The sequence below is a fragment of the Strigops habroptila genome, chromosome 4 (genome assembly GCF_004027225.2).
Source record: "Strigops habroptila isolate Jane chromosome 4, bStrHab1.2.pri, whole genome shotgun sequence".
Lineage (NCBI taxonomy): Eukaryota > Metazoa > Chordata > Aves > Psittaciformes > Psittacidae > Strigops > Strigops habroptila.
In genome coordinates this window covers 53,354,178-53,470,862 of record NC_046358.1, presented here as the reverse complement: position 1 = coordinate 53,470,862, position 116,685 = coordinate 53,354,178, and the positions used below count along the sequence as shown (strand labels likewise).

General features: G+C 38.2%; 3 protein-coding genes across 12 annotated transcripts; 1 reads left to right on the top strand and 2 right to left on the bottom strand.

Moving 5' to 3' along the window:
* Positions 1–4,018: 4,018 nt before the first annotated feature.
* RPS13 (ribosomal protein S13) lies at positions 4,019–8,329 on the bottom strand. The gene is made up of 6 exons (XM_030482054.2): positions 8,148–8,329; positions 7,640–7,688; positions 6,043–6,121; positions 5,220–5,389; positions 4,752–4,852; positions 4,019–4,097 (listed from the first exon to the last, which is right to left on the bottom strand). Exons 1-6 carry the CDS (start codon positions 8,168–8,170, stop codon positions 4,064–4,066), a joined length of 456 nt encoding a protein of 151 aa, XP_030337914.1. The 5' UTR covers positions 8,171–8,329; the 3' UTR covers positions 4,019–4,063.
* Positions 8,330–8,427: 98 nt separating this feature from the next.
* Positions 8,428–77,881, bottom strand: PIK3C2A (phosphatidylinositol-4-phosphate 3-kinase catalytic subunit type 2 alpha). 9 transcript variants are annotated; one of them, XM_032919865.1, is made up of 34 exons: positions 77,185–77,881; positions 49,472–50,646; positions 44,019–44,125; positions 42,349–42,506; positions 39,265–39,385; positions 38,313–38,424; positions 37,634–37,713; positions 37,466–37,529; positions 34,994–35,137; positions 32,813–32,855; positions 32,513–32,726; positions 32,312–32,434; positions 30,551–30,718; positions 26,975–27,080; positions 26,057–26,199; positions 25,371–25,559; positions 24,801–24,894; positions 24,447–24,541; positions 23,916–24,096; positions 23,200–23,304; positions 22,112–22,204; positions 21,664–21,793; positions 19,975–20,111; positions 19,115–19,284; positions 18,082–18,238; positions 17,552–17,661; positions 16,142–16,349; positions 13,566–13,690; positions 13,068–13,185; positions 12,884–12,965; positions 12,411–12,520; positions 12,053–12,178; positions 11,341–11,492; positions 8,428–10,603 (listed from the first exon to the last, which is right to left on the bottom strand). In XM_032919865.1, the coding sequence occupies exons 2-34, from the start codon at positions 50,579–50,581 to the stop codon at positions 10,501–10,503; spliced, it is 5,178 nt and encodes a 1,725-aa protein (XP_032775756.1). In that variant the 5' UTR covers positions 50,582–50,646; positions 77,185–77,881; the 3' UTR covers positions 8,428–10,500. The 9 variants fall into 9 exon arrangements, with proteins under 9 accessions (XP_032775756.1, XP_030337904.1, XP_030337906.1 ...); XM_030482044.1 differs by lacking the exon at positions 77,185–77,881 and adding an exon at positions 62,389–62,512; XM_030482046.1 differs by lacking the exon at positions 77,185–77,881 and adding an exon at positions 62,389–62,512 and having other exon boundaries at positions 44,019–44,119.
* A 5,341-nt stretch (positions 77,882–83,222) lies between these two features.
* Positions 83,223–114,640, top strand: NUCB2 (nucleobindin 2). 2 transcript variants are annotated; one of them, XM_030482051.2, is made up of 13 exons: positions 83,223–83,585; positions 96,477–96,620; positions 97,312–97,419; positions 98,616–98,742; positions 101,981–102,084; positions 103,799–103,984; positions 104,585–104,675; positions 105,167–105,225; positions 106,626–106,718; positions 107,745–107,834; positions 108,415–108,585; positions 108,897–108,978; positions 110,750–114,640. In XM_030482051.2, exons 2-13 carry the CDS (start codon positions 96,477–96,479, stop codon positions 110,860–110,862), a joined length of 1,368 nt encoding a protein of 455 aa, XP_030337911.1. In that variant the 5' UTR covers positions 83,223–83,585; the 3' UTR covers positions 110,863–114,640. The 2 variants fall into 2 exon arrangements, with proteins under 2 accessions (XP_030337911.1, XP_030337913.1); XM_030482053.2 differs by lacking the exon at positions 110,750–114,640 and having other exon boundaries at positions 108,897–108,986.
* Positions 114,641–116,685: the final 2,045 nt, after the last annotated feature.

Sequence of the window (116,685 nt, the reverse complement as noted above, 5' to 3'; positions counted from 1 at the left end):
GGCTAGAGAAATTAATTGTTTCCAGCAGTGGTACTGACTTAACAGCAGAATAATTAGTTTCTTCACTTGAAATAAATTATTAGAAGTTTCTTGTTTTCCACGGAACTACTTGTAAACAAGAACTGTCAAATAGAAGAATTCAGACATATAAAAGATGGTTTATTTGCCTCCATGAGGAAACCAGTAATATACCACAACATCCTCCAGAATTAACAGATACATAGTACTCTAAGCGTCCTCTGGATATGACTGAATAAAACCTCTCTCTTACATCCCTGTCAGGATTAATCTTTCCCATATCTAATAGTCACTTCTCAAACTCCTAAAAATGAAGGCAGAAACTGTGGGTGGCATCATTCACCTGTTGATTTAGCCACAGGAATAGAGATGCACATTCTGGACTTATCATTGCAGGATAAACTGCAGAAGTGAAGAAAACAAGAAGTTGCGTTCATACATCTGAATGCTGCCTTTGCCAGCTGAAATTGGGAAAAGCTGAACTCGTGTCACCTGAAGGAAGAAAATTGGCTTGACTGATTTGCACAAAAGAGGAAAATTTCTTTAACAAGAACTCAGACACCCAGCCAGAAGTGCCAGAGCAAACACTTAGAGTACAGAAACTTGGTGGAGAGCAGGGAGAAAGTACAGGCCAAGGTGAAAGTAAGACAAGAGAGGCAAGACCTTCATGCTCCCAAGAAAAAACATGGATTAGAAAGGACTGTGAGCCTATGTGGAAAAACTAACCTATAACCTAGAGTGCTCTTGTCCCATTTGCCTGTGCCACATGCAATGGAGAACTCGATGTTTCAGATCTGAAAGAAAGCAGTTTTCTCCTTACCCTCAGCAACCCAGCAATGACTGCAAGACACATCATCATTCTCCCTAAAACCATACGATCAACCTTCCTGTGGAGTTGCAGACAACAGCTACCAGGGGCTTTGCAAGAGGAAAGGGTGCCTTGGCAGGCCGCCTGCAAAACCAGTTGTTTATGAGCCAAAAGGAAGCAGCCTCTGTCATACACCCCACAGCCCTAGAAGAGCTGCAGAGCTGGCAGGGACTGGTCTAGTGGGAAGCTTTTGTGAACCAAACTCTCCAAGTGAACAATCCTGGTATGGAGCAGCAAAGTGCAGCACGGCCACGTGGCTGTCAAGGGAGCCCCTCATCTACCTTTTTCACTGTGGAAGTGGAAGCTGCGCCTCTCTGAAGAAGGAAGGGCAGGCTTCACTGCACCAGAGGGGCCAAGACAGCTAGAAGTGGAGGTGGTTGTGAGCTCCTTTCTGATGTGTGCCCTGCCACAATGCAGGAAGCAGCTCACACTGGAATGGGGGGAAATCGCTTAGATTTGTACTTGTAGGAGAGCAAAAAATACTGCAGAAGGAGAAGACAACACTGGAAAATTCAGAAAAGGCTGCTGGGAATGATGCAGAAATAGGAACTCAGCTTCTGAAGGTTAAGTCAAAGCAAAAGAAACCATAACGAGATGAGACATTGTGACATGAAAATGCAAGAGGGCAGTGGGCCTGAAAACCTGCAGAACACCTCAGACTGTTGGGGGGAGGGAAACCAGGGTAGTGCCTGGAGATAACCATGGGACAGAGACAGCTTGTGCTGGTTCATAGAGAACTGATTTGGGGCAACTATTTGCAGATCTATATTTATTCCCACTATCGCATGTCTCCAGCCAAAGGAGGTTACCCAGAGCAGCAGCAAAGACTCCCCTATCCCAGGCAGATACTGTACAGTACCTGGGCGGCTGGATCACAGGTCCTGAGCTGCCCGGGGCAGTCCTGGTGCTCAGCTAACATGATTTGAGACTCAGGAGACTACCTGCGAGTTTCGTTCTCACCCAAGCACAGTCCTGTACCACAACCCAAACAGTAAACTTACGTGATGCTTACACAGGACCAAGCTCCTCCTGGTCCTACACTGCTCTCTTCAGTCACGCACAGCACCACATCCTCTAGTCATGTTGCTCAGCATCATGCTTTGTAGTGATTTACTCCCTACAAAGGCAGAATTTACCCCTGCTAGTGCCTTGGCTCTGCTGCTGTTCCGACACCTTGCCAGGCTCCCTTTGCCCTCTGCCACACCAGTTGCTGAGCAGACAACCTGTGTGCCCTGGGGGAAATAAGTTCAACTGATGGCGTACCTCTTCTGGTAATCAAGGGGGTAAGTGACTGACAATCCCAATGAGAATGGACAACCTACTTAAGCTAGTCTATAAGATCTACAGGAATTACAGAATCGTTATCAACATAAGTAGTAGAAATCTATGTGCATAACACTACAATCACACCACCATCACCATTTTTCAACAAGAGCTTGCAAAACTCTACAGGCAGTAAATATGGTGTACCCCTCGTTCTCTATCCTCAGGAGTACCTTCAACAACATCTGGATCTGATACTACTGCAAGCCCAGGAACTGTCTTTGGGTAATTTTCTTTCCTGACAGGACATCAAAAGACAATTATTTACAAGGTATTTCCCCTCCCCTCCATTCCTGCGAGGCAGACCCCATCACTTATCAACCTCTGCCCTTCCCTCTTCTGGCAAGGCCAGCAGCCTTCAGCACCACTGGATGGGCAAAACGCCACACAGTACAGCACAGCCTGCTTTCAGCCCCTACAGCAAACCAGGGCCAGAAAACACCCAGTACAGAGTATGTCCTGGCTGAAACACCCCAGTAGCATGAAATACAAGAGTTGTATAAGCTTCAACACACCTGTGCTCAAAACCACTCTACCAGGTGGCACAGCACATATAGTAGTACTACAGTTCTGAATGTATCATCTGTCCACCGGCTTGGACCATCAACTTTAACACTTGATCTCTAGGTGGCACTATTCGCAGCTTGTAACTTTTAAAAAAACAATGTTTCGAAGTGCCATCTGCTGGTACTTTCATTATTTGCATACAGCTATTTCGGAACTCGTAAAAGTGTCCAGGTGCTTTTCAGTTGACAATACCTTCGACCTCAAAGAATCACAGCAACCTTTGTTTTTTTAATACATCATGAAAGTGGTTTGATATATCTACATTATCATTGTGACAGCCTGGCAAGTCACCACCAGAAGCTTTCAGAAACGAATGCAAGTCCTTTGACAGCAGATGAAGGCTGGTAATTCAACTTTTAAGATGGACCAGACAGTAGTACTTGTCAGTTCAACTGGAATGCAGTGATTTTCTATTAAAACACACCTTATCATAGGTCTATATTTAGCTTCCTAATCAGGGCAGAAGAATCCTGTCTTTCTGCAAAATTAAATCCAGAAGTTACCAGCTTCCACTAGTTATGATCTAGAACTACTACACTTCACAAAAATGGTAGGGCTTATTTAAATTTACTTAACTTTTTAATATGGCAAAATTTCAGTAACACACCAAGCCTTAGTAGCAACAATGACTATACAATAGCCACTGCCCTTTGGATTTAGGGAAAACTACCTCAGTAAAGATGTAAATCCAAGGAGAGCGAAACTGCTGTCTGTATTTACCCAAATCTCAAAGATTACTCTTAAAATTACTTACAAATGACAGGAACAGTTACTGTCAGGAACTGGCTGAAGTCTGCTTAAGCTTTCTGCGCAAGGAACAGACCTACATTACCTGCAATGAATTAATCAACCTCTCCAATTTTGTTTCCCTACCTCCCCCATCCCCCTGCATTTTCTAGATCTCCAATTCTCCCTCCTGTCACTGTTTTCTTTCCCAGTTCTTCTTGCAGGACACACAGAGGCACAGCCCCACATGAACAAAATACATTTGTTGTGAATGACTAGCTCACTTTACTAACTCGAGGCTATCAGATAAAAAACCCCAAACCCAACAGTTTAAGCATGGACACAAACTGTACAGCTGGTCTAGAGCAGCAACAACCACTACCTGACTTGACAGTGTAGGATAACAATACGGAAACCATGGCACACATTGGATTCACCCTGAGAACTTCCCATTTACAAGCAGCTTCCTGAAACAAGCAGGTTTCTAAGACACAAACCACTCAGAGACAATGCAAACTTGGTTAACAAAAATTTATTCTTTCAGTAGGTCATAGCCAGCTCTTAGGCGACCAGGGCAGAAGCTGTTGATGATTCACTAAGAGAGAAGAGAGAGAGAAATATTAACTGCAGAGGCACTTTTTCAAACTAGTTGTCAAAAACAGTGCTTCAGTTCAAGGCTTTAACTACCAGTCCTGAGCTAAATCACTACCTGTTTACATTTTTTTATGCCATAAAGATTTTACTCTTCCTTTTAAAATACAAAATACCAGGGTAACAGCACAAAAAACATATGAAAAAACCTGGCTAGCTGCACTTGAGTCTTTTCAGAAAAAAAGCAGCTAACCCTAACATCTATGGGAATTCTATGTTGGCTTAATTTTCCTAGAGGAAAAACTACAAGTTACATTCATTTTTGCCACATCTAAGCCGCATCTCAATAAATTCTGAAAGTAACACAAACCATATAAGTATCTGCAAATAAAGACTGCAGTTCGTACAAAGTATTATAAAAACTACCCAGTAGTGACTTGAGATAATTACTTTTTCTAAGACTTGTAACGGTCATTTTACCCAGCAGAAGTTTCATGAATTTATCAGTTAATATTTATGAAAATACCTATTCTCTGCTGCCTGGTTTACCTGTATGCTTGATCGTAACATACTCTTCACCCTTTGAGTAACAGCCCCAGCTTATCATTTACAAAACCTACAGGACTTCAGTGAAATAGTAACTTAAGAGAAGACTTACTACTTCCAATTGGGTGGCAGCACTCTCTTAGTTTTGTAGTAGCGAGCCAACCTATGGATTCTGCTTTCAATCAGAATGAGGCGGAACTTGGCATCTTTATCCTTGAAAAGAAAGTTACATTACAACCAAGTACTACTTTGACTTTTCAATGATGTACAATTCAGATGAGCTTTAATAAAGTAAAAAGATCCACAGCTACTGCTACAAACTCCACAGTCCTGTTTCCAAAATCTGATGAATCCAGTAAAATCAGAACAGGACCAAAACAGAACTGGCCGAAGCAATTATTTTAAGATCCTTTGGACAGACTTAGACCATTCTCCTTTACTGAAATGCCTCCCCAAAGTTTACTCAAAGGGAGTGGAAAGAGGAAGCACACTAAGAGTCTTTGCTTTGTCAAGTTGTAAATAAACTACTGTATTATTTTAAAACAAACATAGTGAATAACCTAGTTAAATTAGCACTCACCTTTCTGTTTCTCTCAAGATGTTTGCGAACAGCAACAGCTTTCTTGATCAAGTGGTAAAGATCCTCTGGAAGGTCTGGGGCCAGTCCCTTCGATTTAAGGATTCTCAGAATTTTGTTGCCAGTAACAAAGCGAACCTGGGCAACACCATGGGAATCCCTCAGGATCACACCTGAAACAAACATTCACACCTAACACCAGAACAAAAACCTTATACAAACAAATCTTGTGAAACCAACCTTACAGTTACAAGATATCCAAAGAAGGTCTTGCCTAAACACTTTTCTGGAGGAAACTGCACAAATAGCAGACAATGAGCAAGCAAAATAAACTTACAGAAGCTGAAACACTATCAGATAGCACTTAACAGGCAACTAACCCACCCATCACATTTAGGCTAGCAACGTATTTAGTGCTACAATACTGAACTCATTAAACGCACCTCATTAAAGCTAGCTATTCAATCACCATTTCTCTATGGTTAAGAAAAGATGTCACAGACATGTTTGTTGTAAAGAAAAGTACTCTAGCATAGGGATCATTAATACTCTCAGGATTACAACTGAAAAGAACCAAATCATTCACATAGCACATAATTACACTGCATAGCTCATGATCATATAAAGTTGCATTGTACATGCACTTAAGCAAAGCTCTAGAGGGACCCAAAGTAATGGAATTTGTCTATCTCGTAGCTACAGCATCTGGCTCAGTGAGTTCCTAAACACAGGGCTGCCAATACTTGAGATGGAATGCCAAGTTTTTCTTCAAGGAACTGGACAGACTAAACCTCCCTCTAACATCCGAATGATCCATAAACCTTACCGATCTGCGAGGGAGTCAGGCCTTTTTTGGCAAGCTTGTAGATCTGTTCCTTTACATCATCAGAAGTAAGTTTCAGCCACTAAGCAAATTACGGGGGAAATAAAAAAATTTAAAAAAAAGTAATTAATGAACACTGCTTAATACAGAGACATAGGCTAGCTAGATGAAAGCTTTTGATAAATGGTAGAAATAGATGCTTTGTAATGCTTGCAAAAACAATCAAGAACTGAAATTATATTTCTAATGATATAGAAACTTTTTTACATATTACAAACCTAAAGTGCTAGTGAAATACGGTGGAGGAAGGCAGAGTTGAACGAAGAGCACCTCTGTTTAAAAGACCCCATATAGCCTCCAATCAGCTGCTTTATCCTCAGTTTACTTAAACTGCCACATGAGAAGAATAAATACAAATTTAGAAAGAAAAAATATCACCGCTATTGGCAAGGAACTCTTTAATTGGGCTTTTGACAGAAACACAAAGTGGAAAACCATTCAGCCACCTCTTAGTACAGCACCTACAGAAGCAGTGAAAATCAGATTTCAAGTACACAAATTAATTGATAAATGGAACAAATGGATTTACTCAAACACGACTGCGCACTCCCTATTACTTCTACATTAAACCGTGCTGACAAAGCCATTGCTTCTGTGATTATTAATGGGAAGACGACACCAACAAACAAGGTAATCATTGCTCTTTCAATGAACTACAAAACCTTTTTTTTTTTTTTCCTTTTTAATATTGTCACAGCATGAAATAGAAAAGCATAGCAAAAAAATCTCTTCGGAAGTGCTCTGCAGATTACAATTCAAAACAGAACACAAATAAAACTAAGCAAAAACGCCACAGGGTTTTTAAAAACAAGTATAGCATTTCAGCATCCTAATCATTACTAAACTTTATAACCATCAGGGGTACTTTAAGCAGCTTAACATTATCATACTTCAAATTCAATCTCTTTATTTCCTCATTTTGTGCTTTAATTTCATGCTTTTCAGCACATGCTTTTTCATATACACCACAGATTGATCCTTCTGCCAAGAAATAGATCCTCTCAGTCTTGTAAAGCAAGACAGATTATTAAGCAGCTGCTCATAAGTCTGACAGGTAAGCCTCTGAAGTGGAAGTATCCTGGATGCACTAGGGGCAAGCTGAAATTAAGTTAGTGCTCTACCTAGCAAATCACTGTCGGAAATAGCTTAGAGAAAAAGTAATTTTATTCCACAACGGCAAAGGCCAAAATCACGTGTGAAGGGAACAGTTTAATCTCTGTGAATTATCCAAATATAGACTAAAAAGAATTGAAGTAGCACTTAAATGATGGGAGGTACAAAGAGGAAAAGAGATTTTTTTTCCCCACAACAAATCACCTGTTCAGAGAACGATACATGCCTCCTCAATATCCTAAAGACCATAGGCCGATGGAGCATTTTATCAGGCCATAATTTAAAGATGGTGACATGAAACATTACAGTGGTTTGTTTTTTTTTTTTTCTCTCTGTTCCGCGCTACGGGGACCAGACCCTGCACCGAACGCCACAAGGCAGCCGGCCGGGCCCGCCGAAGCGCGCACAGGCCGGGGAAGTTACTTACCGTCGGCACGCTGCGCCTGTAGGGCAAGGCTGACTGGGACAAGCCCTTCCTGTGGGGAAGAAGCAGATCATACGCTAAGCGGAGCCGGACAAGCTAGGCTGCCTCCCGACCCCGCCACAAAGCAGCACAGCACAAGCATTTCCTGCAAGGCCGTACCCAGCCTGCAATGCCGCGGCCTGCAGCCTCCCTCCTCGCCTACAGACGGTGCCACCACCAGTACGAGCCGCACCAGGACAGCATCGGGAACAAGAACCCGGGCACCACAAGCATGGCCCTGCCCAGGGCCGGGCAAGGGATGCCGCACCTCAGCACTAGCCTGAACCTTTCCCCTGCCTGCCGCCATATCTGCACAGCCGCCGGCCTCCCCACCCATCCCCACTAACGCCGCACTGCTCCCACAGCAGCCCTTCTGCTCCTACACACAGACACTCCCAAGACACCCTTTAGCATCTGCAGCAGCCCCAGCGCGCCCCACAGCACAGCCCGAACGCCTGCAGCAGCCACTGACCCGGGAGCGTGCATCCGACCCATGATGGCGGCGGCGGCAGAAGAGAACGAGAGACGCGCGGCAGCACCCTACCCCGACCCACTTCCGCGGGAAAGGGCGTGCGCGAGCCTGGCCCCGCCCTGCGCGACAGCCAATCAGCGGCGCTGAGGGTGCGCTGCGCACGACACCACCCGAGGTCCCGGCTGGCACCGCGCGCGCGTGCAGGGGTGAGGGGTGACGCCGTCGGGCGCTTCTTCGGGCGCGGCGGCGGCGGGCAGTGAAGAGCAGCAGACTGGCTTGGTTGTTTTTAACCCAGAATAGCGTTTAATGTACTTACAGGACAGATACGGAGTCACATTTAACCCGCTCAGTACGGGCACGACGGAGGGCAATATTGTACATCTTTATTAACGAGCTTGTTTAATTAAAGTATTTGGTTCTTACAGATACATAGACAAAGGGAGGCAAACGATTTGCTGACACTCGCTTCCCTCAGCTGTAGCACTACCTCAGTCACAGTGTCCCAGTAAGGAGCACAAGGGAGGGGAAGGCGGCGGCGAGCCCTGACGGAGCTCTCGCCTCGTTAAGGCAGGCGACAGGGATTTCTACAGAGCCCGAGTTGTAAAAATAAAGAACTTTTATCAAAGATCGCACATGCTTCCAGAGACAGGTAGCTGTAGGTCGTAAAAAGGCAGTAATAAAGTTTCAGTGCAAAGTTCTAGGTTAATAGAGAAAAGGAAGAGGTCTTAGCGCAAGCTGTTGCTCTGAAATACCAGAACAAGGTCTGTATTGACAGTTATACTTCTGGCTGCAGGTCATACGTGGCATAAAAGATTTTTTTCTTTTCATTAAACAAGATATAAAAAGCTTTTAAACTGCATTTTCAAGCTACTTACCGTAAATTGAGCCCCAACTGAATATTCCCTCTTTCACTTTTTTTCTTTTGCTTTTATGTAGCACGTTAAAGTCTTATTGCAACAATCACTTTTTTCTTAATTGAGAATAGTGCAAAGAGGTGCAAGCTGGGTGCTATTCCTCTACACGTGAGGAGAGGCCAATACAAAATAAAATCCATGACCATAAAAAGCTTCAGCCAGTGACTATTTTGAAAAGGAAGGGAAAGGCACAAGATGAGTTAAGCTATGAAGAAGATTAAATCAGAAGTCAGGACATGTGCTAATAATAATACAGTACTATACATTTTTTCAGTCCAGACAACCGCTAAAACTGCAAATCATTTTTTAAATGATTTTAGTTTATCTGTATTTTGTGCTGTAAGACACTGTGCTTTAATAGCAAACTGCAAAAAAGGCAGTACATATTGCTTTCATTTTATTTCACAATGGAACGTTTCACAAAAACAGTAGTCTACTTTCCTGTGTTTAAGTGACTTGTGATTCTAATGATGGAATGGAGTAAGTCTCAAAAGCATCAAGTGAGCAGGAAATATATCTAGTTAGTTATATAGTTTATTATTTACAGGCTATATACTAAATGAAAAATATGCAGAAGATGCCTAATAAAACTGGGATTTGTTAGCGTCCATTAGTATCAACCCAGTTTCTAACATTCAAGATATTCTTAGCATTTTAATTGTAATAATTCCTACAAAATTGGACCGTGAATATTTTAGGCACCAGGAGATTCAAGTTTACTTCTCTCTTCTGTATTGAAGTGAGATTGGTCAGTAGCAGGGAATGGAAAACCAGATTATGAAATAGATTTTTAGTGTTGGGTACACAGAAGGCTTTCCCCATATTATCTCTCTGTTCATAGTTGCATATTTTACTTTAAAAAATCCCCTTAGTCATAGTCAGTGGCGATAGTCTGTCTTGCTTCAAGATTTAGAACTAAAGTGTGTAAAATTATAGCTTGGTTTAGACAGAATACGATCATCCTAAATACCGAGTAAAGTGAATAAAAAGGCTACACCTGTAAGTGCAGAAACATCCAATAAAGTAACCAGTGGTATCATTAACAAGAGATAGTAAGTGACGTTCGTACTCCACGCTCACAATATATTTCAAACCTAACGCCCTGTTGTACGAAGTATTTTTAGAGGAATTAATTCTTACTGGGAGGAGGAACAGTATTGCCGTGAAATGTTAAAAAAAAGTGACCAAGTTCCACTTCGTTAATGCAACTCACTTCTGCCCTGCAATTCATCCAGCAGTTGTGCTTTTTTTACTAGAGGCCATCTTTACCTAGACGTACAGGTGCAAAATACGCTTTGGATTTAGTGTTTGAATCTGTTCCACATTTAATCACTGCACTAATTAAAAGTTCTAGAAATTCAGACATTCCAAAACACTGAGCAGCTGGGCACATTTCCTACAGCACCACATTAAGCCAGTCTTCATCCAATTTTTGGAGATCATGGGTAGAAGACAAGGTAGAATTCTGCACTAACTATGAAGATCAGTATAAGTGATGTTATTTCTAAGTAGCACATCTTAGGAAAAGACTTCCAGCAGGACCTGCAAGGTATCAAATATGAGAACATTTCCCCCTTTCAAGGAGCTCAAAGTTAACGTGTACATATTTAAATACCAGAAATGAGGTAAAGAGAAGCATTTGAATTATAAGGCACCATTATCTACATCTTCCATTATTGGCACACACTCCAATAAGTCTTAGAGAAGTATGAATCTGGGATTAAATGCAACACTAAGGAACTTTTTCAGCCCTTCAACCTTCATTTCTACAGGTGTGTGTGAAGCCGAAATTTTTACCCATTGCTGCTTCTGTGATGTCTAGTTATTAGTGGGAATGTAATCCTAAAATAATGTTATTTGATGTTCTCCAGCATCACGCCATGGATGACAACACAGGTAACAAAAAACCAAAACCAAAAATGCACTATATCCACAGGCCTAATGGTGAAACTACCCTTTAACCAACAAGCGTGGTCAAACTGCTCATCTCACTTCCATGGATGGTTTAAAAACCTCTTCCTTTACGTGCAACTCTTAAACATTTACAGTGATGCTTTGATGACACTGCATGAGCGTAAACCAGGTTTTCTAGATACCTCCAAATTAGGCTACATGAATGTTGGTCCAACATAACTGTTGAAATGCAGAGTCTCTTGTTTTAAGATGTACAAGTTATCTTCAAGTAGGAAGATGCACAAAGCACAAGTGAATACAATTGTTCTGGTCTTACTCAGGTGCAGAAATGCATTCACAGATAGGGTACAGCAGTTAGTCGATACCAGTTAACAGTCTCCTTGCTCAAGTTGAAGTCTTTTAGTGAGAGTGTAATTCCACCCAAGAAAAAGTTCTCACGTAACGATTCTGCACTGAGCACACTTAGCTGCAGTTCTCTCTGTTTCAGAGTCTCCATGCTATATCCATTGTACACAAGCTAGAAGGTAAGAAGTCAAGAAATTTTTGGTTATCCAAATGAAGTCACACAGATCGCCCTTTCTTCTGACTGCCTAGCCACTGATAGATGTCTTAACTGCACATTATGACCATTCAGTGTGTCTGTTTCTCAGAGGATGGGCTGAAGTATATCCACATTTTACTTTGTGCTCCCAATGTTATGTGTTTAAAAACACCAGTGGTTTTAGATGGAAGTACTGTTTACATGCCAAGACTTCCAAATTCATTCTTCTCCATCTTATGATCAGTGAATCCAGGGCAGGGAGATCTTTAGTTTTAAGACTCCTTTCCTTCTCCCCATCATTCCTCAGAGTCAGTCAGAAATTCCTGCTTACTTGTAACAGTACATTTACCTACTCAGTTGCTTTGGGGTTTTGGGGGTCTTTTTGTTTGTTTTTTAAACAGAGCACAAAGTTTTTCAAACAAGATCCTTTTCCATTTATGGATCTTTGCAGGATTTTTTGAACAGTATTTTGAGTACTGCTTGGAATAAGAGACAATAGCAAACCATAGATAGTTACTACGTAAATTTTAACTTGCCATTTCATTGAAAGTTGGATTTCTTGTCTTCCGGGAGATTTTGGTTTTGCGTTTGGATGTTTTGTGTGTATCAGGAAGTAAGTATGTTTTCACATAGGGATTTGGATCTGCGCCATCTTCTGTAACCTGCAATCCAAAACAAAGACAAATTACAAAAACTTAGTGCATACCTACCTGAATATTTATTTTCATATCTAGGCTTTGCTGGAGAGCTAACCAAGAAGTAGCAGCTAATTAAGTTGGCAGTTGGAAACTTTGGAGGAAGAGAGATAGTTCCACCATTCCTGCAATCTAAGTCAAGATAGTAATTGGCAAAACAGCAACAGCTCTTGGCAGTAAGCTCAGTATCTCTACTTACCAGGTCTTTAATGTGCATCACCATAATAAATAGAGTGCTATTTCTGTATGATATGGATAGCTTCACTTCTCCTCCCACTTTGCCTGAAGTAGGACTTGATGGACTTGCATCTGAAAGAAAACATACAATTATTTTCTCTGTAAAATTTGCACATTTTCATCAGTACTACACTGACTATATGTGGGGAAAAATACAAGCCTTAGACCAAGATCAGTTTCTGATTTTATTTCCAGTTCGCTATTAAGAGGGCAAGGCCATACATTTTAAAGATTTCTGCATTCTCTTATAAGAACTGACTTGGAGGTTAGAGTCAAAACTTGAATAACTGTATGCAGGTAGATTTGGAAAGACAGTGATGCAAAGTTTTCAATAAGAGAAAACTACAGTTAACTAAAAAAAAAAAAAGAAAAAATCACATAAATTGGATACTATAGTAATCCAATTTATAAACACCACCAAAAACCATTACCTACCTGTAGGTCTGGCTATTCCATCTATTCCTTCCACTTTGTCATCACGAAGTAATGGATGGAAAAAAGTATAAACAAGATCACACTGAATTTGGATGAAGAAGAAACATTACATATTAGTTTAAGTGTTAACAAGCACCAAATTCTGAAAACTTGCATTAGATTTGCTTAAGTTATTTGAACTCACTTCTGCCACCTCTGAAGAACTGTTCATCAGACTTTGTATGTAGCTGTTGAGCTCCACTTTTCTTTTAGCTGCTACATCTTTTATATGTGTTCTTCCCAGAACCATCTTATTAGGAAAGCTACAACAAAGAACAAGACAGACTTCTCAGTTAATTTATCTGAAGTAAGTACAGTTAGATTTCATTGTCATTTCCATCCTGAAGTGCTGACATTCTTTTTATGTCAATCATGAGTAGAAACACAGCATGCTACTAGGTAACGACGTTACAGAAAGGCAAGAAAACATTTAGAAGTCACTGTTATAAGTGGTACGACACACGGACTAAACACAGAGTTGCTCCTCTGGCTCTCCTCCCTTAAAACTCAGACAACAGCTTTCTCCCTTAATTGCCAACGTTTGCCCTTCTGCAGTGTTGTCTTCATTTCAAGCTATTTCTTCATCCATCCAGCTGGGAACACTTTTTTCATTATAACAGTGATGAGTGAGTTAGGAACATACCCTGGTAACTTCCAAAGAGGAAAGAGAATGCCAAGTTTGTTGTGAAGCTCCTGGAACTCATCAAATGTTCGGAAGACAAACGTTGGCTCAACTTGCCCTTCTCTCAGAACTCTCACTACATAGATCTGTCCAAAACACAAAAAAACCCCCGAAAGATGAAAGTAGTAACAATATTATACAACTGACTTAATAATATAATTTTCTTAACAATTAATTATTTCTACTGTGGTAATCCTTCTCCTGCACACATATCCCAGTAACAGCATTTGCGTTTTTTAGTAGAGTTTAAATAGCCCTACTGTAATGCACAGTAACATCACATGATCTTCCCATAAATTAGATCCACATCTGACAGGGGGATAAAGGTAGTTAAGGCTGTCCACATTCTCTCTTTTAAGCCTCATTGTTAAGTTCATACCATCTAGCAGGTGAACAAAGTTTCAACACAGCAGAGTAGGATTACATTTAGACATGCACCTGTGGGGCCAGAACTCCCACAAAACTTTTCAGGTGTGGACTTGGAAGGAAACCAATGCCTAATTTTTTTTTCAATCTCATTCTCTCAAGATTCTAAAGGATTACACTTTTGAAGTGATAGTTTGATGAGCAAATGCAAAGGTACTGCATTATACAAAAGGTATTTTAAAAAAATACTGGGGTACAGTCCCAGGATGAAGTTATTCACATTATTATGAAAGGGAAATGAAGGTTGAGGAACTGCACAGAAAATTCAATTCAGTGGACTCGTTTGAAAAAAAAGAAGTGCACCTGGAAGAGGTTTGAAAATCCAGAGAGAGGGAGCATACATCATCTTAACAGTTTTCTGGAAGAGGTTGTTTTGGCTTAGATCAGGAGTACTCAAATACATTTATAATATAGTGATTGAGAGCAAATCTCTTCTTCCCCTCTAGTGTTACTCAGCTTTGTTCTACCTTTCCTAGCTGGTGTCTTCCCAGATTAAGACATTTACAGCAAATACAACTTGGAAAGAGATGCACATTTGCATGTATCGATATAGGTCACTTTTTAAACAACCAAGTTGAGGAAAATGTAACTTAAATTGACTATTCTAGGTCAAACAGCAGAAGTAAAAGAATAATAATTAAAAAAAAAAAAAAAAAAAAAAAAAAAAAAACCAAACAACCAAAGCCTGAAGATGGCAGCACACCTGCATAAGAATACAAGTATTAATACGAGTCTTGAAGTGTAATCCAGGTCTATCAAAATCCAAAGGCCAAACTGTACTGCTTACTGCCTCTACTAACACTGACTAGAGTGTAGGTGCATTAATACAGGAAATTATGGTTTTACTTAGAAGTAGTAGAAGGAGCAAATACAACTTTAATGGAAGGTCAGAACAAAACTAGGGAGCATTTGAGTTAATGACTCCTATTCAGGAAGGAGCCATTTTACAGAAGGCAGCTACATAGCCCATAAAGATGACTCAAATCCCCATTTTTTAAAGTCATGTCCACCAACACTGCTTTTGTTCTTTCTGCTTCCTGCAAGATGCTTTCCAAGAACTGTCTTCATTTTGAAGAATATTACTGGATGCTAAAAATACCAGTCTGTACGCTAGCCCTCCTGCAGCTGCTTTACCTTGGCCAGCAGCTAAACACCCACACCGCTGCTTGCTCACTCCCAACCCCTCACCAGTGGGGCAGGGGAGAGAATAAGAGCAAAAGCAAGACGACCCATGGGTTGAGATAAAGATAGTCCTTGGGAGGGAGGTGACACAAAGACAATCTCTCACCACCTCCCACAAACAGATCCATGCCTAGCCAGCCCCCAGGCAACAGCCACCTTGGAAGACAACACCATCCCATTCCTTGCTTTCTTCCTCTACCCCCAGTTTTTATTGCTGAGCATGACCCCATGCTATGCAGTATCTCTTTGGCCAGTTTGGGTCAGCTGTCCCTCCTGTGCCCCTTCCTAACTCCTTGCCCACCCACAGCCTACGCACTGCAGGGGTGGGAGGGGCAAAGTGGAAGTAAAAGAGAAAGCCTTGACACTGCAGAAGAACTGTTCACTAACAGCCAAACCGATCATGTGTTACCAGCATAGTTTTAGTTAAACATCCAAACCACAGCACTGTGTGAGCCACTAAGAAGAAAGGTAACTCCATCCCAGTGAGAGCCAATACAAACTCTGTTCTCTTCCAGGAAGCAAGACAGCCCATTCCCAGTAAGATCTGGATTTTGATTATGGGTTTTGTTTTTACTTTCAAGTAATCCACATTGGGGTTCAAGTCTTGGGTGTCAACATTGGTGCAGGTTTCTAGGCTCCGTTATAGTCAATGCAGACAGACTTCAGAGAACTCTTCAGCTCATCCTGAATCTGACATTAGTGCCTAAATGAATAAGTTTCTGTAGCTGCATTTACTAAGTCTCTGTCAGGAAAGATTTCTTTCTAGCTGTCTACCTCAAAGCTAGCTACTTAAGGCTAAACAAGGCAAATTTCCCCTGTACTAATTATCTGTGATTAAATACTGAAGTTATGGCAAGAAGGAGAATGTATCTTCTTGGAAGAAAATGCACAGTATCTTCACTGGGTGGAAATAGATCCTACATACTTACATAGTGTTTATCTGGGTTATATCTCTTCTGATACGTAAACACAGACACCTGTTTGATTCGGCCATCTTGTTTAAGAGAATATGTTTTAGCAGAAAATGAGAGAATGGGTTCATCATTAGAAGGTAGACCTGAGAAACGCAGCTGAGCCAAATTGTGAATGAAGAAATTAAACTTTGTGGCAACACTTCCCAGACTGGATTCAATCAACCTAGAAAGGAAAAAATAATGTCAAAATACACAAAAGCGATTCTATCAATGAATAAGACTTAAGTAAGAAAAATAAAAATCAATCTCTTATTGACAGAGTTTTTAAATTAACTGTGATCGGTGGGCTGTATAAATAGCATCATATCAACATTTAATAGAAGATTCAGTGTCCAAGAAGTTAAGGGTTTCCAGAGTTGGTAAAAAGCCTGGAGTACTGCATCCAGCTCTGAAGTCCTCAGCATAAGGAAGACCTGGACCTGTTGGAGCAAGTCCTGAGGAAGGACACAGGAATGATCAAAGGGCTGGAAGACCTCTCCTATGAGGAAAGGTTGAAAGAGATGGGGTTGTTCAGCCTGGAGAAGAGACCTTATTGTGGCTTTCCACTACTTAAAAGTAAAACAAGATGGGGACAACAGGGGCTGTTGCAATAGGACGAGGGGTAATGGTTTTAAATTGAAAGAGGGTAGATTCAGACTGGATATAAAGGAAGTTGTTTTTTTATGATGAGGGTGGTGAAACACTGCAATAGGTTGCCCAGAGAGACTGTAGATGCCCCATCCCTGGAAGCAATTCAAGGTCAGACTGGATAGAGCAACCTGCTTTGGTTGAACATGTCCCTTCTTGTTGCAGGAGGGTTGGACTAGATGATCCCTTCCAACCCAAACTGTTCTGTAATTTGAAATCACATGCATACTACTGCAGTTTCCCCCATATATTGAAAATGAAGTACAGTAACACATTTTGTAACACATAGCAACAACTCTGTTACACTATATATACACACCCACTTGCTACACTAGAGCATCATCCCTCCCTCGTGTGCAAAAGCACTTCTTGAAAGAGAGAACTTCTTTACAATACAAGGTTCCCATCATATACGCTGCTATTAAGCAATTTTGCATGTATTGAAAACTCAAGTCTCAAACAGCCGGACAGAATTACCTGCTCTCAGTATTTCAAACAATTTTATCGCACAAGGTTACTCTTAAAAGCAAAGTATTTTAGCACAAGCATTAATCTTGTATGAAACTGATCTTACTTATATAGTTCACTGGTTAACTGGTATTTTATGATTGTACAGTGTAACTATTCAACTTCTACAGATATGTTTGTGAACATCCTTTGTACGTTTTTTCCATAGCAGAAAGCTCCCATTAAGCGGATGATGCTGGGAGATAAGTTTAGTTTTCACTTATGCAGTACCTCGTAAAGAAAATGGTAGCTTCTGCATCTGTTGTTTGGGGCTGGAGAGCATCTTGGACATACTTCAAGTCCTGAACCCCACTTAGTTCTGGTAATCCAGAAGAAAGCATCTGCAAGAAATTAAAAATTACAGTTCTAATGCTGTAAAACCAGCATGATTTTACACTGAAATGATTCAAACTTAGACATTCGAATTCATTTTAAGCTGCACTAAATTGCTAAATGCTAACAGTGAGAGCCAACAATTACTTATAATCAGCAGTTATTCACCATTTCTGCTGAATAAAAAGCAGTTAAAGCCACTTGCAGTGTAATTTATGGAATTATCTTGACTTTAAATTTTCAGGAAACAGGTAGGTAGTAAAAAAGCTTAAAGAAAATTCCAAATATGGCCTTCCTAAGCAGTACATCTGATGTTCCTGATTTTTAAAAGCATGCATTAAGAGTTTCTGCAGCATAAAAAGCACAGCATTTAATGCATCCAACATGACAGATCTATCAAGTTTCAATTGAATTTGAAAAATTATTACCAATGAAAGGAGGTTAAGGAAGAGGCTTGCATGTTTTCTTATCAAGTTGTAAGCTTGACAACAGAGATCCACAAACAACTGAAAGCGAATAGTGGGTTTTTCACCACCATTAATGACATAAGCCATATCCGATGTTAGCACAAAAGGAGCTCGATCCCTGGTCAAAAAAGCACAGAATTCAGAAGTTAATTGTAAGATCTATTCACCTTGTCATGTACTTCCTCCTGCCCTCCATCCCCACCTCAAAGTAATGATATTAAATAATCAATTAATGTCATTTTACTTTTTCGGGTTTTCAGCTCCATAGTGGCGTCTCAGATTCCCAGCACATTCACATGGTACTGGACCTACAGCAGATCTCATGGAGCAACACTTGGAGGCCATGTTACCATACTGTGCCTTCCATATCTCATTTATGGAAGCCATAACATACTAGAACAAACAGAGCAACTCTATTATCACCCAAATAAAACATAACTCCTCTATGCTGGATATAGATTATCTTCCCCTACACAGAGGATTAGTAAATAACAAACTTGCTGTTCACACTTTTCTATAATGTTGACATTCACTACTGTTTTTATGAGCCAGAGCCTCTTCTCATTTGTTTCAGGCTCAAGATATGCAGATGATATAAAGGTCCTGGCAGTCAAATTCTTGTTGGGTTCAAGTTTACCTAACAAGCATAAAATACGTAATTGCATGGAGTATAGCTAAAAAGGTGAAACTACACTCAAGTTTCATCCAGTATTCCTGGAAAAGTATGACACCAAGATTTGTGTTAGATGTGCTTTCACTTAAAATAGTTCTGAAGATCAGAATATGGAAATAAGATGGAGCCTTTTCAAAATTATTTCTATACAAGTAAATTTGAAAGCATTCTAGAAACTCTGTGGTTAAATTGGAAGATGTTGGCTTCTTAATGAGACCAGTAGATAACAGGAATTTAAAAGTTAATGTTTAGAATTATAATAATTATAAAAATATACTAAAAATCACTTCATGCTCTACATTGCTTAGCTACAGAAAATACCTTTTAAAGCTTCCAAACATTTGTGCATGACCCAAAAATTTTCCAAAGTCAATATGAAACATATGGCCTGTGTTTCGGAGCATTATGTTATCATTATGGCGGTCACAAATTCCCAGTACGTAAGTAGCTACACAGCACCCTGCACAAGAGTAAATGAAGTTTTCTGAAGCCTGGAAGGGAGAGAAAAAAAAAAAAAAAAAAGAATTGATATCAAATACCAGTGGGAAGAAGCATCCATGCATTCAACAGTCAATCTTGACAAGTGTAAAGCCCAAGCCAGAGAAGATAGGCCATAAAATTTGCCTTTTTCCCCAGAACACTGTTTTTCAGATAGCATTGCAAAATACTTCAGATATGACTCTTTCCAGCAAAGCCAGTAATTCTGGTTTTTAATTACATGAAAAAGAGGAGTTGAAGACAAATCACAAAAGGAAGTAACTATGTTAGCAGAGAGAGAAAAGGGTACAAAATTTATTTTTCCAATGTGTTGTAACATCACTGTAGCCAAAAGAAAACTTTTGGGGTTTTTTAATCCCACGTGATCTATGAGAAGAGACCACTGCTCCTAAACCACAGTTAAAGGCAGCCACCGTTCCTCTCCATCTTAAATTTGAAGTACATTTTTTCTATTTGCAATAAAAACTCCTCATGCGAATCCTGAGAATCCATCTGGCTACTTTTTAGTTATAAAAGGGATTTTCATTTGCTCTTTTTCAAGTATAGGAAAAAAATTAAGTTTTCTAAAGATGTAAAACAAAAACTTAAATGCAAGATCTGGAAAAAGAATTTAATTCTTTCATAATATGGTATTTATCCCTTTTTAAAGATCTTCCAAAAAGAACAATAGTGAAAAAACTTACCTTTTCATATTCCTCCTCTGTAGGATTATACTTTCGCAACCATTCTGCCAGAGGCTTGTCTTTAAAAGAACCTGTCACTCCATATTCCACTTGTATTTTCCTAAGTGTGTCTGAAGCAGGAACAAGCTCTACCATGCCTTTATAGAAAATATAACAAAGCGTATTTAACCATCTCCTTCAGTGATATTGCATTTTCATTATTCAGTAGAAACTTTCTTGACAGTGATGGTTTTATAATCTTAGACTACCTTTTTTCAAAACCCAATTAGGTGTAAAGTTAGTGCTGTTAGTATACTAAGCATTTTTACAGGCGATATTACAAAGCATAGCATGAAACACATGTAGCAATCCCAGTTAGGCTTTACTACAATTAGTTACAGTTGCTAGAATGCACATATAATTTACACTTTGAACGATTACTTTCTACTATATAAGTGAGTATTAGTCTTTAAGCAGTAACTGCAAATTATTTTGATGTCAACATTTCTTATACACTGTCACTTAAGCAATATAGTAACTTTAACTCCTGTTGAATGGTTGATTGTTGCTCCAGAAATATGGCCATGGGTTTTACACATGGCCTTATTTTAGAGATACCATTTACTAAAAATATTTGCAGAGCTAAGTCATAAAAGGAAAAAAAATTATCTGATTAACAGAATTTTACTCCCATCATGGCTAGAGCTACTGAAAGCAAATCTGTAATTTATGTATACGTCTGTTTTTCACTTTAATCCTTCAAGTACTTTAGGAATACTAATATTAGCTCCAAGAAAAAAAAAAAAACCCGAACAAACATAACATGCTATGCAATCAAGGCATTGTTCAAGTAGGAAGAAAAGCCATCTGTTTCTCTAAAAAGCAAGTCTTACATAAATAGGAGCTTTTTGCTTAGTTTTGCCAACTTCAATTTCCAACTTTTTCATGTATTTAAGAATTTTCATCATTCTGTTCTAGTATCTGACTGAAGAAATATTTTATTTACTGTTTATCCTTCTAAAGATCTTGTGGTTCCTACTGGGTAGCTCTAGAGAACTAGTGAAAACTAGCAAAAAGCATGTTCAAGGTGCAGGGTGGTATTTATACTCAAGAGTTCTGTGACCTAGTTTCAAGCCTAAAAGGCAGCCTCATATTCCCAAGGAACTTTTACCAGCATATGGCACTGATTCTGGAAAATAGCGTGTGTGTGTGGTGGTGGGGTGTTTTAAATTTTTCTTCTTTTTGCATGTTTCAGTACGAAACTGATACTTCCAGACTTAAATGCAGCAGATTCCAAAGACTTTAGAATTTCAGTTTTGACTTGAACACTTTCTTTCACCATAGCTAGCCATAACAAGCTTTCAGAATCAGGATTGCTAGGGCACCATTATTTTGTTGGGTTGCAGTAAGGGCATCAAGAGAAACCTTCACTTTTATCATTATGTTTACTTCTTCGCACCACTATTCACTGACAACAGCATGCATAATCATCTCAGGATGCAAGGAGAAACACATTTAAATGCAACTCAGCCATCAGGAAATTCAGAACAATTTTAGCTTGCTATACTCTCAAGTATTGAAGTTCCTCGCACGGAAGGCACCTTTGTCCTTCCACTGTTTCTTGGGCCTGCTTCTGCACAGAAATTTTTCACTATCAGTGTGACAAGAAATTGAAGTGGGGGAGCATATAGGCAGCATCTGCTTTTGCACCTCGGTCTTTTCCAGTTGAGAGGCACTTGAAGATAACCATCCGAAGATCCAGTCCCTCCTGCAGCCAGATCTTATCCATAATCTTAATCATTTGTAAAGCCAACATGTCTTGTCTCAGATCTTCTCCAACCTTAAATGGAAAAATAAGAGTTAGAGATATGTTTTCAGCAAAACAAAACTTAAGATTTTATTTGTTTTACATTTCTAGGAAATGTATGATGCATTATGCTACTTAATTCCTCATAGCTACGCACTCAAAAAGAAATAAACTACATTTAAGCTTTCACATGTGGTAGACTTGCTTTCATATTTTATCTGTTCAGATGTTGGTTTCTAGATACACAGGAGCAACCTCACAAAATAACTAAGCTATGCCAAAGTTAATTGATATCAGTGAAATAGTGCTTATCATTCAACTTTTCTTCTCCAATACACATGTAAGGCCCACCTTAAACATCACATTGATTTCTTCTCCCAGAGGGTCTGCGTTTATCAATGCAACTTTCAGTGGTACTGCATTGGAGTTGAAGAAAGAACATGCCTACAAGTAGATATAGTGTTAATACTCAGAAAGACTATTCCTGCTAGCCCAGAAAACAAGACATTCTGACAACAAGCAAGTTTGACACACAATGAGTCTATTCAGACTTTTAACACTGTGATTGTGGTGAATATGTGCTTCCTTTGAATAAAGAGCCCTTTGGCTGTTATTTGTTGAATTCTTGTACAAAATCCTGTAGTGCAGCACAGTGATGTTTTATACATTTTGAAGGGAAGAGTGAATGAAACATGGATAAATAATTTATAAGCAGCTTTTTTCTTTTTTTGAAAGCTGGAAGATATAAAAACTGGGTATTTGCATGTTTCACAGTATTTTCTCATTTATCTGCTTTCAAATACATACTCATGATTTAATACTTAAAGTAGAGAAAGCAAGCAAGGCAAATTGTCTTTCCACACAGGATTAACGCCAGTGTTCACAGACCTTTAGGTTCTCAGTCATGCATGATGATAATCAAGACTGTGGTTGAGCACATATTGTCAAACCATGCAGAGCTCTGGAAAAATAATTTAACTGCTTCTCCTACATTATTATTATTTGCTAGACCTCCACAATAAAAAAAAAAACTACTGCCTGCCTCCCTGGAATCAGTGCATCTCTTGGACACAACCAGCAACTGGTAGTTTCACTTATTTCACACTATCTACTTACTGAGTTATATAGCCTTACTCAACTTTCTTTTTTGATTACTACTGCAAACAGGACTTTGTCACACACTTTAAGCAGTCCCCTCCTTTACTATAACCAGGATTGTTGGTCTCAAGATAAAATGTTTTTAGATGTATTTTTTAATACAAGGACCTACATTGGTCTTACATAGGTATTTGTATAATTTTTATCTTTGCTCAACTAATTTCACTCCCCCTGTCATAAAGAGCCATCAAGCACCTCAGCTGATTTTTTTCTACTTGTAAAAGCTTTGTCTATATATGTAATATTTGCAAAAAGCTTTTGAAACTCTGAATGAACTGTACCTTAATATTTAACTCTTTTGCCACAAGACTGGGATTGAGAGGCAAACGGCATTTGTTCTTCAAGAAAAATAACTGCACACGTTCCATACCATTTTGCAAGGCAGCCTGCAGGCAAAAAAATAATATTGCAGCTGACATTTTCTTAACTGGAGCATCTACAGAGAACTTATGGACAAAGTTATCCTGAAGCCAATGTTTTAACTTGTCAGTGTCAAAGGAATGATAGATATTATAACTGCTGTTTTAGCTATTAAAAATACATAAGCCTAGCAGTACAACCACACAAGTTTGTGGGTTTTGGTTTGTCTGCTTCATTTGTTTTGTTTTTGACCGAACCAAATGATAGCATCCCACTCAAGCAAACTGTAAGTTCATATTACTAGCATATAAAGAGAGATTCCATTCTTTTGCATAATAGGGTCATTCTTCAGCAGTAATAGGCTTAAATCCAGTTCCAGTTTATTGTACATGGAAACCATCCTACTTTCTTACCCTATCACCTCACACAATCTTATTTTCAGATGACAGATTTAACAATAATCATCAACTTCATTAAGCCATTAACTTGTTAAAATAAAGAGCAATAGATTCATAGACCTATCTATATATTATACACAACATTTTATTAAACTTAGACTAGAAAGGCAACTGAGTGGATTGTTTTGAGGGTACACTCAGTCTAATTTTCCTTAAGAATATTAAAAATACATACACACCTGCCGAGCAGATCCGCTTGTTTGCTTTACTCTTTCTGCTACCATTCCAAAAAGCTGCACCAGCCTGGTCTGCTTCTCCAACTCTTCCCTCAGTCTTTTTCCACAGACTGAAAGAAAAGCTCCAAGAATTTGCTCATACCTTACACCAAACTTTGTATCATATAGGGTATCCTTAAGAAGCCTGGGGGAAAACAAAAAAAAATTTCTCTAGGAAAATACTGCAAACAATGCAATGCTAAGAGATTAAAATGGTTTAATAAACTAGTACTGTATATTATCTGAAGTTACTGATATACAGGATACACAAAGCAAGAAGTTTGTGCCTTGCAGACACACTCTGTTATTTTATTTTAAAAAAACCAAACAAAAATACCCAAAACACAACCACCCCAGGATCTACATTTTGTATATTCTGCATTCGTAACGTTCAATGTTATGAACAATAATAGAGAAAGAATATTTTTTCCCCCCTGGAAATATTAACCTCATATTAAACACATTAAGTGCAAAATGGAACAAAGAATATCTTACCAGTACAGGTAGTGTGCTATACGAATGCTTCCCAGTGCCCGGGCCAAAAGAAATCTGACAAGAGCACTATCAAGGTAGGTTTCATACTTCAATGCCTAAATGCAAAGAAAATGAAATATCTCTGACCTGGATTTAATTCCAGATGAATAAAATTTTGACTAATGCACAAACAGAATCACCACAAACCCATAGAACAGTCAAAGCAATTGTTTATTCAAATTGTCTTCTCTAGTAGGCATTAAGGTTATTAAGCATAGAATCATCCAATTGCACTTCTGCTATCAGTGATCAGCAATTGCTTTCGGTTTTCAAAAGCAAAAAAATTCAAACTTTAGCATAGGCAGAAAGTCCTACCTGTACAAACTGAGGCAGGAAATCTGTTAACTCATCATCACTTAACGTCTCTATCCAATTGACAGCTGTATTCCGTACTTCCTGATCAGCAAACCTAGAAAGTCGCCACAAATCCACATGAAGTTTATTCTGTTTGTGTAGGTTTTTTTGGGTTTTTTTTTGAGATCAGCTAGATACAAAAGATTCAATATAATGTCTTTAACAGCTCAGTAAAGGACCTACAAGTTTGAGGCCCTTCATTACCTAAGATGCAAACACATACATGTGTTTAGGACAAGAATACTAATCTCTCAAAACTTCACTCTTGACAGCTTGGCTGTATAGCTTGCTGTCCCGTCACAAATTAGATTTCAGAATCCTAACCACTACTGCTATTCTTTCACTACATGGCTTGGTTAAGCCTACATGTATAAAGTAAGCACATGTTTTTGAAATATTTTAAGAAAATTTAGCTTTTCTATAAGAAATTTAGCAATATTTCCACAAGAACACCATTCAGAATCTTCTCCTGAAGTAGTCATTTAATGTACAACACACACATGCAGAATTTATTTACATTGTTTTTCTTACTTTGAATCAAGTAGTTCCAGTGCAGCTAAAGGTGATAAAGGAGGCCACTGCTGAAGTAGTGAATATATTTCCGGAAGGCTTGCCCAGTCCCAGTGAGGGGCACTAACCAGTATTTTTGGTAGGCTATTTGTATGACTATGACAATAATGTCTCTTCTCCCACAGAAACTCTTTATCTTCTTTTGATAGTCTGCAGACAAAAGCATTTCAGTTTATAATGCACATTACAGACCATCACCTGAATAACCCCAACGCTACTTGTAATTGTATATAATTTAACACACAAAATGGAATGAAATTAAAGTGGCCATTTCCTCCACAAAAGTCAAAACAAGAAGCAAAATAAAGCCTCAAACATTAAGGAAACAGTTGTTCAAAGTTATAATAGGGGCAGGACAAAAATAAGTTTTAGTATAATGTGAAATAAACCAAAATGTTCATGCCCCTGCTCCCTGCAACTGAAAAACTGCCAAGCAGGAACAGGCAGGCAGAAGGGTAGCAGTCTTGTAACAAAGAATGTTATGACACCAGCCACAGAAAGCACAAGTCAATTCATTAAGGTAGCACCATTATTTCCCCAAGTTTAATTCAATCTCTTGTTTAAGTCTCTAAGGTCTTCAAAATATACTAGAATTGCATTAAATTGTCACATACAGAGATACCATAGCTAGAAAGACATTAACATACCCAATAGTGTTATCCTTGGAGAGAATGGCAAGGAGACGTTGTCTCAATGGTTTTTCTAATGTTTCTATGGAATGATGCAGAGTAGTCTTTGCAGCTTGAGGAATTTTATATTCAATATCAAAAGCATGGGATGGGAAGTCAATCTTAAAAAAAAAAAAAAAAAAAATAAAGAGATATAATGCAAGTCCCTTGGAACAGTACAGAAAGCTCACCCTTCCAAAAACCTCAGATGTTCAGGCATCTGAACTCTTGAGTTCTACATGTGTAACAGTTTTCAGATACTGCTTCTTGAATATTTTTCCTCCATCTCAACTCTTATACACAACTATGGTCCTTAAACATATGACAATAGTGTTTTTGCACAATCCGGTAGCTGGAGTACTCCTCAGAAATGATGCGAGAATGCTTAGAGCAGAGACTAATCACAGAACTATTAAAATCTCCATTAGTGGTTTCAACCCAACCACCAACTCCAACCGTGTCTGGGGGCTGCTAAGCCATGCCTAGCAAGATGCCTTCTCTTTAGAGAGAAATTTGGACTCTGAATTTAGAATGAGAGGTGTTTACGTTCTGTAAAGAAACTGGAATTGCTATTGTTTGGGTCTAGACAACTCCCATGTCAACACACATTTCTGTTCAAAGATTAGATTGCTTTTCAAAGACATTCTCTCCCAATACTGATTGCACATGCTACGAAGGCATCACCAGTTTCTCTTATTTCAAGACAGTGACTCAATAACTGACTGACAGCAGCTTTCCATTCTTTGCACTTAATGTTTAGTAATCACTATTCTATACTGGCTTAGCAATATTTACACTCTCCCCAAAACTTTAACTGATCTATTGCCACTTATGGAAGAATTAGAAGTCACAATCTTCAAACAAAACATCGTCAGATGAAGTCAGAATTATATATACCTGCAATACTATTCTTTCCATATTTCCTTTCTTACTGGCCATCCCTGATGCATGATGTGGATGTGAGGTCCAGAGTTGCAAGAGCTTTGTCCCACAAGTTAACAATCTGAGAAAAAAAGCATGTACAGGTATTAGTGTCACAACCTGTTTACTTCAACAAAATACTATCTGGAGAAGATCAATGGTCACTATGAGGAAACACTTCCAAAGTATTAGTGTGGTATAGGAGGACAGTTCAAACTGAGTATGTGTTTTACAGCAAAGATAAGAATTTATCTTTTGACAACTACTGACATTCAGAAAAGAACATAGGAAATCAAACTGTATGAGCCAATACAGTTTGGAGTTTAAAAAAAGGAATGATGATTATCAAGTGTCATATTAATTTATTTCTTTTCACTGGATGTCTTCTGTTACTTTAAGTCCTTTAAAGCACTGCATACAACTTTTAGGCAGAGAAGGCAAAGGAAAAAGTTCAATGCTGACCTAGTTAAATTAAGTGGTCCCTATTTAAGGCAGAAAAGGAATACTTTTGCCTCTGAGGAATGAAGTGGACACAGACACACATCCTTACCTCCTCAGAAAAAAGGCACAAGCATATGAATACTATAGACATCATCATTTACCTGGGTTTTCCACATTATTAGATTCTGCAAGCACCTATCAGATGATGCTTATATTTCCCAGTTATTCCCAATATTAATACTGTTTCGAATTGTAGTAAGGCACAACCAAAGATACTTCATAAATCAGCTAAGCAATGAATGTTAAGTACAGAAAACTTCTATCAGTCTTTAAAACCGAAAATACAGTCTCAAAGACTGACTGAAGGCCAAGCCTTAAGTAAATTTTGAAGGATGTTTTAGGGTTTATGTGTTTCAAAGAAAGAGCAGTTCTTTATATGTACATATCGATTAACTGGGAGCCTATGATACCAATAAAGATTACTAAATCATGCCACTAAAGCATAATGGAACAGCTTGTTCATTTTAATAAGTCTCCAGTTTAATATAGATGCCACAGCCTTCTGCCTTATCCAAAAATAAAGATATTTTAAGCCACTCCAAACACACTTAACCTGAAAGGATTTTAACTTCACTATGGATTTTTCTAAAGCACTTACATGACCTTTTGTTCTTCCTATGTTTTAGTTAGCTGCAAGTTTTAGCTCCTGACTGCTACTGCTGCTGTTCTCAATTGTAACTGGAGTATTTGGCTACTATCTTTTACTAGGTCTAGATTTTATTCATGTAAACTGCAAGTGGATTAGACCACTAGGATCTCAACGGCTGGCCTGTGCACAACATCCAGTAAACTCTGGCACAACACATTCTATTGTACCACTCTGCATAAACAGAAAATACAGTTTTCTCCCAAAACTAACTACTGTGAGAACACCATGCAGCATGAAGACAAGGTAAATTTGCAATTCAAAACAAAAGCTATCTTTACAATCAAATACTGTTAAATGTGGTATTTAGATAGGAGACTGAAACGCAACATTTAAACAGAAGGCTGAAATGAGCATAATTTATGAAAAGAAATCCAAGTTTCAGTGGAGACTAAAAGCAGCCGCAGGCCACCTTTGGAATGCAGGAAATCCTAAGTGCTCAAGCTGCTGGAATCATCACCATACAAAATAGAAAGTGGAACAAATAAAGTCATATCTAGAACCAGTGGACACAAACCACAGGGGACATAAGCAATACATAGAAATAACTGTCCAGGAAAGACTTGGTTGTCTTTCTGCAACCTTGGTTGACAATTAGATAATTTAAGCTTCCAGTAAGACCTAGAAGTGAGAAGCACATGTAAATAGGAAATAGCATAAACCTTGAAGCTATTTTGCAATGGTGTGATCACTTCTGCAACATCATGCCTAATTCTGACATCTGTGGTTCAAGTCTATTGCCTTATGTTTCATTGAGTAACTTACCAAATTGAGAAGCATTTTGGAATTCTCTTTGCAATGAAAGTTTCAAGGACAAGGCAACTTGAACAAATCCAGGAACACTTAAATGAATAAACTTACAGCAGGCTTTTAATGTTTAGTGAAAAAGTTATAATAGGATCCAGCAGCTGTACTTGAAGGAAGGCCTGTTCAAACTAGAAATATGCTTTAACGCAGATGTTAATTATTCCTTTATTATTATTTTTTAAATAAATTCTTCTCAGAATCAAAGAGGATAATTTCAGAACATCCTGGCATCTCTATTACTCAAAAACAGGCTGATGGAAGAAGTGGCTTATTTTTCCTATCTATGAAAATACACCTGTATTTTAAAATACATATAAACTTTAAAACAGTATTTGATTCTCTCACTGGCTTACATATTACCACCCTTTTATTAGATTTCGGATTTTTTTAGAAAGGGTTAAAGGAAAAAAATAAAATGAACATGTCAAGAATTTTCCAGTTTGGCTCCTCTGTATGTAAACTTAGGAAACATAGAGCATTGAATAATTTGCAGCCAAGGCAAAGATGCCTCTAAAGAATAATAGTACTTAGAAACACAGCAGATGTTAAAGGTCTTTTATTTCTAAAAATTTGAGCCATTACCATATTTTGCTCTACGATCAGGATTGGGTGAGGATAAGAGCTATATTTTCCTATCTTACGACAGTTTTAAGGCAAAAGTGCTCCTTTCCCAGTGACATGATAGAAGCATAACACATTGTTTACCTGCTGTCAGGATTCTGTTCTGTTTTGTATTGCACTAAGCACTATTCCTGCTGAATCCAAAGCTTGCTGCAAACACGTTCTTTTGCAAGTGGAAGAGGCTTCCCAGGGAAGTGGTGGAATCACCATCCTGGGAAGTGTTCAGAAACCATGCAGATAAGGCCTTTAGTGACATGGTATAGTGGGACTTGGCAGTCCTGGGATAACAGTTGGACTTGATGATCTTAAAGGTCTTTTCCAATCTAGTTGATTCTATGATTCAAAGTTGCATTCCCTATCACCATGGCTCATGAATTGGCTGAGAACTGGCAAGTCATACTTTATCTGCTGAAATATATGAATACTGACTGAAGTGCCTTTAGCCAATATTGGGTATTAAGAACTCATGAAATGCTACCTACCAAGACCATACTCCTTCAGTTAAAACAGGGCTATCGATTCAGTAGGCAGTGACACCTGCAGATATGTTTAACTTAATATAACTTACAGGGCAACACCTGAATGTCAGTGGATTCCTCAAAGGGTAACTTGAGTTGTACTTACTCAACTGCTGCATACTTACAAACAGTTAGTACTAACATGACCTCTTTTGGCTCAACATTACTATGAATATTTCCTGCAAATAAAATTGCTTTCATCCAAACAATAATCAGCTTTCTCCAGCAGGTAAGGTTTTTTCATCCAGTCAGATGGAAATGCTACAACACAGGACTGTGTTTTGTACCCTATTTAACTGAAGGTTTTATTTCCAAAGGAATATAGTTTAACTGGTCTTACTTTTATCATGGTCTACTACATTCAGTGGCAGATAAGCAGTTTCTCTAATTATGGGAGTGGAGTAAGCTTTATATAGAGTAAATCATATTATTAATCTTACCCATGTTTTGGATACTTACCGCCTAAAATCAAAAAGAGGTAAAGAAACCTGACCCAAAATTTCTGGACCCTTTCTCTGCTTATTTGAGTCAGGAGAACTCCCACTACTTTGATTTAAGATTCCAAACAAAGTCAGACATAAGACTGATTCCAAAGGCAGCTGTGCAATTTGGATGGGGAAAATTATTCTGTAAAATAAAAGTATTAAAAATAAGTCAGAGGAAAAAGACAGGCTTATATGTATAATCCTTTCATGTGTCTTGCTTTCAAAAAGTTCATTAACATTGAAAAACACGTGTTAAGTTTCCATGCAGTCATATTCTACTCCACTTTATCTCCCACATCAATAGTTTGAAAAAACTGCTAAACTACACTTCTGTAGCCAGATTTTGAACTACTCTTTTTAATCTTTCTCTATTAAATTACATTCCTTACACAGAACTGCACCATCAGGCATAACCAGTCTTCCCACTCTACTCACCAGGAGGACACAGAGTTCCATGTTAGCTACCTCTTAACCTCTCAGATTTAAAGAGTCAGCTGACAATAGCTTCCCATCCAAATGAAAGAATCTATTAAGAACTCCCGAAAGCTACATTCAAATGCTACAAAACCAGCACTCATAAAGAAAGCAGCTGAGGAGCATACACCTCACTTAGCAATTTAAACTCGGATCTTTGTTTACACTGTTTCTATTGCTTAAAATGTTCTTTAAGTTTGATTCTTTAACACATCAAAATATCATTTTAAAAGTTATCGCAATGTATTACTAAGCCAGTTACACTATATAACACTGCTTATAACCTGCTTACAATAGTTGTAATCTAACACATCTTCCACTGTAATACAGTGGTATTTGCCAGCAAAAGATCTGCTAATTAATCCCTTGCATCATCAGAAAAAAAAAAAACAGGTAGCTGGAATACTCTCTGAAGTCAGGTATTCTAGAACCTGAAACTCTCATTCCTGGTCTGAAATCATCTGTACTACAAACTTCAAGGGTATTCCTCAGAGTCTATCTCTGACCTTCAAAAACAGTTAGGAAAATAGATATAGGGCAACGCGGAGCTCACCTGATACTCCAGTTATGACAGGCTGCCTGATAACTACTAATCAGTAAAGAGTAAGCTGTGCACAGATACGAAAAAAATGATGTTTTACCCTCTCAGTTATCACCTGCCATCCTCTCCCTAATTCTTCTCTGCATGTCCTTCCTTCTGCCTTTCTACCCTCTTCCCCTGCTCCATAAGGAGAAAGCAGTAGCTCAAACCAGACATTCCCATATGCTATAGACAGATACTCTTAAGAACTTATGCATCTGCTCTCTTTATAGAAATAATCCTAAATTAGATTTTTAAATTCAGATACAAAGTTGTTACAATGTATTTAGAATAAAAAGTGATTCAATATTAATGTTAGTAAAAGTGAGTTCCTTCTCCCTATTCACATAATTTGAGCATTGCTTATAAGCAAGTTCTGTTCATCTTTCTTTAAGCAGTACAAATTCTTCCCATTACAAGTAATGTTATGACCTTCCCAACTCCTTATAAGTGCATACTACAAGCACATTAGCAGAAGGTACTCGTCCAACATTTCCATTCCCCACTTTTAAAATCAGTAGTGAAATACCATTTGGAATATTATTTCTGATTTTGGTCAGTATGTCTCACACGCTGTTCTTTTAACACTTCAAATGGAATCAGAAGCAGAGTTGCTTGAATGACTAGGTACTAGCTAAACTGAAATATTTTGGTGAGTTTTAATGTGTCAAAGTCACTTACAGTTCATCCCATTTAATCAAGTAGAAGAAGTTCTTGTATGTGCCAACTTTCTTGGACTGAACAGGTTTAAACAGATCTTTTCCATTATGGGTCAGAGAACAAATCAAGTAGTATTTTTCATAGCTGGACAAGGAAAAGAAAGTAAATTAAACAAAAAATAATCTGTAAAAGGATGAATTTTACAATTAATAAATTACTCACTTTGATACCCAACCAGAAGAAATTCCATGAGCAGCAAATATTGTGAATTGGAGGTGTTCTGTGGCAGTCCATGCCTCCTTGGTACTCTTACCATCTTTTGGAGAAGTTCCTGCAGAACTGCTACATGAATTCATGTGGAGCTGGAGAAGGGCTTCAACTGCTCTTGTTAACTGGTCTATACTCACTTTCAGAGGGTTTTCAGGCTGCAGCGAACCTAAATTATAATTTATCTTTAATGCATATATTCCTGAACAGCCACCTGAAAGCAGTTTTTAAATAAAATTGAAAAACTTTACTCACTAGATGAGCTCTTGCTAGTGTCATCACCACACTTTAAGGATACCTGCACAATGAAGTTAAAGCAAATGTCAATACCAAGAAACCCGTAGTAATTTTCCATTTGTCTTATATATTATATACAGAAATCACGAAACATCTGAATTAGGCCCATATTTGGGTTTATGCAACATCCTTTTACTCAAGGCTCCTCAAGCGTTAACTGACAGCATCACAGTTTCCATATCATGCTGCAACTATTCACCAAGTTCAAAAGCTCATGTTTTTTTTCAACTCACAACTATTTTGATACTTTTAATCAACTTTTAAAAGACACAATACATTGGAATACTGCTCAGGCTACCCTGACTAGAGACAAAGCTTGGCCATGGCTGTTACAGATGAACGCAGAAGCAGTTAGCTCTATTACCCAGTAATTTAAGTCTGAACAGATGTTTGTGGCATTTGTTAAGGTATCTTCTGTAAGCAGATTTACTAGAAGTTTACTGAATAAAAAAAGTTAAACAACGGAGAAAACTTAACAGTAAGTACTATTACTTTGTGCTGTCTGTCTGCTGTGTTTGCTTCTTGGTCTGCTAGAACTGAAGTCTAAACATGATACAGTATTACAGCAATGTCTATTCTCAACAAGGACACTGTCGAAGCCAACAGGTGACAAACAAATTATGAGAATTTACTCCCTTCTAGTAAGGAAGGGTTTCAGGCCTAATTCAGCTTCTGATAAAACTGAAACTTCTAATGATAAGTAAGTTTGTGATTTAAAACCAAAACCCAGTGAAATTCCTAACACTTCAGAGAAAGTCTAAGCAGCTTGCCAGAATTGCTACTGAAGAATGAAAGTTCTCCTTACACTTCTGATCTATTAATTGAGCATCTTGTCAACTTTAAGTTTTAATTACCAAAACTTCACATTCTTATAAAAAACATGCAGAAACTTAGAGGGGAAAAAGTTACAGAAATTATATCATTTTCGCCTTTCAGAAAGGCTGCCATATGTTTCCACCATACTTTTCAAGTAGTCCAAGTACTTTTGGATGACAGGATACAAAACTGTTGGAACAGCACTATACATTTGATTTTTGACTTGACAATGTATTGCTTTCTTTTACTTTTTACCCACTTCTTCCAACCATAAAACAATTACCAAAAAAAGCAAACAATATCTTACATAAGGCTTAGGTGCAACTGGCTCCAATCTTTACAGCAATTTCATTTCTGAAAGCAATCCCTACATGCCTTCATAAACATTACTGTTTAAACCAATGTTCATCACAAGAGAATTGCAGGGGTTTACTGATAAAGTACCACCTTTTTCAAATTCTACTGGGATAGCATTATTTTTTAAATTTATTTTTACACTGTAATTATTTTGACGTCTTCTATCAAAAAACAAACATTGAAGAAATACTTACTACATTATTTCACCAAATTTTCTTCATACAGCTTCTGAACTTTCCTGCAAGAATTTTAGTTCTTGCAACAACTGTATTTGGTCTGCGCATTTTGCAAGACTTCTGTTCAGTATTACAAATATATCACAGAACTAATGAAGCCCAAAGTGAATAGAACAGCACATGAACCACCACTCTAATAAGGCAGCAGGACAAGAGAAACAGCATCACAAGGCTACTTCTTATTTGCATACTTCTCCACTAATGACTGTTTTGACATCGTGCCTTGAGACCAATTCTGCTCAAGGCAGTTTTATCACCAAAATCTGTGCTATTTGAGAGATTTTATTTTTGTCCATATACTCAGGAATGCAGGAGCATGAACTGTTAAGAGTTTTAAGATGCTATTGTTATTCACATAAATACTGCACAGAAAACACATTATGTGAATTCCTCCTTTAAGCATAACTGCATTGATTTTAGAGTGCATGAGCTAGCTGCCAGTTTCCCTCGGTCAGATTTAACAGCATCTGCTGCAACACAAGTCTGTTACAGAATGAGTATTTTAAAATAGTTTTTAAAAAGTCACTATTTGGAACATATGCATTAACAGCAAAGAGATGTTAAAGTAAAATGGAAGATATCAGGTAAAATAAAAAGCAGAAAACAACAAACCAAAACATAACCTTGAATGAACTGTTGCTGGTATTTTCAGCTATGAAAGATTATGAAATAGTATTTATCAGTGTTAAGAAGCATACCTCAGAATACAATTTATCATGTCAAAGTTTACCTCAGCATTTTTAGTCCTTGGAAGATTAACAGCCCTTCTTAGCTTCTTTACCGATTCTGTTATTGCAGGAGTCTCTACACAATCCAATGTAGAACAGATTTTTCTGACAGTCTTAATTACATGATCTACTGCTTTATGCTGGTTCTAGTAAGAGAGAGATTGATCTGATCACAATTGTGAAACCCAGTATTGCTTTAATTTTTATATTTCTTTTAATAGAATGTATTGCCAAGAAAATTTCATTATGAGATGCATATCTCAATTACATTAAACTGTGGTGAAACAATTAAACAAAAACCTCAATATTGAGAACTTCTCTATAGCACAGTTATCAATGCCAAAAACATATTAGTATGGATTCTAGTATGGGGTCCTGGGAAATGTTGAGGTTTCCAACTATTTTTCTATTAAGCTGTTGGCAGACAAGTATTATTGAATGAGATATTAAGCTCAAATTCCCTCATGGCACAATAAGTGTAGATTAAAAAAAGGATATTCAATTAGAGTGAAGAAGGAATGCTAAAGAAGCAGCATTTCAATTTCAGCCCTCTCAAAACAAGCAAATAGGTTTGAATTACACTTACACTATGGTATAGCTTCCATAATGGAACTTGATCTTTTTTATTTCACTTTAATATACTATTGAAAAAAAGCTTGTTGCAACTTTTGTCTTACATATTATTTAATTTAAATGGTTCTTCCATATGCAGCAAATGCAAAATGTCATCTTGGAGAAGGAAAGGAAGGGGGGTTGCAAAATTCACAGGAATCTTTTTTGTTTACTTTTTAGTATAAGCAAAGTCCTAATCCAATTTTAAAGACCACATGTAGAAAATGAAAATATATGCTTCAAAATAACTATTTACTTTTTAAAGGCTTTATGTATATGTTTCTTTCACAATTACTTATAAGCACTTACAACTAAATAAGAGGCATTAGCGTAACATGCCCTCAAAATCTAAACCGATTCCTAGCCTGCACCATCCCTGACCCCACCCAGACATATTCTCATGACCTTCCTACAAATGGGTAACAAAGAAGCCATTTGAATCAAAAAGTTTTTCAATTGGGAGTTACGTGGCAACAATTAACTTTGTCCTGGTAAGAAAATAACCATAGAAGTCAGAAGACACTGTAAATATTTAAGCCATACTTTCAAAGCTAACACTTTAAACATAACAGCTGTTTTGACACATGAAAAGCAAAATTTCCACTGCTATTTTCCTCACAGGTTCTCAAATTAATCTGAATTCAAAGGCTATGTACAAGTTATTTATGGATTACTTTATCCCATTTCACTGATTAGCAAGCTTCAGCTACTGAATATGTACAGGAATTCACTTCAGTAAGTGGAATTTGAAAAGCAATAACTGATGATATTTGAACCTGATCATCATCACCTACAAGATACATCTTCCATCCTTAAAAAGACTGTAGAAAGAGTAGAACATAAGTCTGAATTCAGCTGTTTTGCATTCCTCACCTCAGCCTGTGAAATCACAGTTAAACAAGCAAGCTGAAGCAGCTGCAAGAGCAAAGCAACAAAACCACCACCATATCAAGGAGCAGTAACATCTCAATCTTCTACAAAAAAATTGTATTCAAAATTACCCTTGAGAACATGGTGAATCACCATCAAGGTAATTAAATAACATCAAGGGAATATGTAAATAGTGGACATCAGCTTGTTCAGGCCTGCATTCCTTTGAGAGGCAAACAAACATAGTGGAAATGAAAAGTATTGTAATTAAGTCATTAATTTCAAGACTGTTCTTACAGAAACTGTTTAAGGAACATAGTTAGCAAATGTTTGAGAATTTACGTCTCCAAGTTACATTACTATGAGTTAAACTAAGCTTCTCCTTTTAGAAGCAAGCATCTTCAGCTACCCTTTGCATTTGGGAAATCACTCCAAATTACTCCACATGCACAATGTTTTAAGCTGCCTATCATACATTGAAAGAGACAATGATTTTGACAGCATATTTTAAATTAATCCAGTAGTGCAGAATAAGAAATTATCACAGTTTGTGTAAAACTTACTTGTATGCTCCAAACACATTCTAGTTACAACTCCCATTCTACACAACAATTACTGCTCACCTGTGTAGATTTATATGTGTTACCAATATACCATTTATGGCTGACAACTGACACAGTCAGGATTCAGACCTTTTCCCTATTCCCATAAATTAATCTTTTTCAGGACTTTTGAGGAAAAATGTTATTTTGCACTCCAGGACCTGGAAGATATATTTCTAATTCTGATGATTAGGTAATCATTAGTTTTCAAGAAAAGCTAGGAAGAAAAGAGGAAAGCAATCTAAAAATCCATGATTCCAAACTTATATTTGACAGCTTGTTCAGATCTTGGTTTCCCCAAGAATACCTGCAAGTCTTTTTCCCCAACTATCTCATTAGTAAACTTTCTCATGCTACTTTTGGTTTAGCAATAACTTACAATGACCTTACCTCATTTTTAAGAGCTATGTTAACTTGCTTGTGATATACATCAAAAAGCTCTTCAATAGAAGACCTACAAAAAACAGTAGTTATTGATCACAAATACAAGATCATAACATAACCTTGGTCAGAAATTCAGCAGTTGGCTTGATTACTGAAATAACCACATAATATTACCTCATAACAGGCTCTCTGAAAGGCTTTTCTACTTTGTAGAGGTGTTTGGTTAGATGTATGGGTGTTCTGTCATCATCTTCCTGCATTAAAACGTTAGAAATGTGAGAACTGGATTTATTATCTATAATTTCTAATACCGTTTTATAAGTTTCATTACTAATATCCATGGAGTAAAGGGATAAGATAGAAAGTGATGTCTTCAAAGGGAAAAAGAAATAACTAATTAATAGCCTATGAAGTGTGTACATATTGGGACAGGGGGAAGAGGGAAGATACAGCAAACAAGTGCTTAGCTATACAGAAATCAAGTATTTCTCCCTTTATCTATGATGGTCTGATACACACCTAATTAAACTCAAAACCTGTTCTCAACTTTTATTTAACTCACGATTTGTTGCTTGTCTTTTCAGACCTCAAGTTTACTCCAAATGGTTGCATACATTTTCCAGCTATAGTGTTTGGTCTAACAAGAAAGATCATCTGTAGTTATATAATTTGCGTTGTGAAAATTTAGTATGTATTTCAGTTTCTCTTCCTGTCAGAGGATACAATTCCCAACACCAAGCAGACATACTAATTTGTAAACATAAAAAGGTTACGCCTCAGATCCATCAACTCTGATACAAGCTCCTAAACTCCTGATGACTTACATTGCTGCTGCAGTTTAGGAAGTACTTACTGTTCGTGCAAGATCGCTGCATATTACGCTACGGGTCAAGAGCTGCAGTTTAATTTCTGTATCCCACTTCTGACAGTTCTGAATATATTCATGACTTCCTATGGAGTGCTTACTGTTAAACAAAAGAAAGCTGTAAGTTACACCAAAAGTATGCAGTGTTTCTCAAAAACAAAAAAAACCAAAACAAACAAACAAAAAACCTCACATGGAATATTTAAGGCAATCTGTTGGCTCAAAATAAGGAAATGGTGAATCACCTCCATGACATAACTACTTGATCTGATTTTTACTTCTGCGGAAGTTTTAGTATACTATTACAGATACCTGTACTTTGGCTAAAGCTCTTAACTACTGTGGCTAACATGGAAACCAAATATTCTAACCCAAAAAACTAATGGGGATTTGTAAACCATTAGTTTGGGAGTGGGAGGAGGGAGGGAGCAGAAGGAGGGGAGGAAAAAAAAAAAAAAGAAAAAAAAAAAGGAAACACCCCAAAAAAACCCCAACCAACAAAATCACATCCCCCCCCCCAAAATCCAAGCAAAATCCAAACACCAAAACCAACAAAACAAAGAAACCAAGCAACACAAATTATTAGGAATCAGAAGTCATCAGTAATTTTTTCATGGTTGCTAGAATTTGAAGAGCAGCTGAAAAATACAATATCCATCTACAGAAATGCTGTAGAAATCTGCATCTGAAAAAACCTGTTTGTGTTCAACACAACAGATGGCAGATTAGAAGGTGTTGAGAACTTCTAGGAAGGAGTTGAGAACTCACTTTGCTGCATCACAGAGCAACTCTAAAGATTTCTGATCTTTGTGCAAAGTGTGACTCTTCCATGTTTTTAAGATTTCTGCTTTCACACATTTAATCGTTAAAGACATACTTTCCAGTAACTGTGCCATGAAAAAGCATGAAGTTAAACATTAATGAAGAAGAGTTTGCTTACTTCTGTAAAACTTCTTCTAGGCCACAGACTTTCAGGATATAGCTGCCAATATCCACTTCATTCAAATCATCATGCACCCAGCAAAGCGCCTGCATTATTATAAGCTCAACAGGGGAACTCACTGTTTAAAGAAATTACATCTAAAAGTTAAATATAAAATCAAGTAATACTAACAATTATTCACTCACAAATTGTAGTTATTTAATGAAATTCATTTTTATACTTGTAGGGAAGACTCTTAAGCTTTTATAATCTCCTAAATTTCACAGTCTGAGGTCTTCATTTTTTGGTTTTTTGTGGGGTTTTTTTCCCTTCTCCTTGCAAAGAAAGGCAATTATAAAACCTGCCTGTAGTTTAATAAACCAATAAAGCCTTTCTAAATTAGATATAGCGTCGTCACTTGACCAAAAGCACAAAAACAGTCTGTGGTCTGTTTTCCAGGAGTTTTTAGATAATGATAGCCTTTGCTACTTCGTTTAACAATAATTTTCTGAAGAGTTAGAGATGGAACTTCTCTATTTGCTCTGCTTTTGAGGAAGTGAGCATTAGCTGAAGCAGAGGCAAATCCTACTGAAAGTCCTTTTCTCTTTTTCCTTTCCATTTGTCGAGGCCAGTTTCCATATTGTACAGATCAGATCTCAGAAAGCATCACCAAGCCTTTGCAAAAAGCAATTCTACCAGTGCTTTCAAGCTCCAAATGCTTTTTTGAAAACAGTCCTTCTCTTCCATCCAGCAACTACAGAGTGAAAGAAATAATCCCAGTCAAACCCAAAATCAATTCTTCCACAGCCACCAGCTGTCACTGATGAAAAATATAGATGTATTTAACACCATAAACATTTTAAACACAAAATGTTCTCTACCCCTCCCTACCTAGTTTCTGATCTTCCTAAACCATTTGCAAACCATGTCAAGAAGTGCCTCAAAATTCCATAAAAAAACACTGTATAACAGCATTTTTTTTTTATCAGTACCTTCAGACTGTTTTGGTTTTTTCCTCCTCCAGGGACCTTACTAATTTTCCCAAATCTTCTTCAGAAAGAAATGTTACTACTATGGTGGATACAGAGAGCTAATATCACTACAGTATTTTGTACAAAATAACACAAGTGCTTTGTTTCAGTAACAGATGACTATTACAAGCACAAAGGTATTTGATACCATACGAAGAACAAGTATGTGGAATTCAAGAACAAGCAATGATAAGAGGTATGAATTCAGAAATACTTTTCAACTCATTATTAAGGCCTTTTAACTTACTAATCTACAGTGAAGCTCCTGTACTACCTTCACCAGGTAATATGGTGGTGGTTAGAGAAAAAAGATGCAGCAACAGTTTATAGTCTATAGTTACAGACTGCATCAGCAAAGGTCTGCCAGTCCTGCAAAGCCTAGTGGCATAATGCAAAGATACCACCTTCTACCCTGCCCTCCATCTTACTGGAAGACATTAATTTCTTACTGACACACTATGATTGTTCAGGTAGACTTGTACTTCCATGAGAAGTCTAATAAACAAATGCAAAATGAATAGGTATACCCAAGATAAGCTCTGAAGTTAATCTGTTTTATTCCAGGATCCTTTCTACACATTGAGTTGTGAGAACACTGATGGGCTGCAGCTCCTTCTGAGTAGGACTGAAAAGCTACACTAAAGTAGTTCTAGCATTAGGATGATGAGGTATGCAACAACTTGACCAAGAACAGAAGGAATTAAAGGAAGAGAATAACTTTAAATACATCTATTACTAGTCACATAGGAGCTACAGATACCAATCTTTCACAAGCTATGTAAGGTAAGTAGTTTTAACTGTGATTAGTATCAGCATCAGATAAAGGAAGAGAGCAGACAGCACAAAGAATAAGATATGTGGGGCTAAAATGCAAAATACATTCCAAGATATTCACAAAACTTCTAGAAATAAGTGGCTGAAGCCATAACGATTTAAGTGTGCTACCAAAGCCTTTGTAGGAAAGGATTAAGCCTGTAATATTAGGAAAGTATAATCCCAAGGATGAAGGGAAGTGAACCTTCCTAGGCTACACTTACATTCCACCTAATTTCTTAACAAAAGAGTATAAAATCACAGCAGAATAACTATAAGGTCTAGCAAATTAATAAAGAATGAAAGCACTTATGCACTGAGAACTTGTTTTCAAATGGAGAAGCTAGTTCCAGTGACTAATAGAGCAACTTCATATCTTTTGAGAACAAGCAAATCTAAAGCATCTAGATTGTTAGAGAACCAAATGATAAAAACCCACCACACCACAGATCCTCTACCAGGTGTCACAATCTGAGAATGGGAACCCCCACAAGAGCTGAAATACTAATTAGAGAAGCTAAAAAATAAGTTGCTCCTGCGGCAATTTATCATCAGTTATTATATCACCATGAACTGCCAGAATTGGACAGCATCCAGAGTTACAGCCTTTAGCGCAAACATGCTGTGCAGTCTTGACTGCACAGAAAATACAAATTTATGTATAAGAACCAGGCAAAAGTTCCACCCCAAACTAATAGTCCTGGTTACCCATAAAATTGGGCTGGCTAGTTGTGGCACAGTGACAGTATTATTTTTGTGTTTGTGTTCATAGCATGTACTGAATTCAAGTAATAGATAATTTTCGTGTTTATTCTTATTTCCCAACAGCAATTTGTCTGAATTTAGATAGCCTGCAAGAATTTATTTAAACACATGTTAGTATGATGAAATCAAAAATTAAAGTTAAGAATCTGGGTCCTCGTGTTGTCGTCCCCTCAATAACCATAAAGTAGGTCAAACTCTTGAAAAACTGTTTTAACATTCCTAGCTGTGGATAGAATAGCGCTTCTGGTTTGCTTGTCTTTTCTTTTCCAAAAAAGGTTTCACTTTGTCAGCTTCTAAATATTTTCTGATGGAGGCACTAACCCACAATTAGGTTCCTTCTTCAGTTACCTTTTCCACGTTCCCCACATGTAATCCATGCACCTGAGACCCAGGGATTACAACAACTGAAAGCCATTGGCCAGGACTGAGTGTACACTTAACCCACCTTTCTAAGTCTCACAATCAAACTCCAATTTTAAAAGCAGAAACATACCATCACACGTGAAAGTTACTGGTTCCTGGAATTCTTCAATTTCTATAGAAACCTTAATACTGGCACTCTCCCCACTTATATTTCTTTGCAGCATGACTGCACTCAGCACAAAGCCCGGATTTGTTTGCCGATTAGCATATGGAAACTTGGTCCTCAATCTGAAAGTAGAGAAGGTTTATGAAACACTGCAACGGATAAGTCTAAGACTAAAGCAAAATAACATGGTAACAACCACAAACCAGAACAGTAAAAACTACCTTCTGCTCTTTACCTAAACTGTATGTACAAAACACCATTTAATTTTTCTGCTGTCAACAAAAATTGCCCACAGTAATTATACACAGAGTAGTTAGACAGGAAAAAAATACTAGCTTATAATTAGGCAGGTTTTCCACAGAGCTTAAATATTTAATAGGTCAATGCTTACAGGACATACTCAGCTTCTGTAGAAGCTAAGCCCTAGAACAGTTTTTAAGAAGCTAACCCATAGCATTTGTTAAAAAATATTTTTAAAAGAGAGTAATTTCCTTTATACGCAAGAGACCACAAAACTCTTTACATGTTTCATTTTTTGGAAGTCTGATCTGAACTTGGATACTACGCAGAAAGTAGTTATGCTAAGTCATGGAACTTGCATTTTAAGAACAGGGTCTTGAAAGAAAGGGCAACAATTAGATTTAACTAGAAACTGTTGGCAACAAGCCTCTTTTATGTGAGATTTGTCTTAATGTTGTTCATCAGTAAGTTTCATATGAATTCTCATTGGTTTTATGGAGTTTGTTTTTCTTTTTATAAACATTCCTGGGTTTAGAAGTACCTGTTATCCTTCAGATTCAAAAATCTCTATTTCCCCCACTATTTCTTGGATTTTGATCTTAAGAGGAAAAAATGGCAAAGCTCCTAGTTTGTCTTCTAAAGGAAGCAAGCAAAACAAAACCAAAACCCAGAACTCATTTAATTGTGGCAATAAGCAAAAACAAAAACAAAGAAGGAGCATTCTGGGTTATCAAGTCCCACCTTCTCTGGTATGACCTTAAGAAACTTCACCACCTGATCAAAGCAGGAATAAGTTTGAAGGTTTTATTTGTCATAGAATTCCAGTCATGGAAGCAATAAAAATGAGAGCATTTAAGGGCTGGAAAGCCATTGCATGACAGGATTTAGTGAGGTGTACCAACTAAGAAAAAAAAAAAAAAGACTTCAAATTCTTTCAAAAGAAATTGTATTAAAAAGATAGTAGAAGGAGATACAGAAAAATAGTTTGAGGCTAAAAAGGTATCAGAAAAACAAGGGGAAAAAAACAGGAAAATCAAAGGACCAAAAGAATAAAGAGGAAATACGATTATTCAAAAACCTTAGTACTGAAAACCTTAACAGTCTGTTGCATTCTTAGGGGGAGGGAGGAGCTGGGCAACAAAACAAGCCCAAACACAAACAAAAGCAACAACAACAAAAAAAAAAACCCACCACAACAAAAAAACGAACAAGACAAAACCAGGAAAAACTGGGATGGGGGGGGGGGGGGGGGGGAGGAAAAACACACATACTGAAATCTACCCCATCAAGCAAAAAAGGTAGGACTGGCCCTGTCAACCTAACTGAAAATTAATTATTCAGGGTTTTTTTTTTTTCTCCTTCCAAAAGCTGATTTGTGTTCAGAAATTTCTTACTTTGTAACTGCTTGAGAAAAAGCTGACAGTTCTTGATTCTGCCCTTCAATTTCTTGGAGAAGCACGTTTTCTGTCAGCATGCCAGTGGTCCCATGGTCTTTCTGCAACTCAAAGATTAAATACAGTATTTAAATAGCTACAAACATATTCCTATAGCCAGCAAAGCCATGTGTAGGTGAAAGACTTTCATGAGTCTGAGGTTTACTATTAGTTTTATGTCAAGTTCTACAAGGAGAAAACTGCATATAGCTACTAAATTGAAAAGCATTGATTCACTGAACTCTTTTACAGAAGGTAATTTATCTGACAGCATCGTTATCAGTTAAGATGAAGCTGCAAGCAGTTCCTGAGCTCTCAGCAGTGACCTGTTGCGTTAGAATTTGGCTAGACTTTGCTGAGCCAGAGGAGGAAGACAAACTTTTTTTTCCTCCACATCTACGATTCACCCTTCAGGGTAGTTCCAGAAAGAACCATTACGCGAGTTCTGCCCGCGATTACCTTTTCCTACAAAGCAGGAAAAGATAAATTGTACACTGGAAGGAAATAGCATTCAGAACACTAAACTCAGAACTAATCTCATCGTATGAAATGACTGCTGTTTCAATCCCTTATGCCATGTGCACTCGCCAGCTCACAAATATGTAAACCACAATCTTTGAAGTATCCAATCTAAAACATAATTGCTAAAAGAGAACTGCAGTTTCAAACAACAAAATCCAATAAACTTAAAAAAACAAAACAAAACCAAAAACAAACACAACAACAAAAACATAACCAAACACAAACAAAAAACTGCAGAAGTTTTTAGTCCATATCAGTTTCTGATGCAATTCACAATCCAGCCATACAAATGCTAGTGTGAGTAAAAAGCAGAGAGCAACTGGAAGAACCAGTGGGGCTGAGGTGGAACTCAACCGCCTATAGTCTAACAGCCACCACTTGCCTGAAGCACTCATGAGACTCCAGCCAGATACTCCCTGGAATAAATTGATCATTAAGGGCTTGCTCATGTCCAACCCAGGGTCATTGCACACAGAGGATAAAGCCTTCTGACCAGTTACATTTTACATCCACAGCTTTTACAATGCTTATAGAAACCAGAGAAGAGAAAAAAAATAAAAAAATAAAAGCAGACTATAGTTCTGAAAATCATCACAATTTATTCTTATTTGAAATAGTGATTAACTGCTTAACTAGTATGTGGGTTACTTATTTTTAATTGAGAAAGTTAGCTGAGCATTTGATTTCACTGAGCATTTCATACATTGTAGCTCAATTACGCTCAGAAAAGGGGGGTCAAATCTGTGACATGCTAGGGACTGTCAGGTCTTTTCCTTTTAGCACTTTTTTTTTGCTCATATTAACTTGTTTAAATAGTATAGCCTAAATTTGGAAAGGCTAATATACACAACCCATAATTGCTACTTGAATTGCATTTAAACCTAGTTATTTCAGCTAAAATATTGGTTTCATGAACACTGACAGTTCAAAAGGATAAATGCTATGTAATTGGGGATTAGCCATACCATGGGAAGCAATTAGAGCAGGAGGCCATCAAGCCACAAAACCTGCAATAAGATTCAGAAGCATGGATAATACCTTAAATTTAAAAAGGTTTTTCTATTCTAATATCTCAGACAAGTTCCATCACACAAAAATGCTTCTGGGCAACTGCAGGAGACCTGTGTACAAACCTGTGCAATCTAGCATATGTATTCTTTAAGCAGTTACACAATAACAAAACAAAAAAATCATACAAGGAAAAGGAAAGTTAACATATCAAGTGAAAGGTAAATACCTTTGATAAAGGCGCAACTAAGTGCTGGTGAGCACTCAACACTAACCACAATCATTTGAAATCAAGAAGCTGGCTATACAAAGTTTTCTCTATTTAGGAACTCCTTCTTAACTAAGCCAAGTGATGCTACAAGTAAGTACTCAAAGCACATTGCAACACTAACCAGAGTATAAAAGCACCACATAAGTGGATTACTTAAAAGTCACACCAGTGATGCAGCATTGCAACTTTTTACCATTATGTAACACTTTTGAAATATTTACAGCAAAATTTGCAGGTTATTCTGCTGTTAATTTCAAAGAAGTTTAGGGACCTAGAAGGCAACTGTGCACAAGCAAGCTTAGCCAGGGTAAACAATAAATTCTAATGTAAAGAGGAAAGAAAAGAAAAAGGTTTTTTTGGTTACCCACAGTTGACCTCAGGGTCACATTTGGCTAAGAAACAAAAAAAAATGTTATTACAGATATGTACTGCTGGAAATTACCTCCTCATGAAAAATTACAAACATATCTCCTTGCTTTTTTAGCTGAAATTCAGTACTAATTTTTGATCACTTTTTGGAAGATTATTTCAGGAAGACAAGCTTTGATAAACTCAGTAATCTATTTAAAAATCGACTTGACTCAGATATTTAGGGTTTTGAGCAACAAGCAGGATTTGAATTTCTTTCACTTCCAGATGGTCAAATCTAAGAGGTGCAAAAGCTATCAAACAGGAAATAACTTGTAAGAATGGACTTCAGGCCAAACTAGACAAGTAGTTCCTATCAGCACAGACTGCAAAACAGAAGTGTTCTGTAAATACTACTACTCTTAAAAAAACAAAACAAAACCCAACAAAAATCCAGAAACCAACCAACACAAAAAAACAACCAAACCCACCACCAAAAAAACCCCATCAAACAAACCCCAGTAAATTAACAAAAAAGTTAAGTTAAATTAAATCCCATGAGCTTTATAGAGCCACAAGACACTTCAGCTCTGTGAAGAAAGGTAGAGAAGACAACACCTAAACCAGGACAAAATTAAGATTTTGCCTCTGTTTTCAGAAATTAGAGTGACAAACACTGAAGTATTTAAAGGGAAATACTGAATATATCGTTATTTCAACAAAAATTGAAGCAAAAGTCAAAGCAATCTATGATTCAAGGGATTATACATAACGGAAACAAAATATATCACTAGAAATTTTTACTAATATTTTTGTTTAAAGGGTCAGTGAGACTGAGTTATTCAGAGGGGTGGGGGAGAAGGGGAAATGATCCAGACTAGTTAGGACGCAAGACTTTAGAATATTCTTTGAAGGAAATATATACCTAGAGGTAAATGGGGATAAAATACATGAGAACTGCCAAAAATAGAAGCTACATAACTCAACTTCTTATACCAGGTGGAAAATCATTTAAACTAGAAAATGAAGTAGTAGCACACGATGGGCAAAAGATAAAGCAAAGCCCGCAGATTATGTTGAAAGGATATCCATTTAAGAGACTCTTCTTTAAATCTATTTATTATCTTCTTTAATAACTCAGCACGAGCAGCAGAAACAACCTTGCTGATAACTGAGTCTTGTATTGTCAGCTAACTTTATAATACAGACTAGAAGTGGAGTATTATGCCAAAACTAGTTAACCACAGACCAAAGAACACAAGTGGTAACTAAGTTTTGAACCTTCAATTGGGCATTCACTGCAGGAATCTGCTATAAACTAAGAAATTGTTTGAAAAGATGATGGCTTAAGAAAATCAGATCTATTAACTGACTACAGGATCAATACGTGCTGTTGGGATACCATCCTGAATAAAGCAAATACAATAAAGGTGTATCAAGCAGGATGCCCCTACCTGTAATGATCAAGCAACCAGCACTGGAAAACTGACAAACACATCACTGCATAACACGACAACGTGAAGAAGCAAACGGCTGTAAAGCCCAAATTTACATGCCTTTCCAAATACTAGGAAATAACTTGAGCTCATAAATCAGAGCTCAACAGTAAGTGGAAAAGAAATAAAATGAAGTTACTCAAGATCTTCACACATGTAATGTTAAAAATGCAATCCCTTAGGAACAGAGGTAAAGGGTTGGTTTTGGACCTTCTCCACTGGCCTATTAAACTTTTGCCAAAATACTGTCAACTAGCCCAGAAAAAACAGGAAACCCTTCAAATGAGGGGCCAAAAATTTCACTTCAATGGAAATTTAGACAGCCCTTTAAGCCAAAGTCTAGTAAATATTCCTTTTTCTGAGAATGAAGGAAAAAAAAACTCCCCCATTTTGGGAGGGTAAGGGGGGAAGAGTTAAGTAGCAGTTTGGAAACTATCCTTTACTGATAACAGTTGAGTTTTTTAAACAGCATGTCCTAAGTCTATTGAAAACACCTAGAAAGACAATACCTAAGATTCAAAATATATAGTCCAAAGTCTTAGAGGCAAACAAATCTTTTACTTACTCCCCCCCCCCACCCAATTTCTACAAGTATCATTTTTTCTGCCACTATCACCCTTGCCAGGGTAGTGACTTTTCCACTGAAGACTCCTCCTTCAGTCTTTCTACTCTTTCTACCAAAAAATAAAAATACATAATCACTTTCTAGTGAGGTGACTAATATTTTAAAAACATAATGTCTTCTTTTATGATGCAATTATCATAGAAGGAATTTAAAAACATAGGAAAACAAATAATCTACAGCCACTTATTGGACTGTAGGGTAGGATGCACTTATGGAGGCATAATTAACCAAATGATATTGCTATTGATCATCTGCTGTACAGTTTAGCCTTGGTACAAACTACCTATACTAAATGTCCAAAAAGATGAGTGTCATAACTAAAGCCTGACATTTTTGTATTGAAAGTTTGACAGAAGTGATCCTGATCCCAGAGCCAAAATCACCCTTTTGCCCTACCCAAAAAAAGGTACCCTTTTGCCTTTGTGCCCACGCACAAAGATAGTTTTCCTTCTTCCAGAACAGAAGTACAGGGTTTCTGACCCAACAGGCATCCCACCTTCCAGGACAGTATAACCAAAAGGTTAGGCTACGATCTCTCTACATTCCTACACAGAAGGAAAGCTTTCTACCTACAAAAGAGAGTTATAGTGGTCCTATGAAAGACTGCAAATGATACTGAGGGAGCAGAAAAGATTTGACTATGCCACCTTTCTATTCTAACTGTTGGGGCTTTCTTCTTGTTTTTTCAATAAAAGCTGACAGGCTCAAATGTAAAGCAAAAAATTTTTCTCCAAAATCTGAGATAAAGGCTGCTCAAGATAACACTTTCAGTGTCTAACTTGCCACCTATTTTGTAGTATCATACGAGCTGCTCATTGATTTAAATATTTATCAATATGATTTAAATATTTAATTGTTCTAAAGATTATTTCCCTTTCTTTTTTTGAAGTATTGAAAAACAGCAATTTCCTCAGCATATATGGAAAGATTACACAAGGCCAGAGTTATTTTGGGACTTCATTCAATATCAACATACAATTTTCTGAATATCACTAATAAATGCATACGCCAGTAACATCGTATTATTTGGACACTGCCCAAGCCAAGTAATATTTAACAAACAAATCCAGACCTTAAAGTGTCCTTAGATACTGTGATTAATCTTTACTACTACACTAGAACTTAAAAACGCTGATTTACATACCTGTGACATTTGGCCCTGAAACTTTGCAAGCTGAGTTGTTCGCACATTTAAGGACTGGCTCCTTGTAACTGTCGCTCCAGAAGATTTACCATTAACTTTTCGTTCTAGATGACAAGTTACTAACAGCTTTTCTTCTAAGAGCACAGCATCCCATGGATCTTCAGCAGTCATACTTGAAGCCTTCCCTCCATCATTCTCTGCCTTATTTAAAGTCTCCACACTATCCACTTTTGGTTTACTTAGGGGATCCAAATCTAACCAGTCAAATTTACTAACATCCCCACACTTTTCCGAGGCTGGTAGGTTAGAAACTGCAGAATTTATAGCAGTCATTTCTAGGTCCGTGCTTGACTTGCCATTTTTCAAGAATTCTGAGGTGCTCGCAATTTTGTCAAATACTTTCGCCATTTCTGGTGTAAGTACTGGAGGATATATAGGTAGGCTTCCCTGTGGATGAAAAGGCGTAGTAGCTGCCAACGGGTATGAAATGTATTGCGACTGTCTTGGAAGACCAAGGTAAACAGGTTCTCTAGAGTGATAGGAGGACATATTTGGATGGAATCCATTATGAAATACACCAGTCTGTTTTGTGTAAGAAGCTGAGGGGTAAATAGGAGGTAAAGTGCATGTCACAGGTGCTGGTATCCCAGGCATCCACTGTCTTCTCTGACCCATAGGCCCAAGATAAAATTGTGAAGATACTGACGGGCTCAAAATAGGACTTACTGGTAACGTAGGTACTTTACTAGATTCAAAGCTGTCATCCAGCAGCAGTTTCTCTAGTTCAGCATGAGTAAGCTTTTCTATGTCAATGGTACTTAGTTTATCTTCCATGCCCTTGGCATCAGACTCTGGAAACACCATGAGATCATGGTCCTGTTTGTTATGAGTCTGTGCTTTTTGTCTGGTGCTGCTTAAAGAATGAAAAGTTTGTCTATTACCAGTTACACCTCTTTCTTTCTGCATCTTAGCTAATGCCTCAGCTTCCATCTGCAATGCCTCCTCTTTGTCCACATCTTTTGACCTTGCGGCTGCCAAAGGTGGTGATGAACGTTGTTTAAATCCATTGCTACTGGATACCTGGGCCATACCGCAAGAGCAGATGTCCATTTAAAGAAGGAACACTTCCCTTGTACTGGTTGTCTACCCTTGGCTTCGGAATAGATTTAGCAGATCTGAAAAGGAAATGAAACATTAGAATTGCGTAAAAGTCATATGTGGAAAACTATTCAGTCATACATCACCAACTGACGAGGTTGCACATGTCCTTCAGAAATTCAGGACAGAAAATTTTAGAGACCAACTGTTTTCAGGGGGGAGGGATGAGGTGTCAAACTTAAAAGGAGAAGCCACAAAATTAACTTCACAGCCTTTGAATTACGCAAGACCCATTTATTTTTCTTACTACTACTTACCAGTAGGTAGAGTAAATACTTGGCTTCTTTTTGCACCACTAAACTGGAGACATAGAAAAGCTAGTCAGCTACCTAACTGTCTTCAGATTTGAGCAATTCTGCACACCTAGCCAGGTTCAATCTCAGAAGTAGAAATCTTTCTAAAGCACTGATAAAACACATTATTGAGAGGACTTTCAGTTTACTTTAATATATCACAAAAACAACAGACCTATCAAACAGCTGTACCATGATTATGATGGTCATAATGATGCTGAAGGACCTCCCTTCCTTTTGGAACACTTGACTGTACTTTACCCTCCTAAGACAAATAATGCTTACAAAATGGTATTGCTTGGAGAAGCAAAATAAGCAATTTAAGTACAGCTGCACATTAAGTAATCCCTTTAACAGCCCCTTAAAGGAAGTTTCATTCACTACTAGGTAAGGGAAAAAATTGACAGGTAACTTTTGCTAAAGGCCACCACCAAGAAAATGACATCTTGCATTCTCTAATTCCAGTCTTGTGCTCAGTATACTATTATACGACTTCCTATATTCAACACAATATCTATGCCACTTATTAAAATAATCTTGCAAGAGATTGCCACAAGAACTAAGTTATTTTTCAATATTTCTACTTTATTCTACAGCTTTCACACACAGTCAGGTTATAGCTTAGTCCAGGAGATAAGATGTCTTCCAGCAACAGCTAGTATGTATACGAAGTAGCAAGATAAAATCATGAATAATGAGTTTCTGCTAGGAGGGTTACATAAACAGCAAGCCCCATTAAAACACAGTTTCACTGAACTAGATGAGCCTTTTAGATGTAAATCATCATAGGTTTAAGTAAAGCAGCAATCTACAAGAGTTCTCTGCAGCAAAAACCATACATAACTCGAAAGTTTGTCTTTATTACTATTCACACCCATTAGCAGGGGTTTATTTTCTGGTTCCATCCACCATCCACCCACTTGAATCAGACCAGAGATACATGCTTTAAACGAACCAACCGTACTTCTGTGGACTCACCACAGACAGCAAGATTCTTAACAGATTTCTAACACGTTCTTTAAATTCTTTAAGATTCTGGCCAAGCTTTTGTTTTATCTGCTTCACTTCAGTGGCTTATATTGTGAAGGACAGACATCTTTGTAAAAGGTTCTACATATTTCAGCTAAGTCTGAAAACATAAATTTAGGTGAAACCCTTCAAAAAGCAAGATTAAACCAGAACTGATGTTAGAGGTACCAGATAAAATTTAAATGAAAGAAGGTGTCTTCAGAAAGACTGAAAGAGTGACAGACTAACCAAGTTATAAAACCCTGAAAACCATCCAACTAAAGTCCTGGGGAATAAAGCCTCAAGGCGGAGCTTAAGGACACATTACTAGTATGTATCCATTCTGTGAGATAATTATATGCAACATGGATGAAGTCTACAGAAAAGAGGAGACACCAGACCCTTTTCGATACAACATATTAAGCTGCAGAGTTTGACATTCATTAAAGCCACAACTATTGCCATCAGGAAGTCCTGTCCTACTTACTGCTTATTTGCACAGCTGAGTGTTGAACCTGATCAGGAAATTGATAAAAAAAAAAGAAAAAATTAACAAAAACAAACCAGAAAACACACTAAAACCCAAACCCAAAACTTTTTTGCTGGATTCTTTTATAGACAGTGCATTCCCTTCAACCCATTTACAGCACAGTTGTGGCCTTCAGTGGCATTCGGTTACTTGCCATCCTCCTGTTAGCAGGACAGATGTACTGACTATTTTGTAGATGGCCTAAGCTTATCAGCCACAGATAACATCCTAACGAGAAGCCTGATATACTTTACACCAACTGCTCAGACTGTCTAGATATCCAAGAAGGCTTTAACCTCCTTATTAACTTACGGCTGGTTAAAATTACTATGTCAAATTTTCAGATGTAAGAACACCCTAACTTATAAAGTCCTCTCAATAACTGCTACTTGGCTTTTCCAAGCAGCAGCAGCATAAAGTAAGTGCAGTTTTCACAGTCCTACTGTTGCCTAAGGATTCTAAATAGCAGAAGGATTTTTCCCCTGATTTTTATTCAAAAAACTAAAAGAGGATGATATTTTCTGAGACTACTCAGAACTGTTTGGTCTACAACTTTGAAGACTATCAATGCATTCTGGTAATGCTTGATAATTACAGCAGCAAGTGATTCTTTTTGAAGAAAAAATTTCAAGATTATATGGCCTTCAAAGTAACTATATATAACAGCTCTCGCTCCTTTAAAAAGTAGGAAGCCTTATTTTTCTGCTGAAATTGACAGCTTTGGTCTCCATACTCACCAAGCAGTCTCCTACTCACAAGGAGTCACTGTTCCACAGTCACGACTGCAGATAAATGTGCATTCCTTAACACTCAAACATGGTGCACAGCTACTGCAGCACTTCCATTTGTAACATACAGACAATCCCAATCACTCAAGAATTGCTTATTTTACAGTTTCACATTAGAGCTGCATTTTGTCAGTGTCTGATTGCACACTTGCACTGACAAATCCAGTGACTTCTAGTATTCAAGACAGAAGAATATTATCAGCAGTTCTCTGAAAAATTGAATTTTATTTTTATTTTTGCAAGACAGTCTCACACACTCAATTTGATCACTGTATTTAAGTCCTGTCCTTGGGAAACTTCTAAAACCAAATCAGTGTATAAATTTGTCAAATTTTATATACAGTCTGCAGTTTTCAAACAGTTTGAAGTTAAAAACTAATAAAAAATATGAAAAAATTGCAATAGTCTTAGCAAAACTCTATCCTGCATGCCAGTTTTAAGCAGTAAATTCACATGATAAAATATAAGAAAAGCTCCGTAGGCATAAGCATGACTAAAACGAAGACAGATCTTCTTTTAAATGCTAATTACACTGCCTCAGTTAACATTTTTACACAAGTTTAGCTTCACTTTGAGCTTCTGACTTTGTAGCCATCTAAGTTCAAAGGCTGAGCAGAATTTAAACTTCTCCAACATTTACAAAGAGAAAGGCGAACTCCATTTGAACCATCTATCAGCAGGGAACTCCTCTCCAACACTCAGAAGAAAATGTTTCAATGCAAATCCCAGAAACAGGTAAACCAGATACCTGAACCATTTCTGACCATACCTTAGGAATTCATCAGAAGTTTGTCACAACTGGAGTTCATTGGAAGACCTAGAAGTAATCCTCAGAGAGTCAGGATTGTTCTTATCTCAACTGCTGCATGCCATTTTAAGTAACAGTAATAATCAGTTTTCAGCTGTCAATCTGTTCACCTTCAAAAGCACAACTCAGAACTCTCCAAATACTTAAAGAATGCATCAAACCTATGCTTCTTCCCTAAATTTGAAATTAAATTGACACATTCATACTTTGTATAAAGCCAGCATATTTACACTTCCTAGCAGTAACTCATCAATACTGCCTGCTTCATTTAAAAGCAGGTCTAAAAATATCACCCACCTGATTCGATTTATCTACTGCCTTGACAAAAAATAATCTGTCTCTTGCAGTGAGACTTAGTTGCCTTTAAGCAATATTTTCTTTAAGTATTTGACCAGATGTGATCAGACATCAGCCTGCAGACCTTCTCTGGCTCCAGTCTAGCAGTTTCCCTAAAAGCAACACTTCCTTGGTGGCAATTTTGAATAAATGTGGTTAGAGCCTAAAGTCAATTTGCTCAGCCGAGCACCTGTGTATGGCCAAGTAATTTTATTTCAGCATTACTCATTATTCACTATTTCAAAAGAATAAAATGCTCTTTAAAAATGCAGCAACAAAACTTTATTAATATCAAGGACAAAGAAACAGAATAGATGCCTGACCCCCTTCTTCAGATCAAACCCTTATTTACCTGGAACAGAAATTAATTTCAAACCAGATTTTCACTTGCAGAGGCTTACAAAAAAAATAAGTATATTTAAATATGCACTAATCTAGCAAATTGAGCCATGAAGAAATTTATTTCTAATGAGAAATTTATAGGGTTTTAGTAAAAAACTTCTGGAGAATCAATACAGGATATTACATCTCCACCAGGATAAAGACTCCAAAAATCTAAATCAGTTTTCTATCTTGATGAACAAGGGATGAATTTATTAGAGATAAATCCTGTCACCTTAAGCAGAAGTAATCTCACCATCTGCTCACATACACTTTAACATTCTTCCCTACTTAAGATGAGTTGCACAATAATTTTCTATTTAAAAAAACCACAACAATACAAAAAAAAAAAAACCAAAACAAAAACAAACAAACAAACAAACCCAAGAGTTTCAACATTCTATTTATAATTTGTTCTAGAGCTAAACAAGCACAGAACACATTATTTGGTAATTCATTCTTAAGAAATACTCTCTAGTTATCACAAATCAGTGCACATAAATTCCCTAGGGCCCAAGCACTAAATACAGAAGCAATGATAACAAGTCAGACCACTTCCTGCATTCCTTACAAAGTAATGCCCTGACATACAGTAGCCAGGGCTGCCTCAAAGCAAGTGTAATTTTCACAATAACTTCATGGTTATTTTGACATTAATAAATAAATATTTGAGGATATTTGAGGCGTTTGCCTAACACTGAATGATAGTAACTTAATAATTAACAAACCTTGCCAGCATACCAGAGACAGTAGCAGTTTTGTGGGATATCGGGGAAAATTTAGCAAAGTAAGACAGCAGTAATACACCTTGGAAAGTACTAATCATCTGGAAAGGAATTCATAGCAAGACATTTGCCGCAGCAGGAAAACTCCTTAGCAAGAAAAAACACAAAAAATTTGATGCTCAAAAACCCTCTCTGCCAGATGCATTCTGATTGCTACAATCTGAGAAACAACTGAATAGATACTTCAAGAAGTCATGTAATGAGTAAGTCCATTATTTTTTTTAAGACACTTATGTTTAAATTGGAAGTTTTTCAATAACATGTATATAAGTAGTTCTGAAAAACTAGTGGTTTAGGTATATAGTTCTATCATACTATCTTTCCACTAAAAACTTAGTAGCTTCTTTAATCCAGTCACTTCAGCAAAATTAGAAAGTGCCCCCCTTATAGGTGAGATTAACACAGTTAACCCACAGATTTAATTATTTCATTTTTGGTCATATCTACAGAATCTTCAAAGACAATTTCATTAGCTTAAGTAAAGGTGCAATTCTTAATTGGGTACAAACTCTGAACCGGCACTCTTTTCTGTTTTGCTCAAATCATTCAGCTAGTAAATACTTAAGCAGCTGTATTAAGAGTAGCAACTGCACCTCAACTTCGATTTTGAAATTTCATTTACATCTAAAAAGTACATTTTGATCATAAAACCTCTGAACTTGACAGCTAGGTAAGAACAGGGTGTTTCCAGTACTAGAACAGGAAGCATTGAGGAATGCTTCAAGGTCTTTCAATATAGGCAACAAATCCCACAAAAAATCCAGTCTCAGCTGTTTAAGTGCTTGTAGAACCACTTATCAACTCTTCTACTTAAATAGTTTTTCATCCAGGACAGTGTGCAGAAGACTGTTGCTAGATATGGGATACCTCATAAGTGTAGAATCTTAATTTTTTGCTCAGTGTGCCAAGAGAGACAAAGGGTGGAAGCATCTGTCATGATGTTCCAACCAAATCTTTGTGTAGGCAGCTACAGCTACCTACAGATCATATGTTTTCCCTTGCCATCAAGTACTCTTCCCCTTCTTGAATCAGTGGTTTGCACCATTTGCCACTGCAAGCCACTCTGCCAGTAGATGTGGATACAAAGCTATTTGGTACGGTATGTTTGCAAGCTTCTTTAGCATATTTGTGCTGTCATGCTCCTCCCTCCCAAATTTTGAATCCAAACATTTCATTTAAGTTTGAGAAGAGATAGGAGTCTTAATGAAATTCCGTAAGTTTCATAAAAACAAGCAACTCAACGTTGCCAAGAACCCACAAGAGAACAGTACCATGAGCTTATATTACTGGACACCACAGATTTATTATCAGAATAATCTTTATAAATGCTTGAATCATGACAAGTCCTTAAAGCCAATCAGCTGAAGACACAAATCAACAGGAAACTTGACAGCAGTTTCATCAGCTGTAAAACTATTCATCAATTTTTGCATCTCTATTTCTCCCTATTTTGCTCTCAGCTCTCTAACAGCATACCCACAATTCTGTTCCTGCCCAGTATTTCTGGATGAAGATACTAGAAAAAGCAATAATGAAACTGATGGCATCCCAGGCTGTTTCACTCTGATGCACTTGGCCAAGATGTCTTTTTTCCATGCCTTACAGCCAAACCTATTACCAGCATTGTTTGACAAAGGCTAAGAATTTTAGTTCTGTTGCAATGTTTCTACTTACAGGATAAAGCTTTCATACCCTAGAATCACAGAATCAACTGGGCTGAAAAAGATCTTTACCACTCCTTCTGTTCCAAAAGTTTGCTTTTAGAAACTTTTACTAGTTCTCTTGCTTTTGAGCTGCCTCTAAAGTTGTGCTTTTCTCCAGGATTCCCACTTTTTGCCCCCAATCCTCTTTTCAAAGGGTACTTCAAAACACTCACACAATAGAAAATATTCCACACAGAATCAACATTAGATACTGGTTTATGGTTTGAGTTTGGCTGGGATTTTTTGTTCTTGGTGTTTTTTTTGGTTTTGGTTTTTTTTTGGTTTTGTTTAGTTTAAGTAATGCCATTGCCCCACATATTTTGATTCCCCAGCTGAGTAATTTGCACAGTAATCCATGATTTGCAAAATAATTTTACTCTGGAATATCACTTTCATGGAACAATTAAGACTGGAAGGGGCCTCGGGGGGGGGGTCTCTAGTTCCATTACCTGCTCAGAGCAGGGTCAGCTATGAGAAGGTGACAAGGGTGCTCAGGGCTTTAAACAGGCAGCAACACTGCAGATGTTTCAGTCATACACATAGCACAGGCTGATGACAGTAGAGCATGACAGATTACCTGGGGCACCTATCTACACTACTACTTCCACTAATCCCAGTACTAGTAGTAATAAGCAGAAGGTAGGCAACATTTTAAACTACATATTCAGTTCAATTAAAAAAAAAGAAAATACAGAAAGTGCCTAAAGCGTGGAGAGGACAGAGAAAAGAACAAAGAAACATTTGTGCTATCTGCTTTAATTACCCAAATAGAGATGCCCAAGCACCTTCATTATAGCTTTGTAACATTCTACAGCATAAACAGAGGACCATGGTAAAAACCTAAATTTTCTCAAGTTCTATGCCTGAAATAAGCCCTGCAAATATCCTCCTAACGACGCAAAGCATTCAAAAATGCAACAAAATGCAGGAAGTTCATGATGCAATGTACAGTGCTATTAACATGGGGAGATGAAAACAACCCTCCCCCACAAAGATCCTATTCTACTTCCTGTGCAGCAGTGCACAGTATATACCTTCAACAAAACATAAATCAAAAACATTAGAGGCAAAGGGAGAGAAAACCATGTCACCACAGCTCTGTCCCAGATTTAACTCTGTATCACTGTATTAGTATCAACCTCCCAGTCTAATCAAATGCAATTCTGCTGCAGTAGCCAAATTATTTCTACCACTTGCTTCACCATATGAGTTTCCCCTCAGGCAGGAAACTTGCAGAGTTTCAGTTATAACCAGCAGACACTTATTCACAAACTTAGTATTTATGAAAGTATTAAGAAGAATTGTTGATTGACAGGACAAATGCACTACTCACATGTACCTTTCTCCTTTAGATATTAGAAAATACTAAATGTTTATTGGACCTATTGATTCAGTGATTACTTTTTTTTTTTAATTGACACTGCACTGGTAGAGAACTGAACAGGATGGCTGTACTCAGTCGTACCAAAGATTCCATCACATTCTTAACTTGCCTTTGAGGGTGCAAAGAAATGCAAATGGAAAAAAGCTAAACCAAGGCAAGCATGTAATGACACTTCCTCAAAATACTCTTCTAGTCTCCACTAATTTGCCACTCAAGTACTTCCTGAATCCTGAGGTAAGTTCTCTAATGTTAAAGACCCATGATGGATTTTTTTCCCTTCAGGAATTTGTCCAGCTGCATGCTGAACTCATGTAAACTTTCAACACTCACCTTGTAACTCACCACCCTCTATTTTTCTGCTGTGACTACAATCTAAATAGACCACCTTATCAGTTATCAATGACCCATTCTCCATGTGTTCTCCTGTAACTACTAACATCAACTATAATATTGAAACCCGCATGCTACAAAATCTACACGGACCAAATTATTTCATCTAGGTCATCATGCAGTAACCAACCTCTGAAGAGAAAGATCTGAACTAGTGGCACACTCTTAACACAAATACCATGAGGTCCTCATGCCGCAAGTTTCCAGTTATGGTTGTCTTTTTGTAAGTGATGTTTTTTTTGTAACAGTAATACCACACACCTGAAAACTACAAATTACATGAAATACACCAACACATCTTCTCTCTCTACTTCAATTTCTTCAATGAAAGCACTCTGAAGTGACCACCATTTGGAACAAACAAAGCTTACTCTAATAATTTCAGGTTGCATTCTACTAAGGTATAGATCAAAGTAATTTTTCTCATAACTTTTTAAAATGTGAGCTTTGAGGAAAAATATTTTATTCTAAATCTTATATAGATGAAGTTCATCATTACTGGCACACTTTGAAACATTTCCTCCTTTGCTTACTTGTCCAGTCTGGAAAAAACGCCTGCGTTCTTCCGCAAGAACTGACATCACAGCAACCTTCTCACGTACAAAGGGGCTGGATGAATGGTGTATTAGATGATGGATGTTACTAACCATTGCTGATAAAAACTGAACTCTGGTTCTGTTAAGTAATTACACATCCACATATTCTACTTAAAATAGAGGAATATGTTTACAGTTACACTTCCACAAAGCAAACAAATTTATGTTGTGCCATACTCCCTCGTTTTTAAGTTTGTTGTACTATTCTAAAAATAAGTAAGTAAACACCACAGTATTTGCTGCACTAACTGCGGACACTAAAAGGTAGTACTTCAAAAATAAAAAAAATTGGAAGATCATTATCTGAACATCATTAAGGCTGACCTTAAAACACACACTGTATTTTATGAATTCTAGTTGTTACCCTTATGCTTATACTGCCCTACTTATCAATGCTTATTACAATTTTTAAAGCTTCTATAAGATCACCTTCAGATTGTTCATGAGTTTACACATAAACAATGCACAACCCTGCTCTAATCAAATTCAGTTCTAGCATTCATTTCTCTGGATAACCCCATACTGGTCTGGTTTTGGCCCCACATGAAAGCCTGAAATAACAACAAAACAAAACCCAAAACATCACCTCAGCATTTTTATTTTGTAAGCGATGTTTTATTTCAAGTTTCTTCAGCTAGATCGCAGATATAACAGCAGCACTGGATAAGAAACATCAGCAGTTTCAAGTTAACTGAGTTTGAGAAGAAAGAAACAGAGGAACACAAATTCAGAAAATTTTTTTTTTTTACTTGACATTTTGAAATGAATCATTTTCCATTTAAGGCATTCAATTTCCTTTGTTGCTACGTAGAGAATTACTCAAAAATGATAAAAATAACTAAGTCATCAATTTATATGCACCGATTATCTGTACCAATGAACCTTTGAGTTCTTAATGATGACAATAATATTCCCAAAGGAAAGAGGAACCTCAAGTATCTAAATCAGGATTGCTATTGTACTGTAATTAAACAGGACAAATCTACTTTATTAAATCAATCAAAATTTTAAGTCTTTCTTGACACCTATGTATTTTTTGTCAATAAGCATCTTTGTGTAAACGACTGTTCAAATACAGCACAACGTTTAAGAAGGTGGGACTAAATAATTTATTACTTGTTTAGTTTGTAGCTCTTCCCCCCTCCAACAAAAAGCCATTTAACTTCAAGTATTTGTTACTTCTCCTGTGCTTTCTCCCACTGCTTTTATCTTTTATGCAACTTCCTTTCACTGTTCATTTATTACTACTAGGTTTGCTTCAACTTTGTTTGTGGTTTTTTATGGTGGTGTGGTTTTTTTTGTTGTTTTTGTTTTGTTGTTTGTTTTTTTTTTTCAACTGAAAGCGAGTGGGCATTATAGTCACTCCTCCCCTCCTGCCCCAATGTGGTGAGCCAAATTTAAACAACTTCTCTTCCTCCCAGATGCATAAGAGTTTTTTCCAGGCCTGCTCTCAGTCTTGGGGGAATGAGGGACACAACCGCCTCCAAAGCTAACAAAACCAACTAACAAAATACTTTTGTCTGCCAGATTTCATTCCCCCTGCCTTACTTCTGCTTCCCCTTTGATTCTTCATAAATCATCTATCATCACCACTCTTGTACACAGTTTGAACTCTAAGGAGGTATTGCACAACATGTTTTACAAACATCATACGTTTTTTCTTGAGTTTTCAGTTCCCTTCTCAAACAGATTTGCATTAAAAATTGTAATTTTAAACTTCTGCATCTCTCCCATACCCCAAATCAGCTTAACTGTCTATGCTCTAGGACCACATTTGTAATAACAAAATGACAGGGAAGAGCATCAGTCTTTCTGTTCTTTGAGAGCCTCTTACTACCATATTCTCTTTCCCCAACAACAGTATACTGTTAATGAGAGGTTACTTGTGCTAACAAAGATGCAGGTGTATCATTTTTATTTTATTGCACTGATGCAGAATATTAAACTTGATCAAGTTATGAGCAGTAAGCCAGCTTCCTTGTACTACTAGAATCTGAAAACCTCCCAGAGGAAGCAGCAGAGCTGTTGAACGATCAGCTTTGTCAACAGCCAGCTTCTCTGGAACCACTATAACGCACCAACCCGTAGTTAGCTAAACCATTCAAAAAGCCAGCAAGAAGGTGAATAAAAAGGAAATGTAAACCTGGTGGGTCCCTGCGGCGACAGCCAAGGTCCCCCCGCTGCAAGGCGAGCACTCGGGCTCCCGAAAGCCTTCCCAAGCGCCTCCTGCTCAGCCCCAGGTGACAAGTACTGGCCAACCTCGGAGACTTCACCCTCGGGCACACACAGCACCTCTGATACCCGGAGTGCTACGAAGCGGGGCAGCTCCTCAGCACGTCCCGGAGTCACCGCAGGCAGCCGATGAACTATTCGGAGCGGGCAGCGCCACCGCCGCCGCCGCCGCCCCACCGGAGCCCGCGCAGGGCCGAGGCGGCGGGGACGGGCTGTCCGGGCAGCGCTGACACTGGCCCCTGCCCGCCCGCCACCGCGCGAGCCCCGGGCCCCGCCGCTCGCAGGTGCCGGCCCGGCAGCGCGAGGGACACCAGCCGGGCCCAGACCCGCGCCGAGGCCGAGCCAGCAGCGGGCAGCGCCCGGAGGCAGAGGGTCGCGTTGCCGCGACCCCTGAGGGAGGAGAGAGCGAAGGGGGCAAGGGGGGGTGGGGAGCAAGCGGGCACCGGCAGAGAGGGACAGGACCGAGGGGCGGGAGCAGAACCCCGACCCCGTCCCGGCGCCCAGCGGCGGGGCGCCCCGCGCCTACCTCGCAGCGCCGCCGCCCCGCGGGAACGGCCATTTCCCTTCGTGCCTCCTGCCTGCCTCCCGCCGCCGGGAGCGCGCCAGGCTGCAAGCAGCCCCCTCCCGCCGCTCAACCGCCGCCGCCGTGCGCTCACTTCCGGCCCGTGGCGCTGCTGCGGGGCGGGCCGCGGTCCTGAGGAGAGGGGCGGAGCAGAGCGGGGCGGGGCGCGGCGCTGGACCCTGCCCCGGGCGTCCGCAGGCCGCCACTTCACCTGTGAACGCCGTCGTCTCCCTGGGGCCAGTGGGGTATGCTGCAGAGCTCGGCCGGCAGCGACGGTACCCTCGCTGGAGAAGCGGGCCAGCAACGGCCGCGCAGCCCGGCTGTCACAGTCGCTGCTGTGGCCGGCGGGCCCCTTCGGCCACGACAGCGCGGGCTGGGTGGCCCTGGGGTGACTCTCCGTCATTTCCTCCCCTTATCGTGCCATCTCCCTAAGAATGCTCGGCATGACTGGAAACTTGCACAACGCACCGAAAATGTCCGTCCAGGAGGCCGGGGCCGGGCCGCGGACACAATGAACTTCCCTGCCAGCGCCGACCGCGGAGGAAGGGTGCTGCCCCTGCCCGCGGGAGCGGAAAGGCAACGGGAGAAGAAGCCGAGAAGCGACGTCTGTGAAACGGGGGTGCCCCGGAGCGCATGGGGTTCGGTTCCAGAAAGAAATACTTTAGCCACTTGCCAGCTGACGACTCCAGGGGTTTGGAACAACATGTTCCCCTGAACAGAATTTTGCTTAATTTAACTTCAGAAATGACTTCACCAGCCCCAGCAGATTCCTGTTGTCAACTCATGACATACCAACACTTTTCAAAAAGACAATATTTTGGTTTGACCTTCACAATAGCTTCAAAAGAACATAATGCTTGAGTATCCTCAACAGTATTGCTTGTGGGATTTTATACAAAGTCTAGACAATAGGCCTTTCATAAGATCAAATTAAAAGTTGGAATGGGCATTTAACAATACCATCTTGAATGTACATGCAAAAGAATTCCAGGGAGAATAACTTCATATTCTGTCCATTCAGGCGATACTACTTAAAATGATCAAAGAATTCAGTTTATGTCTATTGGTATTTTACCCAGCACTTGGAGCACACCGAATTTCCACAGTATACAAAACGCGTAATGGAAGCATAGAAGACACATGAAAAAGTGTCAGTTTAGAAGCTACAATATAAATGAATTAATAAAAATAACTCATAAATACATTGCTGGCAGTGACATTTTCTGTGTGATTGTATAGAACACCCGCCGTTTTAGCATGTAAGAATTATTTATCGGATAAATCTTGACCTAGTACCGTTAAGGTCAGTGAAGGCCCTTGCAGGTGACTTCAACCAGGGCAAAATAGAGACAGGTGGCTGACAGAAAATCTGTTCCTGTGGAAGCATCACAGGTGTGACTCTTTAATTACGCAGATTTAAGAAGTTACCAGAGTTCTTACTACCCTTGTGATCTAACACATCAAGATTTTTTTCAGGCTGTCAGTTATCAAGAGGAGAAATCAATCCTCTCTAATGCCACTCCAGTACTGACAATCAATAAGCCAATTCTGCTTTAGTTTTGAACACAGGACAGTGCATCAGTAGAAGACATGTACTTTGCTCTCAAGGTCCACCTTTCTTTCCAGACTGTCCAAATGCACCTTCTTTTTGGATTGCACTTCAGATTTTTTGTCCTTGCAGCCAAATCTGCTGGCCCCTTCTTCTGTTGGGCTTCTGTAGAGATCCTGGCTAGGACAGCAATGTATGCAGAGGAGTTAGCAACCCACGTAACAACTAGATGTAGGCCTGTGCTGTGCTGCCCACACAGGCTTCAGACGGCCTTCAGACTCGTGTTGTGCCTGGTGTATCCCTTGGCCGCAGGATAAACATTGCGGCTCATTGTAACAGGAGCCTGCGGGCAACTCCCACCTGGTCGCAGTGATTACACCACCTGCACGTCCTGGCCTTTACCTAGAAGTGCAGCAAGGGGTTCCTATGTGAGCACCCTTTCTGTTTGGCAGTAGAAATGATGGACAGAATTGTTTTCTTGTAAGAAAATCCTGTAATGACTGACATGGGAAACCCCGTTATACAGGTGGGGTCTGCAGTGTGCTGTGCCTGCTCAGTGATGTAAAACTGAGGCTTCCCAGCATCTACGGGGGGGATTATCTATGCTATACTCCCATATCTTCATAGTGCTGGCAGTTTAAATGATACCTTACACAGGTGGAGTGCCTTTCTTACTGGGTTCCTAATGGATGAGCACCTCCTGATACAAAATAATTCCTAGGTGTTTGTGCCACTTCCCCTCTTGTACACAGCTCACATTAAAGTGCTTTGGATTATGCCTTGACTCTCTGGCCACAGGGTTTAGTCCTGGGACAACCATTTGGCTATGTTTCATCCATCACTAACCAAAGGAGCATTAATCTGCTTAACCTAAATAAAAGGCAGCTACCACATCCAACAATTTCAACAAGATTATGACTCTCTGACTGACCAACCTCCATCATGTTACATAATATATGACAGCATGACCAGGTCAAATATGAATCATAAAAGTTGAGATAGGAAAGATGATTTGGTTCATTCTACGTATTGCTGCAGAACTTTAAACTATTTTCAAGCCTGCCTACCAGTACCACCATAATGGTAAGAACCTCCTGTGCCTTTCCTTAGGAATTATTTCCTTCTTGTCAGAAAATATTCCTGCTATTCTGCATTTATTTTAATAATTTAAGCCTATCTTTTTAAGCAGTATGTCAGTTTTGCAAAATATTCTAAAGGTACTTTATGTTAAATAGCTTCCACTTTCCTTTTATCACACTGAATATTGTATTCCTTCCTTTGCTTTCACCCCTGGTGCTGAAAAGCAGCTCCAACATCAGTGCTTTTGCCTCTGCTTTCATTGTTTTTCAGCTACATTCACATGACATATATACCAATTATTGCACTCCAGAAGCAGTACCAGCCAGTTTTAGAAACAGCACTTATACATCAGATGCCACGTAGCATTCTCCATAGCTGGACAGGCAAAATAGTTCTGCTTCAAGAGAGAGAACTGCTTGGCATTAGAAGCCCAGCTTCTAGTTAAAATGAAACTATCCCATAGATAGCTGACTCAATGAAGGGAACAATGACATAGCCTGCAGACTTGCTTGTGGACAATTACAAGTTACACATTCCCACATGAAAACATGACGTCAGTTTTAAAGTATTTCTTACACAGGAAGCTACTAATATGCCCATGTAAACACAATGCACAAGGTGTGTGTCTCAGCAGTCTCATTGCCTTGCTACTACATAGGTTGTCTGTGATATATTGACCAAATGCTTTCAGGAGACACTTGGTAAAGGTATCTTGTTAAAAAAAAAAAAAAAAAAGAGGAAAAGTTGCAGATAAGCAGTAAAAATCCATATAATCTTATTAAGGAACACTTTTATTAAAATTCAAACTGCATACTACAGGCAGAATAAACATGAGAGAACCTGGTCATATATTTGAAGAAAGGAAAGTAAGTGCTGTGCTCCTTACCCCAATATTCAAACTTCACAAAAGACTTCCCACGCAACATGTGCAAAAATCAAATCAACTTGTGTAACAGCTATACTGACACTGGTACTAACTGGGAATATGACAAACTGCAGCTGGCAGATGCCTTTTAAAACAATACTTAGGATACAAGGAAGCATGATGTATACACAGATCAAAAGGATGGCTACATGTAACAAAGCATAACAAATGTGTTTTGGTGAAGATAATGTGGGAAGTAAAAAAACCCAAACAAACCTACCAAAAAAAAAAAAAAAAATCACTTTAAACTCAAAATTGCCTTATTTTCTTCTCAGCATAAAATACATTTATGTAAGCCCTCCAAATTTAACAGATGAATGCCTTAATTTAACTACTGGAATTGCTACTTGCTTTTAACTAGTTGGAAGGAATAAACTTGATGCCTATTGTTAGAGTATCCTTTTTGTGAATGGGAAATTGTTAGTAGAAGCATAGGGATTGTTAAACAGCAACTGTTTCCACTGACAATAGGAAGATGGAGCACATCGTACCAAGGACAAAACCCTCTTTGCAGCTACCATGACGTGTACCAGAACATGGTACTTACTCTGCAGCACATCTGTTCCATGGAAATTCCCGAACATTTGTTCATCGGGGTGGGGATTGCAACACAAGGTTCACCCCTGTCCTGCTCATATATTGTCCCTGGCACAGACCATGTGTGGGGGTCTCGCTGCCTCGTGAAGTGGTCTGGGGGAACAGCATGGCAGGGACTCACAGCTTGGCAGGGTGGGCAATGCTGCACTTTGGCCAGGTGCGAGCATCTTGGAGCAGCCCAGCTCAGCACCACAGTCCCAGTCCAATCCAAAGAAACTCCATGCAGTTGCCATAACTGGGAGCTACGCTCACCACTGTGGCTATTCTTGTGTGTGTGGTCTTCAAAAGCCTTAGGGCCTGTGACTCACATTTATGGAGCAGCTTAGAAACTCATATTTGAAAGAAAAAGTCTTAATTTGAATTATAAAGTACACTAAATCGACTATGCAGGAAAGGAAAATTATACATCTACATTTACAACTTCAATATTAGGCTGCTCTTCAGGATAGCTACAAGATTCAGTGATGTTTGAATTAAAGGCTAAACAGTTTAAATTTATCTTTATATATGTACATATAAAGAAATAAAGTTAAATATACTGAGAAACTATTAGCTTAAGCAGAATAAGTACTGTGAAAATCTACCAATCCTTGGCTTATCAAGACTGGTAGTTCTAATGTCCTTAAGGTGACTCCTTTTATTTAAAGGCAACAAGTTTTAAGACCTAATCCTGGAAACTTAGTAATTTGTATCAAAATTTCAGCTATCGTTTTTTAGTCTCTATAAACTTCTTTTTTTCTCTGAAAACCGGCAGAGGGAGACAGGTTCTTTTTCACTCCTACAGAAAGCAAAAACTTGTGTTACTTCCTCAAAAATATACCTTCTGAAAATCCAATATAATTTCCTAGATTACTCCCTCGATGCTTTTTCTTGGTAAGTTTGAACTTTATTATTACTCCTCACTTTTCTTGTTCTGAGTGTTTATTCAAGCTTAAACGGCTCTTGCTTACATCTGCAGATGTTTATTCAATAGTAGTTTGCTATTAATATTTCCTTGAGGATTTCTTTCAGGAAAAAAGAGGATATCAGTGTTAGTAATGTATGAAAGCGAAAAACAGGCCATGGCTATGTTTTTATTGTTTCACTGTTATGAAACAGCTCGCATGTGTTTTCAGCATGCATAAGGTCTGCATAAGGCTCTCAAAATCCAGTCATTTCAGCTGACTATATATATGAGTTACATATTTATGGCTCAAACATAAGAAGAAAATTCTGCTTTACAATCAGAAAATACTGCTGATAGTTTCAAGTACAAGTAAAATCTTCTCTTGATTCAATTTCTTAGGACCCAGAACGTGCTTCAGTACATGCTAATTCAGGCACTAAAAGCCAAAATACTACTACAGGTCTTGGCACAGAAACTTGGGTATGTCCCACACAATTTAGGCAACATTCTCTGCAAAATGGCATGACAGGGCATACACTTGAAATTCATAAAAGATTTTTCATATTTAGCCCCTTTTTTCCAAATCACTTATGCCCAGAAGAGCTATTAGAACAGGGAACTCAAAACCAGAAAAAATTAACATGTCACTACTTGTTTTGCTGTAAATACTTTGTGGTAACTTTCAAATTATTTTTTCATATAACTTCCTTTCACAGATGGTTTATATAATCAAAGATGAAATTATAAGCAGTGATTTTTTGATAGGATATGTTCCCTGTGATATGCACAATTTCTATCATTTGAAGGCCTTAAATAAAACGTAGCTTCTGAACATTCCTAAAATGGAGTGGAAGAGTTTCTTAGAAAACACATGCAGAAACTGCACCAATGCTGCAATATACTCAGGAGGTACCGTGGGATAATTGTTAGTTTATAGTTTGCTTTGGTAAGGGCTATTAATGTAAGAATGATGCCAGAAAATCCTGAGGGAGAAACTGCGGGCAACAGGATGCATACCTGGAAATAGCAATCATTCCTTGGGTAAAGGTAATGAGGTAATTGGGAAGACTTCTGGTATTTAAAATCCCAATCACAGCAAGTCATGCTTAATCAGACATCCAAAGGCAGAGTATGATAAAACTTCATACTGACTACTCACTTGGGTTATCCCCTATCAAAGAATTAAAATAAACAAAACAAACCCAGCACTACCAGTAGGAATATTAGAGCAAGAGACTTCCAAGTGATCTCTTTGGCAGGCTGCTAAGAAAGAGCCTACAGGGTCTTCTCCCAGCTGCCCAGATTTTCTGAAGCTCCATGTAAGATCCAAACACGCACCAACAAGATCCGGTATCCAAGTCTAATTCTGTCATGGCTCTGGCCCTTAATCCTTGTATTTTGGTGTACAGTTTTTTGTAGTTTTCATAGGGGAAGTTAAACACACAATGTGTTTCCTGAGGACATTTGTAAAACTGGTTTTCAGGTTAAGGGTCAATGATTCAAATTCAACAGATTTTATCTAATGGGTGTTCTGGAAGCAGCAGAATTACTTTAAAATGCCTGGAATCCTTGCCAAGACACCTTCATATAATAAAAATAGTAAACAAGCATCTTCTACTTAGGAATGATAATAGAGTACTGGTACATTATTCAAAGGGATTTATTGCTTGCCTTTGCTGTTTACATTCATGAGTAGAAAGACACCCGTGCTTGAGGGATGAAACCACATATTGTTTTAATAAAAATGTCCAGCAAAGGGCCACAAGGATGATCAGGGGTCTGGAGCATCTCTCTTATCAGGAGCGATTGCAAGAGCTGGGGTTGTTTAGTCTAGAGAAAGGCAGACTGAGAGGGGATCTCATTGATGCATATAAATATCTCAAAGGTGAGTGCCAGGAGGATAGTGCCAAACTCTTTTCAGTGGTGCCCAGCAACAGGACAAGGAGCAATGGCCATAAACTAAAACACAAGGAGTTTCGTCTCAACATGAGGAAGAACTTCTTTGTGTTGAGGGTGGCAGAGCACTGGAACAGGCTGCCCAGGGAGGTTGTGGAGTCTCCCTCTCTGGAGACATTCAAAATCTGCCTGGACGCGCTCCTGTGTAACCTACTCTAGGTGGCCTTGCCTTGGGCGGGTGTTTCGACTAGATGATCTCCAGAGGTCCCTTCCAACCCTAACGATTCTGTAATTGTGATCTCAGAGTTTGGTGGAAAACTTTTCAGATGGGATTGCAATAGTCAGCTCCAAGCAGAAAGAAGCCAACAGCATTAATACAACGTCACAAATCACTTAACTTGACGCAGAGCTTGTGTGTATGGGAGGATAAAAAAGTAGTGTGTGTTCACGCATGCGCTGCTCAGGATGAGAATCCAACGAGGAGGACAGCTAATCCGCACACCACACAGTTCTGACCTCATTATGAACCCTGCCTTTGTAGATGCTCCTCATCCGTCAGATGTATCAGGAACACTGTCAGGACTGAGTTTACGCACCCAAGTGTGGGGGTGCAGAGCACACTGGGAATGTGACCTCTTATCTTCCAAGGTGTCAGAGAAATCACCTGTCAGCAAACCTTCTTGGGATCCACAGTCATTCTGCAATGAGGCAGTGACACATCAGGCCACAGAGAAATACAACACTCATCCTAATGAAGAGCAGGGCTCAGACAGTATTGAAGCATTTGCAGACACAGTATTAATGTTAAGAAAATTATTTATTTTCCAAATATAAATGTAATATTCAGTTTTACATAGTAATGGTCCTTTGCTTGAAAAATATACTCGAGAGTAGCTGAAGGATATGGAAGAGGATACTGATAAAAGAATGGCACTTCAGTATACCATCATCGGTTAATTGTGTCCATGACACCATACTTAATTTGACACATTGCAGCAAGTATTTAAGTTTATGCATGTATGTAGTGAAAGTATAGAGTGGTCTAGTGACTCATTGAAACTTCCTAATGTGAAAAATATCAGCTATCTCATTTTAACTAAATCCCAAGCCTTTAAAAAAAAAATAAAAATTAAACTGCATATATGTCACCTTACTGCAGTCTTTTGGAAGAGCAGAAATTCATCATCCAAGTCAAGAATTCACAGTAGCATTAAGCATGACCTTAGTTTTGTATTTAAATCACTGGAAATTTTGCTCTGGTTTCATTGAAAGCATAGCCTAAAAAGAACAAAATGTCTTTGATTCATCCCACTAAAACCAATGGATGAATCCACCTGCAATGTTTTGGCGTCCCCCAAAGGTACCTGGCTGAATCCTTGACCTGTGAGAGACTATGTATTAAAACACCAAACTAATGAAAAGCTAGGTCCTCCAGCTATTTGTTCATACTCTGTTAGCAAGATCATCCTGTCCTTCTTAGCCTCACATTATTAAAAACAAGTTCAACTCTAACCTAGTTATTAGATTATGAAGTAAAATGCTCATCTCCTATCTAGTATTAAAAATCTTTGAAAATCCACAAGGTTTAAGTCACAAAAGCCAGAATTATTCTAAAACCAAGTGGTCTTCATGAAATTTAAACCTGAATGCAGATTAACATGCTAGTCTTATAAAACTGCCCTACCATGCAGTACAGTTTTCTAAGTGTAGTTCCTGGCTACTAAGTTTTCCTAAAGCAGCAGAAAACATGCAGCACTGGTCATCTCTGACCTGTCTCTTTGGTTGAGAGAGACTTCAATAGCTTGTTCTAAAGATAAGATAGAAGTGGACTTTTCAAACCTGAAAATATAAGGAACGTTCCCAGCCTTTTAGAGAGTTCCCTGGGTATCTTGGAGTATGCACATGAGCTTTACTAAAGCTCATAAGGATTTGAAACTGATTCCCCCCCCCAAAATTATTGCCATCACAAATCCTACAGTTTGGCATAGTCAGACTAAAAACCCTGTTCTCAGTTATACCACTTCTACATGCTTAGTTTTTCTCACATCACAGTTTCATGAGCTTTGCAGTCACCACACAGTTTTCTAAGGAAAAAGACAGATAGCCTGACAGCTGTAGAAGGCTTACACTGAAAGCATTTAGAGAATTCTTCTTTAATCTGGTTTCAGTGGAAATTAAGCTTTACTCATTTTCTATTTGCACCAAAATTAACAGGGTTGATCTCACGGTTAACTAGAAAATTCCCTGGAAGTTTGGAATCTGTTATGTGCAGTCTCAAAGTGCTATTACCATATTGCATTCAGATAAAGAAAGAAAGAGCAAATGAACAAACCAGAGCAAAAATCTGGAACTATCTGTTTGTGTGACAGTGTTTATCATAATATAATTTAAGATTCCATCTGACTCCTCAATAAAGGGGATTTGGAGCAAACCGTGGAGGCTACTTAGTCTCAGAAGACCAGGCCGCATAGTGAGACATGGTTAAGACCATAACTCAGGTATCCAGCTTCCCACAGGCTCTTTTATAGCTATTAGATTATTTCCAGAAAGTCCCTTTTAACCCTAAATTACTTGAAAAAAAAACCTCCTAATTTTTAAATCTCCTTTGAGACATGACAATTCTGAGAATTCACTAACCTTCTGGAATGTAATCACCAATAACATTTTTCCACTGCTGTATTTCTTTTCCTTTTTCCACTTTCTTGAATAAGCATGTATGTTAGAGAAGCTCAAATTTAAGCATGCTAGATTATTCCATCACCTAGCATTTTAGTGACCTAGCCCAAGTCACTTAGGGTCAAAGCAGACTTTTACAACACTGAAGACCCTGCAACTCAGGAAGAAACTGTTAGTTCAACAGTAAAGAGCAAGTGCTGTATTATGCTCTGAACTAAGTGCACACATGGAGATTAGAAAGCACTAATAGAGCATGACTAGCATCTCTGCAAATACGGGATTTCAAAGATAAACATACAGCTTGCCTAATGGCAAAAGGCAGATAGATGTGACGACAGAGATAGAGCTTGTATTGAAAGCTTTTTTTTTAATTTTTTTTAAACTCATGCTTAAACTGCATATCCCTCTGTGGTCATTAAGCAGTGGGAATGAATGTTGTTGTAAATAAAGATTTAAAAAAAACCTGATGCTGATATTTTTACTGGCTTTGAAAACCCTTAAATGATTAAATAACCTGATTGCAGTCTATTACTATCCCTTAATGTTACAAAAGTCAGCATATTTTCATGCAAGACATCAATTCTTGCCCAAAATTTAAGTCCTACGAGGGACCCTCTACAGTCATTACTGTGAAGATAGTTTTGCCTTGACCAGATTATAAAGCCTTAAGACAACGTTTGAATGTTTAAAAAGCAGTTCTGTGCAGTCACTGCAGTTGGCAAAGTTCCCTAAAACCTCAAAAAGTAGTACTGATTTAAAATCAACATGGAAAGTAGTATTTGTTTCCACCTCTGCAAGTAGAGCAATTCCACTCCACATAGAGACTGTGATTTGTCGGGTAGGCTGGGGAATGAAAACTCTTCAGGAGGATTTGCCAGGGCTCCACATGTCCCTCTGTACAAGAAGTTTTGGGGAGAGGCTCAGAAGTGCCAGAAAAGGACAAATGAAAAGGATGAATAGGCCTTCCATTGCCCTGGTAAGGAGGCAAATGAACCTGCACCACTTCTCAGATGAAATTATATATCTGCAGCCTGAGGCTCACAGAAAGAGTTTGATAACGCTTCTACAACAGATACAGTTTGTTTAGGCAAACCAGTTTGTTTTGGCTTCAGTTCACCAGCCTGAAAAATGGATGTTATCTAACTGTGGTTTTGTGAAACAAGGAACAATTGCAGAGTGCTTTCAGATAGGCTGATCAAAGCTTTTACTTCATGCATTATTTTTACTGGTGGAGGGTAAAGAATAGGGAAGGATATGGGAGCGAGGCCAGAAGATGGGCCAACATAATCAAAGAAAATAAAATCCAGAAGAACTGTTATTGTCTTGATCTATTTTATAGGCCAGTCTGCCTCTCAGATATTTCCATCTCCACTGTAAACACAACAACTGCAGCAAGTACTGTAAAAAAGGCAGTATAAGCTACCTTTAATCCAACGTCAACACCAGAAAAGTAGGCAGCATGTAGCTAACCAGCTCTAGGAAGCTCTTGGGTGTTGGTTTACAGGGCAGTTTCTCCACTTCTAAGTTGTATCAACACATTTGCAATCAAAGCTGTTGGTTTTTATTTTCAGTGTGGCAGTTGCTCCACAACATGGAATAACTTCTTTGCTTCACAATCTATGAAGCCCTTGGCTTAATATTTACCGATTTCACAGAATAAGTATGAACACTAACCACCATAATATATTTCATGTTAAAACTGCCTGTAAGTGGAAACAGTGTCTAAATAATTATAGTGTGATGGCCATTTATTCATACAATTGACTTGATGTTGCTCTTCCAAAATAATTTTAAAGGTATTACTTTTATGTTCATATCACTATTAATTCCTGCTTCTGCAAAAACATATTCTTAAAAGTGAGTGTTAGTTGCAGGAATATGTAGCAATCCTCATTTTCTTTCTCCACAAGCTTTTCTGTACCCTTTGCTTCAAACTGCCCTTCCACCACTCCCCTCCCTGTGACATGAGTCATTCAGGTCAATCACATAACTTTTCATCCAAATTGGACACATTAGGTAAAAATATCAGTTAGATACCAAAGCAAAGGTCTGTATAGAGTCCATCTTTTGAAATAAAGCTCAAGCTATGTAACCAAATATTATACTGATCTGTGGGCTTTCCTACTCCAGGAGATGTAATTTCTTTTGAAAGAGCTTGCATTATGATTTATTTCCATTCCTCTGCAGTAGGTAGAAGGCTGTATTTCCATTTTCTAGACACATGGCTCAGCAGAGACGAGAAAATTACAAACGATGCTCTTTCAAATATTCTCAGCTTTATTTTTATGAACACTTTTGGAGCTGAGAAAAAAATATTTGCAGTATTAAACAAATGAATTGACAAAGAATAAAAATCAATGGTTGATAATGTACACATCACAGGGTACAGAAACAGAGTGAAACAACTTTTAAGTTACTTTTAAAGTAACATTCTGGCATATCTTTTGTAGAAATCTCTTTTTAAAATTTCATAAAAGAAAGGAAAAGTTGGGAAGACTTCCCGTTCTGTAATAAAGTCCCCCCTTGCCACAGGTTACTTACACATCTTGCTCATACTACTACTACCAAAGAGAAAGTGTTTCATCTCTGAGATAGACAAAATGTTTCCTGATGGCCAGGATCCAAAACAACGCAGGATGGAGCAGAACTTGCAACCACATCCTCCCATTCTTCTAACATTCAAATTTCCTCAGCAAGTTTTTCAGGAACAAGATAATGTTGGGGTCCAACAAGGACACCAACAATACTTTTTGCTAAATACTGTTCCTTTTTTCAGTGCGAGGAAACAAACACACATCCAGTCCAATGTTCCAATGAGCACATAGATACATTTTTTTGTGTTTTATTTTCAACTTCCAAAACTGCAAATGTTGTCAGAATTATTCTACACTTGTCCACAAACACGCATATTTCATTTCAGCTTAACCAGAGGAAACAGTGGACAAAGGGTGCTTCATGCTGTGGAGAGTCTAGAAAGGTTGGGGAAATGGCTTCCAGAACAGAAAGGCTCTTGCTACCCTTTCACTGGAAAATTTGGTCTTCAACACATTCCCCATGGAAGAGCAGCAGGAAAAAATGAATAAATTCCAGACAGGAGGGGTACTGGGGAGTGAGAGCCACCTCTCCTCAAATATTTCTGTGGAGCACAAAAATGAAAGGCCATAAATTCTGGTTTAAATCCTCCACTTTTGTATCTCCTGAAAAATACTCAATACACACATTCACCTGCATGGTTGCTCATGCTTGCTCACGCTCACTTGTACACTCGCCAGTATCTATGTACGCTGATGCATCTCTATATTCACTCACATGCCTCCCACATGCCTATTTACTCATACGCACTGACTCCTGCTGTGTCTCATGCCCATGCGCACATGTACTCACACTCACATGGTCATACAGCTGCACTGCCTTGCACTCACATGTGCTTCCTCCCCATCCTTTGAGATTTTTCTTGTTAGAACAATTAATCATTAGTTCTTTGGCCATATGTTTTGTATTTTCAACACCACTTCTGCTAATGGCACTGATTATTATTTTGCCTGCAATTAAACAGAAATTCTCACCAGGAACTAAGCACCATAATTTAAAAACCTAAAGGAGAAAGAAGACCTTTTGTTCATACAATTCATGACAACACAAGGTAATAGCACTTTTCATCCACTAAAGAGCAGAACTGTATTTTTCACAACATGCACAGGAAAGCCAAAAGCATGCTCTGAACTTTAATCTCTTAAAGATACATCAGATCCTACCTCATCTTTCTCCACAAAGCAGATAAACAGCTTATAATTTAACTCTAATTTGCAATACAGCCCAAAAGGGGGGGATAAATTCACAGAGCAGAAGACAGTTTAGAAATTGCAGCATGCAATACCAAGGAAAGACAGGTAACAATGTTCAGCAATCAAAACCACACGGTTTGATTGCTTTTTTCTTGTGTTATGAGAAAAATGACCATTTCTATTTACGTTCAGCATGCCAGTTATTACACTACAGGAGTAGACCTGCATGTCATATTTACAATACAGGTGTACAATGGATTTATGAAGTAATATGCTATTTTATGCTATCGTTTTCCTAGCGATATCAGTATTCCTAATACTTGCTATTTTGACCACCACTGAGCATTGCATGTTTTCAAAGAACTTTCTTATTAGACATCTACAATCTGAGCAGTAAGAGAGCTAGTCCAGAGCTTGCCATTTTGGATGAAAAAAACCCCCAAACAAACAAATCAACACTGCAAAACCAACCGAACAAAGAAACAACCAAGACTACCTTTTCTTCAAGGCAAATCAGTTTACATTACTAATATATCATTTGCTGGTTTAGCACCCAACTACTGAATATCATGAGATACTCTGCAGACCTCAAGTAAAAGGTCAACTTTCGATTTTATTACTCGAAATAATTCCCTCTCATCTGCAAACATCATTTTGTACGCCCTTTGGGATCATTTATGTTAACACCGAAGCACAGAGGACTGGTACATATTCTTGGAAAACATCACCACTGACTTACCCCATTAGTCCAAGGTTTATACAAAAATAATAGTAAACCAATCAAAAAACCTAAACCCCCATGTTGACTTCTCCTTTTTTCCCCACAATAATTGAGTGATAATCACACACATAATTATGACAGAAATAAATATAATTTTAAAAGAAAGGATTTTTTTTAAACTACTACCACAATCTTTTAAATATCTGGTAGTTATTTAGCCTTTGCCCAATGTTCAGATGCTACTCATCTGCTTTTTGATGACAGTGGCATTATGTAAACTGCAGGTGGCTGAAAAAAATTAATAAAATATTGATTTACCTGAGAAATCAAATAAAAACTGTGTCAGGAATAAAGTGCTACATCTTCCTTTAATGAAACATTTATGGTACTTCTTGTTCCACATGAGATTTGTGTGATATTCATGCACCATACAGCTCTTACCACAAGCCTTTTTTCTTTAAGTATTTCCATTAGTAGAAGTGAGAAGCCAAAAAAGAGCTGTAAGTGATATGGTCTTTTGCTGCAACCACAGTACCCTACCTTTTACTTCTTGTTTTTCTTTCTGTTCATTATTATCACATTTCCAAGGCACCCTCTCTTCAGTTGAGAGTACCAAAAGAGCCTGTAACAACTTAGATGTCTTACCTCCTTCTTAAGCAAGACAGTGCTCCTCTTCTGTCTTCTCTCTTTGCGACTTTTCCATGTTGCTTCAAGTCTGAAATTATCGTCATGTTCTGTACCAGTATTCATACTTTTCTACACCTGTTTTTTTGTTTTGTGTTGGCTTTCTTCTTCAATTTACTCTGTTCTTTCCTTCCGAATATATTATGGGTCTTGCCTCAGTTCTAACACATCATCTTCTTTGATTCTAAAGCACCCTCCATCTTTACCAGGCTTTGATAAATGCATGTAAATAACTGTCCTCTACAGAACAAAAACTTTCTACTTTTTTTAATCAGTGTAGAGCTGAAATTTTCAAGGAAGCCTCCCTTCTCTGATCTCTAACCTAGAGTCCCAAGTCAATGGCTTGCTCATTTACAAAAATATATATTACAAAATCTTACAGAACTGTAAACAAATACTCAAAAGGAAGTAGGCACAGACCTAAACATATGATTAAATATTTTGCTACACCAAGGCATAAACATTTGCTTCCAAATAAAGTATCTGGCTGATAAATTTCTGTTTAAGAGTTGCTGGATTTAAAAGCTGAATCTAATTAAGCATGTTTACCTTTATAAAACATGTCCAGTTGAAACAGAACCCTCTTTCATCAAAATAAGATTTATTATTTTTGTTCTAGGGTGGCCACCTCATTAAAATTCAGTAAATAAAATTATATAGAAACATTTATTTCCAACCTTTTCTAAGTTCACAGAATATTTTATTTTTCCTTTCACTTACAATACACAGAAAGAGAAAAAACATTTTTTATAATTTGTAAATTAGAAAATCAGCCTGAAAATTAATACATCAGTCTGAAATCTGCGGCAGAAAGCCAGCTAGGTACATGTTCAAGAAAAGATAGGCACAAGATGAGAGATAATATAGGACAGCTTTAGACTTACAAACTCTCATAGACAAAGAGCTCTGGTGTTCTGTGTCTGAGCTGTTCAGCACTAACAGAAAAAGGACCTGGAGTTTCTACTACTGCAATATAAATAGTTGTAGTTACATTTATAACTCATCTTTATTATAGAATTTGGGGTTTGGTCAACATTAGAAGGCAACAGATTTTTTTCTTCCTTACCTCTCCAAATTACCACTAGTGTAGTGGAATTCTCCTTAAGAGTTGCAATAAATAGGTTCTTGTGATATATCATTGAATAGATGACTAACACCAAAACAGGAATAAGAAGTCTCTGATAACTAACAAGAACAATCATCTTTTTTTTTTTTTCTTTTGTTCCAATTAATCACATGACATGACGAGAAGTGGATCCACCAAGGGACCAAACTGCAGACACTCCCAGTCACAGACAGGCACACATCCCACCCCATGGCTGTGGTCATGCTGCCAGATGTGCCCCAGATCATGGGAGGGGGCCCTGGCACAGCCACAGAAAGCTGGGGATTCACCCTACCCAGAGGTTCTCTGCCCTTCAGTTAAAGCAGGTTCCAGCCTGAAATGAAATAGAATCATAGTATTTGGAGAGAGAAAAATAAGTAGCATAACTAACTACGCTATGGTACTTATCAGCTTCTGATTGAGAGAGGGTGGAAACAATCTTGAAATAGTCAGAAAAACGATCAAAATCTTCTCCACAACAAGCAGCACGCCTTAGAACAGCATGGGACCTGCAAGAAGAAGAAAAAACTATCACCTTTCAGCTGTTGGTTATTTGTTTCTAAAACTACAAAATCTTGCTTGTTTTTTCTACTAAGGGGTGAGGTGTCTCAAGTTTAGCATACAATAGCTGCCACGCTGTAAGAGCGTGTCATGGTTTAATTCACAGCAACTTATTAATAAATTCATACTTTTGGTTTATGAAACAATGGGTTAGAAATATTCCGTCCTCTCAGCCTTGAAGTGGCTGCAATTTTCAGCTCTGAATCACAACATTTGGATTAGTTTTAGACAAAGTCTTTTGTTCTAAATCTAATTTCCTAGAAAGGCTTGTACTAGCCAGAAGTAATATACAATCTTACTGCAATTCTACATGAAATATGTATCTTGCCTCAGTAAATTCATCTTACAAGGAATAAATCAGACTGTCTATGTGTGAGTTAACAAGAGAAGATATGGTAAACTTGGAGGCAAATGTTCTTCCCTGCATAAAAGACAGACTACACAATTAAAAAAAACTGCAAAAATTACAGCATAATTCCTCTACTCCTTTTTTAGTCAGGATACTCGTACCAGGGCTTAAGTGTAAGAAAGTAATTTCACTGTAATTTTGTCGAGAGAAAACCTAACCCTGTTACAACAGGAGACAACACCCATGAAACACGTAACACTGGTACAGAATAGTCTTCTGAAAGCCAGGATATGGCCATAGCTGATAAGATCATGGAACCAATGATTACATTTGGAGACAGAGTTTCCGACTGCTTAGATATTAAAAAAAAAAAAAGGTAGTATTAATCCGGGAGGACATGAGCTGTACTTGTTCAAACCGCGGAAAGATTCAAGGTGGAGGTCTGCCAGAGAAAAGAAACTTATGGGCCATACACTAAGCTAAGTATAAACTCACATAACTCCTCTGAAACCAATGCCTCCTCAAGGAGACATAAGCCACATCAGAGTTTCACCAGTGCATTAATGGCATTCTTGCCTGCCACTTTCATATGAAGTCAACAGCCCTCCCACACCAGCTAAATTAGGCACTTAATCTAATGACACTCTTCACTTTACACTATTGTATTTCCATTTCATGTCTGTGGTTATGTCTATTAACTCACTGCTGTTGGGAAACACAGCAAATGACTACAGCAGCCTCAACTCTGTGGCCAGCAGGAACTTGTACACATCAGAGGAAAGCACACATTGTGCTAGTTAAGCATGAGTTTTTCAATAGCAGCATTGCCATGACTGTAGAGACAAGGCAAATAAACTCTGTTGTCATTTCTAGGTGATTTTTTTCTAAGTCAAATGACACAAATTATAATATGGTTTCTGTCACTACTGCCACTTCTGATGAACAGAACTGGGATGGTGGGGGGAAGTACTTTTGCACCAGCTTTGAAGTTACCGGCTTACTCCGTGGTTAAAACACAAACTAATGCTAGTAAGTTGGCCTTTCTACCCACTTTTACTGTAAGGAAATGTTTGCTGCTGACAATGGCAAAAGTAGCGTCTGTCACTGTGTTTCCTAGAGCAGAGAGACAGAATAGAGAGATTCAGGAGCCAGAGTTTAGGACTACTTCAGAGACATCTGACTACCTCTTTGTTCTACTGATGGGAGTTTTAATAGCAATCACCTTTCACAAAATAAAAATAACACCAAAAAGTATCAAGGGCACTCTGATACATGAGTCCTCTTGAAATCCCACCCATTTTTACCACCATACTGGAACAGTGTGACAAAACAGTAGCCAAAGACAGTCCTTTCTTCTGCTCTGCCATGCTATGTCCAGCATTAAGAACAGTGTTTCTCAATTTCAGATTAAGGTAACTGCTTCCGTTGCAATACTGAAATCCTTAGCAGTTTTCAAACCTTGCAACTTCCTGCATGTTGAAACTGAAGTAACGTTTAGGAATCCAAAAAGCATCTTCTAAACCATCTAAAACAGCAATCAAACATCTTTAGAAGCTGTGCATCTAAAGCCAAGGGAAATCTGGGCTAAACAGACTCCCAAAACCAACATATAAACCCAAAGAAATTAAGTGAAAGAACAAGAATAATTGCAAGAGCCAGAAAAAGGAGAATCAATCTTAATAAGCATAACACCATCTTGTAATTTATAATAGAAGAAAAAACTGCTTTAGAAACTTAGAAACTGATTTGGAAATAAAGCAGGAAATCATAAAAGTTCATCACTGCATTACAGTGAGCATGTTTTAATCTAATGGTATACACCAAGATGAATTTTCTCGCATTCAGATATGCCAGGGCTTCTCAGGTATTGACCAGTGCCAGTACAGCACCTGCACTACTGCCTGGGCACCCTGTGGGTTTACAGGATGTTTGCATGAACTCGCCATGAACATTTTTACCACTGTATACTCTAGATGAGCTGTTGAAGAGCTTGACATTGTGCCCAACAGGGGAAAACAATGTTGGATATCCCATATTACCATCAGCATCAAGGGCACCACTCCACACAGCTCTTTTTCTCTTGATGCCAATACTTATTTAAAATTTCCATCTCTCCCCTGTGCTCCCCTTCTTCACTGTTGCTAGTAGAGGCAGGGAAAAAAAAACGAAACTGCCTATCTTTCAAATACCCAGCAGCAATTTGATCTGTCCTGCAGCCTTGCAAGTACCTGTTCAAATACAGAACACAGAACAGTATGGCAGAGCAGCATGAGGTAGACTATAACCTTGAAGTAAGCTGCAAAAGGTGAGGATGGTCATGTCCCCAGAAGGCCAACTAAGTCAGTTACGGCCAAACACCACCCAGAGCACTAGAGGTTTTCTTTCCTGCCTTGTCATGTAACCACCTCCTGACAACACATAGGTGAGGACACTGCGTCACTGCCACACAGGCAGAGCTCCATCTCTCTGCCTACAACGCGTCACACTTGTGCAGCCTCTGACATGTCAAAAGGTCTGGTCCCAGCTGGCTCTCCTAGTGTAACCACATGGTTTACCTTGATAAAATGCAGAGCTGCGACCTTACAGGTTCTTTTTGAACATATTTATGGCATGTTTTCAACTGAATTTTAAGTATCATTCTATGTTGGTTTCAACTGCTGCTGTAAGTTTTTCCGTAAGTTGTTTGTGATTACTGACATGCACATATGAATTTACATTTAATAAATTCCAGTGCTTCCAGCTCCTGAAAATGATAATCTACAAAGTAGTAAAGAATACTGACCATAAAACTCTGTTTCTCAAGTGAAAGATAGTGTATGAAAATTATTTTATCGCCTTGAAAGACGGAAAGCTCCAAGCAGTGTCAGTCCTATTACTTTAATAAGTTTCTATTACCACAGATGTCATTAGGCAGTTTACATTCGTATTTTTCTTTCACATATATAACCCAGAAGCTACATTTTCAACTACCACTTTGGACTCCAATTCTCATGATAATTAAGCATTCGAAACCTCGTACCAGTTTTGAGTATCTTGCCTAGACTGGGCAAATCCCTCAATAAATTATTTTGCCTCTCATTTGTATAAACTATTGCAACAGTTTATTAAGGCTAACTTGTAGCTACTTATCTTGTAAATCAGAGTAACAGAAATACAATGCACAATACAAGTTTTTCAAGAATTTGTGTCAATACATTTTTGTTTAAATACAACAGGCTCACAGTATTGAAACATGTTAACAGATTACAACTGGAAGCTCTGTTTATTCCAGAAATAGTTATTTTTCTAGGAACTGTAGTGTATTTACTATTACAGGTAGTGTTTACCTACCCAATAAACTTCTGAATAATTACTGAGCACTTTCAGTAAAAGCCCAAAACACACAGAAGATCTTAGTCCAAAAACACAGGTACCGCACTTTGGAACAAGATGGGTCTGGAAACCCACAATTCAAACCCCAAGCATGAACAAATGCACAGGTTGAAAATAGTTTCCTAAACTGTTTAATCTACATAAAGGTCAAGATATTTTCCCCCTCCCCCCTTTTTTTCTCTCCTTTGTTTCTACTGAACTCAGTAAGGCTCAAATGAGTGGAAAAGAAGCAGGATCAGTCCTGGAGAAGGATGCCTGAAAAAAGCAGGGGATGTCTGTGTGCGTGAGGCGGGGGCTGTTTACAGACAGCACTGCGCCCCAGCCGCAGCCCGCCGCATCCCTCCGCGGCAACCACAGGCCGCGGCTCCCCTCCGGACCAACGGCCGCTAACCGGAGCGCGCGTTACACAGCGGCCGCGCGGCGGCCGCGCCACACGCAGGCCAGGCTCGTGCAGACGGGAGAGCGGGTGCCGGGGCTCAGCTCGCCGGGGTGCGCCAGCAGCCGCCTCCCAGTGCGGCCCAGCTGCGCGCCCGCGTCCCCACCTCCCCCGTGACGCCAGAGGCGCGCGGCCGGGGCCCGCCCCCGCGGCGACCGCCACGTACCTTCTCGGCGCAGGCGGCCGTGGCGGCGGCGCGGCCTCTCGCGCAATCTCGCCTCGGCGTCCGGCGCTGCCCAATCAGAGCTCTCCGCGACGCCCGTACGGGGGTCTGGCCCGGCCAATCCACACGCTCCGAAGGGCGGGACTTGTCCCTATGGCAACGGGAGCCGGGGCCGCCGGAGTGCCGCGGGGCTGTCGTACTGTACGGTATCGTGCCGAACCGTACCGTATCGTGCCGTACCGCGCCACGCCGGGCCGCCGAGCCCCGCGGATCCCCAGGAGGACGCTCGGGGGACGTTCGTTTTCATCCCTGCTCACAGGAGACACTTCGTCCTTAAGAAGCAGCGGCTCCTCTCCCGCCGCAGGGGGACCTTAAGGTAGATGCACCCGTCCCGAGGCGGCGGTACCCCCCGTCGGTGGCGGAGGGGGCGGTGAGAGGCGCCCCGCGGGCGCGGCGCGGGGCGGAGGCCTCGCGGCGGGGCAGGTCCTGTCAGGGGGAGCAGTTGACCGGCGCGAGGTGTGGGGGGGTGGGACGCGCTGTGCCTCGCGGGGTTTAACCGTCCTCTCTCCTGTCAGGTTTGAAAACACGAAATAACGGTAACGCGGTGGGGTGGGGGTGAGGGAGCGGGCGAGAGCAGCTCAGCGGGCCCGGGGGCTCCCTGTGGTGTGTGGAGTGGAGGTGGCGGGAGAGGGGGCAGCTGGAGTTGGGCTGGGAGCGTCCTGCCCCCGCCAGGAAGGAGGCTCTCCAGGTTTCCCTGCCTTTTTCCCTCCCTCCCTCCCTCCGGCCTTGACGCTCGGGTGCCGCCCGCCAGATCAATGGCTTTCCAGGAAGTAACACTTCAGCAGCCCCTCTGATGGGCGCGCAAGCGGTTAGCTTTGGAGCACCGAAGGCAGAAATTAATGCGTACCTGGCAGCTGCAGCAGAATCTTGATTGGCTGGTAATTGCACAACCGCAGGAAAAAGTTCGGCTGTTTTGTCCAGGAGACTAGACTGGTTTCACTAGAAAGGGTATATAGCTTTTCAGCATAATGCTTGCTATAGTACCACTGGAGGAGCTAGGTAAAATAATGTCAGGATAGCCGCTGTACTCAGAAAATATTCCAAAAGAGGAAAAGGTTGAGATATCGTTGTAGAGAGGTAACTTTTTTTAACTGAAATGAACATGGCTATGGTTTTCAAAAGTGTTCTCGTTTGGCAACACTTTTTAGTAAGTATAGGAGAAAAAGCCTCTGTTGTTGGACTTGTAAATTCTTGCTGTGAAGAAATAATGTGCAGCATTTTTAAAATTAGACCATCACAGTAACAACCATAAAGCACCAGTACACTATGGTATCTAGTTCAATGTGGAGGTTTGCTTTGTCATCTTGTTTTCTCCTGCTCTAAAGAAAAGTCTGTAGTTGACTCAGTATTGGTCCAGTTCTGTCCTGAATTCTGAGGTGACTGTCCCTTTTAGTTGAACAGAGCAGCATTCTAAAGACTGGATAGGAGGTGAAAAGCCACTCAAAAATTGTATGAAACCAAGTTTTATTGTAGCTTCTGTGGGCCTCTGCTTAAGACTCACGAAAGTTTTATGGGAGAAGCTCCCATTTCTGCAAGCACTTAAGATCCACTTTTATCTGTCACTGTCATTTGCTACACAGTGATCTTGCGCAGTCACAATGCAACATTCACTATGAGCTGCAAATTATTAATCTAATTACATACAGTACATCTTAACTATGGTTATGGATTTTCCTTTTTACTCACTACTGTAATCTTTTGGATGGTGTCAGCATTTTATTTTAGGATAAGAAAGATAATTCTATTTAAAAAAGTAATGTCTATCCTTAAACAAATTATGTGGTAGTAGAGCAATGTTTATCTCATTTACTTCTAACCAAGATAATTAACCTAAACAAAAAAGAGGGCAAAATAAAATTATAAATTAATATTGCCCATTGGATATGCTTAAAACTTCTATTATCTATTGGATGCAAAGGCATCTAATGTATGCACCTGATGTAAATTTGTTTGTGACTTGATGCTATAATACAGCTTAGGATACCATTATTTGGTATCTGAAATTATATTCAGAAAACCCTGTCAAGAAACTAAAAACTAAGCAACAACAAAAAGAATAATTATGTTTTAGTAAGGCTAAGGAGAAGTTTCCACTACTTATCTGTGTAGTAATGGTAGTACTGCTGAACATAAGCTTTCAGTTCATATAAGCCAAGTTAAAGGTTTTCTGTCAAAAGCAGTCCCCAAGTGATACATATAAAACTGAAATTGTAATCGTGAAAGGAGAGAGCATTAGTTTTCTGAGACAATAAAAAATGTAAAATACTATTATATTGGCTCAAATGTTAGAGGTTGGAAATATTGACTCATACTTACAGCGATATACTAACTAAATAAATATGCTTTACAAAAGAAAGATAAAATCCTTTACTGTTAAGTTAAAAGCCAATATCAGTGTTGCTTTGATTGGAACTCGTGCAACAAAGGTGTTTATCTAATGAGGTATCATGCGCTTGTCTTTTTGATTGCTCAGTAAGCAGAAGAGATCTCTCTGAAGTTCCCGTTAGATACACAGTAGACACAAGCCTTCTAGATAGGGATATACTTATAAGTAGCTAAAAGCATGGCCAGATATTTAAAACATGTCTAATTAAATCAGAGGCAAAATTCATGTTAATTTGAACAGGTTTTGCTCTTATGTACTATGCATCATTTGACAGTTGGAAGAATGAAGGAATTCCATTTTATTAGAGCTGTTTTAATCATATTCAGTTGTAAATATGATTCTTCATCACAAGTAATTCAGGAAATATATAAACCCTTTTCGTGATTACATTTCTCATGCTTTATATTCTTTATAAAACAGGTGTGGGATGCTTATGCATATTTGGATTCCTAAGCAAGTAGAAATCAATGGGAAGTAGCAAATCATAGAAATAAATCTCATTAGGCAGCTATCATTAAAAACCTGAATATTTTTAAGTCAGGCTCCGTATCATTAGATCTAGATTTATTCTTGTTAGCTATTTTGTATTTTCTTTCCAGAGGGGAAAAAAAGTCCCTTAAAGTCCTGTGGGCATTCAAGATTTACTTTAGCATCATTGTTTGTTGTTGACTAGAACAAAATACATAGTAGTAGAATAATTGAAATACTTCTTGAGATTAGGGTTTCAGCAAATACTTTGGTTGCATGTAGTAGCATATTTGAAACAAGGTTGCTTTTTATGCCAGCACTGTTACAATTGCTGTTCGTATTTATACGAATGAATTTGTGAGATTCCAGGTGTGCTGTTGTATTTTGTTCTGTATGGAAACTGAACTTATAGTACAGGAAGATATGTTTGTAGTGGTATATTTTTTCTTTTAAATTTGCGTTTGAAGTTGATAAGCATTTTATCAAGTATGCATTGAATTCAATACAAGTTTTTGTTTGAGTATTGGCATCCTAAATTTTTATTCTTTTTTTGCCAACTTTATTGGAAAGAATTGATAAAATCATGTAAATCCCTTTTAAAACCAAAACTAATATTTCAACATTCTTCAGTTAGTAAGATAGCTTTGTAGACACCTATACTTATTTTTCTGAAATGATAGGGAAGTTTCTTGGAGGCAGGTAGTATTACAAATGTGTATGTGTATTTGTGAGTATGCACACGTTTTTAAATCATGAACCATTAACATTGCAACAAGAAGAAAAGACCATTTTCTTTTCAAACTTCACTTATGACAGAGCTAAGCATATGCAGCAGCAGCCGTTCATTTTGCTTTTATGCCGTCTTTATTTCTGGACATAGAATTGCATCGTAGGTACTATTTGCTCCTTTCTCACTTGAGCATTCAGTTTGTGTTACTATATATTATCCCCCAGCATTTGTATGACTCATTTAATAAAACAGCTGAAGTGTATTTTTTTTTAAAGGGTCTGTCAGCAAACGTTGTACTACACGCAGTTGAGGCATGCTGTCTTTTCTGAGAAGCTGAAAGAAGAATCTGTTCTACCAGCCAACTTCTAACTGTAAAAAGAAAGAAGCAGATAAAGTGCAATGAGAAAAATGTAACAATCCAAGTCAAAGAAAATAATGTAAGCCAAGTGAAGAGGATGAGAAGAAAGGATTCTGCTGGCTTTATGTGCTTGAATACTACTGTTTTATATAAACCTATATTTATGTACATTATTAAAATGCTTCTTGAAAAAATAAGAAATGTCTCCTGGTGCAGAGGACTGACTGGGATGTACCCTAAAAAAGATTAGGACAGCATGTCCAGGTTGAAAACTGTTAGATATTGGCTAGAAAAAATGGGCAATTTTGACACAAGAGAAAAAAATGCTTCAAGGATAATGAAAGGGAAACTGTTGCTGCTTGTGTGGGTGGGACATTTACTGAAAGAAGAGAGAGGGAGAAATTATTATGCTTACATATTAACTTTTAAAAGGATGAATTCTTATTTAGGAAGAAAAGTATACAGGCATTTCTGTATTTTGAAAGATAAATCGTAAACTATTGCAGATTGTAGCCATTTCCCTTTTTGTGTCATTTGCTGCTCATGTCTTCAATGAGAAATCCATATCTACAAGACTAGTGACCTAGTGAAAAAACATCTTCACTACAACAAGATAGAGGTTTACTTTAGCAGCTTGAGCTGAAACAGGGTTTTGCACTTGCTTCTCAAAATTGTTGCCACATTTAACCATGCTAATACCAGATTAACTCATTGGACTAACGTTATGAAGAAGATGCATAAACTATAGATTCATTGACTTTCATCATTGGTTAAGGTATGATAGCTTACAGTGTCTGTGCAGCAGGTCCTCTTGAAAGAACAGGGAGGAATTAACACAGGTATTTCAGGTGTTTCCAAACAGAAAATATGGCAGAAGAATAATCTGTTTCTGTCTGATTTCAAACATTTAATGTATTTTTTTTTTATGTTTTGTAAGCTAATAAATTTATATCTTTGCAAATAATTTTCAAAGAAATAGAATGTATTAAACATTCTCTACTTAAACTGTGATATATGGATAGGTATATCAGTTTCAGAGGTGAAAACAGGTTCAAGATGCTAGATGGCTAGCTTAAACTGCTGAAGGAGTACTTTGCATTGTTAAGATATAGTATTTGTGATGTTCTCATTCTAGTGCTGGGAATAGAATATTCTTAGAAAGGTGAATATTAGTAGATACAGTCTGTCTCTTTTCTGTTTGTTTTAATTCAGCACTGTATACGAAGATTGTTAACTTCTCCAATGTACAACATTAAAATAGGAAGTCACAGTACGATCATGACTATAGAGAGTATTGCTATCATCCTGCATGTCTGCACTGTATCTTACACAGGTTTAATTATGTGTGAGATTTTATGAACAGGTAGGCTTATTTGTGTATTCTGTAAGTCTGGATTTAGGTTTACATTGCCCATCATGGTACACATGGGCTTGCAAGTGCAAACAGGCAGTATGACATTTACAGTACTGTGCTATTTTGCTTCATAATCATCCACTAAGATTCTACATGTGCAGACACTACACACTATGCACTAATATCACTATATGTTTTTGCCTGTCTGTTTTAGAAAGTTTGACATTGTTACTTCTTTAAAGACACCTGTGCTTTGCTAGGGGTGATGGAGACATGAGTACCAGAATTCTGGTGTTTTCTGAGCAATGGGTGTTAAGTTTATGAAAAGTAACTTTTCAGGTTTATATTATAAACACCTGGCAGTTGTGTAAGTGTGCTAATTCTGTGTTTAACTGATTGTGTTAATGTTGCTAGAACAAACTTTAGAAGCTGTATTTTGTACTTACCTTGCAAAGCCCATAGCTTTCTAATTCAAATGTCCAATCCTGTTACACTGAAGTTGATAGGAATTTGTGGTTAATTTTAGTGGGATTAAGATCAAGGTTGCTGGCAGACAGCCGGCTTATTTTATTTTCCAATTGTATTTTTCTGTTCATGCAAGTACATTGGTGGCTCTGTTTTCTGCTGACTGTTTCATTCTTTGGGCTTTCACTCTGTTTTTTAAAATACTTTATATCAGGTTTTTATTTTTTGTTTTCCCTGAAAGCTTAGGGTACTGGCTTTGTTTATAAACTACAGTATTTGTCCTAGTGCACTACATTTTTGGTTAGTTCTCTTTATGTATTACAAGTAGAAATGTTTGTTTATCCCTCTAGGAAAGATGAGATTGTTTTCTGTAAGAAGCCGATTAGAGTTGTGCTACCTTTTCATCTAGCTGGCTTACATATCTTTGACTAAAATGACTTAATTTTGAGATAACAGTTGTACATTAGCTCTCTCTATGTGTCTTTCAGAAAGTGGTTACTCAGCTGGGCAGATCCATAACAATTTATGTTTCTATTAAGCTATATAGCAGTAGGAAGAATAGTAATAGTAGTAATAATAGGCTCAAGTGATGCACCCATGGCAGGATACAAGGATGCACACCGTGCATTATGTACCACTGATGACAATAATCAAATTGACATTGCGTCTCATTTTCGAAACAACATCCTAGGATAGACACATAGACTCACCCTAAAATGCCTGGGTAGGGCTGGGCATCCAGGAATGGGTTTCTCAAAAGTCAGGAACTCTTGAAGGTAGCTGGTAACAGGCTGAGAGTGGAATGAACTCTTAATGGTAAAGTGTTCAGTGGACCAAAACCTGGAACCGCAGTTTTACTTTCATCCTGCCTCTTGTCACTTTTTCCTCTAGTTGGTGAATTTGAGAATCAGGCTGAGTTTTTTCTTGCAGCTGATTAATGCTAGAATTTGCAATGGGCCTTGTTTCTCTTCTAATACATGTCAAAGTAGAATGTGCTCAGTGACTCGGTTGTGACTGTCCCCTTCTAAAGGCTGATGCATGTCTTGATTACCTGGTTTTATTGTGGGAATTCTGATTCATAGCCTTGGACTAATAGCTACCTAAATACAGTAATTCTGTCTTCACTAGGTAATTATTTTTCATTTTAATAAATATATTTCCAATTTACTTGTTACAGCACAGGTTGTGTAAACACTTGGGTTCATCAAAATACTATGGGAAATCTTGTGTTAAGCATAGTAGTCTGCAAAGTCAGCTGCAATGATAGAGGTATTTTTTGCTTATCCATTTTGGTCTCCTCTGCTTTTTAATTCTTCCTGATACTTGTGGATTTTTTTGTCTGTTTTATCTAAAGGGCTACAATAAATATGGCCTATGCACAACCTGAAACAAAACTGCCTGATGGGTAGTAGATGGCCTTCTTTTCAGAGCAGCTTATAGATGTGAAGAACATATTGTGATATCATCCAGTCTTTCCTATTATATATGACAGTGCATGACAGACAAAGGATGGTATTTCCAAGGGAACCCAAATTGCCCATGAGCACAAATCACACAGAAAGTTAGCAGATCCAATAGCACTTAGTTTTGATTAGGGCTTTTGATGAATAAGCTCTGCTCACTACTGCAGAGGTAGTTTAAGATGATGTAGCTCCAGTTGCCCACCCCAAATCTGCTGGAGATTAGTGCTCCCTCATCTGAGATTTGGCACACCAACTTGGTTGCTTATATCTCAGTTGTTTCAGTTCAGCGTGAACATCTTATGTATCAGTTTTCCTGAGTAGCAAGGGAAAAAGCCTGAAACATGCTGAGCCCCCCTTTGGCCTAAACTGACAATGCCTATGTTCATAATTATTCACATTACTAGAAGATGTAGGTCAGCAGCTTTAAAAAGATTATGTCTGTAAAATGGATCAAAGACCAGGTGTCATTGTTGAAAGTGTTGGATTTAGTACTTGCCATAGGCAAAGAATGAATCAATGCCATAGCTATGGCTAGCACTCGAGTTTCTGGCTTCTCTGCCATGGTTCACCTCAGCACATCACCTGTTTGTCTTGCATGAAATGAGCATGCTCAAATAATAGCCACGTATGATTTTTAAAAGCACTGTTTACATACCATACATAATTACAGTGGCTTATGATAATATTAGGTTACTTTTATTACTATAATTTTATATATATGAAAATATCTTGGTCAGAAAAATACCCATTTATCAGGGGCCAAGTTTTTAGCATTATCAGAAGCTACCGTTTCTTCAAATGAAAACTTCAAACATACATAATCTTTTAAAAAATATTTCTAGAAATACTGAGAGTACAGTTATTATACTCGTATACTTTATAAGTCTTTTGGATTTTATTAGTTTTGTTTCATAGTCATTGCCTAGACTTCCTGCATACTTATGACTTTTCACATACCAATTTACTAGACTGCCCCATTCACACTCTGCAAGAATTTCAGCAAGGTGGATTTTTGTTTCACGTGTAAATTTTTTTGACTGTGATGCTTGGTGTTTAGAGAAGTTATTGTCCCAGCTGTTCATTCAGAGTCTTTCAAAGTAGATTTTGAGGTTTAGTTCTCTCCTATTTATTTCTTAAATACACTTAGTTGACAGGTACTGAATTAAGTGCTTGCCTTACTTTCACTTTCTTCCCTGTTTCTTCATGTGAAAAGGAAAGAACAGTGGCTTCCTCACAACTATATCTCAATCTGCTTTGGACATGAACCATCACCTTGCAAATATTATCAGTCCTACCTAGAATTTATAAATGTTTCTTGTTAAGAAACCATGTTCTGATAAAATCTGTAACATAGCCTAGGCCCCCAAGGTTCTTCTATTTCAAATTGGATATTAAAGGAGCAGCAAAGATTTATAGAAGACTAACAAGCATGATCAAAGTTCTGAAAAAAGCTTCAATAACAGGAATTGGTAGGTAAGCTAGCACTCTTTAGCTAGAAGAGTGAGGAGTGGTGTATGATCACTGTTGGAGGTCTTTAATATGGAAATGGTAATTACGAATAAATGGTTTACATCTCTTCCAATACAAGAACTTACGGGGTCGCTGAATGAGGTAAATGAGCAGAGATGGTTCACGAAACGTGTTATCTGTGGAACTGCTTGCCAAACTTATAGTGTTATATGTAGTCTGTTACAGAAACACTATTTTCTATTTCTATCCAACCTGCTGTATAGGTTAAGCTATTTCTGCTTTCCATTTATTGTATTCAAGCTTACATGGTGATCTAGCTGTGTTTGCTGACAGGTATATCAAAATGCCAGGCAGCAGTGTTTAGAGAATGACTCTAACACCAGACATGGCAATCTACTTTTGGGAAAAAAAGGAGGACAAAATTAGGTGATGTTGTTCGTACAAGGCAGAAAAAATTGAGTTACAATCATAGAATGGTTTGGGTTGGAAGGGACCTTCAAAGGTCATCTATCCAACCCCCCGGCAAAGAGCAGGGACATCTTCAACTAGATCAGGTTGCCCAGAACCACATCCAGCCTGGCCTTGAATGTCTCCAGGCATGATGCATCTACCATCTCTCTGGGCAACCGGTAGGGTGATGGTGTCTGCCAGCTAAAAGAACTGATGTCCTTCATAACATATAAGAACTTACTATCCTGGGTTCAGCAGTAGCAGTCATTTTTTTCTCCTTCTTAGTAGCTGGTGCACTGCTGTGTTTTTTGACTTTCAGTCTGGTAACAACACCGATAACACCGATGTTTTTAGTTGTTGCTAAGTAATGTTTACTCCGATCAAGGACTTTCTCAGTCTCATGCTCTGCCAGGGAGGAGGGGAAGCCGGGAGGGAGCAGAGACAGGACACCTGACCCAAACTAGCCAAAGGGGTATTCCATACCACAGCACGTCATGCCCAGTATATAAACTGGGGGGAGTTACTCGGAAGGCCCAGATCGCTGCTTGGGTTGGGCTGGGTCTCGGTTGGTGTGTGGTGAGCATTTGTATTCTCTCCCCTTGTTATTTCCCTTATTATTATTATTCTTGGTGGTAGCAGTAGTAGTTTTGTATTATACCTTAGTTACTGGACTGCTCTTATCTCAACCCATGGGATTTACATTCTTTTCGATTCTCCTCCCCATCCCTGTGGGAGTGGAGGGAGGAAGAAGGGGAGGAGTGAGCAAGTGGCTGCATGGTTCTGAGTTACCGGCTCGGCTTAAATCACAACACTTACTAACATTAGCCATGCCATTAATACATAAAATGAGCTATCCCACTAACAGATACAGATTCAACTGATTGCTCTAGGTCAGGACTTCCCAGCAGCATTGTTGATCTGCCCTAGTAACCTAGCCGGGCCTGAAGATCCAGTGGTGATTTGGTTTGTAGAAGTGGTATTGAGTGCACCCTCAGCATGTTTGCCGATGACACCAAACTGTGGTGCAGTTCACACACTGGAGGGAAGGGATGCCATCCAGAGGGACCTTGATACACTTGAGGAGTGGGCCCACATGAATCTCATGAAGATCAACAAGGCCAAAAGCAAAGTCCTGCATGTGGATAACTTGTTATTTCAACTCTTTGTGCCCCACGTTGGGCACCAAAAAGAACTGTCATGGTTTAAGCCCAGCCGGTAACTCAGAACCACGCAGCAGCTCACTCACTCCCCATCTTTCTTCCCCTCCCTGCGCCCGGAGGGATGGGGAGGAGAATCGAAAGAATGTAACTCCCATGGGTTGAGATAAGAACAGTCCAGTAACTAAGGTATAATACAAACCCGCTACTGCTACCACCAATAACACTAATGATAAGGGAAGTAACAAGGGGAGAGGATACAATTGCTCACCACCCGCTGACCGATACCCAGCCCGACCCAAGCAGCAATCTGGGCCTTCTGGGTAACTCCCCCCAGTTTATATGCTGAGCATGATGTGAATGGTATGGAATAAGGGGTGGATACTGTCCTGGGTTTGTCCTGGTGCTTTTGGTAGCACAAATATAGGCTGGGTGGAGACTGGATTGAGAGCAATTGGTGGACGAGAAGCTCAACATGATCCGGCAGTGTGCACTTACAGCCCAGAAAGCCAACCATAATCCTGTGCTGCATCAAAAGGAGCATGGCCAGCAGGTCAATGGAAGTGGTTCTCCCCCTCTGCTCTGCTCTCCTGAGACTCCACATGCAGTATTGGAGTCCTCAGTACAATAAAGACATGAGCTGCTTGAGTGGGTCCAGAGGAGGGCCACAAAAGTGATCAGAAGGATGGAGCACCTCTCCTATGAGGAAGGGCTGAGAGAGTTGGGGTTGTTCAGCCTGGAGAAGACTCCAGGGAGACCTTATTGCAGCCTGTCAGTTCTTAAAAGGAGCCTATAAGAGAGATGGAAGAGACTTCTTACCAAGTCCTTTTGCGATAGGACAAGAGGTAATGGTTTTAAACTAAAAGGAGATTCAAGCTGGATATGAGGAAAAAAATACTCCTTCCTGGCATCTACATCAAGATTAGGAGACTTGAAAACTTAGTATTTGTTAGTTATTATAATTTTCTGTGATTAAACCTGTTGAAATTGCATACCTAGGCACAGCATTTATACAACAATATTCGTAATTAAAAACATCTGAAGTATTGAGCATTTTAAAAAGTGGTAACTAACTCCCTCATTCTTCAGCTCTATGAAGTCACTGCAATCCAACAGCTTGTATTGAAGTGTAGAAATTAATTTACTAGTTCCAGCAAATAAATCTGGGTTTGTCTTTTTTTTTGTCTGTGTGTTACTTGTTCTAAAGGAATGACCCAGGCAAAGCAAATCAGGCTTGCTGTTGTGGAACTGACAGTAGTGCTGACATTGAATCTAATATGCTCAATATGGCAGTAACAATAGCTCCTGCTATTCCATCTGGTAATGATCAGATGTTAGTAATTTTTTAAATTGAAGTAACAGGTATTTATATGCTGCAAATGAGCAGAATCCATTTAGGCCCTTTTTGCTGAAGATGTGATTAAGAAAAATAGTTTCAGAGAATTCTCGAGGCTTTGACATATAAGATAAAAGATGGATAGGTGGGTATATTTTTATCTCCAGCTATTCCGTCATCCCCAACAAAAGAAAGACTATTTCTGCACATCTTGTATGCATATCCTGTTCTTTTCTTAACAAGTGTTTTATTTTACATAAATTATATGAATAACAGGTGTCAACAATACTTAATCTCAAGTAGGTACTGTTATCTATGTTTATTGCCTCAGTAAAGGGAAAGCTCATCTGATAAAAAGTAATGCTTCACTGTTGTGTACTAGAGCGTGTAGTCAGGAAAACTGGTACTGACACAGTAATTACAGTTTGTTTCTCCCCCACAAAAAAAGAGACTTGCTGCTGGTGGAGCACATTTGATAGAATTGCAAGACCAGTTAAAGCACTTGTACAGAAATTCTCCTTGTAGCAGGTATACTTTTGATTTTATGGCACATTTCTTAAATATTATATCTTTTTCTCTGACATATCTAAGCTAATTTTAGACAGTATTTGACTGGCAACTTTTACTTTCCACGAAGTGGTTTATATTGATAATGTAACACTGGAGTTTGCTGAAGCTTTTTATTGAATATTCAGAGACTGTAGACTGTCATAGGCTGAATTGTCTCAAGAGCCTGACTGCTGTCAGGTGCCGGATTACCATCATTACTTTTTTAGCTGGGTTTCCTGCTCTCACACTGTTTAAATATTCAGTCTTACCATTTCTAAATGAATTGAGCTATTTTCAACCAAATTTGATTATGGGAGAGAAGACAGAGATCAAGTGCTCTGTGCTCATCAATTACGTGTGAGTTAGCCCCATATAAGCCACCAAAGAAAGTCTAGGAGAGACTGGCTTAATAAAGCCCCAGCCACAGTTTCAGGTAGTGCGAATTATTTTTTTAGGAATCTCTGAACTTGAAATATGGATATAACAGGAATTGTAAAATACTTTTCCTGCAAATAAATTTTCGAGGGGGTCTTGGCTCCAAATTAGGCAAACTACTTCAATTGTTGAAACAAAAACTGCTGGTGTTACTAAATGAAGATCTGATTCAGCGTACATGATTATCTTTAGGAGTTTGCCAATAACTTCAGCAAAGACATGATCAGAGTAGGAATGTCAGTATTAGTTATACAAGACTTGGCCATCCTAAAAAAGTGTATGAACTTTGGGTGTTCCTACCTGTTCTTTGGAGCCATTGATAATACCTCAACATGTTAAAAACCTCTCACTGGTTACAATATGACTTAGGTTTGCTACACAGCTGCAAGATAATGTGCTTGTGGAAAAATGGCCTTTAAAAATTAATGCTATATTTAATTCTTTGAGTTTTAGTGTTCCTGGAAAGCAGTAGAACATGCAAGAAGTGGGTTATTACAGGTGTCTATGTAGGAACATAAAAAAATTCTAATCAATACAGTATGATAACATCATTTATGTTAATTTTTGTGACTTGGTCTCATTTCAGATGAAGTGGCTATCTGTCCTGCCCCAACAGTGTATTTTGCTGATGGCATGTCTTCTAATGGCAGTGGAAGCTGTACCTATAGACATAGATAAGACAAAAGTTAAAGGAGAAGGCCATGTAGAAGGAGAGAAGGTAGAAAATCCAGTAAGTGTAATGAAATTTACCTAGTTAACTGTTCTTTCCTAATTGTTAGTAATCTGGCTATAGCAAACTCCCTTCCTGAAATTTACGTGTTCGTCACTGGAGTTACTTGCAGGAAGGAAACTAATACTAGCCAGTATTGTCATACAGTCTACTATCTACTATGGTGAGGTTCCATTTAAATTTGTTCTCCTTTATTTTTTTTTCCCCCCTATGACCTGCTAAAGGTAAGATGGCATATGGAAGGAATTCCCCAGCTTACAATAGGAAGAACTGCTTATTGTTCCACAGAGACTTCTTTCAAACAATTGAGTGGTGGCTTAGGAAATTCCACTTAGTGGTTCCAGTTTCATTGTTTTAAATAGAACAGTAATGAATGAATTACACTGTTTAAAAACCAGACAAAATACTATATTAGCATGACAGATGCTTGTGTATTACATGGATTCCTAAACACTTTTCTACTCTTCCTTGTCAGTTGCTGAAACAAATGAATTGTAATTGTAAGTTGTTATAGGACAGTGATTCAAATCAGAAAAAACAAAGATATGTGAGAAAGTATAATGTCTGTGCTACTGAGATTTGAGTTTTAGCTTAGTTGTTGTATTTAAACAAAATGAAATGTTTGGCGGTATATTTTTTTCCTTGGTTTTACTTTCTTCTTCTTTTTTTTTTTTTTTTTTTTTTTTTGAAGGATACAGGACTTTATTATGATGAATATCTCAGGCAAGTAATAGATGTCTTGGAAACAGATAAGCATTTCAGGGAGAAACTCCAGACTGCTGACATAGAGGAAATAAAGGTAGGTACAACTGGAAAAAAAAAAAACAACTTAAATTAAGGTTAGTTAAATACATAACCAAGAACCACGTATGTTGTATTCTTTCTTACTTTTCTTTTTTCATACTCCTCTCAATTTTTGTGAGCTTAAATTTCCTCTCACTTAAATTTATTTAGGTATTTAACCCTTACTAGATCTTTGTTTTCAGTCAAGTGTATCCCATAGCATAAAAAACCTCCAACAATGTGTAATTGAATGCATAGTTTCTGCCTTCTGCCTGTCTACTAAAAAGCCTGTTTCAGACTTTATGCAGGTAGGTGAACCTTCATGTACATCAAAACAGCTGCAAGCATAGCTCTCACTTGCTGTTTCCTGCTGAGTAATTTGGAACACTGTTTTGAACACAGAGGTATATCTGCCTTCTCAGACTAAGATAGTATGTACATAGGAAGAAAACAGACCTCTGTCTTTCTCCGCTGCTGTCCTTTCTTTTGTGCAAATCCACATAAGGACTCTCTCCAAAATGTCACCACATTCTTGTCTTTTCTACTTTAGTTCCTGGCTCTAGGTGGTGGCTGTTCTGCATTCCCCTTGATGAGCTAGAAATTCAGCAACGGACAGATAGGAAACAGTCTAAAGTGATAGACTTAAAGAGGAGATCCCACCTTTTTCATTTCCCCTAATGCCTCATGTTGCCATTGGCAGCTTTTGGCTCCCTCTGTCCTACATCTAGTGTAACCCATGAAAGTTACTATCAATTTCCAGATCCTGACAAATATTCTTGCAATACACATTGGTAGCTGTTGCTCTGCTTGTACCTTCTCTCAAGTCTTACAGCCATCATCAAGTGGATGAAGAACACAGCACTGCGTGTGCATCTCACAGTTCTTTTGAACTAATTTAAGAACATTTGATCTAGAAATTCGTCACTTAAACATTATTAGGTATTGCTGCTGCAAGGTCATGCTTTTGCTCTTTGAAGGAGCAAAATTAGAAATTCTCTTTTCAGAAAGCTTTTAGGATTTCTCTCTGGTTCTATAACCATAGGCTTAAAAAAATTTGAGTATGCTCTTTGAAAACATTTTGAGATTCTTACAGCATGGGCTACAGTATTGCCAAAGACTGCCACTAGTCTGCTGTCTTGAAGCTCATGTCTAATGGGAATCATAAAGGCTCCTTTCTTCTAGTTTTTACACATAACTTTTGTTTTTTGACAGAGTGGAAAGCTAAGCAGAGAGCTTGATTTAGTAAGCCACCATGTGAGAACACGGCTGGATGAACTAAAAAGACAAGAGGTAGCAAGACTAAGAATGTTAATTAAAGCTAAAATGGATTCTGTTCAAGGTAAGAATACAAAATCTAACTAGGTAAGTTAACAGATGGAACTGTGTTGGAAAGGTGCCCAAAGTCCATCAGTTATCATTATTGACAACAAAGCACTGGAAGCTGAAAGTGAGTGTCCTTTATGAGATGGCCTAGGGCCAGTAAAAAGCCATCTTTATAGGAAACTGGGGAGAAGAGAAGAGCCATCTGTGTTTTATAAATAACTAAACTTGATTCTGGCAGTGGATTTTTCAGATACTTACTTACAATCCTTTTTCAACCTCTATTTTTGTAGGGCATCAATTTATAGATTACTCACTGAGAACTAGGAACATTGTAGGACTATGTTTAAGAATACAACATGACATAGCATTTCATGTCTTTATAGGGTAGAAAATTAATTATTTGGGGTTTTATTTTTTTCTTTACAGTCAGTTAACATGAAAGTTTTCCTTTTTCTCTTTTTAAGCCCCCTTTCCACCAGATAGTTACTGTACAGATTTATAACAAGCATTAAACCTTTAGAGGTGGTTTTTTTTTTTTTAGAGGCTTATTTTTCTTATTTTGGAGGCAGTTTTAAGCTTTTAAATAAACAAAAACATTTGAAGTGAAAAAATTTTTTCATAGCATTTTTGTCATTGCTAATGGAATTGTGCAAACTCAGGCAATTCTTTAAATGAATAAAGTATAAAGGTTTCTAATGATTATGATTGCTGTGTGTTTGAGAAATGGTATTATCCCTTTTTATTTTTTATTACTGAAGAATTTTTAAAGGTTGCATTTAGAACTAATTCTGTAAATTTCTAATTAGTGATTTCTTTTTGAAGAGAATTAGTTGCTCATAAACAAAGATCCTAATGATGGACTACATGATTTTGCTTCCACAATGCTTTTTTTTTCCAACAAAGAAGCTCTAGTAAAAAGGGCTTAACTTGTCTATGCAGATTATTTTATCATTAGAAACATTTGCAGGTTGGGGGGGGATCCCACTGAATTGAATAGGTTATTTATCAATTTAAAATACTCCAAGAATAAGGATCTGTCTTCTAGGCTAAGCCAAATTCAGAGGTGGCAAGTAGACTGAGGAAGTATGCATGTACAAATACATGTTAATGCGGATGTTACTAGGGTCAGGAAAGCATCAAATTAATTTGGGAAAAAAACTATTTACAGTGTGGTACCTTTCCAATGATGTGTTCAGGTGCTACCACAGTATAATTAATGCATAATAATATAGAGTTGGCTGAGGGCATCGATCACCTTACTGTCCTTTGCTTTCTTTTAATGAAAGTTCTAGTCCAGAGAGTGCAGTCCACCGGTAGCTAGGCAGTGCACACCTGTGGTAGCTCCTCCACAGGAGTCAGTGCATTGCCTCACATACCTGCCAGACCCCAGCTTCCTCGGGCAGCTCTTGAGCTGCCAAGAGCCTGGTCTTATGCTCCTCTTGCAGGCAAGCAGTCCAGTGACATCATGACGACACTCACAGTGAGCCAGTTGACAGCAGCTAAGGATACCTGATTATGTTCACAGTAATTTGTGTATTTTGTATTTTTTTAATAGTTTAATGGACTGATCACTTCTAGCCCTTTCTACTTCCATAAATCAAGAGCAACTAACAGAGCGTGCTTTCGAAAAATAATTGCCTCCAACAAATCAGTTCTGTTACACATAAGTGTAAGATCTTACAGTTGGGAAAGAACAAGAACAGATTATTGCAGTTCAAAATATTCAGATGACTACTAAAATGTGAAAACACTGGGAGTAGAACAACATTTTGTAAAGTTGATCAGCAGCCCTGCCAGTGAGTACTTCACATCACATACAGCAAGTATGGCCAGATTATCAATAAAATAAAGCTGCATCTGTACACCTGGGCAACATCTTGGAACATGTATAAAAAAGCATTTTGTAGTAATAGCAGGCAGAGCGGTTTGATTTCCTTTTATTTGTTCTGTTAATCTTTTCCTTGTAACACCACTTAACATCTTAGTCATCTAAAACAAAGAAGAGGTAAAAAAAGCACACAAACCCCCCTGTTCTCTTCCCTGTCAGATGGATCAGGTCTTAAAAAAAAAGATTGGAGATTATATTCTGCATATATTCTGTCCTGATCCAGATGTGTTTTTAAACATTTTCACAAAGATCCTACTAGACTGATCAGTACAGGACAGAAGAATGTTAGATAATACAGTAATGTGGCAAGTAAATACTGCCAAATAGAATGAGTCTTTTTGTCTTTTCCCATAAAAAAAAGAAATAGAGGAAAATGAGTTTGGGGTCTGCTTTATGTTTTGGTTTTGTATTTTTAAAGCTTATTACACTTACAAAATGTTTCAAAAACAGGCTGAGGCTCATATATTTCAACAGAAGTTATGATCTCACCAGGAAGGAATGATGGTTGAAATCTGCCCCAGCCAGTGTTTGCTGTTTTGATAATACAGACACAGCATTGAGTGTAAGACAGTTTGCCAAAGAATAACATGTTCAAAATTGTGTTTACCAATTTTTTTTAAACAATATTCTTTGCTAAGCCATCTAGTAAAAGCTTGTCAAAATTGTTACACATAACATATCAACTGTATGCTACTTAAGATAGCGTGATTATCTAGCATTAGTAGTCAGAAACCATGGTAACAGCTAGAAAAGCTTGCTGTAGAAATGTGTTTTGTTGTTAGTACATTGTGTATTGATATTGTTAGGTATCATTCCTGTTGTAAGGAAGACGGAAATATTTCTAGCTTCTCCACTGTTTCGTACTTCTCAATTTGAACAAATGAAATTTGAATATCTGCTGATTTAATTTTACAACATATTGTGCATACATCTTTGGCCAGGTATGTGTCATTTGCAAAACATACAAGCAATAGAAGAGTCTAGACTTCTCCCAGTTCAGGAAAAAGATGCAAGCTGTTAGCTTTGATACGGCACGTAACTTCAACTGTCTCATTTATATAAAAGATAATAAAACGGTTTTTTTTGGTTTGTGATGCTCAAATTGATTGTACTTTTCCTGCTGAAATACAAGCCTTAATCAGAAGGAATATAGTGCAAATTGCTATCAAGTTTGCTGATGTCCTTCAGGAAAAGCAACTTTAGAAGTGTTGCTATTGTTTCCTCCAACAGTGAAAAAATTATCCAGTCGTCAGGGAGCCTCAGGTACTTACAAGGCACAAGCACGTATATGAAAGTTTTTAACTTCCTAATTTCAGTTGATTTCAAACTTATTTTAATGTTTTACATTTATATCTTGTTCTTTCAGACACTGGCATAGACCATCAGGCTCTTCTTAAACAGTTTGAGCACCTGAACCATCAGAATCCTGACACGTTCGAACCTAAAGACTTAGATATGTTGATCAAAGCTGTGAGTAGATATAAACTACTATGGGGTTTTCTGGTATTAGTTATGATGGGTTTTTTTCTCTGGTAAAAGCAAATCCTTTTACAAATACCATTTTTTTATAAATGACATGCAGTTTTCATTTTCAGAGGAAAGTCAGTTGTCTCCATTGCACACTTGAAAACTATTGTCAGTGTGCATTATGCTAAAGAGCCCATAAATTTTGGGGTGACATCCTAACAGGACTTGCATTCATGTACCAGCACAAACCACTTCAGGAATAAATTACATCTTTGTGGGTGCCTTTAAATTAAATATGGTTTCGACAGGGGTACATTTTTCCCAAGTGTATTTGCTGCTTTCTATTTCTAAATTATTTAGTTATCTCACAGAATGATATAAATAATCATCCCTAAACTGGCCATTTGAATTTTGGTATCTATTATATATATGTCAAGCTGCAAAGCCACAGCAGAGTAGAATTTAAGATACCAATATTAGAAGTTGCACATGCTGGCCATGGCTTTCAATATCTATTTAGCAGATTCAGTATTATTCACAGGTGGGGGTGGAGTGTGTATTAGTGCATGTTTAATTAAGGAGATTCAGTTCACCTAAGCATAGCATGGCTTTTTTCAGCAGCTGGAGAAAACACACTTCCCAAGGGGAAAAAAAGACACTTAGCTCAGATATGCTTTAGAGAGCACTGCATGTCTGACATGAGAATTTGACAGTTCTTATATTTTCAAAATAAATTGTAATACAGGGTATATTTTAAGCTTTCTGTAATTTTTGTGAAGTTTTTTTTACCCTTGGAAAATTTTATCTCAATTTTCTGTAAAATTATTTTTTACATAGATCTAATGTTTCTTGCCATTTCTGAGCACCACTTCTGGGAAACTTGTGGATAGCTAGGAGAAGCATATCCTCAGCAGGGCAATTCTTTTATTATAATTTTTGTTTTGTCTTTTCATTTCTCAGCTGAGATTTGACAGAGTGTAATGGGAATTTGCGGGGGGAGCGGAGGTGTCTTTGCTTTGGAATTGTTTTTGAAAAGATACAGTGAATCTGAAAACTAAAATGTAAATAATGGAGAGACCATATCAGGTATAAACATGTTACTTTGAAAAGCACTACCAGATACAAACTTTTAATACCTTGAGCTGTCTGAGAATGATACATCTCTAAACTCTATACAAGTACTTGTCAGAAATTCTCCCCTCACACTCTTTCCATATAATTGTTTTATTTGAGGTTGGGTTTTTTTTTTTATTTTAATCTGTATTAAGCTACTGCAAACTAACTCCCACTGTTAATGAAGGCACATTTTTCATTAAACTGTAGGATGAGCTACAAATGTTCCTATTCTGAAATAATCAAGGAGTTAATGGAACTATTTGAAGCTGCACTTCATTAGTATAGGAATTACTTATCTTGAGTTAATTTATTCTTAATTGATGAGCAAGGACACCTTGATGCCTTCTTGCGGTACTATGTAGTTGCAAAAATTATCTAGTAGTTGAACCCCTGCAAATTAATTTCTGTGAAAATAACAAAGTGAGGAGAACTGTTTCTGCATCACTGTCACGGGAAAGGAAACCCCCAACTAGTCTACCTCATCTTTAAAAGGAGAATGGCAATACGGCCAGCCTTGCCCATGGGTCAGTGGTTTTAATGTCATATGTGTTAACACAGTTGTGTAGCATAATGAAATGTCTACGTATATCTATATTTTTAGGCTACAAGTGACCTGGAAAACTATGATAAGACCCGCCATGAGGAGTTTAAGAAATACGAGATGATGAAAGAACATGAAAGGAGAGAGTATTTAAAAACACTTGATGAAGAAAAGAGGCAGCGAGAAGAATCCAAGTTTGAGGAGATGAAGAAAAAACATGGAGATCACCCTAAAGTTCACCATCCTGTAAGGCCACCGTGTATTCTTACATGATTGGGTGGAAACTTTTCTTTCCAGAGAGAAAAAGATAATAAAGAGCATTCACCTCTTCTCATTGACATGGGAGCAAAGTGTGGGAACAATGCTGAGAGCATTACAAACCTCCCCATTTTTCTGACAAGTGTTCTATTTGCTGGCAGAATTATTATTTACAAAGAAGCTAAAACTTACGAGGAAGAAGCCAGATTCGTATCCAAACTGTAGTGCTCCCTTCATGTACTCCTGGCCTGCAAGGAACTGCATCACAGTACCATTTCCTCTAGGAAAGGCAAACACATTTCCTTCAGCTCTTACTCTGCATGAGGCTGTGTGGCTATAACTGATTATTACAGGTGTTCCTTTCCACAGAATATGCATTTCCTTGACATTCCCTGTTTCCCTGGCCTTTCTGTCTACTTAAAGTATTAGGTCTGACCAGAAGGGAATTAAGGAAAATTCTATTGATTCTGTTTGCAACATGACTAATCAGAAAATAAAGACTTTCAAAGAAACTGTAATACAAAGGTAATGCAGAAAAATTACACTTAATCACCTTTTGAATAGTTTTTCTTTGTAACCAATCTCTAGGGAAGCAAAGATCAACTGAAAGAGGTGTGGGAAGAAGCAGATGGACTAGATCCTAATGAATTTGACCCAAAAACTTTTTTCAAATTACACGGTAAGAGGTTTAGCTTAATTTAATGAACAAGTGAAGCGACTTTCTGTTACCTTTTGCTCAGGGCAAACTTGTCTTATGCTAGGGTGAAGTCTTATACCTTGAGTCATGCTGTTGGTTAACAAATTTTTCCTACAGATTCTTTGTTGCTCCTGAATGTATTTACAAACTTAGTTGTTAAATTGCCACAGTTTGTTCTCAGCAATATTTTTTTGGCAATTGCAGTCTGTGCAGTTCTGTTGTGACCTATTTCAGTTTGCTAATCTAAGAACTAGTGAGGTTGCTCTAGACTTGTCCAGCCAGCCAAAAATGGCAATACAGGTCAGCCAATGCCTGATGAAACTTAAACAACCTATATAACCAGCATCTTGTTAAATGAGGTTTTTAATCCACATGAGATGTATATGCTGAAACTTATTTAACTCATGGAGGTCTATTACATGTATTACTTTCTGTACATACTCAACTTGTATTTTCAACACTTTCTTTTCTAGATGTTAATAATGATGGTTTCCTGGATGAGCAAGAATTAGAAGCCCTCTTTACTAAAGAGGTAAAAAGTTCAGAAACATAACTTGTTTCAATAAATTGTTGCAGGGATGTCTGTATTTTTTCCAAGTATATTTGGAGGCTTTGGACTACAAATTATAGTATTCATGTCAAGTTTTGATCATCCTTAATGTTTCTGCAAAAGTGTAAAAATGTGTCAGCAGGGAAAATAAAGTACTTGAAGCATAGGACTCAGACATCAGAGATCTAGTGCTCATGTATTTCTCTGCCACAGGATTGTTTGAGATTTTATAATTAGTCTGCAGGATAGCTATTTCTGTATAAATTGCAGTGCAGAGAGCTGCAGTCCTGCTCTGGCTAGATGCAGCCTGGTAGAGGTTCCGAGGCTGGGTAGCTGTGCTGATTCGGTGCTTATCAACAAGTCATAAGACCTGTTGAGAGAAGGGTCACACTCGTGTGAATTGGCTCAAAGGCAGCACGGTGTGGAACTGGCTACAGAAATTTCACATATTCTCTATATAGCTAGTTTGAAGCACATGTACATCTGATGAAGTAGACAGGCTCTTAGTTTCTTTTAGCCTTGTTTTTTTGGTCTTAATTTTTCCAGTAAGTTCTATTTCAGTATAGCAGGAAAAAAACCCTGAACTTCCCATTCAGAGATTTCGTATTATGGCTGTCAATACCTACTCTTACAATTTTTTCTAGACTTCATGAATTAGGAAGGAAATGTGCTATACATAATATAGAAGCTTATAAATTATAAACTCAAGTGACTGTAAATTTTTGAAGAAATTAAATTTGCAAATATAGATTTTTAACAATACTTTGCTATAATGCCTTCTAATACAATGAAGATTTATGGCAGTCTTTTCTGACAGATGTGTCTCACCATTTTTGCAGCTTTGTAGTTTAAAAACAAATATTCTGGGGCCTTTAAATTAAAGATAAATGACTAAGAAAGCCAAGTAGAAGCAAATAACCATGAACTCACTAGAAAGACATTGTGCAAGAAAAGAAGTGGACCATTAAATTAAGCTCTCAGTTTGTCTTCTGATGTCCTGAATGCTTACAGGGGCAGCTCCATGCTCTGGTAAAAAAGCTACTCTTCCCTGTTCCAGAAACCATGTGAAAATTCTGCCTGCTTTGAGTCAAATGTAGGGTCAGACTAGTCAATTTTATGGTAACTTCCTCAGCATTGGATTACAGCAGAACTTTCAACAGACCACATGAATTAACTGAAAACTTCATGCTTAGCAATGAAAGGCGTACTTGTTGCTTAAATACTATGCTAAAAGAGGAAAATTACACATATACACTCTCACTGTATTGGAAAAATGATGAACTCATGTTTTTAGCAGCATCTCATGCTACTGTTCCAAATATGCTCTTTCATTTGAATGAGCACCCATTCCAAAATTAACATTTGCTAATTCTGAATTTCAGCTAGAAAAAGTTTATGATCCCAAGAATGAAGAGGATGACATGGTTGAAATGGAAGAAGAAAGGCTGAGAATGAGAGAACATGTAATGAATGAGGTGGGGACTGATACTCAGTAGAGCTGCTGATTTCCTTCTATGTTCCAGAAATACAGACCTCCTAACATGAAGGGCTGTCCAAGAACAGCAGAAAGGGATAACCTGTCACACTGAATGCTGTTTCTGCTGTGGTTCACATAAAGTTACAATAATCAAGCGCTGTCCCCATATTCTGCTGTAAATGCCTGCTAATTAGTTTCTGTTTAAGAAGTTCCAGAGAAGAAATTGTGCTGTAGCCTCCATCTTTTGCAGATACTGAGGTTCAGTAGAAATTCCCTATGAATTTTGTGTCAAACAGGGAAGATGGGAAATGTGTTTTTCACTTGGCAAATGTGTAAGATTTATGGGTGAAGCAAGAGAGTAGAACAATATCGTCTTGTCTCACCTTTGTCCCTTCCTAAGAAGTCTCAGAGCTCAAGGTATCACCTATGCCAGTGAATAGTTCTGATAGGTTTTCATCTCAGGAGACAGAGGAAAGGGAAGAAGGTATTTTGAACCACTGTGTTTTTCACTCACATCTTTTCTGTATTCAACTATATTCCGTAACCTTGAGCAACGTAGCAAGCCTGGTCTTCTGTTAGTCATAAAGGGAAGCATTTCTTCCCTTCCCCTTAAAGGATTTTGACACAATTCAGTTGGGGTTTTTTTGATGTTTTAAAACCACCCATCCAAAAGTGGAGGTTACTCTGACTCACAGTTACAAAATTATTACCAGAAAGCTACAAAACATTTTAATCAAAAAAATCAAGCATTCCACTATTAGCACTGGGGCTGTGACCACAAATAATGTTTCCAATAAAGTCAGTGGATTTTGAAGTAAAATGTGAGGATTTACTTTTTATCTCTGTTATTGTTAAGCTATATAAGCTTATGAGAGATGTTGTCAGAAGTTGCAGGCACTCACTTAAAAATGACACAGTTTAAAAATGTAACGGTCGTATTTTAAGATATTTGCATGATGAAATTAAACATTAGCTCCACCAAAACCCATCCTTTAGGTTGAGTTTAATTTTTTGCTTTAAATAGGTTGATATCAACAAGGACCGGCTAGTGACTTTAGAAGAGTTCCTGCGGGCTACAGAGAAAAAAGAATTTTTGGAGCCAGATAGCTGGGAGGTAATGAGAATGTGTTCCAAGTGCAGCATACGGTACTACATCACTCTAACCAGGAAACTAAATGGCATGTCTCTGACCTTTACTTTTTTCCAGTTCTGTTTTGGTATGTGTGTGGTTAAGCGTCTTAGCTAAATGTAATGTACAACATATAGCAGAGTAATGTAATGCAGATGTACTCTTCATGGTGCACACACAAACAGAAAAGGTCTTGCGCCACCCTGTGGATTCTAAAGGAGCATTTCCCACATGCTTTTCAAACAGAAAATGAACATTTATGAATCACTTCAGAGGAAAGATGAGAGCTCAGCTGGAAGCAAGAGGAATTTTTTCTCCTCCCCTCCTCCCTCTAAATCTGTAGTAGAATTTTGATGAGAAAATAGCTGACAAACGGCTGTTTTTCTGTTTCTTACAGTGAGTGTGCTAACCCTTTACAGTATCATGCCTGGGTATTTAGATGAAAATTCTGAGGGTTTAGTGAACTGTTCAATTCATCTAATAATAATTTCAGTGGGAAGATAATAAAAATATATACACATTCTGGCAAACTGTTCACTAACTATTTTTATGTATTTTCTTGCAGACACTAGATCAGCAGCAGCTCTTCACTGAGGACGAGCTGAAGGAATTTGAAAGTCATATTTCTCAGCAGGAAGATGAACTTAGAAAGAAGGCTGAAGATCTTCAGAAGCAGAAGGAAGAGCTACAGAGGCAGCATGACCAGCTTCAGGCTCAGAAACAAGAGCTTCAGCAGGTACTTACGAGAACAAATTTTTTTTCCTATTCTGTATCCTTATATGTATAATGGCTCATTACAGTCCCCAGCTCTGGAGTGTTCTTCACCTTGATTTCTCATATGAGTCCCAGCTGAATTCTAAACTAATGGTAGCAAAACATAATCTTGTATTCAGGATTATACCAAACAATGTGAGCATCTCAACTCAGCATACCTATCAACGAAGACCTTACATAATGACTGCAAAGTTTAATTGTATTCATTTATGTCACATCAGAGAAAGTTTACAGATTTAAGTTTTTCAAATATCATATTTTATTTTTCATCAGGTTGTAAAACAGATGGAACAAAAGAAACTACAGCAGGGAAATCCTCCCGCAGGACCAGCTGGAGAACTGAAATTCCAACCCCGTATGTAGCTTTCTGTGCAAACTTTAAAGTAAGACCTCCAATGTAAAAGTCATTAAAATTCTATTTTCCATTGAAACTGTTAATATAATGTGGTTTTAATGATCTCTGTAGAGAGGTTCACTAAACTGTCTGAGGCAATTATGGAACTCTTATAAAATGTTCCTGAAATCATAGAAAAAATCATAGTTCTAACTCAAGGCATCAAATGGGCACAGAAGGATTCTGTTGTACCTATCAGTCTAAAAATATTGAGATCTGGCATATCTAGGATTTCTGAGCATCCAGAGAAGAATACAGACATAAAATGACCAGGTCCAGTAATGCAGCCATAGAACATCAGACAGTCTCAGACTGCAGAACAAATCAAAGCCTTTAAATGCTATCAGGTCTATCCTCAATGGCAAATTTACCTGCAATTGTGCACAACATAGCATGACAATTTAGTTTTAGGTTGTATGAATGACCAATTGCTTCAACACCCTCAGAAAACAGCGTCATAATAAATCATTGCATTTGCTTGCTGGTGGCAGCAAAATGGTCAGGTATATATTAGCACTTCTTATCCATAACACATGGTCCATGGTTTTTTTTTTTTGTGCCTTAAAGGAGCTCCGCTCATCCATACATCCTAACTTAGCTTTTTCTCCCCCTCTAAAAGCATTGAAACTAATATCATTTTATTGGCTTCCATGTTCATGTGCTAACATTATCAATAGAGCTCAAGAACTTAACATTCATCTCAAATGTAAGGCTTCAGACTACATCCAGGCAGCCTTTTGAAGCTTTTAACTGTTCCTGCATGGCCAACAGTGGGATTTCAAACCTTAAGTGCTATATTAAGTGATTACAGCTTGCTTTGTTGAGTACTCTGAAATTCTATCCCAAAGCCACTCGGTTCTGTGAAAAGAAATAATGACATTTCAGTACCAATTTAATTTTGCCTTTCATCTGCTTCAAAACTGCCTGTGGATAATTTCATGTTATGATCCTTAGTTCTGAGAGCCTCACTTCCCCTCACCTTCAGTAAAAACAGTGTTATAGCAGATACCCTGGGAGTTGGACTAATGATACATCTTTTGATACCAGCAGTATGTAGCTGACACTGTTCTTAACACATTTTATGTAAAAACTTTCTGCAAAGTCATTTAATCAGGTGTCATAAGAACTACTCACTACTCATTCATTGAGTTAAGGAGATCTAAGTAGACAATATTTCTAATCTGTAGGCTCCTGGAGATACTAACGGTAATTTAAGGAAAAAAGAAAAACACAAAAATGCAGCTGCAAGTTGTAAAATCTTCAGCAAACTATGAAAACTAGTATTATTCAAACTTTTGCAAACTTAGGCAAAGGGAGAATGTTGTAAGTATTGTTGATGCAGTGAGGAGTAAAATACAGGAGCAAGTTTTTAATTTGTTTTTCTAAAGCTTCCCATATTGAGATTAAAGGTTTTGTAAGCGTGTAATATATTTCAGAAAGAACAATCTCCAAAGAACCAATGTGTTATGTAAAGAAAAATATTACACAGAAAACAGAAACAACTAGCAATCTAAGAGGAAACACTGAATATTATAATAATGCAGTCTATTGTGTAATCTCAATCTTACTTCATTGTTGGTCACATACAAAATTCTTGATTTCACTTACGAAACAAGAAATAGAAGGTTTTGGTTGATTGTCCCTACACTAGAAACTTTCCTTTAGAGACTTTCCATGATTGGGCCAATTTAATAATTGAGAAATTACAGATGGTTTTATTCTTGTTTTACAGCTGGGGAACACAAAGTTGAAGATGCACCAAAACATCCTGCGGGAGGTGATCAGCCTTTACCACCAGGACATGTCCAAGAACCAGCTGCTAGAACTGATCAAGTTCACCCTTAACCACTTGTGCCTCAACTTTATAGCATCTTTATTATTTGGGGGTCTTGGCGGGGGGTGGGCAGGAAATCAGAGTGAAACATGAACTCTCCACTTTCTTCCCCACAAGAATCATTGTAAAATCATTTGGAACATTAGAGATGAACTATCAGTCAGACTTGAATCATAAATTAAACTATTTTTTTTCTCCAGTGCATCAGTGAGAAAAACAACAAGGGGATCATTAGAGGCTATAATGGAGGAGGGAATTAGGGAAACTATTAATACTAAAGATTTTTATGGCCAGGGCTGAACTCTCCTCTTAGAAAAACAGAAGTGATGTCTGCCATTCCGTGTTTAGGCATAAATTGCAATCTTCTCAGAGAGGAAGCAGGGAACTGGCCTGAATGTCAAGTTAAGTCTAGTTTTATGTAGAAACTTTCCAGAAATGCTGAGAAGCAAAATATGGGTTTAATGATCTTAATAAGCAAAATATACCATAGATAAAGGCCTACCATTTCCAGCACTACCAAACCCTTTCTTCTTTGAGACCAAATAAAAAAAAATCAAATTTCTAATCTTTAATCAGAACAGAGTTGCACTTTTGAAAAATCTAAACACAGCAAAGAATTATGTGGAACAGTGAATATTTTTCATGTTTACAGAAGCCTAAAAATTTCACTGTAAGCCTTCAAAAGGAATACTGTACTTCCAGTGTATTGATCTGAACCGTCCTCCTTGCTGAGATTAATTCTGTGTAGCCGTTGAATACTCAACTGGCTCTTGGGACAGTACTTTTGTCCCTGTTTCTTTCATCAGGTGCCAGCTGATCTCAAAATTTTGCATGTTATTAAGTAAGCTTTTTAGGTTGATGGAAATATGGTGCAAAACAGAACAAGACTCATTGTCTTCTTCTGTGCAGATTATCCTACCTCCTATGATAACAGCAGGTTTTTCAAAATGCACCGTGTGCTTCAGAAAGCTTTTCTCACACGAATCTTTAACTTAAGAGGCTCACTATTAACTCATATTAGTTCTTCAGCAGGTGGTGTAAGTTTATGAAGTATCCTAAAACAGGGGTGCTCCTTGATTGTGTTATTTTGGTATTAAACTGGGATAGGTCCCTAATATTGTAAGCCAAGATTTTACAAGAATAAGTTGATTTTCCTGTGAGTTTTACTAGAATGTTGAAAAGTTGTGTGATTGTCCTCGCTTGTCATTCATTTCAGACTGAAAGCATCCTAAAGTGTAAACCCTGTTTGGGGTTTTTTTATTTGCTTAGGGTTTTGTGTGTTGTTTTTTTGTTTGTTTGTTTAGGTTTTGTTGGTTTGGTTTTTTTGTTTGTTTGTTTTGGTTTTGTTTGGGGTTTCTTGGTTTTGTGTTTTTGTTTTTTTTTTTAAACACAGATTGTTCTGACTGTAGAATGCTGGCTTTGAACTGATATAAACACACCTTGGCAAGCATTCTTTGCATTTCCTTCCCGTTCTGTGGCTAACTGCTGACAGTGTCATTAAAGGAAATCATTTAGGTTTTGAGCAAAGAAACAGAGGCAAGCCTCTGTTATAGAAAGACGTTCCTTTTCAAATAAGACATGAATATTTGAGGCAAACTCGAAAAAGACAGGAGCCAATTACATTTTCTATTGACATTTGGGAGGTTTCTCACTCTGAAGAACTTTGATAGAAGCTAGGCACATTCCTTCCATGTTTAAGGCTTCCGTCATCAGGCCTAAGCATATTCTTGTTCTCCAGGCAATATAACAGAACTCACTCCCAGAACACACTGGATTTCCTCATCTGTTTCATCTTGTTAGTTGTCATGTCACATTTCCTTCATCTGTACCACTCAAATAATTGGACTTCTTTTACTTTTTATTTTTCGTTCTCTACGCAAGAGGTTAATAATTCAGTTTCCAAACCCAGCGTCTCCACTGTTTGTCATTTCCATCTAACACCAGTTTGATTATGTCTTTGTCAGGAGACTAAAATACCTTTCAACAACTTCATCTGTTTGCTAAGGGGCCCAGGCATAGCTACAGCTACATCCAGACTAACAGAGTTTCTCAGTGCACAGCTCTGGCTTTGGGGTTGTAGCCTGATAATGGGCCAAAGAAAGAGAGAAACTTAGCTAAATGCCGTGGAAAAGGCAAAGGTAAATTTTTCTTGTGTTCTCCCCATCCCACATGAAAGTTTACAGAGGACATAATACTGCCACAGATGTTTGCAGAGAACCAAGGACTGAAACCTTTGGTGTGAAGGCATTTCTATCATACAAATCATTCCTTTAGGCTACATATGCTTCCTAACAACAAATGTCATTATATGTAATGACGTGCTTTGTAATGTAATGCTCAAGCTTCCTTTCCAGTGCAACCTCTTTTATTTTACTGTTGGAGATGGGCATTATATCCCCCTTATCCCATTTAGTTTGAAACATCCAGAGCTTTGTAAAGAGCTGTTGTAACTTGGGTGCTGAACTCGGCTTCTTCTTGCCACGGTATAGTGTTAGTGGTGATGCTGAGGAAGCCACTTGTGAGGAGCCAGAATTTTCACTTGTTTCATCATGAGTTAGCATTAGCAAAAGTTGCTCATTTTGCATTTCAGCTAGCCACTGAGGTGTGCTCAGTGTAAAACAGTGTGCATCTTTCCTTCAGTTGCTGATACCTGAATGTTGTTCCTGTCAGTGTTAAATTAATTAGTAGGCTTGCAGTTTAGCAATATACTGCAGACTTTATGTTCATTTTTTAGAAGTGGAAATAGGCAGGTTTTTAAAGTTTAGAATTGGTAATGGTTTTATCTCTTAACAATAATCAAGGTTCAGTGAAACTGACAGTTACTTGCCCTAAATCATGTGGAAGTCAGAGCCTCAGTCCTCAATAACAAGATATGGAACTCCTGCTGAACACATCTGAAGTTTGTTGCCTAAATGTTTTTCAGATGAGAGCCCAAATTAGAACTTCGTGCTTGTCCACCTGATTACAAAAATCTCCTATGCATGGGTACCTGTATCACATGGCTACAAAGATGGCAAGGACTGAATGGATGTTCGTAGAAAAGCTGGTTTGTCAGTTCTGGTCAATGTTTACCCAATACTGTCTTCTCTGTAGAGGAGGGGTATTCTTCAGGCCCAGGCTAAAAGAGGTCTCCATCTGAGTGTAATAAAGTAACCAAACTATTTTTGTGGATCAATTTTGAAGTGTGGTTTAAATAAGAGTTATCTCCCTGTGAGGAATATCTGCCTTAGAGGTTATGCAATGTGCTCAGGTCATGCTTACTCATTAAATGTTTCGCAGATTTGTTGCTTTTTAAAAAGTGTTTGCTGTTTTCAATCCCAATGTGTTATTTTAATTTGGTTCTCTCTTTCATAAAAGAGACTAGAAGTATTAGCCACTAAAAGCATGTTTCTGCCATGGTACTGATTTCTCAGGAGCTTTTTAAAGATGGGAAAAGATAAAATTAAGCTTACGGCTAAGTGAGGAAGTAGAAAGCTATAATCATAGGTAGATAAAGGACTGGAATATCATGAGCACCATTGCTTTCACCTGTACTCTGCTTTTCATTTAGGAGGTGATTATGAGAAAACTGAATGTAACTTCATAGAGAGACCAGTTTCGAGACAAAGACGCAGAGATTTGGTTTTGCATTTGGCTGGGATTTTGGTAGGAGGATGAAGGGGTAAGATTTGGTCAGTGTTGTACAAATTTGTATCCTCCAGTGCAATATATGTAAGGAAAAAAAAAAAGCCCACTCTGTACTTTGTATAGATTAGTTTTTAACTGGATTAAACTGAAACTCAGTGCAGTAACAGACGTCTAGTGTTTTATTTTAAGCTGGTGGGAAAGGAGCTGGTTTAGATCTTGTCTGTATGCACAACTTTGTATTTCTGCTTAGAGGCCCTTGCTGTTTGCCATCCACTTTTTGCTTTCTGGAAAGATGTGAAAAGGAATTTATAAAAAGATCCAAGTATCTTGTGTTCTTCCCTGGCCCCAGCTGCCTCACTGAAATAGCTATTCACTAATGAGGTACTTGAATGCTCAATTTTCTATATTCATAAAAATACAAAACCAACTAATTAAAATGCTACTGCAACAGCACTACAAGTCCTTGACAACACCACATGCTTCTCTGCCTTGTTTAAATTCAAAACAGAAATCCTAGAGAAGGTAAGCACCCACAGGTTTAGTAACAGGTTTATTTATAGCTTGCTTTCTCTTTGCTTGCAAATTTTCCCTGCAAAGCCAGGTGCCAGCCATTTCAGGATGTCAGAATGGCTGTGGCAATGAGACTCTTGGGGAGATCCACATGACATGGTGCCGCGTCCAGCCACATTAGACTCTTCCATTTTGTAAATGTATCTTGATTAAAAAAAGAAAACTTGAGGTATGGTGGCATTTTGCGAAGAAGCGAGGCTCTGAGCTATGGATTGTCCTTTTGTAATTTATGCAAAAGTAGGTAGCAGATGCCAGGAGATATCCCTAAGGTTGGCCCCAGAAGTACTCTCTTACTTACATCCTCAAATATCTGTTAGTTACTGAAATTAAGAGGTAGTTGTACCAAGACAGTGAAATGAGAATCCCATCTGAAAACACAGGAACACTTCCTGTAGTTTAATTACATTTCTAAAAATTAAATTTATTTCTTTTACATAATAGGAAGTAGGGAACTATCTTGAGTCTCGTTATTTATTTATGCATCCACAGATAGCCAATATCAAAACCACCTACAATAATGTTTTCTAATGCCCTAAAAATCTATACTTGCCAGAATCATTTTGTATCTAATAATAACACCACTTTTTATAATTATACTATCCAGTATTATGCTAAATAACAGCTTGCATAGTTGCTTGTGTAGTAAAATAATACTATATAAATGAAGGAAAGTAATTTTTTTTAGTTTTTCAGTTTCTAAACCTGGTGTATTTTTCAGTGACAAATGTAGGGATGGGGCAGCACTACAAAGTTGACCTCTCCATTGTTTGCACCTTTTCTATCAGTTCAGGTGGCTGTTAGTCTGAATGACTACACAGTGACTGCTGATTAGTCTCTGCTGCAAATGATCTGTATTTACTAAAACGTGTTTCCTTAACACATAATTGCTCACAGCTGGTACATTCTCAGAAACTGCCTATAGAGCCATTTTTGTTATAGAAGGTGGTGGTGCATATCCCTCTTATATCTCATTTCACACCCTCTCCTACTAGCTTATCATTGCTGTTAATTGAGAAGAGGACCCCAGTTTTTGTGCTCCCTATCACAAGTGACAGTGGAGGAAGTAGGATGGAGGCGCAAGCAGCGCTCTATCTCCACCCTTCGTCACACCAAGCTACCTTGCTGCATGAATACAGAGCCTGTCTAGGAGGAGAGGATGAGTTATTCAGCCATGGAGTAGAGCCCCATGCAAACTTCTGTATATGGACGTTTCCACAGTCACAGACACAACATACTTCAGTAGCAAAGAGTGAAGTTCCAGAGCCCATGCCTGTTCTACAGACTGTGCAGACCTTGCCAATGCATTTAGTACCATGGAGAAGTGACGCAACATCTGTTCTAACACAGTGATTTTTCATGTAAGTTGCATACTGTTTCTTCACTAGAGGGAGTCTAACACAAGCATAGCTGAGCCCTTTGAGAGAGTAAAAAAGAAGCAAAGCAGTGCCATGATAAAATAGGATGTTGAAGACTGAATGATGCCTCAAAAGCCATGTTGCCATGTTTCAAGACGGCTATTTTCCTTCTTTTTTCTTTCTTTTACAAGGATGTATTTGTTTGATTATGCTGTTTCCCTTTGGAAGAGACCCTGAAAGTGCAAATGAGCACTAAACTAATGATACTTTTCCTGAACACAG

Bases quoted from the DNA above. Each gene is read 5' to 3' on its own strand.
- NUCB2 (XM_030482051.2), top strand. From the start codon at position 96,477: ATGAAGTGGCTATCTGTCCTGCCCCAACAGTGTATTTTGCTGATGGCA. The intron at 102,085-103,798 runs GTGAGTAGATAT...CTATATTTTTAG, and splicing joins TAGATATGTTGATCAAAGCT to GCTACAAGTGACCTGGAAAA. The intron at 108,586-108,896 runs GTACTTACGAGA...ATTTTTCATCAG, and splicing joins AGAAACAAGAGCTTCAGCAG to GTTGTAAAACAGATGGAACA.
- PIK3C2A (XM_032919865.1), bottom strand. From the start codon at position 50,581: ATGGACATCTGCTCTTGCGGTATGGCCCAGGTATCCAGTAGCAATGGA. The intron at 39,386-42,348 runs GTATGTTTCTGC...TTCTTTAAACAG, and splicing joins AGTAACTTTCACGTGTGATG to TGAGTTCCCCTGTTGAGCTT. The intron at 37,530-37,633 runs GTAATATTATGT...TGTTTTTTGTAG, and splicing joins TTCAGAGAGCCTGTTATGAG to GTCTTCTATTGAAGAGCTTT.
- RPS13 (XM_030482054.2), bottom strand. From the start codon at position 8,170: ATGGGTCGGATGCACGCTCCCGG. The intron at 5,390-6,042 runs GTAAGGTTTATG...TGTTTGTTTCAG, and splicing joins CCTGACTCCCTCGCAGATCG to GTGTGATCCTGAGGGATTCC. The intron at 4,853-5,219 runs GTGAGTGCTAAT...TTTCTTTTCAAG, and splicing joins ATCTTGAGAGAAACAGAAAG to GATAAAGATGCCAAGTTCCG.